This window comes from Myotis daubentonii, chromosome 20 (genome assembly GCF_963259705.1).
Source record: "Myotis daubentonii chromosome 20, mMyoDau2.1, whole genome shotgun sequence".
Classification (NCBI taxonomy): domain Eukaryota; kingdom Metazoa; phylum Chordata; class Mammalia; order Chiroptera; family Vespertilionidae; genus Myotis; species Myotis daubentonii.
This window is the reverse complement of record NC_081859.1, coordinates 5,614,337-5,752,274: the sequence shown is the minus strand read 5'-3', so window position 1 is coordinate 5,752,274 and position 137,938 is coordinate 5,614,337. Positions and strand designations below refer to the sequence as shown.

General features: G+C 56.4%; 6 protein-coding genes across 10 annotated transcripts; 2 read left to right on the top strand and 4 right to left on the bottom strand.

Moving 5' to 3' along the window:
• Positions 1-44,011: 44,011 nt before the first annotated feature.
• On the top strand, positions 44,012-52,309 carry SRP9 (signal recognition particle 9). The gene is made up of 3 exons (XM_059677779.1): positions 44,012-44,227; positions 49,424-49,492; positions 51,102-52,309. The coding sequence occupies exons 1-3, from the start codon at positions 44,156-44,158 to the stop codon at positions 51,219-51,221; spliced, it is 261 nt and encodes an 86-aa protein (XP_059533762.1). The 5' UTR covers positions 44,012-44,155; the 3' UTR covers positions 51,222-52,309.
• Positions 52,310-53,148: 839 nt separating this feature from the next.
• Positions 53,149-77,407, top strand: EPHX1 (epoxide hydrolase 1). Its single transcript, XM_059677287.1, has 9 exons — positions 53,149-53,287; positions 65,689-65,876; positions 68,683-68,863; positions 71,154-71,381; positions 71,816-71,945; positions 72,436-72,644; positions 74,825-74,933; positions 76,400-76,525; positions 76,965-77,407. Exons 2-9 carry the CDS (start codon positions 65,694-65,696, stop codon positions 77,164-77,166), a joined length of 1,368 nt encoding a protein of 455 aa, XP_059533270.1. The 5' UTR covers positions 53,149-53,287; positions 65,689-65,693; the 3' UTR covers positions 77,167-77,407.
• TMEM63A (transmembrane protein 63A) lies at positions 77,381-107,933 on the bottom strand. Of its 3 annotated transcripts, XM_059677270.1 has the most exons (24): positions 107,812-107,932; positions 104,182-104,336; positions 102,430-102,629; positions 101,575-101,654; positions 99,491-99,557; positions 97,590-97,627; positions 96,112-96,254; positions 95,163-95,214; positions 94,687-94,795; positions 93,579-93,649; positions 93,210-93,290; positions 92,564-92,687; positions 92,345-92,478; positions 91,194-91,331; positions 90,354-90,507; positions 88,885-88,991; positions 88,699-88,785; positions 87,924-87,986; positions 86,427-86,589; positions 84,978-85,083; positions 83,095-83,262; positions 81,416-81,531; positions 81,041-81,103; positions 77,381-78,855 (listed from the first exon to the last, which is right to left on the bottom strand). In XM_059677270.1, the coding sequence occupies exons 3-24, from the start codon at positions 102,613-102,615 to the stop codon at positions 78,688-78,690; spliced, it is 2,418 nt and encodes an 805-aa protein (XP_059533253.1). In that variant the 5' UTR covers positions 102,616-102,629; positions 104,182-104,336; positions 107,812-107,932; the 3' UTR covers positions 77,381-78,687. The 3 variants fall into 3 exon arrangements, with proteins under 3 accessions (XP_059533253.1, XP_059533252.1, XP_059533254.1); XM_059677269.1 differs by lacking the exon at positions 104,182-104,336 and having other exon boundaries at positions 107,812-107,933; XM_059677271.1 differs by lacking the exons at positions 104,182-104,336; positions 107,812-107,932 and having other exon boundaries at positions 101,575-101,625; positions 102,430-102,586.
• A 1,201-nt stretch (positions 107,934-109,134) lies between these two features.
• Positions 109,135-115,175, bottom strand: LEFTY1 (left-right determination factor 1). 2 transcript variants are annotated; one of them, XM_059677290.1, is made up of 5 exons: positions 115,082-115,175; positions 113,596-113,963; positions 112,490-112,736; positions 112,120-112,362; positions 109,135-111,185 (listed from the first exon to the last, which is right to left on the bottom strand). In XM_059677290.1, exons 2-5 carry the CDS (start codon positions 113,843-113,845, stop codon positions 110,822-110,824), a joined length of 1,104 nt encoding a protein of 367 aa, XP_059533273.1. In that variant the 5' UTR covers positions 113,846-113,963; positions 115,082-115,175; the 3' UTR covers positions 109,135-110,821. The 2 variants fall into 2 exon arrangements, with proteins under 2 accessions (XP_059533273.1, XP_059533274.1); XM_059677291.1 differs by lacking the exon at positions 115,082-115,175 and adding an exon at positions 114,251-114,689.
• A 10,310-nt stretch (positions 115,176-125,485) lies between these two features.
• On the bottom strand, positions 125,486-129,328 carry PYCR2 (pyrroline-5-carboxylate reductase 2). Of its 2 annotated transcripts, none has more exons than XM_059677793.1 (8): positions 129,115-129,328; positions 128,870-128,940; positions 127,815-127,994; positions 127,475-127,696; positions 127,167-127,259; positions 126,852-127,015; positions 125,880-126,046; positions 125,486-125,771 (listed from the first exon to the last, which is right to left on the bottom strand). In XM_059677793.1, exons 1-7 carry the CDS (start codon positions 129,179-129,181, stop codon positions 125,881-125,883), a joined length of 963 nt encoding a protein of 320 aa, XP_059533776.1. In that variant the 5' UTR covers positions 129,182-129,328; the 3' UTR covers positions 125,486-125,771; position 125,880. The 2 variants fall into 2 exon arrangements, with proteins under 2 accessions (XP_059533776.1, XP_059533777.1); XM_059677794.1 differs by having other exon boundaries at positions 125,486-125,729.
• Positions 129,329-129,427: 99 nt separating this feature from the next.
• Positions 129,428-133,956, bottom strand: LOC132222613 (left-right determination factor 1-like). Its single transcript, XM_059677792.1, has 4 exons — positions 133,158-133,956; positions 131,966-132,212; positions 131,564-131,806; positions 129,428-130,616 (listed from the first exon to the last, which is right to left on the bottom strand). The coding sequence occupies exons 1-4, from the start codon at positions 133,405-133,407 to the stop codon at positions 130,253-130,255; spliced, it is 1,104 nt and encodes a 367-aa protein (XP_059533775.1). The 5' UTR covers positions 133,408-133,956; the 3' UTR covers positions 129,428-130,252.
• Between the last annotated feature and the right edge of the window lie 3,982 nt (positions 133,957-137,938).

Genomic DNA, 137,938 nt, shown 5'->3' with positions numbered 1-137,938 from the left:
TGGACAGCACAGAGCCTGTAGTGACCAATACTATATTTACATTTAGAAATTTGCGAAGAGGGTAGATCTTAGTGTTTTTATCACACAGGCAAAATAATAATAATAACATAATAATAAAGAGGGCAGGAAGGAACTTTTGGAGGTGCTGAATATGTTTGTGGCATAGATTATGGTGATGGTTTCACTGGTACATACTCATCTCCAAACTCATCAAGTTGTAGACAGTCAATATGTGCAGCTTTTTGTATGTCATCATACCTCAATAAGGTGGTGGAAGGAAGGAAGGAAGGAAGGAAGGAAGGAAGGAAGGAAGGAAGGAAGGAAGGAAGAGAGAGAGAGAGAGAGAGAGGAAGGAAGGAAGAGAGAGAGAGAGAGAGAGGAAGGAAGAAAGGAAGGAAGGAAGGAAGGAAGGAAGAGAGAGAGAGAGAGAGAGAGGAAGGAAGGAAGAGAGAGAGAGAGAGGAAGGAAGGAAGGAAGGAAGGAAGGAAGGAAGGGAGGGAGGGAGGGAGGGGGAGAGGGGGAGGGGGAGAGAGAGAGAGAGAGAGAGAGAGAGAGAGGAAGGAAGAAAGGAAGGAAGGAAGGAAGGGAGGGAGGGGAGGGAGGGAGGGAGGGAGGGAGGGAGGGAGAGAGAGAGAGAGATGCTGGATGTGGAATAGGAAAGAGCAAAGACAAGCTGGACGTCGCCTGTATCTGCCTGTGACCACATTCAACCACAGGCCTCACAGAGGAGTGTCTGTGGCTTTACTCCGACTTTCCAAACCTTGCCCCAATTTCGCTACCAACTCTAACTCTAATTATACAGAGAAGGGGATGCTGGGAAACACACTTCCAGCTAAACCCAGTTGACACAATACAGCACAAGATCATCACAGGTAGGTAACGCCTCTGGCCCGTTCCTAGCATCCTGGGAAGAGCCCTGATAGGGCCCCAGGAGATCCAGAAACTGTAGTCGTGGTTCCACCGCTAACACTGTGGCCTTGCTAAGCTGCTCACCTCCCTGCACTGAAGGTCCTCGCGAAGTGACTCATCTCCCCCTACAAGGCCCGCGCAGAGGCGAGGGCGTGGAGACGCTAACAGTGCGATTTGGTGACCTCCATCCACAGGTTCCAGAAGATACCGGGTTACGCAACATTTTTTCCTCTTGGATTTTGCTGGGGTGCATTTAAAGCATGTCTATTTAGAGCTGTCTCCTGGCTAGCGCATGGCTTTGAAAATCAGAAATTCCAGCTTCTCTCTCTCTCTCTCTCTCTCTCTCTCTCTCTCTCTCTCTCTCTCTCTCATCTCGGTGTGCTATAAAATGTGGAGCAAGCCATTAAACCATTTACTCATGGACAGAAAAGAGATCATAACTATCCAACAACAGTCACTGCCCACTAGCTAAGTCCCTTAAAAAACACCCAGAGACCAAGCATTTAGCTCTGAGCCATGTTTTATACGAATTCCAGGGCTGCCTCTGCTATCTCCTTCTTGAGACAATAGATAAGATGAGGCCAGGGGTGACTTATTTAATCCACACCTGCCCCATTTCCCTTCAAGCTGAAGCTATAGGGTTTGCTTCCTTTCCTGGAACACAGAAAAACAGTTCGGTCCTGGTCCAATTGAACCACATCTGCAGAGCCATTGGGAGGCACCTGCCTTGCTCTGTCCATTGGAAGTGGCGACAGGGACTCGAAGAAAGACAAAGGGGATGAGCCCAGGCCAGGGCGGAGGGAGCAGGGTCTTCCCCAAGCAGATGCTCGCTCTCTCTCTCTCTCTCTCTCTCTCTCTGGATCAACCGTTTCCTACAGAGGAATGGTGGACAACGCACGCCTTCCTAAGTCTAAGTGCTTTATTTATTTTTTAAAAAATATATCTTTATTGATTTCAGAAAGGAAGGGAGAGGGAGAGAGAGATAGAAACATCAATGATGAGAGAGAATCATGGATTGGCTGCCTCCTGCACACCCCACACTGGGGATTGAGCCCACAACCCGGGCATGCGCCCTTGGCAGGAATCGAACCTGGGACCCTTCAGTCCGCAGGCCGACGCTCTATCCACTGAGCCAAACCAGCTAGGGTGAGGCCTAAGTACTTTAGCGTCTGCCTTTGGTACTTACTATCTAGGTAGTCGACATTTCAGCTCTTTCTACCATACGTGTCAACCAGAACCCACGAATGCATGAAAACACGTGCCACTGGGACATAAAGTAACGTTGCTCCTTGCCTTTACAGGTGACAGAGATACCAACTTAGTCTGTAGGGACGTGATCTAAGGAAATCAGATTTGGAACCTGGATGTCCGGTCAACAGTACGTTCTTTATATCGGCGCTGTTCATCCTCCGCTTCCCACCGTTACCCTGAGTGTCTTTATAAAGTTTACTTCCTATCGCACCATCCACATTCTCTCCACCACCCCACCACCCCCCTACCCCCACCCCGCCCCGTCTCTGGGACCCAGAGGCATCCCTCCAGTCAGCGAGTTGGCTGATGGACAGTAAGTGAGCTCTGAAGATGAATATAGAGTCAAGGATGGACAGATTTGGGGACTTTCAAAGGCCGGCATAAAAATAGCCGTGCAAATATTCCAGGACGAGAACAGCCGGTTCCGCCGTCCTTTATGAGTCTCCGCGCTTCCTCAGCTGGAAAAGGCTTGCCTGTGACTTACAGCGTTTGGGTCCGGGGTCAGGTCTCTGATGTTTATATCGTCACCCGGAAGCCGGGATAAATAGGGACGCAGTTACACAGCTTTTCACAGGCCCCAAGCTTGGAATAATCCCCAAAGAAAACCCAAGCCCCCGTTTTCAACGTGACTTGGACATCGGAAAGGAAGGAGCGAGCCCCAGTGGGTCCCCTATGTTTGCCGGCTTCGGGGGGTGGGGAAGGGGAGGCCAGAGGCAGAGCTGCCACGGCGGGTCTTTATTGAAAACCCCGACAGTCTGGTAACGTGCAGGGAGAGCATCGTTTTCACTTGTCAGCTGCTGCCCGAGGGCCGCCTGGGTGATAAATGAATGATGGGCTCCACGGGGCTCTTCTTACACTAAAAAATTCAGCGCATATGCTTCTGGCCAGTTCTCTGCTCCCGACCTGCCTTTTGGTCATTGTGGAAGTACATATGTTCCCCAAGCCAGAGAGAGAGAGAGAGAGAGAGAGAGAGAGAGAGAGAGAGAGAGAGAGAGAGAGAGAGAGAATTACAGCTTTTAAGAGAGAATTGAGGCCCACAACTTTGAGATTTCCGTTTTCAGGGACGTGATATAAAGAAACATATTTGAAACCGGTTTGGCTCAGTGGATGGAGCCTCGGCCTGCGGACTGAAAGGTCCCGGGTTCGATTCCGGTCAAGGGCATGTACCTGGGTTGCGGGCACATCCCCAGTAGGGGGTGTGCAGGAGGCGGCTGATCGATGTTTCTCTCTCATCGATGTTTCTAACTCTCTATCTCTCTCCCTTCCTCTCTGTAAAAAAAATCAATAAAATATATTTTAAAAAAAAGAAAGAAACATATTTGAAACCTGGATTCGGGGTCACCTAGAAAAGCACTTGGCGTCAGTGAGGTGGGGAGACGGAGGAAAAGAAGAATCGAATGGGGGGGTTGTTCCTGTTCATATGCCCCCAAGTGCCCATGGGGAACTGCGATCGTTTTTGAGAAATTGTGTGAAAGACGGAGGGTGAGCGAAGGCTGCTCCTAGGCACGTATGCATTGCAAGGAGCCGGAATTTGGGGTCAAGGGTCTACGGGTGCGTTAGGTGTCACCGAGTCGGCTCCGACTCCTGGTGACCCCCTGAATGAGTGGTGGCCACAGTGTCCCGCAGACCCAGCCTATGGCTTCTTTGATGGAGTCAATCCATCTCCTAGCTGCTCTTCCTCCTTCCCTGCTGCCTTCTGTGCTCCCAGCGTCATTGTCTTTGGAGCCCGAAGCAGGCCAGTTTCAGTGCTTCCCTCTTTGCCGCGGGCCCTGTCTCAGGCTTGATTTGCTCTCCGCCCTCTGGCTCATCTTTCTAGGGGCCCAGGGTCTCTGCAGAGCTCTCCTCCAACAACATATTGCAAATGAGCCCGTCATCTGTAAAATGGTAAGAGTAACTGTCGTTGCCTAGCCTGACCAGCGTGGCTCCGTGGTTGAGCGTCGACCTAGGAACCAGGAGGTCACGGTTCGATTCCCGGTCAGGGCACAGGCCCCGGTTGTGGGCTTGATCCCCAGTGTGGGGCGTGTGGGAGGCAGCCGATCCATGACTCTCTCTCATCATTGATGTTTTTATCTCTCCCTTCCTCTCTGAAATCAATAAAAAAAAAATTTTAAAAATCATTAATTTTTTTTAGCGGCCTCACCAGATTGCTGCGAGAAGCAAACACAATGGAGAAGTAGCTTAGCACAATGGCAGCCGCCAAGGACATGGCCATCAGCATGCCCTATCATTGCTATTTACCCACCTTGTGCCGTGCTGCCTCCCTCCCCACACTGCGCAGAACAAGTAGAAAAATCGAGGGGACAATCTTCGCAAAGGAGGAGGGACGCTGACGGCCGCGGGCCCTGACATCTCTGCTGCCGGAGAGAAAACCTTGCCCTCCCTGTGCCTACGTGAGCAGAAGGCTGGTCTCCTGGGGATTGGAGGCCAGCAGGGCCTTTGGTCCTGGAATAGCTCAAAGCGTTGCTTGAAGCTTTGGAGCGGGGCAAGGGATGTGCAGTGAAACCCGAAATAGCCAAAGGCTAGTGGCCAACAGCTGTGGCCTCGGCAGCTGCTGGGACCCACGCCATGGCCCCCCGGCCCCAGCCACGGGGACCCCGACAAATGGTCACGAGAGCCTCACATTTTTTATCCATCTGGAAGCCAGTGGGAGGTGAAAGGGAGCCAGAGTCTGTACCCCAACAATGGTACCCTGTCTACAGGGTCTTATCCCCCACTCCTGTAATCCGTCTTCCTGCCATGGGAGCTGTGGAGTTTGAGGGGGGTAGGGAGGGCTCCCCTGCTTTGGAGCTAAAGAAGGACTGTTCTTTTTCTTAAAAAATATGTTTTATTGATTTTTTACAGAGAGGAAGGGAGAGGGATAGAGAGTTAGAAACATCGATCAGCCGCCTCCTGCACACCCCCTACTGGGGATGTGCCCGCAACCAAGGTACATGCCCTTGACAGGAATCGAACCTGGGACCTTTTGGTCCACAGGCCGACGCTCTATCCACTGAGCCAAACTGGTTAGGGCAGAAGGACTATTCCTTTACCCTGCTTTCAGAAGTAGGGGTTTTTTTTCTTCACTTTGAAATTCAGGTAAATTTCCCATCAAAATAGAATTTTACACCCAGAGCCCAGATGTTACAAAAATTCAGTGATTGAAAATGAATATACATTCAAGCCTTCAGCAGCTGTCTCAGGTCATGGGGATTTCAGTTCCATTCTCTCTTTAAAAAAAAAAAAAAAAAAATATATATATATATATATATATATATATATATATATATATATATATATATATATATATCTATATCTTAATTGATTTCAGAGAGGAAGGAAGAAGGAGACAGAGAGAGAAACATCAATGATCAGAATCATGGATCGGCTGCCTCCTGCACGCCCCCTACTGGGTATCGAGCCTGCAATCTGGGCATGTGCCCTTGACATGGAATCGAACCCAGGACCCTTGGTCCACTAGCCAACGCTGTAACCACTGAGCAAACAGGCTAGGGCTCAGCTCCATTCTCTTAATTTAGAGTCTCAGCCAGACCCCATCTGGGGCTTTTACCCTTATTATAAACCACGGAGGCTTCGTTATGCATATGTTTTGCCCCCCGCCCCCCGATATGTCCCTGTAGAGTATCTCCCCTTGGGTAGATGGCCCTGCGGGGGTTCCTTTTGTGGGCCGGAGAGATGATACTCTGTGTGGCTCTATCTTTGCCCCCGAGACACCAACCAGTCGCCTTCTTCTGGCTTTGTCTGATCCAATGGAATTGTTTTCAGTAGAGGCTGCTTTGCTTGAAAGACAGCTTAGTATCTTCAAGCTTGGCCTTGTAGCCACATGGGCCCCCTGACTGCGCCTGTCTGAAATTACGCTGTCTTCTCCGCCCAGAAGACTACCTTCGAATTCACCCTGTCTGCTCACATATGTCCAAGAAGACGAATGAATTGCGTTGGTGCTGAATAGAATAACTGTAGCATGCATCTTTTTTTTTCTTTATCCTCACCTGAGGATATGTTTTCATTGATTTTTAGAGAGAGTGCAAGAGAGAGGGAAAGACAGAGAGAAATATCAATGTGAGAGAAACACATGGATTGGTTGCCTCCTGCACGAGCCCTGACCAGGGCCCGGGGCCGGGGAGGAGCCTGCAACCTAGGTACATGCCCTTGACCGGAATCCAACCTGGGACCCTTCGATCCACAGGCCGACGTTCTATCCACTGAGCCAAACAGGCTGGGGCTAGCATGCATCATTTTGGACGGCCACTTCCTGAACTTCATCCCTGAATGGTGTCGAGACCATTTTTATTGGTTCTCAACAGAGCTCAACGGTGTGTGTGTATGGGGGCGGGGGGGGGGGGGGGGAGTGGATAGGCAGCCTCGCAGGCCAGCGGTGGCCTCCTCACTCAGCCCTGTCCACTGAACAAAGGACTGGCACAGTCCAGCTCACTGCAGCCCCGTGGGCTGAGGACGGAAAAAATCCGGGAGCGATGTCATGAACCACAATGGTCTGGCGTCCTGTGTAATTTGCCGGCGAGATTCCTGAGCGGTGTGTCACCCACCTCCCCTGTGACCGCTGTCGCCCAGGATTCCGTAACCGTCCATTCTCTGCCAGCGCCCACATGCAAAGATGGGTTTGTATTTAAAAAAAAAAAAAAAAAAATCCAGGAGAACAGCACATTCTGACGTCAGCATTTTCCACCCGGTGGCTCGCTCGCTGCCTGCCTTCCCCTTTCGGGAGACAAAGGACACGCGGCAGCACGACTTGTCCTGTGACAGCTCCCGCGGAGCCGGGTGACAGGGTGTCAGGGGCGAGAGAAAAGCCTTTCCCCTGTGAAACCTCCAAAGATGGCAACGGCCGCGGGGGGGACAGCACACTTTGATCTGGACCATCCGTTTGCAGGTGGGGAGCTCTGTTCTTTGCAGCTGCCCGGGGGGGGGGGGGGGGGCGGGGGGACAGGGGGGGACGCGTACAGCGCCTTCAGCGTCCAGAGATTTGTTCTGCTCACGTAACAAGACAAGTGGGGACGGGCAGGCAGGCCAGACAGGCAAGACCCGGGTTCTCTTTTCCGTCCCGCCAACCGCAGCTGGTTGGGTTCGTTTCCTGTGCTGCTGCCTCATGGTGGCAAGGTGGCTGCAGTGTTACCAGGACTCGCGGTGAAGGTAGGAAGACGGGGCCAGGGCCATGCCAGCCAGACGGTCTCCTGTTATCTGCCAAGCAGGTTCCCCGAACCCTCAGCCCGCTTCCGCTGTCGTCTCATTGGCCAGAACTGTGTCTCATGGCCCCCTTGATGGGCTTGCAAAATGAGTTCTAGCTGGGAGGTCAGCAGGCTCGGACAAAAGGGGGGTCCTGTCCATGTAGAAGGAGGAGTGGGTGCAGGTTAGTCCTTAGGATGCTGCTCAGAGGACGGGGTTGGGTGGGGGGGGGGTGCGCCTGAGAGAAAGGCCCAGAGGTCGAACGTGGTTAAGAACACGCTGGCCTCTTCGGAGATGCGACTGCCTGCGTGTTGTGTTCTAACCGACACAGGCATCACGCGTCACCCTGGCTCGCTGAGAACGGTCCTAATCCTTTTGTTCACAGGTGAAAATTTCTGTGATGGATTGTTGACTGCCCAGCACAATTATTGTGACAACTTGAATTAATGGAAAAGCAAGAGTGCTGTTTTTAAAAGTTCCATCTGACCTGCCCGGCCAGTGTGGCTCAGTGGTTGAGCATTGACCTATGAACCAGGAGGTCACGGTTCGATTCCCGGTCAGGGCACAGGCCCAGGTTGCAGGCTCCATCCCCAGTAGGAGTCAGCCAATCAATGATTCTCTCTTATCATTGAGGTTCCTATCTCTCTCTCCCTCTCCCTTCCTCTCTAAAATCAATAACACAACATACGTTTTAAAAAGTCAGATCTATTTCACACACACACACACACACACACACACACACACACACACACACCTGCTTAAAACCTTTCAGGAGCTCTCCATAGCTCTTAAAAATAAAATGCCAAATCCTTGGTATGGCCTGAGAGACCTGCAGGACAGGGTCCCTGTTTATTTCAGCAGCCTCCTAGCTGTCTCTCAGCCACAGGGCCTTTGCACGTGCCCTTCCTTCTGCCCAAAAGCCTCTCCCCCACTCTGGTCTTAGCCCTCCCTGCTCATTCCTCAGTTCTAAGATGAAAGCTTCCCTAGAGAAGTCAGGCGAGCCTGGGGCGTCCTGATCTTCAAATCTTCCTTTTAGCATTTACCTAAAGAACGTAATTAACTTGCAGTGAATTGTTTCAAGTCTGCTTCGGCTGCTGGAATGTTAGCTTTGCGAAGTTCCCAATGTTCTTGTTTACTGCACCTGCTTTATTGCCTGCTGTGTAGTAAGCACTTAAATATTTATCCAATGAATGGAATGAAATCATAAAAGCATGAAACTGATTTTGCTGATAATAGGCATTTGCGCTACTCAAAATAGCGCCTGCGAACGGGTGCCAGTCTGCAAATTGTTCGTTGTCAACCTGCAACGTGCACAGAAATCGAACGTCAGCGTTCAGAGGCCTTGGTAGCAATTTGAAAAGTGTTCTCACTCAGTGGCTGAGAAATTTTAGGAAAGAAAAGAAAACCGGTCCTTCAATACCGATCGGCTGAGGAGCACTGCTGTCAGTTAGCCTATTACAAACTGTCATTTCGCTAAATACACGCAGGCATTTCTAAGCTGCAGGAGCTCCGAAGCCATTGGCAACCGTGGTCAAAAGCCGACCGGCGGGCATGGACCATGTGTAAAAAGGGAGGCCACACCCGGCAGGTGTGGCTCAGTGGTTGAGCGTTGACCTAGGAACCAGGAGGTCACCGTTCGATTCTCAGTCAGGGCACGTGACGGGGTTGCGGGCTCAATTCTAAGCAGGGGGCGTGCAGGAGGCAGCCGATCAGGGATTCCCTCTCGTCATTGATGTTTCTATCTCTGCCTCCCTCTTCCTTCCTCACCGAAATCAATTTAAAAAAATACATATTTTTTAAAGCATAAAAAGAGGGAGACCATAGAGCCCCATATCCATCTCTGGAGTGGTACCCTGTCGCCCTCACTTCCCAGCAAGTTATTTAACTGGGACACGTTATTGATTTCATTTGTGCCTCAGTTTTCCCATCTGTAAATGGGGACAATAATAGGACCCACTTAACAGTGTCCTTGTGAGGGGTTGAGCAGGGCAATGACAGGCAACGCATTTTGAGACACTGTATGAGGATCCGATATTATTATTATGACTGGCACTACAGCAGAGAGCCACTTTGCACAACATCAGAGAGGGTTTGGGAGAAACATGGCTTTGATTAAAAGAACACTTGGGATATAACAGCGCACCGAACGGAGATTGATATCAAAGGACGCCGAGAACAAACAGCCCGCCGGGAAGATGTGGGCTTGTGCGCGCCCGAGGCAGGCTGAGATTCGGCTCTGACCTCAGATCAAGGGAAATATTTGCACAGCAGAGCTGGCATACTCCTGCATGGTTCCTGTGCAGGGAAACTTGCAGATCCAACAGCCGGCCCCAGGTGGGTGGGTGGGTGGGCGATGAACACATACATTTTTTACTCTAATATTCTTCTCCAAGTCAGAGGAGATGTCTGAAATTCTCTCTCTCTCGTGAGGGCTGCATTTTATTTATTTATTTATTTTAGTGGAAGGCTTTAATGTAAAATTCAAGCACAACTTATAGGTTACAATGTAAGCTCTTGGCAGTCATTTACACTTTAGTGTAAATTACAAATCGGAAGAGCCCTTTGCTTCTGTCTTACTCTAACTGGTACTGGCTTCCTCACCCTACTTCTACCCCTGCAAAGCCTGCCCACTATATTCGGCCATCCGTGGGTCCATACTGTTTCATGTGCATTATCTGTTACTTTAAATATATTTGTATTGATTTCAGAGAGGAAGGGAGAGGGAGAGGGAGGGAGGGAGGGAGGGAAGGAGGGAGAGGGAGAGGGAGAGAAACATCAATGATGAGAGAGAATCATCAATTATCTGCCTCCTACACACCCCACACTGGGGATCGAGCCGGCAACCTGGGCACGTGCCCTTGACAGGAATCAAACCCGGGACCTTTCAGTCCACAGGCTGACACTTCATCCGCTGAGCCACACCAGCCAGGGCGTATGTATTATCTTATGTGCATCTCTAAATTCAGGGATCACATCTTACACTCTGTAGCCAGCTCTCCTCTCTCAGCACAGGGCTGCACACACTGGACATTCTTGATGGATGGTGGGGACACTCATCTGATGTCTTCTACCTCTCTGTGAAGTAGGAGGTGGGGTTGGGGTGACACTGAGAGCCCAAGGGGAAGAGCAGGTTCCCCTCGCGGTGAACGGTACCACAGATGAGCACCTAACAGGGTCCCATGTCCAGCCGCAGCTCGCAGCCAGGGAGCGGAGAGGAGGTGGGACACAGGACTGGGGACCGGTTCTCACTTGTCTCTCCCTGTTTTCCCCTTTCAGACCTCAGGGGAGTGTACAGGCCTCGGCGGAGGACTAACAGGAGTGCCAACTTAGTTCCCGGGAGGAGGAGGCATCGCTGGCTCCCGGCCAGGGCTACTACGTGTCGGAACAGCGGTCTCGCTGGGCTCTAGGAAAGTGTGGTGCAACGTCCGCGTCACCCTCCTCCTTCAAAGCTTCCCACTGGCTTTTGGATCAGCTTTGTAATCTGCATGGAAGTTTGCCTTTTCTTGTACCGACTCTTAGTGGCATAGCAGTTTTTAGTCCCAAAATGTTTCCTTCATTTCATCATGCACTTATTCCTTCCACGAGTATTTATTGAGAGTCAGGTAGTGGCGGCCAAGACATCCATGGCCCCTGCCCTCCTAAACCAGGGGAACACGTCTGTTTGAACCAGACGAGAATGCAAGTCCCAGAGGTCAGAGGCTGGGGCTATTTTGCTCACGGCTGTGTTCCTAGTGCCTGACACAGCGCCTGGCATGTAGTAGGTGCTCAATGAACAGACTGTAGGGGTGCACTTACTATGAAGCTGAAGGAGTTTAAGCTCCAGCCCCTCACTTTCAAGTGTAAGCCCCTCACTTGCACCAGCCCCTTCCCCAACTCTGGGAGGGGCCCTACTATGTATTCTCATGGTTATATATTTTTTTAAATAAAAATTTCAAAAATAAGACATTTTAACGAGTTACGATCTCTGTCTCTACTGCAACATCCCTTCCATCAACTCCTCCTCGTGTGACAATGGACATTTGCAGACACAGCAAAGAGGAAATTGCAATGGGAAGGCATTTCGCATGAAACCTGGGGGCATATTGATGGGGCCTGCTGCCATTTAAGTTGTGTAGTTACCACTAGCTGCCCCCCGATAGGAACGCCTTCCAAGAATACTCCCTGTGACGAGTCCGCTGGCATGTCACAGAGAAGCAGGGTGAAATGTGGTGTCGCAAACATGAGTCTGTCCCGGGCTCCTGGTGCTGGAGGCTTGGGGGGTGCCCGAGAAACAAGACCTTTCTTCAAGAGGGCCTCCGAAACTGTGCGAGCTCAGGCCCCTCGAAACGCGATTCTGCCCTTGGCCAGGTGACTCGATGAATCTACGACCTCTCAGGGTTGAGAAATAATCAGCTCCGACTTTACTTTCCTCGAGAACAAGGTCTAGTTCAAAGCTTGTTCCTCCTCCTAGGAAATGGCCCATCTTCCTAAATGATGCTCTTATGAGAACAGCTGGACCAGCCTCTCCAAAGGGCAGCTATCCTCCCATCGGATCTCCAGAACGGAAATATCCATCACATTCTAATTCCCTTGAGGTAATCTACACTAATAAAAGAGAAAGATGCAAATTGACCGTACCTTCACGACACCCACCAGCCAACCAGGAGCGAGTACGCAAATTAACCCAACAAAGATGGCGGGTTAATTTGCATACACAGGCGCCAAGTGGCCGGGGGCAGGCGTTCCTCACCGGCCCAGCCGCTCCGGGCCTCTGGGCAGCATGGGAAGGCAGAAAGGCGGCTCCAGGGCCGGAACAAAGGTGGTGCCGGCAGCGAGGGGAAGGAAGGCCCATTCTTGCACGAATCTTCGTGCATCAGGCCTCTACTATCCAAATAAGCAGGACCACTGCTACATTCTTTGCACCAAGTGCTTTACAAACACAATCATTACACTTGTAGATAATGACTGTCGCAGTAGATTTCCGGTGGCATTCATTCATTCATTCGTTCGTTCAACAAATATATTGAGCCCTTTCTATGAGTCAGGCATTGGGGGGTAAACATTAAACAAGACACCACCGTCCCCTTCTCCAAAGAGCTTTTGGTCCAGTGGGGGGAGTGAGACGTGTAAGCCGGCGACGACAATCCCTGATTTGCACGAAGGTGGGGGTGGGGATGAGCACAGGATGTTGGAGGCGCCTGGGTGGAGTACCAACCTCAGGCGAGGCAAGTCAGGGGATGCTCGTTGGAAACGCTGAGTCGGCTTCTTGGCAAGAATGCCGTCGTACCGGGTGGGAGGGTGAGCCGGATGAAAGGCTCCCAAAGTTGGCTGGTCATCAAAATCCCCGGGGAGAGCTTCGAGGCTCCCCGTCCCTCCACGCACCCTGGCCTGCTGACTCCGAATTTCTCGGGGGGAACCTCAGGGGTCTTTCTTTTTTTAAAAAAATCTCCCCCGTGGGGTTTTTGATCAACCAGATTTGGTCAGGATGACCTCTGGGATTCCGTGGAGGATCCAGAGGCCCGAGGGAGCCAGGAAGGTCCTAGGGTGGGGGCAGCGTGAGAAGGAGGGGCGGGGGGGGGGGGCAGAGGAGAACTTCCAGGGACAAAAACGAAAGAACGCCTTCTACCTGGCCTGTTTCAAGGGAGCGCAGGCCCTTTTTAGAAAAGTCGCTCAGCGTGGCTGGCAGCTCACGTGCCTGCCGGCTAACTCGGGCTGTGAAAGCCACTTAGCAGCGTGCCATGAGGGCACAGGGGAGTGTGTACCGGAGGGAGGGAGTGCAGGAGTGGGTGTGGCAGCCGGGGGAGGGGGGGTGGCCCTGACCCTCAGCAGGATGGGGAGGTGGTTCATAGAACACAGCTAAAGTGTTCAGGCCGAAGGGTTGTGCTCAGCCTGTACACCAGCCATCGGAAACATCAGGAAGGGATGATCAGTAAGCCAAGAACAGCCGCCTCCAAAAAAAGGCATGACTCCTTGCTCCGTGTCCGGACAGAGCCCATGGGTTGAAAGAGAGGCCTGGCCCCCAGTAGGAAGTCTCTGTAATACCATCAGGACGTATATGGCGGCCACTTCCCAAGTCCTTCCCTCGAGGGAACTGTGGCCATTAACGTGGGTAGCCATCGACTGAGAATTGGGAAGACTCTTTCCAGACCCCTATAGAGTAAGTGCAGAGCAGGGGGCCAGCAAGCAAGGGGAGGCTAACTGGGTCCCTAGCCCACCAGGTGGCCACTTCCCAGGTCCTGACGATATATTAGCACGGGCATATCTTGGTTTCTTGATCTCCGGAATAAAAGCTGTTTAGAGAAAAGGCCTTTGAAACTATCTCTCTTGCACCATTCCTGTCCTTAGGAGCTAAGATAGTAAATCAAAAACAATAGCATCTCTGGTGGGGGGTGGGGGGGGTGGGGCAGGGGGAGGGTGATAAGAGCAATTCATACAAAGTAATTACAAATGTAATCCAGAATCCAAAAGGGTATAGGGCTGGTGGTGCCCATGGTGACTCCATGAAGTCACCAGTCTGCACCTTGCAAAGTCAGGCAGGTCCTCGGGGTGTCACCTTAGATAACTGACGTCTGCCAGCCCCTGGCCCATCTGCTGTGCCAGAGGCGCTATCTGCGCTGGAGCAGACGGACAGACCCTCAGGCCGAGGCGGCCACTGCGCCAGCGAGTGCGTCCCGCCCCTCCCCACCACAAAGGAGATAAGAACACCTGATTCATTTGGAACCGAGACGACATATGATTTACAGTCTTGCTCCAGGGCCATGCTCACGTTCCTGGTCTTGGCATCATGTGGCCCCGAGACCCGGGCTGGCTGGAAACGGGTGACATCATGCTAACTGGAACAGCTGAGCAAGAAGCGACTAGTGCATCCAAGGCTCTCCTGACAGGTGCATTCCAGAGCCCGGGAGCAATGCCCTGTGAAGACTCAGACATCTGCCGTGTCAGCAGCCTCTTTAGGGAACCAGTCATCTGGGGCATGCTGAGGCACCCCCCAAAGTAAAGGGCACCTAGCCCAGCCCCCATGGCTCAGCGGGTTGAGCATCGACCTAAGAGCCAGGAGGTCACAATTCGATTCCCGGTCAGGGCACAGGCCCGGGTTGCAAGCTCAATCGATCCCCCCCAGTGTGGGGCGTGCAGGAGGCAGCCGATCCCCGATTCTGTCTCGTCATTGATGTTTCTCTCTCTCTCTCCCCCTCTCTCTTCCTCTCTGAAATTAAAAAAAAAAGTGAAGGACACATTATGGGCTCTTGCACCTTCCACCACAAAGAAGCAAGCTTGACACCTGCTGGGCCTCTTGGAGTTCTAAAGGCAGCACATTCCAAATGTGGGGACATCACGGCAACCCCCAGACCAGGCGTATGAAACCCTGTCACTTTAAGCAGAACGAAGGGCCCAGATGCTCTTGCAGAGAACGTCCAGGCTGCTGGGGCCCTGTGACCTGGCAGACCCTCCGTTACTAGAGGCATCGGCGGCAGGAGAAGAAACGATGTGGAATTTATGCAGGTCCCGACGGGAGAAGTGCAAATGCAGGTCCCCAGGGCTCTGGAGCAAGGCCATGCCATCTGCAGCAGAGAATTAGATCCCTTCTAGGAGGTTCCTGGCAGGCTGTCCGGCCCTAATAGAGACAGAACACCCGACCGTGGGACATCGAAGTGACCAGCCGGCCAGGACTGTCCATCAGGAGCTGGGTCCTGGGAGGCCCAGGGAAACAGAAGGGCAGGCAGCCCCACCAGCAGGTGGAAATGGTACATCCAGGATCGAGCGCAAGCAGGGTGAAGGGCATGGTGATCTGCACGTGTCGGTAGCCCAGGCACGCGGGCCACCACCAGCCTCCCTTCAGCTCAGTCCTAGTGGCTCCGTATGGATCTCTGGGTAACGAACTAGTGATGGTCGGTGAACAGCAGAGCGAACATTTCAAGTGTGGTTTGTGGGGTGGGTGGGCTTGAAATGTGGGTGCTGGCTGCACCCCAGGATCCTTCAGGGGCGGACCTCAAAAGACAATGGGAAAAGCAGAGATCCTCCCAATGGCCAGACCTTCAGGCGGTCATTCTATTTGCGTGAAAAAGGCAGTGGCTTGGGTTTAGATGAGCAGGACTCACCGGTAGTGGTGAGTGGTGACTGGCTTAGCAGCCGGGAAAGAGAAAGATCAGAAGGTGGGGACAAGGACATCTGTGGTCGCAGCCCTGGGAAGGGCCTATGGGCGCGGGCATGGAGCATAGGGATCGCTGGTTGCCACCCTCATTCCTGTGAGACAGCACCCACCGAAGAAGAAGGACTGGACAACCAGGTGGGCAAAAGAGACTCGACCACCTGAGGTCTAACCGCCTGTGTCCCTGGCCACCCCGGTGCTGGCACAGTGGGTGTTTCATAGCCAGCTTTTCTTTTTTTCGTTTTTTAAATATTTATTGATTTTTTTCACAGAGAGGAAGGGAGAAGGATAGAGAGCTAGAAACAGCCATCAGCTGCCTCCTGCACACCCCCAACTGGGGATGTGCCCGTAACCAAGGTACAAGCCCTTGACCGGAATCGAACCTGGGACCCTTGAGTCCGCAGGCCGACGCTCTATCCACTGAGCCAAACCGGTCAGGGCTCCATTGCCTCTTGCCTGGGAGAAGGTGGCAGTCTCCTGGATGTGTCTTTCCGTGAAGGTTCCAGAAATCTCTCACGGCTCCGTGCAGTCCACAGGGGACTGTTTCCACACCCGGGTAAGACACGGAGAGAGCCCGGCCCTTTCAGAACCTGGCCCTCGCCTTGCCTTTCAGCTTCATCCCTGCCTCTTCTCTTCTTGCGTTCCAGATGTTTTTTTTATTTGTTTTTCTCTCTCTCCAGCCAATGGCCTCATTCAGCTTCTGTTCCAGTGTTTCGTTCCCTCATTGTCCCCTACTTCTCAGTCTGCTGAAGTCCTTCTCATCCAATGCAAATACTAATTCTCAAAAAAAAAAAAAATTAATTCTCTGTAGCTTTCTCCCGGCAGAATTAATCATCCTCTCTCCTGTTCCCACGGCATTTGGTCTATATTCTGGGAAAGCATTCGTCACACCATTGGGTTCCCTCCTAATAGACTGAGACATGGGATATGTCTCATCCATCCTTGGCTCTCTGGGACCTAGCCCGATGCCAGGTGCTCCGTACCTATTGCTTGAATTAGATTGAGTCGACATAGATTCAGGCTGCCCCGCTCTTATCCAGTGCCCTTTATACTATCCCAAAGCAAAGGCTTGCATAGCTTGACTGGCCTGACCATACCAGAGGATGGGCTAATCCCCCCGATTCCCTACCAGCCGTTTCTGTCACCTGTTAAAATTACCGGTGGAAATTCATTCCTTAGGGTATTAATTTCATTCATTTATAAATTATTTGAACCCCGTTTTTATTTGATGCATTTAAAGTCCAGTTAAACGACAGAGGATGTACATCTAGTTAAGTTACAGCTATCCCTGGGAGGGCTTGGTTTTCACCACAGTTAACCCTACTAAAACTTTTGTGCTAGAAGGAAACTCAGAAGTTATTAGCTCCTTTCCAAAGCCACAACTAGCTTCCAGGAGCCATCTGCAGAGGGGTTGGCATTAGATGAATGTTAATGGGCGAGTTGGAAGGGCCAGAGTAGGGGGTGAGGAGTTGGTAAGGGCTGGTCCTGTGTGAGGTACCATGACGAGAGCTACAGGACAGCCAGGGGGGGCACTGATGCCAGGGGAGGGGCTGTCCACAGGGGGAAGGAATTGTGTGCTCAGAGGAGGGTAAATCACAAAGAAAAGCCCATCCCCAACGTCGTCCCTGCGTGGCGTACCGATCCCCGGTTCTGATTTCCAAACACTAGAGGCCGGAAGTTCGCAGGCAATTTCCCAATTTTAATTCCCCTTCATCGTCGATAGAAACGCATGCCTCGCGGCGTTTTTAAGAGGGTGGGTGGGTGTTTGATGGAATAACAGGAGTGACAGGAGGGTGTCACAACGGCAGCGGCGTCTCGATCGCTGGCTCAGCGTTTCCCAGCGAGGAGGCGGGTGACGAACTGCAAAGCGAACCGGCTTCCAGATCACTCTATCCCGCTCCGCTGACAGGCAAACACTTAATTCCTACAGGCGAAGGCCCCAGCCCCGGGGGAACGAGGCCTGGGGAGCTGGTCCCTGGCCCTCACCCAGCAGTGTGAAAGGGGCAGGGGAAGGAAGTGGTGGCGGTCAGTGGAGAGCCGGGGGCCCTGAGGGAGGCCAAGCCAGGGATGGGACCAGCCAAGGCGATTTGGACAGGCATCCGGGTTACAGCACAAAAGCTCTCCTGGGAACGCTAGGGCCCCTTGCAGGTGGGAGCCCTGGCCTCACATTTCCATCTAAAAGAGGCCACCACCAGCCCTAGCCAGGTTGGCTCAGTGGATAGAGCATCAGCCTGCGAACTGAAGGGTCCAGGGTTCGATTCCCGGTCAGGGCGCATGCCCGGGTTGCGGGCTCGATCCCCAGTAGGAGGCAGGAGGCAGCCGATCCATGATTCTCTCACTTCATTGATGTTTCTCTCTCTCTCTCCTCTCCCTTCCTCTCTGACATCAATAAAAATGTGTTTTAAAAATAAAATGAAAGGGAACACGGATCATCCCCACTTCAGAGTCCTCGCCAAGAAGACAAGAGCTAACATAGGCAACGTCTCAGAACAGGACCTGGCCCGTCGTGGGTGCACCGTAAGCCTGAGCTGCCTTGATCTGGACCCCGGATGTGCCCCAGTTCGGAGCCTCAACCTCCCCCGCAGCCCCACTGGAGCCACACCCCAGCGAGGACTGCTTTCAGGTGCCGGAACATGGGGCGCCCCTGGCTACTGAGCCCGCCCCCCGCCCCCTTCTCCAAGGCTCTATCGTGTGACTGCAACGTCTGTCCTGGCACAGTGCCAGGGGCCCTGCTCCAAGACGTACGATTTGGTTAGAAAAGTCGCTTTTCACCTCCTGTCTCCAGCCCAGAGGGAAAGCAGTCGTGGACTCTAGATTTACGCGTCTGCATTTCTCTGATGATGAAGAGCAACGGACAGAGCAGCGGCCGCCGCCAGGCACCCGGGGAGCAGACACCCTGGAGCGCACTCATTTAAAGGACCTGCCAGAAACCCGCCAGGAGCTCTGGCTTCTGCTACTTGGCCGCACGCTCTTCAGCCAGTGACCGCGGCCTTTTTAAAGTAAGCTACCCCTGAGATTGTTTTCAAAAAGAGACATTAAAGAGCCCGGCCGGTGTGGCTCAGCAGTTGAGCGCGGATCTAGGAACCAGGAGGCCACGGTTCGATTCCCGCTCGGGGCACATGCCCGGGTTGCGGGCTCGATCCCCAGTGGGGGGCGTGCAGGAGGCAGCCGATCCATGATTCTCTCTCATCATTGATGTTACTCTCCTTTCCTATCTGATATCAATACCAATATATTTTTTTTATTTAAAAAATGGAGATCCTAAAGAAAACGATTGCCAAGTGCCTCTCTAGATAGAAAGTACAGCGGGCGTAAGGCTTGCTGCAATGAACTGTGGTCTTGCTTCTTCCCTTTGCAAGCAAAACCAGCGAGTCGATGTTGCTTTTCCGAGTGCAGTGTCCCCGGGACGAGATGGAAATTCGTTCCCTGCGTGGGACCTGCCCTTGGATGGGAGTGGCCCTGCCCTCTGGAGTCTGGCATCTCAGGCTGGGGCTGGCTTTGCCTGGTGAGTGCCCATCCTTCCTGGGACTCCAGCCAAGACGCCAGCGTTGCAAATGTCTCTAATTTCAGAGGAGACTTTGTTTAGGGCAGTGGTTCCCAACCTTTTTTGTTGGCCACGCCTCACCTAAGCATCTCTAACATCTGAAGGCCTCCCCCCGCCCCACCCGCCCCCGTGACATATCATTCTTATTATTCAAAAAGTGAGCTCCTATTCACGTGGAGGAAGCCTCAAAGGCCATTCACTTGGTCTAAACAAGCTTCCAAAGAACATGGCATCCATGACAGAGAAAAATAAAAGAACGAAAGGACAGGTGAAGTCCGGAGGAAGAAATCACTAAGAAATTGTTTTAAAAAATAATAATAATATAAAGTGATTTAAAAAATAGCAAATAAAGTTTCAAAACATATAACAGAGCCCTAACCGGTTTGACTCGGTGGATAGAGCGTCGGCCCGCGGACTGAAGGGTCCCAGGTTCGATTCCGGTCAAGGGCATGTACCTTGGTTGCGGGCACATCCCCAGTAGGGAGTGTGCAGGAGGCAGCTCTTCGATGTTTCTCTCTCGTTGATGTTTCTAACTCTCTATCCCTCTCCCTTCCTCTCTGTAAAAAATCAATAAAATATATATTTTTTAAAAAACACACAGTGAGGGGTGTGTTGTGCGGAAGTGCTGTCACAGAGAGGAATCCCCTGATCTACCCTTAAGGAAGGTCCTCAGGGAAAGCTGGGGCCGCTGGGTGAGTGGGCGCCAGGCAGGTGCAAAGGGAGTCAAATGAGGAGCTTTCTTTTTTAAAAAAATTTATTTGTTGTTGTTGTTTTTTGTGAATCCTCACCCGAGGGTATTTTTCCATTGATTTTTTAGGGAGAGTGGAAGAGAGAAGGAAAGACAGAGAGAAACATTCAATGTGAGAGAAATACATCAATTGGAGGCTGCAACCAAGATACATGCCCTTGACAGGAATCGAACCTGGGACCCTTCGGTCCGCAGGGCGACGCCCTAGCCACTGAGACACACCGGCTAGGGCTGGGGAGCTTTCTGTCGCTGATACACAACCCCTTTTTTTAAAAAAATATTTTATTGATTTTTTACAGAGAAGAAGGGAGAGGGATAGAGAGTTAGAAACATCGATGAGAGAGAAACATCGATCAGCTGCCTCCCGCACAGCCCGTACTGGGGATGTGCCCGCAACCAAGGTACATGCCCTTGACCGGAATCGAACCTGGGACCCTTCAGTCCGCAGGCCGACACTCTATCCACTGAGCCAAACCGGTTAGGGCTACACAACCCCTTTTAATAGACTGTACTGTCTCCCCAAGCAGGCCATGACCCAGCAGCTGATTCTGGCTAAGCTGGCAATGATCTTGCAGTGATCAATACTGACAGCCACTCCAGTGCTGTACCCGCAGCTTACAAGATAGTTCATTGTTCCCTTCGTTTTCTTTTTTTTTTTTTTTTTTTAACCAAAATCTTTATTCCCTTTTAGGGCCCAGGGCGAGGAGGACAAACATGTGTGTGGATCAGGAAGTCTGATCCTATCCTGAGAGTAGATTTGGGGAAAGGTCTGGGTGCATCCCGATGCATTCGCACATTCACTGCGCTGTTAGGCCTTGGCCTTGAAGAGAGCTGGTGTCGGGCGGGAGCGTCCCCCGTGATCAATGGCCCCTAGAGACCCAGTGTGGCTGTCACTGTCTGACCCGATAACATCAAGGCCGCTCTGGGTCTGCTGCTTCTGCCCTTAACAGAAGTTCAACGTTTTTGTTTACATCGGAGATGAGACTGGACTGGTTGCCAAGTCGCAGAGACCAGCTCAAACCAGCTTTCCCACAAAGGGTAAGTCGTTGAGTGGGTGGGGGTTTTGCTTTTACCACCAGTGGCAGGAAAGACACAGTCAGGAGTGTCTTTCCATCTCTCTCTCTCTCTGGCCTGCGTCCACTTTCTTTCTTCCTTTATTTATTTTTTTAAAGCGTGCCTTTTTAAAAAAATACATTGTTTTTTATTTCAGAGAGGAAGGGAGAGGGAAAGAGATAGAAACATCCATGATGAGAGAGAATCATGGATCGGCTGCCTCCTGCACGCCCCCCACTGGGGGTGGAGCCCGCAACCCCCGCATGTGCCCTTGACCAGGAATTGAACCCGGGACCCTTCAGTCCACAGGCCCACGCTCTATCCACTGAGCCAAACTGGCTAGGGCTGGCCTATGTCCACTTTCGTTTTCTTACTCTATGAGTGGACTTTCTATGTTCTCCAGTCCACATGGCACACCAGTCAGATAAAAATAATAAAAAATAAACAAAAGGTCATGCCTTCGCTCCTGGGTTTTCCCATATTTGAGAGATCAGCCCAGACTGAGTCTTTTATTCCCAATGCCAGGTCCAACGGCAAACACACTGATTCGCCCAGCTTGGTGCAGGAGCCCATCCTGCGATGAAAACCAAGGCCAGGGAAGTGGGGCGTGGGGGGGAGGGGGGGTCCCAGCAGACAGACGGAGCCGCAGCGCCCATGCCTGCAGCCACAGGGATGCGAGCGGGCAATGTTGGGGCGGGTGGGCGGGCAGACCACCCAGCAGGTGCCCACGCCCGTCTGAGCACAGAATTCTTTCCTTTCTCACCCCACCCCTCCCCGATCCTCCCGTGGACTGACAAGTCTCAGGAAGAACCCGATTTCTCAAATGTCTGTGCCCTGGCTAGAACGTGAGCACCACCCGGGCAGGCCTTTTCGTTTGTTCTGTTCATCCTCTTAACTCCAGCTTCTAGAACAGCGGTTCTCAACCTTCCTCATGCCGCGACCCTTTAATACAGTTCCTCATGTTGCGGTGACCCCCAATTTCATTGTTACAAATTGAACATCATGAAAGCAGAGTGATGAATCACAAAAACAATATGTCATTATAGATGTGTTTTCTTAGGCGACCCCTGTGAAAGGGTCGTTCGACCCCCAAAGGGGTCGCGACCCACAGGTTGAGAACCGCTGATCTAGAATAATGCTGGGCCCGTGGTAGGCACTCAAATACTTGGTACATCAAATAATGAAATTAACATCTCCACGTGATGCCTTCCTGGGGAAGGAAGGGGGCGGGATGGCAGCTGGGGAGGGGGAAAGACAGGAGAGAGGCTGAAAATAAAACCTTAGAAACATCCCTGGGCATATCCGTACCCCATTTCTAGGCTCTGGACGTGGTTCGGGAACAGTAGACGAGCCCTGATCTTGGAGTCCAGTAGACACACTCATTTGTTCAACACGCCATTGTCCGCTGGATAGCAAACCCTACTGTGTTCCCTGCTGGGCTTGATACCTCCTCTGGTCCTGTGATTCCTGGCTACCTCTCAGCCCGAGTCTCACTGGTGTATTGGTAACCAGATCACAGGGTTACTGAAAAGATTAAATGCCATTAAATACTTCCTTGTACACAGTAGCTGTTCTATAAATATGTACCGGCTCTTGCAAAACAGGGCTGTTGGGTTTTCTGTTGTTTTGTGGGAGGGGTAGGGGAGGATAAGGTCTTGGGTTCTTGGAGGAGATGGGATTGTCTAGTGCAGAGGTAGGCAAACTGCAGCTCGGGAGCCACATGTGGCTCTTTGGCCCCTTGAGTGTGGCTCTTCCACAAAATACCGACTTCTGCGCATGGGCCACGAAGTTTTAATCGCACTGTACGTGCACGCCCACACGTGGTATTTTGTGGAAGAGCCACACTCAAGGGACCAAAGAGCCGCATGTGGCTCGCGAGCCTCAGTTTGCCGACCACTGGGTTAGTATAATGAGCATTTCTCGTTCAAGAGCAGCCCTACCTGGCCCTGGCTCCTTCGGTAACATGTGCTCTTGATGCTGCATGAAGGCAAGGCTTTGGCCCATCAGCAGAAGCCCGAACGTAGCCTGGGTTAGTGGGGGGATGAGTGAGTCTGCAGTGTGTGCATACCTTCCCACCCGCCATGCGGTCAGAGGGCAGCGTGAAGCTAACGGTGATGATAGAGTGAGCCCTTGGCCTTGTTCAGTCTGCCCTTCCCACCTGGCTTCTGGTCCCCGGTGTCTCAAGCACAGTTCAGCCTTTGAATTCACACACACACACACACACACACCCGCCACCCCAATCCCTCTGATTGCTTCCGGACCAGCGTTCCCAGCTCCTCTGGCTCCACTGTCTCTTGTACTTTGGTTTTAATGCCCTGCCCCCACTCCCCACCCACCCACACTGACCTGAAAGACAATGTTTCCTAGTCCTCTTCCACCGGAACTGGGACACCCTCCCTCCCTCCCACTCCCCCAGTTTGGCCTCCTAGGGGAGACGTCTGTGTTTGAGGGCCATCCCCATCCTCCCCATGTCCCATCACCCGCCCTGAGCAGTTAGGGACACCGTGACAATCTAAACCAAAAGGAGAAAGCAGGAGGAATGTGAAAAAGACGGGGGGGGGGGGAAAAGAACAGATCATTTCAATAGGACATTAAGCTGTATTCAGGGACACAATCTCCAATCAACAAAACGAAAGGCGAGCCCTGGCCCCACAGGGAGGACTGAAAGGCAGCCTGGTGGTGAGAGGGCTCTGGGGCTGGCTTCCCACAGGCCTGCCCGCTCCCAGCAACAGCCCTGCCCGCCACCAGCCCCACCCAGATCGCCCCGACCCCACCCCAGCTCTCAGCTTTGGGCCTGCCTGCCAGCGGGGCTTCCTCCCTGACCCGGCTCACAAAGGCTCCCTCTCAGGGCAACAGCAGGACCGTGCTTGGCTGACAGAAGAATCCTCTGGCAGAAAAATGCTGTCTGAGTCCGCGGGAGAAATAATTAACCCTCCTATGCTTCCGGGAGCACCAAAGAGGGTTGAGTGCCCAAAAGGCTCTGAGCGCGGGAGCATTTGGCTTCCTCAGGGGAGGGGAGGGGATACCTGGGCAGGGCAAGTGGGGCCTGGGCCACTGGTACCCCTAACCAGGGCAGTGGGGCCCTCCCCGGCTCGCTCACAAGGCTCTCTGGGTCCCAGGATTGTTTTGGGGGGAAGAGAGCAGGCCCTCATTTCCCTAGACCAGCCGTGGGCAAACTACGGCCCGCGGGCCGGATCCGGACTGTTTGAAATGAATAAAACTAAAAAAAAAAAAAAGACCGTACCCTTTTATGTAATGATGTTTACTTTGAATTTATATTAGTTCACACAAACACTCCATCCATGCTTTTGTTCCGGACCTCCGGTCCAGTTTAAGAACCCATTGTGGCCCTCGAGTCAAAAAGTTTGCCCACCCCTGCCCTAGACCCTCTTCCTAAAGGCCTGTTCCCATTCAGGGTCTTTTTTAAAAAAAAAAAATTATTGATTTCAAAGAGGAAGAGAGAGGGAGAGAGAGAGAGAAACATCAATGATGAGAGCTAATCATGGATCAGCTGCCTCCTGCACAACCCCTTCTGGGGATGGAGCCCGAAACCCCAGGCATATGCCCTGACCGGAAATGGAACTGTGACCTCCTGGCTCATAGGTGCATGCTCAACCACTAAGCCACACCAGCTGGGCCCCATTCAGGGCTTTTTCATCACACGTGTCAGGCAGTGAACAAGGACTCTATGCGCTGAGTGCAGTACAAGGGCTCAGAGAAGATACAAGTAAGACATGGCACCCCAACTAGGCCCCAGGGAGCTCACCACCTGCGCAGAGAGGTGAGACATGGCAAGGTACCCATTAGCCGGCCGGGGTCAGGCGGTTGTGCATCCAGTGTGAACGGAGAAAAGACGTGCCCTTGAGCCTGAGCTCACTGTCTCACACATTTGGGCCAGGAGCTCAGAGTTGATGAGACAGTCATGTTGTGATTCACAGCGGTTCTCCCTTCTGAGAAGGGTTCAGAGCTGCCTGCCAACACTCTGTGAGTCTCCATCAGATTCCCCTCCTTCACTCCCCTCCAGCCCAAGGCCAACATTTCTCATCCTCATTTCACAACCAAGGAAGTCGGGAAACGGGCCACAGGCTGGTCTGCCAGGCACCTGGCCCTTGTTAAGTGCACTCTTGGAAGAGGCCTAGTCCAAAGAGAATGGGGAACTTGGAAATGGTTACATCTACATTGGTGCCATAGGATGCCATGCACTAGCTCCAGCATCAACAAATGTTTCTGTAAACAGCCAAATAGTAGCTAGTAGATATTTCAGGCTTTGCAGGCCAAATACTATCTCTGTTGCATATTCTTCTTCTTTTCTTTTTTTAACTTTAAAAAAATTGTGTGAAAATACATATAACATAGAATTTACCATCTTCTCAACAGGGAAAACAGTCTTTCCAAAAAAAATGGTCATGAGAAAACCGGACATCCACATGCAAAAGAATGAAGGGGACCCTTACCTCACACCATATAGAAAAATGAACTCAACATGGTTGTGACATTGAATTTGCAATTGGATTTCTTCGATATAACACCCAAAGCACAAGCAATAAAAGCAAAAATATACAAATGAGACATCAACCTTAAACATGTTTGTTCATCAAGGAATGCAATCAATAGAATAAAAAGACAACTTATGAAATGGGAGATAATATCTGATAAGAGGTTAATATCCAGAATCTCTAAAGAACTCCTATAACTCAACAACAAAGAATCAATTAACCCAATGAAAACGTAGGCATGGAACTTGAATAGACATTTCTCTAAAGAGGATATACAAGCAAGCATCTGAAAAGATGTTCAACATCACTAATTACCAGAGACGTGGACATCAAAACCACAAAGAGATCCCACCTCACACCCACTAGGATGGTCCCTATAAACACACACACACACACACTTAACTCTCTGAAAATAACAAGCATTAGTGAGGATGTGGAGAAATTGGAACCCTTGGGCACAGCTGGTAGGATTATAAAATGGGTACAACTACAATAGAAAACAGTATGGTGGTTCTTCAATAATTATACATACTTTGTGTACACATCCAGGTCAATGGACGCAGGATCTCAAAGAAACATTTTCCCACCTATGTTCACAGCAGCACTATTCACAGTACCCGAGAGGTGGAAACCATCCAAATGGCCATCGCTGGATAAATAGAGAGACAAAATGTGCTATATCCACGGAAGGGAATAATAATCAGCCTCAAAAAGGAAGGGAATCTTACAACATGGAAGAAACACATGACATGAGGCATCGAAAGTAGTCAAACTCATAGAAACAGAAAGACGAACGGCAGCTGCCAGGGGCTGGGGAAGGGAGAAACGGGGGGATGTTGGTTAATGGGTACAGAGCAGTGGTTGCCAACGTGGGGTACATGCCCCACAGGGGGGCAATTTGATGTTTAAGGGGGGCAATCCGAGGAGTTATTAACAGTGAATTTTTGGCATTTCTTATGGTTCTAGGGGCCTCACATAAAGTATAGGTATAAATATTGTGACATATTTATGCGTTTCAGTTCTCTAGTATATGTTCTGAAACTTTATTTGCTATTTTTTCCTATCACTTCATATTATTATTATTATTTTATATAATTTCTTAGTGATCTCCTCCTCAGGACTTTGGCTGTCCTTTCATTCTTTTTTTCTTCTCTTTCATGGATGCTATGTTCTTTGGAAGCTTGTTTAGACCAAGTGAATGGCCTTTGAGGCTTCCTCCACGTGAATAGGAGCTCACTTTTTGAATAATAAGAATGATATGTCACGGGGGGTGGGGGGGGGCATCAGGATGTTAGAGATGCTTAGGTGGGGCGTGGCCCCCAAAAAGGTGTGGAACCACTGGTCTAGAGTTTCAGTTTTCCAAGACAAAAATATTCTAGAGAGCTGTGTCACAACAATGCGACTATGCTTAACACCACTGACTTCGACGGTCACAAATGGCTAAGATGCAGCAGGGCCCTCCACAGTCCCCTCCTCTGTCTCTTGCTTCAGCCGTGTTTGGACAGAACACACCTAGAGACGCCCCCTCTTCCAGCCTCAGACCACCTCCAACCTCTTTTCTGTCGCCACCTTCGGTACCATTCCAGACCAGCCAACATCATTCGAGACCAGCCAACACCCTTCGAGACCAGCCAACACCATTCCAGACCAGCCAACACCCTTCCAGACCAGCCAACACTATTCCAGACCAGCCAACACTATTCCAGACCAGCCAACACTATTCCAGACCAGCCAACACCCTTCCAGACCAGCCAACATCCTTCCAGACCAGCCAACACCATTTTTTGAGCTCAACTCCTTATTGCCGAGCAACCATGAGCTCCCAAATTCCTCACTTCGCCCAGCCAGGTGGAGGCCCCATCAACCACGCGTCCCCCTGCCCTCACCTACCTCTCTCTGGGCGTCTGCTTCCACCTCCTCACGGGGCTCTGGCGGGCGAGGGCCACTCCGTCCCCGAGTCCCCAGAGGAGGAGCTGCGGGCGCCCAGCGTCTCTTGAAGAGGAAAACCAGGGGACAGCCGTGCCCTCCTCCAGGCCCTGCAGGGCCTTCCCACAGCGAATGGGGCAGCACGCAGGCCGCCATGGGAGCCGCCAGGGCCCTGGGAAGAGCCTGACCCAGGCCCCGAGGGTCTGCAGGCCCCGGTTCTGCCCACACAGCCCCTCAGCGCTGTGACTTCCGGGAGAACCACTTCCTGGGCGAGGAGGTGAGACTCATCAGGAAGATGGGCCACACCTGACTCCCCTCCCGCTGCCCGCCCCCAGGAGGCTCATCCTCAAGCAGGACTAGGAGCCCGTGGAGCCCAGAGGCCTTTGAGGGGTCCCTGTGCACACACCCCCCTTTCCCCCGCCCCCGTGTCTGTGTCTGGCTTCTGCCTGAGCCTCTCCCTGAAACCACTAGGCAGCCTTCTAATCGCCCAGAAGCCCTGACCCATGCCTTGGTGCAAATGCAAACAATAAAGCCTTTTGCAACAACAACAAATGGCTAAGATGGGTCAATTCTTTGCTATGCGTTTTGACCATCACAATTTAAAACAAAAAACATCTGAAGCCCTACCCAGAAAAAATATTTTACCACCTTAACCAATTTATGGGTACAGTTCCGTAGGTGTGTGTGTGTGTGTGTTTAACAATCCTTTACACGAAGAGAAAGAAATTTAAAAAAAGAAATAGATAAATAAAAATGCAAAAATCCATTCTTGTGCGGCCTTACAACAGCAGGCGACGGATGACTAGTGTGGCCCACAGGCGCCCTGTGCCGGGCCATTCTGCACATGACCCGGATTTGGTAACATGTGAAGGGTCTCCTCCAGGACTGAGGAAAGTCATCGTATGCGTGAGACCATCGCGTGGATGTTAAGACTGGCACCACCTCGGCCCTAGACGGTTTGGCTCAGTGGCTAGAGCAGCGGTTCTCAACCTGTGGGTCGCGACCCCTGTGGCGGGCGAACGACCCTTTCACAGGGGTCGCCTAAGACCATCCTGCCTATCAGATATTTATATGACGATTCATAACAGTAGCAACATGACAGGTATGAAGTAGCAGTGAAAATAATTTTATGGTTGGGTCACAACATGAGGAACTGTATTGAAAGGGCCAGAAGGTTGAGAACCACTGGGCTAGAGTGTCAGCCTGCGGACTGAAGGGTCCCAGGTTCGATGCCAGTCAAGGGCACCTGCCCGGGTTGCAGGCTTGGTCCCCAGTGGGGGTTGTGCAGGAGGCAGGCCAGGTGGCATGATTCTCTCTCATCACTGATGCTTCTCTCTCTCTCCTTCCTCTCTGAAATCAGTAAAAACAAAAAAACAGCCTCCTGACCCACAACTCCTGCCCTTCCAGCAGCATTCCCTGGAGACCCACTGTGTGCAAAGCTCTGTGGGAATCAGCAGGCAGTTCAATGGGAAACTGAGGACAGGGCTCAGCCGTGGGTGGCCGTGGAGGGCTCGCGTTGATCCACAGCTCACCCAGCCCTGCCTCTGCAGCAGCTCCCAGGGGTCACTGGGGCCTTGAAGGGCACGGCAGGCCAGGTGGTGGGCAGGAATGCATTTGGTTTTTGCAGAAAAACAACCACAGATCCAATTTCAAGGCTTTTGGTCTCTCCACTCCCTCCTTCCATTCTTCTCTTAGCAGCTGCCTGAACTGAAACCCTTCGGAGGGGCGGTGGCCACAGGCACCCCACACTGCTCCGCGGGAATCTCTGAGCTCCCACCCATCCTGCTGTGGGGGCCAGGGAGCAGCTGGGGTTCCTTAGGTGGGGTGCAAGGAGGACAGAGGAGTCCCCAGGCTCAGTGAGGACCAAGCCTGGGTGGTTCTGACATCAAAGCTCAACACTGCACGACCCACCCTGGGAATTCAACCAAGAAGACCAAAAAAAGAAGAAACAAGATCAGTTTTCCACCCCCAGGAGCCAGAATTTTCGGTAGCCAAAGCGACCAATGGTCAGAGATACCTATTTTGTTGTTGTTGTTAATCCTCACCCGAGGACATTTTTCCGTTGATTTTTAGAGAGAATGGGAGGGAGGGGGAGAGACAGACAGAGAGAGAAACATCAATGTGAGAGAGACACACCCCTCGGCTGCCTCCTGGGGATGGAGCCTACAACCCAGGTACATGCCCTTGACTGGAATTGAACCCGGGACCCTTCCTTCTATTGGCGGATGCTCTATCCACTGAGCCAAACCGGCCATGGCTGGCCAGAGATCTCTTTAACCTGTACAAGGACTCTACCACCCACCCAGGAACCTTCTCCGATCTCCCTTCTCCTAAAAAAAGGAGTGAAGTCCTTGACCATGTGCATTGAAACCCGTCTGAGGTGTCAGCCCCAGATGGTTGATGTGTAGCAATGAACAACCACATCACCAGTTGCAACTTGCCAATAATCGCCAATAATTTCAAGTGTGGTGTTTCCTCTTCTTCATTTCCTTCTCGCTGCTCTGTTTTCAAATCCATATATGTTTATTGTACCTTCTCTAGCCAAGGGATGGACAAGGAGCCTGCCCACCAAGTATTTCTATTTGAGACACCTGTGGTCTGGCCAGGGCCGTTAGATGTACAGATCGTCTCTGACCACCGGCCAAGCCAGGGACCCTACCCATGCACGAATTTCATGCACCGGGCCTCTAGTCCAGTATAATCACCCAAGGGCCCAGGGGTGAGTGGGTGGCTCAAGGTTACTTGCCAGGGTCAACCACAGGCTAGAAATAGAAATTGGCTCCCCGGCCACCTCTTTGTCTCAGTGGCTTCCTCCCACTGTGGTTTTGGCAAAGATGAAGCGCCCGGGAGCGATGCAGCGACCGGAGTGAAGGTCAAAGCCCAGCATCTGTGTTTAGCGCGGCCCTGAGGATACTCTGTTCCTTCGTCCTCCCATGGGCGCGCTGATCTATCCAGCAGCCTCCTGTCCCCCTCTGAGCACGCAAAATAGTATTCCCTGACCTCCATTCACCCGCGGTGCCCCGTGGAAGGGCTGGTGCGCCCACAGAGAGCCCCTGACCTCAGGCCTTTCTGCACTGACGCGCCCTTCTCACCGCTTTCTCCATCACCACGCCCACGCCAGCTCCTTAGAAGGACCCGCAAGTCCCCCTGGAGGTTTCCATAACCAGGGAAGGACCTCTGCGGCCAGTTCCCTGCCCAAACACCCAGGACCCAGTTGGCAACAGCTCACGTATGTCTGCAAAAGCAGTCAAGTTCAGGAGAAGGCAGAACAGAAAACCACATGACAAAGGCAGTGAGAAAACTCATCGTGCATGTGTGTGTGTGTGTGTGTGTGTGTGTGTGTGTGTGTGTCAAACCCCCCTCTGCCCTCCCTCTCCAGTTACTCAGGGACAATGACAACAGTTAATAATTTATGGAGAAACATACTGCATCCAGCGGCTCCCACAACCACCCAGAGTTTATTCCCCGGGAAGTTGACTACCTAAGCCATTAGGACAGAATGGGCAAGGGAGGCAGGAGGTGACCAGTCAGGGACAGGGACTATGTCAGGGCCTCACCAAGGGTTGGGAGAAGGGGTATGAGCAGGTGACAGAGGACAATGGAAGGGTCTGGCCTGCCTACCTCCCTGGTGCTAGTGACCTGGGGCCGGTGGGAAGGGGCTCAGGAAAGGATCCAAGTGGTCAGAGTGAACTCCTGACCAAGCTGTCAGGCCACCTCCGTTGTCACCACGCATGCCTGGAGTGACTCCGGGATAATCCAGACGGTCCTGGTGAAAAGCATGCATCAAGAGCTCGGAGTGAAATCCAGGGATCCTAACCGCTAGACTCAGTGGATAGAGCCTCGGCCTGCGGGCTGAAGGGTCCCAAGTTCAATTCCGGTCAAGGGCACGTGCCCGGGTTGCGGGCTCAATCCCCAGTGAGGGGTGTGCAGGAGGCAGCCGATGGATGATTCTCTCTCATCATTGATTCCTCTCTCTCTCTCTCTCCCCCTTCCTCTGAAATCAATAAAAATATATTTTAAAAGAAAAAGAGCTCAGAGTGTAGTAGAGTAGCCTGGACTGAGGCCACCAGCACTGGGGGTTCAATCACTGTCACCCACACATTATCTTGGGCACCATTGGCCATTCGCTTCCTCCATGCAAACCTTCTGCTCACAATTTCTGCCTGAAGAGCTGTCTCTTCTTTGTTGCTCTTTACATGGGGGACGCCAAGGTCTCCGCTCTCTAATCGCTTACACATTACGGCAGAATCGCTAAGACATGTCCACAGTCCTGCTCCTGTGAGGGGATGTGCTGGAAATCTGTTCTGGAATCTTCTCAAAAGTACGCGTGCCTAGAACAACGGTCCAAAGTCTCCTTGTAACACCGAGAGCTAATATACGTATTAAATAGTAAATGCTGTTGATTTGCATTTTATGTATATTTTGCAATACTTCCCAGGCTACCCGTCTTCATCCAATGGCAGGTTACCATCAAATATAAAAGGCACTTCCATTTTTGTATCCCACCGAGAACGGAAAAAGCTCCACCGAGTGTCAAATGCATCCTGATGTCAGATATTCCAATGTGTGGGGAAAAAAATGTGCATCTTAGAGAATGTATACAATATTACTCTTACCGGAATCTTATTTTCAGCCGGTTTTTGCCAAAAGTCAGAGAACAGCAACCTGCCCTGCACGTCGGATGAGGCAGCCTGCTTTAGAGCTGCTCTCCCTGCAGAAAAACAAAACAAGACAGAAAGAGATGGAAGGAGAAGAGAGATTTAGTGTTTATATGGATGGAACACCGTACAGATTAGCCTGTGCATCTCACCTCTGCTTCCTGGGTTTGCCAAGTGATTGAGCTCAGTACTAATGGGGGGGGCGGATCTGGAGAGTGGAAGGGAGGTACCTTCTTTAATATATATACATATATCTATATATATCTATATATCTATATCTATATCTATATCTATATCTATATCTATATCTATCTATATCTATATCTATATCTATCTATCTATCTATCTATATATATATATATATATATATATTGATTTCAGAAAGGAAGGGAGAGAGAGATAGATATATCCATGATGAGAGAGAATTATTGATTGGCTGCCTCCTGCCCACCCCACACTGGGGATCGAGCCCACAACCGGGCATGTGCCCTGACCGGGAATCAAACTGTGACCTCCTGATTCATAGGACCACACTCAACCCCTGAGCCACGCTGGCCGGGGGGAAGGAACCTTCCTGACCTGTTTTGTACAAAGAGAGCATTGCCTGTACCTGAGGCGCAGGACTGGCTCCAGCAGGAGAACTGGGTGGAGAAGGCATTTGATCCGAGCTTGGGGGTGAAAGCCGCTCAGGACTGAAAATGCAGGAAGACGGGCGGCTGGAAGGCAGAAAAGCCGGAGTTTGAATATCAATACTAGAACTGGGCTTCTCCAACTCAGAGGAAAAGAGTCTACGGGTTTCCCCCTCCACCACTTACCGTGGTGAGTGGCCCCAGATGACTGGGGTTAATGGGAAGACTGCTTTAGATAAGACACCAGTGAGGTCACGTCTGGTTGGGGTTAAATGTCCTGCGTAGATTAGTCACTCTGGCTAGATAAAAGGTAAAGACGCTGCCCTGGGATAAACTTAAATCCTGCTGCAAACAGGCTCCCTTTGGCCCCTGGACTGGGGCGCCGCCAGGCTGTCCAAAGACCAGTGGTGGTGGGGTCCCAGGAAGCCGACCCCCCAAGAGGACCAGTCAGCCCTGGGATCTTTGCAAACTCCTTTTGTCCGGGACCCCAGACCACCGACGAGAGCCGGGCTGCTCAGACCAGGGGAAGGTGGCAAGAAGGTCCACAGAGCGGTCGTCCTGTCTTCAGGACAGGAGCCAGCCCAAAGACTCAGCCCCCCAAGGTTCCAGTCACCTCCTCTCCACCTCTGGGCCTGGAGGAATTCCTTCTGTTTATTCACTTTATTCACGGGAACAAAGGCTTTCCAGGGCCATTGTTTCAAGAACCTCCCAAGATAAGCAGATTAGAGGGAGGTTCTGATTGGTTAGGACAGGGCCTCCGACCAGGAACTGGACCATTGAAACTCTGGAGTAAAGGTTCCTAGGTCGCCCAGCCAGTGTGGCTCAGTGGTTGAGCATCAACCTAGGAACCAGGAGGTCACGGTTCGATTCCCGGTCAGGGCACATACCCAGGTTGTGGACTCAATCCCCAGTGTGGGGTGTGCAGGAGGCAGCCGATCCATGATTCTCTCTGATCATTGATGTCTCTCTCTCTCTCTCTCTCTCTCTCCCTGAAATCAATAAGGTTGTCCCATCTTGACCTTGCCGTCTAGGGTTGTCAGAGACCCGGGAGAGGCTGAGAAGAGAGGCAGGGCATGGCTTTGTGGTCCCTGGCATCCAGCCCACGTACTCCTTCATGGCACTGCACTGTCCCCCACCACCCTGCCAGGGCACCCTCTCTCGTCCCCACCCAAGGCCACTGGCTTCCGAGAACTGACCAGCTGTGGAGGACAGCTGCCCGGGGCTGGTCTCCAGGGAAGAGCTTCTGTTCTTCAAAGGGACTAATTGAGGGCCATAGAAATGGACCCATTTCCCCCAAGAGTCTCACTGCAGCCCCGTCACCCCACACCCTCCCTGACTCTCTGTCGGGTCCTTGAAATTTCATTTCACAGCTTCCTGGCTACTATCAGGGCATCGGGTTGTAATCCCGTTAGTGTTGGCCCGGCTCCCAGACAGGCCCCACAGCTGCTACCTCTGCGGCAGACTCCTCCCCGCTCCCCCTCCCCCCACTGCGGCCAGGCCAGCCCACCTGCCATCCTAGTGGCCAGCTCTGCAACCCTCGCCAAGAAGTCTCTCTGGGTGGGCGGGCGGCTTGGGACCGTGAACCAACAGCGGGGCTGACACTGACCCCCACCCCTGGAAGATGAGCTCTCCCAGGACCTGGAGGAACCTGGGTCTGCGCTGGGCAGGGGGGTGGGGGGGGTGCCCCACCTACCTGACCGCACCGTCCATGAAACTCTCCCTCTAAGAAGCTCAGCACGTGTCCCTCTGCACCGGGTGCTCCCAGGCCACCGGTCCTGAGCACAGCCTCTGGCTCACAGTAAAGCTCTGGCCGCAGCGGCACCCGCTATGATGAAAGTCGGACCAAAGTGTCTTCCTCCGCCATCTCTCGGTTATCCGTGCCCCTGGCCAGGAGGGTGGGAGAACGTAGAGAGAAAGTCACAATGCCCTTGGCTGCTGTATCTTACACTTCACAATGTATTTATTTTTTTTAAATAAAAACACAGGCTTATGTTATTTCTCTCCATCTTCTGAATCAAATGACACCTGGTACACAGTAGATTCAAATGTGGGTGCTCTTCCTTTCTCCCAATGAGGTTGGAGGGGAAGACATTGTTATCCCCAAAACAAACAAAACAAAACAAAAAACAGACCAAAGCCATCATTCAAGATTCAAGGTTAATTCTATATATAGTTGTGGACTCAAGTATAGCTTTCCTGGCTGCAACGCCCAGCTCCTAGAATCCTGGGGTTGACCCATGACCCTTCCTTCCTCTTAAATCCCCATCCAATTAGCCCCGTGGATGCCACAGCTTTTACAGTCTCTCAGATGGGCACCGTCCTCACGACTCCTGGCACAGTTCGAGGCACTTTAAATCTATTCACAAATGGAATCCTCATAGAACACGCAGGTGGGCATCATCGCTATTCTCATTCTACGCTGGGGAAACGGGTGCACGTAGCCGTGAGTCATCTGCCCGAAGTCCACCCTGCTTGTAGGCGTGCAGGCCCGGGCAGGCTGGTCCCTGAGCCTGGGCTCGCCATGTGACATCCACGCTCACTTCCTTAGGTGTAAGTGCCTGCCTGTCTCAGATTTACAAGTCTTTGAAGGCAAGAACTGCCTCTTTTTTAAAAAAATAAATAAATAAAGTACTTTTATTGATTTCAGAGAGGAAGGGAGAGGGAGAGGGAGACGGAGAGGGAGATAGAAACATCCATGATGATGAGAGAATCATTGATTGGCTGCCTCCTGCAGACCCCACACTGGGGATGGAGCCCACAACCCGGACATGTGCCCTGACCGGGAATCGAACACTGACCTCCTGGTTCATAGGTCAACGCTCAACCACTGAACAACACCGGCTGGGCCAAGAACTGCCTTTTTTATCCTTATTCCCAAGCCCTGAGCACAGTATCTGGCACACAGTCTGTGCCCAGTAACCAGCCGGGAAAGTAACATCCCAGTAACTAAGGAAGCCAGAGGGAAGTCATACTGTTTCATTCTAAACTCTCAGAGCTCAAACTGGTCATGAATTCTTCCCTCTGGTGTGACCCAAGATATTTAAACGGCCATACAAACAGGCCCCTGATTGCAAGCTAGTCCATCCTTAGACGGGCTGGGAGGAACCGGCCCTCCCAAGGCAGCGCAGACTCCGAAGGACCCAGTGCAGAGTTCCTGGGGTCCCCGCCAGTCTCCCGGGACCACACTTCTGTGTCTGTGCCTAGACTCAGTAGGACCCCCACACAAAAAAACGGGGAAGCGGCTCCCCAGCTTCCAGGCAGATGTGGGGGGTGGGAGGGCTTCCAGAACGTCCATCCGAGTGAATCAGCTGCTCAGGCTGGGACCCGTCCAGCACATGCGACAACAAAGGGTGGCACATGGCAAATTGCGATGTAATGTGAGCCATCTGGTTGGGAGAAACGGCCAACTGGAGGCATGGGGGGGCCTGGAAACGGCCCAGAGCGCACGCTTATCTGGGGGAAACGATGAGTCAGCCCGAAAATGACAAAACGGTTCATGAAGGCCTTCGCCACAGGCCCCGCAGAATCTATTCTTGGAGGAGCCGGAGTTGGGTAACTCCATCACGCAGGCCTCCAAGTTCCAAGACGCCTGGCCTCGGCGCCGACCAGGCGTAGCTTGGACCAGGCCTCGTTAGCGTGCCCCCGGCTGAGCAGGGGCCTGAGTGCGTTAAACCTTCATGGCTGTGTCGGGGGCAACACGGGCGGGAGACCATCATGTTGCAGCCAGTCCAGATGTGCAAGGCAAGATGTGACCGGAAGTGCTGGACTCGCTGGGGACAGCGTAGCCTTGGTCCTGGAGACCAATCTCCTCCTGTGTCTTCTTCTCTCCACTGCCATGAGTCCCCCTTGCCCGAAAAAAAAGCAAAAAGCAAACCGATGACCAGGTCTCCTGATCTCCCGCGGCCTCCTCCTGGCCGCAGCTGCCCAGGCTCCTGCCAAAACTCTGCTTCCCCCACACCCTGGTCCAAAAAAGCCCACGTCTGTCTGGCAAGAGAAGGCTGCGCCGGTCCCCAGCAGCTGGAATGCATCCTGACACGGAGACAGGGCGCAGGAGTTCAACGCCCGCCCGTAGCTACAAAGCACCCGTGTCCCGGGCCCCCTTGGCCTCTGCGTCTGGCTGGAGCCTAGGGCCCGGCATCGGCCACCTGGAGCTGCACCAGGAAATGACACAGCAATCGCCAGGCACTTGCCCTGACTGCCCTCCTGCCCGGGGAGTTGGGGGGCTTCAAGGTCAGGGTGGTCTCCACGGCCATTTCTGTCCGGGCTCGCTGAGCAGAGCTGGGAGATGGACCCCGGGAAGCTGTCTGGGCACTACACCCCACTGATGGGCACTTCCTTGCCCCCCCCCCCCCCCACATCGTGTCCCTACCTCGCCCGTGGGTGAGCCTGAGACCTATGGTCTCTTCCTGGCTGGAGAGGAGGCAGCTACGGCCTGAAGGGTGCCCCCAGCACCAGGCTCTGGCTCCTGCCCGAGTGAGTCAGCCTCCCCAACCCCAGTCGCCTCAGGGGTCCGGACTTGCCTGAGCAGGGAGTGGGGGAGCCATCCTTGCAGCCCCAGGGCCAGAAGGACCAGCTGCAGTTCCCGGGCAGTTCTGGGGGCCTTCGGGCCGGGGCTTTGAGAACAGGCGGGTATGGGGTGGGTACGGGTGCAGGGAGAGCAGCGATCCCCCACCCATTCACACGCAGACCCCATCCAGGCCCTTCGCAGAGGGAGGAAGAGGGGGAGGGCGGGCCTGGGAGGGTTCCGATGGGAAATGGAGAGAGTGGGCTGAGCCCATCAGGCTGGGTTGGGGACCCACACCTAGAAGAAAGGAGTTCTGGAAGCCAAGATGGACACGTTTCCCAACCCTGACCCCTGTGTCTACGACAGTTCCATAGGCCTCAGCCCATACGCCTTAGACTTCTCTGGAGATCAGACACCCCCTGGGCTGAGGCTAAAGAAGAATGTTTTCCTACAGACGGTGGGAGGCAGTGTCCCCGAATGTCTCATGCGGGCCATCAGCAAATACGGACAGAGCGGGCCTGCCCGGGGCGGTCGGTGACAGGTCAGCGGCCGCCCTCCCGGCCCTGCATCCCCTCCCGGCCCTGCATCCCCGCAGACAGACGGTAAAGAGGAGCCCAGGGAAGCAGGCCGGAGCTCTAGCGACCAGACACCCCGGCTTGCAACTGGTCAAACACAAGAGACACAGGACACCCCGTCTTTGTCCCGAAGACAAAAGCTTTGCATGTTGTACGCCGGTTCCCTTTCGCTGTGGCTGGAAGGCTGGCTATGGTGAGAAGGGAACAGTGCAAAGGAGAGAAACTGGGTGAGCGTCTGATGACGTGTGGGGAGAGTGATAATGGAGCGAGAGGCTGGGGGGGAAGGATGGGGGACAATGGCCTCTGGGTCTGAGGGGGAAGGAGGCCGGACAGGCACCCAATCAACCCCGATTCCCCCGGGGGCTGGCTTATCTCTCCATCTGCCCTCCCACAGTCACCCAGCGCTGGGAGCTTGGTCGCTTTCCCTGTCTCCCTTCCTGATGCGATGGGTGGCCTGGTTCCCGCAGCCCCAGGCGGCCAGTCCTTCGCTCGTGGCCTCTAAAAAGGAGGAGGGTGGGAAAACCTTGCTCCCCGTGTTGCCCGTGGCCACGGCTCACTCCAATGCCCTCTTTCCTAACTGGTCACTCTGGGCATCTCCGCCAGGAAGCCCACCATGTTCTGGGGACCCCGGCCTCCCAGGAGGGAAGGGGTGAGCCTGCTCGCTCAGAGCGAGTCTCTGTACCTTTGCTCACACGCGCTCTCTCTACCCAGAAAGCCAAGCCATTCCGCCCAAAGGTCGTAATCTGACCTTGATTTCCAAAATCCAGGTCCTCTGGGCAGCTTTTCCGGACGCCTGCCCTCACTTCACCTTCCCTGCTCAGCGGAGTTTTGTGACTCGATCGTGAAAATCGTTCAGTGTAGCCAGCGGTGCACACATACATCGCCCTCTCCCCTCCCTTCACAAAACCCAAGTGAGTCCCAGGCAGATGCTCAGGACGTGTTGACTGGCTTGTTGGACTGAATGACTGGGGACATGACAGTTGTGATCAATCAAGAATCCACAGTCAGTCACGGCCAGCGTGGTCAGGGGTTGAGCATCGGCCTATGAACCGGGAGGTCTCGGTTCCATTCCCGGTCGGGGCACAGGCCCGGGTTGCATGCTCAATGCCCAGTAGGGGGCGTGCAGGAGGCAACTGATCCATGATTCTCTCTCATCATTGATGTTTCTCTCTCTCTCCCCCTCTCCCTTCCTCTCTGAAATCAATAAAAAGACTTTTTTTTTAAAAAAAAAATGGTGACTGTGGTCTCTTTTCTTTAAAGAGTCCACAGTCACCGTTTCTCAGGCCACCCAGAGAGCTTCCACAGCAGAGCCTGCTGCGAGTAGAGATGTCATCTGATTTATTAATTAATGTGAACACCATTCATCCCAAAGCTCCAGGGCCTGGTTAAAAAAAAAAACACCCAGACCGCTTCAAAAACGATAAAAATAGCATTTCACAGTCTAGAAATAGCTGAACCTTATTCCTAGTACTCTGGTTCCAGCATCAATCCCCACTTCCCACTTCCCTGCCCGCATCAGCCCCCACCAATTGGTCGCCCCCTTTCTCCACCTTGCCCACCGTGCCCACCTGCTGTCTTTGCTGAGTAACAGAATTCCCGCCAGGGAGGGCTAATTGGGTTAACGGAGTGACTACCTGATTGTTCTCTCTCGGCAGCCCAACCCAGCACCCTGGCTGCTTTCCGACTACCTGCCCCGCATCTGTCCCAGGATCGCGCATTTGCTGCAACAACAACGTCCATTGTGGTCCGCCTGTGGGACTTTGGGGTTGGAAGTGAATCTCCCCCAGGCAGAGAACAGAAGATGCTGCTATTTTGGTTGGTCTGGCGGACAATGGGGCCATTCTCCGGGCTTGATGGGCATGTGGGAAATCTGAGATGCCCTGGGACCCGGCCAGGGCCAGAGCACAGGGTGCTGAGGGAGGAGGAGGCAGGGGAGCAGGTGGGGGCAGCACCCTGACCTCTTCTTCCCCGTCGACTTGGGTTTGCATTTCATTTTAATCAGTTTCAGATGAAATGGACCAGCCGGGGGCCTCTGGAATCTCAGGGCCCCCACCTTTGTCCTTTGGCCCAAGCTCCGAGGAGGCGTGGGGCTGGGCGGGGCGTGACCTGGCCTGGCCCGGCTCTCCCCGGAGGCAGCGCTGAGGGTGGTCTTTCCCCTCCCCGAGGCTCAGGGGGAGCCTGCTCTCCCGCAAACACCCTTGGAAAAGACGAGGCATCGGAGGCATCGTTGCCTGTTGTTTTTTGAGGTGTGTTCGTTCTGCTTCAATCTGTCCCACCTGGAAGGGCTCCCACCTGCCCCGAGCATGGCAATGCCAGCGCTCCTGGGGCGGGGTGTACCTGGGGCAGAGAGAGACCCTCTGAGTCGCACCTGGGGGGATGGCTATTAGGGGGCGGGTGGCATGAGGGTGCCAGCGCAGCCTGTGATCTCCGATCCCCTGCAGGGGGCTCTGGGAAGGCGCTTGGCTTCTTAGGGTGACTTCTCTCTCCGCTGTCGCCCCCTCCCTCCCTGTCCCGCCCCACCCCCAGCCTCCAGGTCGTCCTTGTCCTTGCTGTCCCCTCTGCAACTCCAGGGCAACTCCAGGGCCCATGTCACAGGATCTGGGGGAGCCGCATGGGGGTGCTCCATCAATGCCCATCTCTGCCTCTGGCTTGTTTGCAAACTTGTCTCACGGCTCCCCCCACCCCCTCAGGAGCACATGAGCACCTCTGCTTGCACTATAGCCCCCCTGGTGAGGTGACTGACATGGAGGAGGTGCTCAGTAAGTACGCCATGTCCTGACTGGTGTGGCTCAGTGGCTAGAGCGTCAGCCTGCGGACTGAAGGGTCCCAGGTTCGATTCCGGTCAAGGGCATGTACCTTGGTTGCAGGCACATCCCCAGTGGGGGGTGTGCAGGAGGCAGCTGATCGATGTTTCTCTCTCATCGATGTTTCTAACTCTCTATCCTTCTCCCTTCCTGTCTGTAAAAAATCAATAAAATATATATTTTTAACAATAAGTACGCCATGAGTTCAACTGGCTGGGAAGTTCCCGCCGATCAAACAAGAGCCCAGGCTCTGTCCCCAAAGGAAGGGATTGAGCAAAAGGCAACCAAACCCACCACCACCCACCAGCTAAGCGAGGGGTGCGGGCCCCCAGGGACGATTTCCTTCAGGGAGACCGGGCGTCTCCATGCGACTGTCGGCGCACCACTGCCCTCCGCTGGACGCTGGGCCAGACCCGCTCCCTGTCGGAATGCTTCCCTCCCCATCTGGACGCGACTGCTGGGCAAACCGGTTCCTGGGCTGGCTCCCCTTACCAGGTCTGCCCCCCCCCCCCCCCCGCCCCCTGGCTGCCAGCATTGAGTCCATGAAACCTGGGAAGGCACGGGGCACAGGGCCTCTTGGACTCCTAGCCTCGTGGGTGCAGGCAGGCGCTCCTGGCACGATGGTGACGATGAATATCAGAATCCCCATAAGAGCCCACCCTTGTTCCGAGTCTAGAACAGCTCTGGCTCTGACAGTTTGGGGAAGACAGCCGAGAACTGCACAAAGGGGCGGAAAGCTCCAGGAAGGAGAATTCAAAAACAACCCGTCATTTCTCTGTGTCTCAACAACAGAACTTTCCTCCTCTGGGAAAAGATAGAGGCGAGGAAAAAGGAACGCAGGCACTGCCAAGCCCTGTGGCTGAGACCTGCCCTCCCGCCCTCCTCTGTCTTCAATGACAGGGACTGGGGAGTCGGCCTGATTTCCTCTGCCCCGACCTCCTTAGCTTGTAAGCACTTCGCCCCGCACAATGACTGGCCCGCGAAAGGCCTGCAACACAGAGTTCCTGAACTCCTGGCAGGCGGATCCAGGTGATGAGTGGCTAAGACGTTGCCAATGGCGATAGTGAAACAAGTGAAAGTGGAGGCAGCACGCGGATTGCGTATACGTTGCTTCAGTTTGCTGAGGAATTGTTCCAGCTCCCCAAAATTGAACCCCGGGGTGAGCCCGGGCCCAGGCAGGCATGTGGATACATGAATCGGAAGCCCTGGGAGGAATTCTGCACTAGGCAGAAACCCAGGAGTCACACGGCCTGGAGGTGGACGTGGGAACCCAGCAAGACTGTAGAGCAAGCGTGTCAAACTCGCGGCCCGCGGGCCACATGCCACGTTTTTTTTGGCTGGCGTTAGCCTTTGAGTTTGACATTAGGGAACATCTGGGAGGTGAAGAAATAGTCCGTGTTTGGATTGCGGTAGTGGGCATACGGGGTATATACTCAGTGGGTACATTTGTCAAAAATGCATCCAACTGGGCATTTAAAACCAAAACGTCCCATTGCATGTAAACTGTGCCTCAATAAACGTCATTAGAGAATGACACCCTTCTAGGCTACCCCATTGCCTAGAGGACAAAGCTCTAATTTCTTATCCTGGCCTAAGCATTGATTTGGCTTCTTTCCTGGCTCTTCTTTCCCCCTTTTATCCCCTTCCCCCCCACCTCACCCCCCTTCCCTAAACACCTGTCACATGACATGCACAGCAGATCTAACAGGGGCCTGGATCCCCCTGACCCACAGGTGATCATTCTTCTCTCGTGGTCCACTGACCCTGACATAAGGGATATCAAGTTTTCGGAGGCATGTGGTGAACACATGACGCAATGCACGGATGATGGATGATGGAGTGGTAGACTTAAAACCTGTATACTTGTATTATTAACCAACTAGGGGCCCGATGCACGAAATTCGTGCACTGGGTGTGTGTGTGGGGGGGGGGGGAGTGTCCCTCAGCCCAGCCTGCCCCCTCTCACATACTGGGAGCCCTCAGGCGTTGACCCCCATCACCCTCCAATCGCAGGATTGGCCACTTGCCCAGGCCTGACGCCTCTGACAGAGGCATCAGGCCTGGGCAGGGGACCCTCATTTCCCCCCATCACTGGTTCTGCCCCCAGCCCAGGCCTGATGCCTCGGCCAGAGGCGTAGACCCCCATCACCCTCCGATCGCCTGATCGGCCCCTTGCCCAGGCCTGACGCCTCCGCCAGAGGTGTCAGGCTTGGACAGGGGACCCCCATCTCCCCCTGATCACTGGCTCTGGCCCCCGCCCAGGCCTGAGGCCTCTGGCCCAGGAATCCTGCCTGGGCAGGGGACCCCCATCTCCCTCTGATCGCTGGCTCCACCCCCCGCCCAAGCCTGACACCTCTGACCCAGGCTTCAGGCCTGGGCAAGGGGACCATCATATCCCCCCAATCCCCGGCTCCGCCCCCCACCCAGGCCTGATGCCTCGGCCAGAGGAGTTCACCCTCATCACCCTCCGATCACCAATCACCGGATCGGCCCCTTGACCAGGCCTGAGGCCTCTGGCAGAGGTGTCAGGCCTGGGCAGGGGACCCCCAGCTCCCTGCGGTTGCAGGCTCCACCCCTGCCCAGGCCTAACGCCTCTGGCTGAGGCGTCTGGCTCGGGCAGCAGGGACCCGCAGCTGCAGCGGCCCCGCGATCGTGGGCTTCGCTTTAGGCCCAGGCAAGGGACCCCTAGCTCCCGGGACTGCCAGCTTCGACTGTGCTCAGCTCCCATCGCTGGCTCCACCCCTACTTCCTGCTATCACTGGCCAGGGCAGCAAAGGCACCTGATTCTCCCATCATGGCTGGGGGGCAGGGCAAAGGCGGCCCCAGGGCCGCCTTTGCCCTGCCCCCCAGCTCTTAGCTCCCCCCTGGGTTTCCGATCACTGTCAGTGGCAGGGGGCTTCTTCCTGCTTTCCCTTTCGCCTCCCTGCATTGTGCCTACATATGCAAATTAACCGCCATCTTGTTGGCAGTTAACTGCCAATCTTAGTTGGCAGTTAATTTGCATATAGCCCTGATTAGCCAATGAAAAGGGTATCGTTGTACGCCAATTACCATTTTTCTCTTTTATTAGATAGGATGTCGCCCCAATAAATCCAATTAAAAAATAAAGAGCTTGCCCTAGCTGGTTTGGCTCAGTGGATAGAGTGTCCACCTGCGGACTGAAGGGTCCCAGGTTCCATTCCTGTCAAGGGCACATGTCTGGGTTGCAGGCTCGATCCCCAGTGGGGAACGTGCAGGAGACAGCCAATCAGTGATTCTCTCTCATCATTGATGTTTCTCTCTCTCCCTCTCCTTTCCTCTCTGAAATCAATCAATAAAAATATTTTTTTAAAAAATAATAATAATAATAAAGAGCTTTCGGTTGCACTCTTGCGTTTATGTCTCCCCTCTCCTTACTGGACTGTGGTGGTGTTGATGGAACCTGGGCCTTTTACCATTGCGCACAGGGCGGCGGGACGGACGTTCCTCCAATCCTGCAGGGGGCGCTGTGGGAGCGGCCAGCTGCCTCCCTGCTCTCGACTGCTCTGGGCTCCTCCCCCATCACATGCTCGGGCCCCGCCCCTAGCAACAACCCTGCTTCTCATTGGTCAGGGGCTGTCCAATGAAACGAGGCGTTGGTGCGAGGTCGCAACCATCTTAGTCGGCTGGGCCCGGGTGTCGGGTGGTGGCGGCGGCGGGAGGTAGGAAGGTAGGTGGGCCGGGTCGCGCCGCTCCGGTCCCGGCCTTGCCTCCCCGTCCGGTTCCGCCGCGGGCCCACGATGCCGCAGTTCCAGACCTGGGAGGAGTTCAGTCGCGCGGCCGAGAAGCTCTACCTCGCCGACCCCATGAGGGTAAGTGGCCCGCGGGCCGGTGCCTCTGGCCGCAGCCCCAACCCCAGGTCGGGGGTCTCCCCGGCCGCCCGCCCGGCCCCGGAGGCTGCTCCGCACCGGGGAGGGGGACCGGGGTGGAGAGAGACGGATCCCTCCACGTCCCACCGTTCCTCCTGCCTCCTCTCCGGTGAACGGCCCGGTCAGGCCTCGAAATGGGCAAGAATCGGGGTCCTTCCGGGGCCCTAAGCCGCTCCGCCGCCGGCCTTTCTCCGCCCCGAACCCCCGAGGACCTTTGTGGGTTTACGTGTCTCTAAGGGCCGGGCCCCTCCCCCGCAGCTTCACTTCCTGTCCCTGGATCGGCTGCCCATTTCCCCCTGCGCCAGGGCGTTGGGGTGCCTCGGGTCCAATAAAACGGTTATTTCATTTTATTTTTTTCTGACACCGCCGAAACGTGCTTGAAAACCCCCCCAGTTTGGAGGCATCGACGCCCCTGAGACTAGTGCTGTTTCATCAGATGGAGGGTGTGGGGGTGCTGGCACCTGTTCCTCAGCACGATGCACTTGAACGGCAAGGTTTGCAGACAGTTTTAGGGGGGCCTGTGGCTTCATTCAGCTCCGCCCCTCCTCCCCCTACAGAAGTTAGGTCATTCTTTTAAAAGCTGAGGATCGCCCCGGCCGGTTTGGCTCTGGGTAGAGCGTCGGCCTGCGGACTGAAGGGTCCCGGGTTCGATCCGTGGTCAGGGCACCTGCCCGGGTTAAGGGCTCGATCCCCAGTAGGGGGCGAGCAGGAGGCAGACGATCCATGATTCTCATCATGGATGTTTCTATTTCTCCCTTCCTGTCTGAAATCAATAAAAGTATTTTTTAATGCATAAGTAAATAAAAAGCTAAGTAAGGTTTGTCTTGCGGTCACGTCTAAAACTCACTCGAAAGCCCTGCTTGTTAACGAAAAGCCCTGCTAGCTCTCCAGACCTTGGGAGGGAACCAGGAGCTGTAGAATGTTTTGCTCCGTTCTTTACCACAAGGTGACAATGAGCGATTGGGTGAGATGTCTTTCTGACTTATTTGCTCATTTAAATGAGTACTTTGTGGGTGACACGGTTCCTAGCTTCTCTGTTTGGATGACTTCTCGGGTCTGTTCCTTCCTTCAAGCCATGTACCGCGAAAACGAGAAGGGACGTTTGTCCAGGGGTCCCGGGCGCTGTCTAAACTAAGAATATTTTAGCAGAGTGAAGAGCAGACAAGCTCCCATCCCATCTAAATGCGATGTCATCCCATCTAAATGCGACGTCATCCCATCTCAATGCGATGTCATCCCATCTCAATGCGATGTCATCCCATCTCAATGCGATGGAGCCCTGCTGTGATGGAAGTGTGTCTAGAATAAGCAGGGGGGAGGACGTGGCAGCTCAGAAAATGCCAGTGGCCTGAAAAAGTCTGCGTTTTCATGATAGCCTTCGACTGGTTTTTTATTAATTTTTTTTACAGGGAGGTGAGGGGATGGGGGGGGTGAGTTTCAGTTTTATTGAGTGCCTTTTGTATGGTAAGCTTTTTGCATATGTTTACATGTATAATTTATGTGAGCAGGTCACCCCTTTGGAAGATGAAGAAACCCCCTTAGATCATTTAAATGGCATTCGTAGTCCAAGAGGACGCGACAGTTTGAACCCAGAACTCTAAACCCCAACTCCGTACCTCTACCCGCCAGGACTAAAGACGTGAATAAGTTCTGTCAGGCCCTCACTGGTGTTGCTCAGTGGATAGAGCGTCGGCCTGTGGACTGAAGGGTCCCGGGTTCGATTCCAGTCAAGGGCACATGCCCGGGTTGTGGGCTCGATTCCCCATGGGGGCGTGCAGGAGGCAGCCGATCCATGATTCTCTCTCATCGATGTTTCTATCGCTCTCCCTCTCCCCTCCTCTCTGAAATCAATAAAAAAAATTTTTTTAAAAAGTTTTGTCTGAACTCTCTGAGTATGCTCTCTCTCCCCGACCGCAGTGAACCTGTAGCTGGTGCAGGTCCCTTCCCCTCCTCTCTGACGTCGCTCTGACTGGAGGTGGACCTGTGGTCGGCTGCCTTGTGAGCCTCCTTCACGCTTAACCCCACAACTGTCTACACAACACAGACACCCAGCCCTCCCATTTTCTGCTGAAAAACCAGCTCTTCTTGGTGGCTGGATCAGGTCCAGCCTTCCAGCTGTGGCCTGACCCCTCTGCAGGCTCCCTGGCTTTGTCGCCCCCTTTCCACCGCCCTCAGCTCTGGCTCAGGAGCACAGCGGTCACTGGCTCACTCAGCCTGTGTCCTTAGCCTTTAGCCACCTTCTTCCCTAAAAGAAAAACATATTTCCAAAGCGCATCCCCTCCCCCAGTCTAGTCGCTCAACTTTCTCAGCATTTTACCTGCAGGCCTTCCTCTGGGACTTACTCATGCTTTTTTGTGCTTTGTTGGTTCTGGTTGGTAGAACCAAAGTTGTGGGAGAGTAAGCATCCTGATTTCTCTCTCCTCTGGCATCTGAGTTGGCAACTGAAGATGCCCCCACATTACAACATGAACCCGCTTACAGGAACACTCTGACCCTTTAACTCTCATTTCTCCTAATGAGGCAGCGAGCGTTCTTTAAACCAAGACTTGAAACTTCACATAGTTGTCATCGCATTTTAAAGTTTCATTGTGTTTCTGGAGAATTGACATTTGTTAAACATGTAAGACTGAATCTAACAGTTCAATAAATAGCGTCAGGTAATCTAAGACAATTAACCTAATTATTATTTATATCTGCCTAAGTGCTTGCTGACTCCCTTTCCTCCCTCGCCAAGACAGACCTCCAGGGATGGGGTGACTGTTCCAGTCCCAGGAGAGCAGAGAGCATAATGGGAAGGTCTGCAGGTTACAGCTCGAGGAGCCTTAGGATGCAGTTGGCAGAATTGTCTTGAGGCTTCTGGTACTGCACTGTTTTAGCTTATAGATACTTAGCAGTTTTTCAAACAACGAGCTACGAATTATTCATACTGGTTAGCAAAAAACTAATACGTTATTATGAATTCATCATTTAAAGAAATAAAATAATGTTCATGGAAATTGTAAACTCTTGGGAAATGTCTTTTATGGAAATATGCTAATTTCTAAACTATGTTCATGGCTACTAATTATATAATACTAGGGGCCCGGTGCACGAAATTCGTGCACTGGCTGGGGGGGGGGGCGGGTAGCGTCCCTCAGCCCAGCCTGCCCCCTCTCACATACTGGGAGCCCTCAGGCATTGACCCCCATCACCCTCTGATCACCTGATCGGCCCCTTGCCCAGGCCTGACGCCTCCGCCAGAAGTGTTAGGCTTGGACAGGGGACCCCCATCTCCCCCCCGATCACTGGCTCTGGCCCCCGCCCAGGCCTGAGGCCTCTGGCCCAGGAATCATGCCTGGGCAGGGGACCCCCATCTGCCTCTGATCGCTTGCTCCGCCCCCCGCCCAAGCCTGACGCCTCTGACCCAGGCTTCAGGCCTGGGCAAGGGGACCATCATATCCCCCCAATCCCCGGCTCCGCCCCCCACCCAGGCCTGATGCCTCGGCCAGAGGAGTTGACCCTCATCACCCTCCGATCACCAATCACCGGATCAGCCCCTTGACCAGGCCTGAGGCCTCCGGCAGAGGTGTCAGGCCTGGGCAGGGGACCCCCAGCTCCCTGTGGTTGCAGGCTCCGCGCCTGCCCAGGCCTAACGCCTCTGGCCTAGGCGTCCGGCCCGGGCAGCGGGGACCCGCAGCTGCAGCGGCCCCGCGATCGTGGGCTCCGCTTTAGGCCCAGGCAAGGGACCCCTAGCTCCCGGGACTGCCAGCTTCGACCGTGCCCAGCTCCCATCGCTGGCTCCACCCCTACTTCCTGCTATCACTGGCCAGGGCGGCAAAGGCACCTGATTCTCCGATCATGGCTGGGGGGCAGGGCAAAGGCGGCCCCAGGGCTGCCTTTGCCCTGCCCCCCAGCTCTTAGCTCCCCCCTGGGTTTCCGATCACTGTCAGTGGCAGGGGGCTTCTTCCTGCTTTCCCTTTCGCCTCCCTGCATTGTGCCTACATATGCAAATTAGCCGCCATCTTGTTGGCAGTTAACCGCCATCTTGTTGGCAGTTAACTGCCAATCATAGTTAGCAGTTAATTTGCATATAGCCCTGATTAGCCAATGAAAAGGGTATCGTCGTATGCCAATTACCATTTTTCTCTTTTATTAGTGTAGATTGAACAACAAAAAACACAGTCTAAAACTTGTGTTAGATTTTTGTGTAGCATGGCTCTTGATATAAGAGTTATTCTAGATTTGGGAAAACTGTTGATGGAGACTTCTTCTCAAGGCAGAATTCTGCTTTTTGGTAACGATGCGTCATGCGGCATTGCTATAAACACATGATTTTGCTGAATACGTTAGCCTCAGTGCACCTCCTGAGCCATGGGGGAGGGAGAGTGCGAACTGGCTTCCAGAGGAAGATTTGGACTGAACTAGCCATTTCTGCTGTGTGTGTCCCCACCCCCACCCCCTTTTTTTCCCATCATTCCTCTGTGGCTGACGGTTGGTTTAGTGTTCCCCTTAGGTTTAATGTTGGGGCCCCGCAGACTAACCTGACAAAAGACAGATTATCAAAGGGAAACACTACCCATGAACTGGAGTTCATGAAGAAACAGGAGGAGGCAGAAATAGGAGCCTATAGACCAGCTTAACAGAGGCTGATGGAGTGCAGAACGGAGGCTAGAAAAAGAAAAGGGGGTTTGGGGTTCCTGGGAGGGGGTGTAACTTAATGGGAAGGTGATGGGAAAATGTGTGGTAAATAATGGCTGATTAGTTTGTTGTGCAGATAAGAATCCTGTGTAAGGAGAGGGGACAGTTGTGTCCCCTTTACTGGGCTGATTTATGTCCTGCTATTAGCGAAAAAGGCAGAGCCTATTGCCTGCGGCTCATACAGTCCTTATGCCACCGTGGCTGTTGGGAGGTGGCATGCTTGGATGCCCTTCAGTAAATGTTTTTATTGCTGGAAATGCCAAACCACCTTAAATCTCTTTACAAAATAAATTGTAGCAATAGAAATGAACTAGAATGCTGTGTGTCTACCTCATTTCAATAAGTTTACAGTAAAGGTGTCTATTCTAAAGGATCGTTTTAGCCAACCTGAAGACTAAACTATTTATGAGAAAGATCTTCTGACTTCACTGTTTCTAAATACATACTTTTTTTTTGTTTCAGGCACGTGTGGTTCTCAAATATAGGCATTCTGATGGGAGTTTGTGTATTAAAGTAACAGATGATTTAGTTGTAAGTATACATTTTTTTTATTTGTTGCACACTTTCAGATTTGTTGGAGTTAATAATTTGTTTAAAATTACATAGGATTTATGCAGATTGCCCATTAGGACTCTTACTTTGCATTTCATTCCGAAGTCAAGAACCACATTCTAGATTAGAAGCTACTTTCATAGGCTCTTGAGGAATTAATTCAACTTCATTAAGATAGCATGCGGGTGGAGTTTAATAATTGCTCTATTTGGACCTTAATCAAGAGGAATATAGAGGCCAGAGCTGGATATAAGGGGACAAAGGTTCTCTATGGGCACATGAGAAGTAAGTGATGGTATTTGAACACAAGATACAGGTTTTACAGTTACATCTTTCTCCTTCCCTGTCTGCTCGCTCTTGCCACTTCCTCCATCCCCTTCACTCCGTGCCTCTGCCACATGCTTTCTGCACGCGGTGCTCCCTCCCCTGCAGCTGCTCCCTCCCCTGCAGCTGCTCCCGCCACTGCAGCTGCTCTTGGTGCAGCCCACAGCACCTTCCGTAGTTCTCAAGCCCAGAAGTCTCCTCGCTTCCTACTTTACTTGACCTCCTGGCTGCTTTTGATACAGAAAGCCACTCTCGTGGAAATCATTATTTTGGTGTCTGTGGCTCCATTTTATCTTTTTCTTGTAAAAAAAATTTTTTTGTTCTCTGCTTGTTTCATTCTTTACTCATGGCTTCGCTGATGTGCCCCCAGCAAGGCTGATTTCTCCAGGACTCTGTCCTTGGTTGTCTTTTGAAACCACTGGTGGAGTAATCTGTTCAGTGATTAAGTGCAGTACTGCCTGCAGCTGTCTCTTCAATTTTGTACATTTAACTCGCATGGTTTTCTGACTCCTGACTAGTTCTGAGCTGAGCGTCCTCACCTCAGCTCTCCTCACAGCCAGCCTGTCCGGAACGGAACACTTCGCCACTTCTCCCACGGGCTCCTGTGGCCTGGTTTCAGTTCCACTTCATGCTTGTGGATCATGTGGTTCCTTCCTAAAACCTTGAACCTCTGGTACATTCTGTACACTTGTCTAGGCATTTGGGGGTTGGGGGTTCGAGGTCCCTCATTTATTTCCTGTCGTGAACTCTCCATCTTCACTGTTACTCTCCAAGGTTAGGATCTTGTCATCATCACTTGCCTGGACTCTTAGAATAGTCTCCTGACTCCCTGCTTCCAGTTCCCCCTTCAGTCGTCCTAGACTGCTGCTGGAGTGGTTTCAAAAATGCGAGTTTGATTGTTATAACCGCCTTAAAACCTTTAGTGGCTCCTCATCACTCCACCCTCACCCCCCTAAGCTCTTGTCTTTCCTGTGTTAATTTAAAGCTCAAGAGTTCTCATAAGACCACAGCAGTATTTATTTAACATGTTGCTTGAGTTTCTGAGAGAGTTCATGCAGTGTTTTATCCACAGCAGTGACAGACTTAAGGAATGTAATTACTGGAGGCTTGGAAACGTGGATGTGATTTTCTTAGTATGACCTCCAGAGAGAAGAGAGCAGCACAGCGTTAGCAAGGACTCACACTTTTACCCAGTCACACATCTGGTACACGGTTGATCATCTGCTTTTGCATAGTTAACGTGTACTTTTAAAATTTCTGACAGTGTCTGGTGTACAGAACAGACCAAGCTCAAGATGTAAAGAAGATTGAGAAATTCCACAGTCAACTGATGCGACTTATGGTAGCCAAGGAATCCCGCAGTGTTGCCATGGAAACGGACTGACTGGTTTGAGATGAGGACTGCTTGCCATGCTCTTAGGAAGTAAATCTCTTTTGAATTTGAGGCAGTGTTGCGACAGAAAATTCTTACTGTAACTATTCAGAAGCCAAGAGACCATTTTTTTTGTACTTTGCTTCTTATGTTTACTCTAGAGAGCGAAGAATGCAAATGCTTTCAGTTAGAAAGCCTTTATTTATTTTTGGAAATGGAACAAGAAATGTGTCTATCTTGGAAACTTTCTGCAGATTATTTGATGCTGGGGAAAAATATGTAATTATTTCTTTCGGTAAGTTTGTAGCAATAATTTGAAAATGAGATATCAGGAAAAGCCTATTCTTCCTTAAGTTTAGTTTATTTGTCTTTAAAAAAAATAAATGTAACCATTTTGCTGGGTTGATCATTTCTTTTGGGGCATAACATTTGTGCAGTTGGTGACCAACAAATATAAAATATGGTAACTAGAATTAACTGCACATACTGATTATGTACAGTAGAGTGAGTCTCAATTGTATCTAAAAGTAATTATGAAAACAAGTATGCTTTATCTTGAACTTTGCAAATTTAAACTATTTTTTCATATAAGGGATTATTAGTATTATAAGCTTGTTGAGCAAACTTTGAATCTAGTTCTCAGTGCTTAAAACACATGAACAGAATGCTCACTGATAGATGGAAGCCACCACATTACAGGGCATTTGTCACAGATTTCCCATGTGGACTTGCTCAGAAGGGCTAAGGATTATGCGAACTGTTATGTTATTTAACATAACTGTTGTCATGTTAAATCTCTGCGTACCTCATACCTCTTCGATACCCCTGCCCATTCCTCTCATTACCGAACCAAGGGGTTAAACACGACCATCACAACTGTTAGGTTTCCATTAAGCCAGAAGAATATTATTTGATATTTATCTTATATCTGTAACCTGAATTTTACCAAGTAATGTAATGTTCATATGTTGATTCCTACATTAAAATATTTTTTGTTAGGAATTCGTTGTATTGAGCAGCATTTTAACATGGAAAGTTCTATTAGCCATATGAATTTTGACATGTTTCAAAGAGGTCAGTAAATAAAATATGCGAATATATGTTGTTTCTCTCGAAGTTTTTAACTTCACAAGAATTACTCCTTTCTTGACTGGCATATACTGTATTCATTTAGTCCACATTGAGCATAATGATTCTGTGAGTAAACGCTGTTTGTTTTGTTTCTTGGTACTTTCCATTTCTCTGAGCGGTCCTGTTTCCATGGCACGGCTCTTTTTCTGGATCAAGGACAGTGATCTAAGAGTTTTTTGGGCCTTTTTCTTTCTCATTTACGTCTTCCACTTGTTAGCACTACAAAGGCACCAGGAAGGGAGGGGCTAGCAGGTTATTTATCCTTCCGCCCCATGTACCTGGAAACTGGCCAGAAGCTTGGAGAGAGGAACAGCCTTTGTTCTGATTTTTAAAAATAATTTATCCCGGAGAGCACAGCACACGCACTCCTCTCCGCACCGACGGCTTCTGACCGAAAGCGGGAGAGCTGTGCCCACATCTTGCCCTGCTGAGTTGGACTCTGCGTCTTATTCTGTGGGCTGTAGATTGCGTATGTGTAGATGGTACCTCGAAATCTCTCCGTATCTTGGGTTTCATACCCTAAGGGGTGAGGCTACAGTGTCTCCGCAGTTATTTTACATAACAGCAGCTTCATTGAGAGATAACTCATTATAAATTCCCCCTATAGAGTGCACAGTTCGATCGGTTTTTCCGCAAATGCAGAGTGGGGTGATGCGACCTTGCCCAGCACTGAAGTTCGGAATGGAAGTCCCTGCACCAAACTGCGGGGAGAGTCCCGGAGCCCTGCCGGGAGGGGGCGGCGAAGCTGGGCGGTCCCCCAGGTCGCCGAGGGGGCGGGACCGGACCAGGACGTCCCAGCCGGGAACGCCCCTGAGGGGGGATAAGGGGGGGCCTGGGCGGGGTCAGTGCCTGTGCTCCGGAGATCAGCCGCGCGGGAGTCGGGGGAACCGGGAGCTGGAGGGACCGTGTGCGGGTCCCCGCCGGAGCCTGGGAGCCGACGACCGACCGTAAGCGCCCGGGGCGGGGCGCGTGGTGCGCAGCTCGGGGGCCCAGGGCGCTCCGGCGGCGCGATCGCGCGGGGGTGGGGGTGTGAGGGGGTGGGAAGGCGTGCACGGGGAGGGGCCGCGGGCCGGGGACGCTGTGGGGCCGCACTGTCTGGCCGGGGCCCCGGTACAACTTGCAGACAGACCTCGGCTCCCACGGGCGTCGTGCGCCGCCTCCCCTCCCACCCCGCCGCCCGGGGGCGCAGGCGGGAGGAGGCCACAGTCCGGGCAGCGACGGCGCGGCCCCCGCGCGCTGGGCACTGCCCGGTTGTGCGGGAGATGGTGACTCCACGGTGCCTCTGGGCCCCGCAGGGACATGCACGCGCGTGTCCCCGGAGGCCTGCCGCCGGCCTCCCGTCCTGCAGTCACGATGCGCTTTCCTGCCGTCTCTGCCCGCCCCCTTGTTCTCCAGCCCGCTCAGCCCGCCCCTGCCCTGCGCGCAGCCAGGAACTTGGCCTTGGGGTTGTGAGAGTTCATGGAGCCAAAGCCCAGGAATGTGATGGGGGGGGGGGGGGGGGCGGGCGGCCACGACTCCACGTCCCGCCCTGGCAGCGCGCACTGACCCAGAGGCTGTGCAACTGGGCTCCTGGCCTCTCACGCGGGGCCCCTTCTGCAGCCTTGGGGGTGGGAGGTGGGGGGCTAGCAAGGCTGTCATCCTAATTTTGACTCCCTTTTTTTTTTTTACTGATTTCAGAGAGGGAGAGATAGATAGAAACAACCATGAGAATCATTGATTGGCTGCCTCCTGCAGGCCCCCTACTGGGGATCGAGCCCACAGCCTGGGCATGTGCCCTTAACTAGAACCGAACCCGGGACCCTCAGTCCGCAGGCCAGTGCTCTATCCACTGAGCAACACCAGCCTGGAGGCAGAGAGACTTTTAGAGAAAGAGCCTCCGGCCACTGGAGGAAGTGCAGCGCCTCCCCCACCTCCCCTGGCGTCCTGGTTCGTGTGGGGTGTCTACGCCCAGCACCAGCACCCACCGATGCCCAGCCCCTCACCCCCGCATCCGAGCCCAGCATGCCCGGGCTGAGTGGTTGTTCACGGGACACCTTGACTCTTCCCCACCCAGCGCCCGGGCCAGGCCCAGGCATGTGAAGGCAGGAGCTCCCAGACTCCATGTCCTCAAAGACATGGAACATAGCTGAGCGTCCAAAACATGGGAGGGCAGAATGCGGGCTGCTCGCCCCTGATGAAGGAACAGCCCCAGCCTACCCACTCGGGGCTGGCGTGGCACAGAGCAGCCCCGTGGCGACCTGCGGAGCCTCAGCTCACGCTCCAAACCCACCCCCGATAGGGCCTGGGTTCCGCCCTCAGTGATGCATCCCTTTGAGCGCTCACGCGATGATGTGGGAAGAGAACTGGCATAGAAGGCAGCCCCGGCTCATGCCCTAGCGCTGCCATTCATGCCACCCTCCCATCCGTACAACGGCGAGGCTGGGCTCCACTCCGCAGGGCCCTGCAGCCCTCCTGGGGGATGGCTCCTCGGTTAAGAAGTCCGGCGGGATCTGCGGGACAGGAGTCATGTGGGTGGGCAGTGGGCAGTTTCGATGGGGCCTGGGTGGGCCCTGCCATGTATGCCAGGTCCACTGAGGGCGGCTTCAATAGAGTCAAAGTCTGGCCCCAGGGGCGGGGGGCAAACCTCAGGGGCCCAGGCTGAGGCCGAAGAGTCCCTGGCCAGCCCCGCTGGCCTGCTGGGGCCGCCTGTGGGTGGGCCACCTATGGGTGCTCTTGGTCTAGGCCGGCACTTGAGGAGCAGAGGCTGTGGGGTAAGGTGGGGAGGCTGCAGCAGGGAGCAGGCACCCCAGCAGCCCCCCCCCCCCCAGAGGGAGCCATAGCTTTGCCAGGGACACCCACCCCTGAGGAGGGAGGAGTGGTGGGCGCTGGGAACAGCTCCCTCTCACCAGGAGAGAAGGGTGCCAGCCGACCCGGGGTTGTACCGTGACCCTTGGACCGCACGGGCTTGACCTGGACGGGTCCACTTAACACATGGATTGTTCTCGATAAATATTATCGGAAGATTTTAATTTTTATTTTTTTTGGAGCTGTGCAACAATTTTAAAAGATTCTCAGACGGATCTTTTATTTTGGAAGATGTTTTGGAGATTCGCAACAATTTGAAAAAACTCGCAGGTGAAACTCTTTATATTCTTTTTTTTTTTTTTTTATTGCTTAAAGTATTACAAAGGGTATTACATATGTATTCATTTTATCCCCCCGCCCTAGACAGTCCCCTAGCCTCCCCCATCCCCCAGTGTCTTATGTCCATTGGTTATGCTTATATGCATGCATACAAGTCCTTTAGTTGATCTCTTACCCCCCTACCTCCTGCCCCCCAACCCTCCCCGGCCTTCCCGCTGCAGTTTGACAATCTGTTTGAGGCAGCTCTGCCTCTGTATCTATTATTGTTCAAAAGTTTATAATGGTCTCTATTGTCCATGAATGAGTGAGATCATGTGGTATTTTTCCTTTATTGACTGGCTTATTTCACTTAGCATAATGCTCTCCAGTTCCATCCATGACGTTGCAAATGGTAAGAGTTCCTTCCTTTTTACAGCAGCATAGTATTCCATCGTGTAGATGTACCACAGTTTTCTAATCCATTCATCTACTGATGGGCACTTAGGCTGTTTCCAGATCTGAGCTATGGTGAATTGTGCTGCTATGAACATAGGGGTGCATATATCCTTTCTGATTGGTGTTTCTGGTTTCTTGGGATATATTCCTAGAAGTGGGATCACAGGGTCAAATGGGAGTTCCATTTTCAGTTTTTTAAGGAAACTCCATACTGTCTTCCATAGTGGCTGCACCAGTCTGCATTCCCACCAGCAGTGCACAAGTGTTCCTTTTTCTCCACATCCCCTCCAGCACTTGTCGTTTGTTGATTTGCTGATGATAGCCAGTCTGACAGGTGTGAGATGGTACCTCATTGCTGTTTTGATTTGCATCTCTCGGATGATTAGTGACTTTGAGCATGTTTTCATATGTCTCTTGGCTTTCTGGATGTCCTCTTTTGAAAGGTGTCTATTTAGGTCCTTTGCCCATTTTTTGATTGGATTGTTTATCTTTCTTTTGTTAAGTTGTATGAGTTCCCTATAAATTTTGGAGATTAGGCCCTTATCAGATATGTCATTGGCAAATATGTTTTCCTGAAACTCTTTATATTCTTAATCACCTGTTCTTCCCCTTAGTTCACGTTAGTGTGGCGATACAGTATGTAAGGCATAGAACACAGAATATGTGTTAGTCGACTGTTGAACGTTAAAAACGGTTCTCAACCTGTGGGTCGCGAACAATGAGAATACATCCTGCATTTCAGATATTTACATGACGATTCATAACAGTAGCAAAATGACAGTGATGAAGTAGCCACGAAAATAATTTTATGGTTGGAGGTCACCACAACATGAGGAACTGCATGAAAGGGTCGCGGCATGAGGAAGGTTGAGAACCACTGGTTTATGTGATCAGCAAGGCTTCCGGTCAACACTAGGTCGTCAGCAATGAAGGTTTGGGGGAGTCCAAAGTTATATGTGGATTTTCTAATGCGTGGGGTGTCAGTGCCCCTACCCCCCCACACTGTCCGAGGGTGAACGGTGGAACTCAACACACAGTTGTGCAAACCAAGTTCAAAGGGAAGCAGCCTTTTCTCCCATCCAGGTCTATTGACTTTCCCGCGGGGGTCAGAGTTCATCCTTTCTCTCCCTGATAGGGCTGTTTTCACTCTCCAAAGCAGGGGCCATTGAAGGCCCGAGAAACCCTTTGGTCTGGCCCTGCCAGGGCACCCGGGGTGAGTTCGTTAAATGTTTCACCACGTGCAGGAGGCTCATGTTCAAGCTGATCCTTTTGTATGGCCCTGGAATGATGTCGTAAACACCCAATGGCCCTGGGCAGAGAGAAGGTTCCCTGCCAAGGCCGGCCTCCAGCCCCCTCCGGACGGACGGCTGGGGCCTGGGGTGCAGCCTTCGCGCCCACTGATCCCGACTCTCCATCTTCGGCTTTGGTTGCCTGGCGGGTGGGCACCAGGCGCAGCAAAGTCTCCTGGTAGGCTGCCCCGGGCCTGAGGGGACGTGCTTGCACGAGAGGGGAAATGTTCTTCTCTTTGGGGAGTTCAGAAACTTTCCAGAAGCTTCTCTGGCGAACCCACAGAGGGCCCCAGGCCTAGTCCCCGGTCAGGAACAGAAGTGCGCGCTGCCTTTAGCTCTTGGGAAGATGAATACGCAGACTGACTGCATTCTGATGTCTTCTTGGCGCCTACTTGGGGGGGTTGACTCAAGCGAACGACGTAGCTTCTCTGTGCTAAATTTTTTAAATCTCTTTAAACCAGAAAAAAATTACCCCTTGCTTCTCAGGGTCACTGTAGTCCAGGAGATGATGTGTTTACTGTCCCCAACCCTGTGTCACAGCCCAGGACTTCCTCACGGAGCTGTGGGGCCCAGACACACACGCGTGTCCCCGCCACGGGCCCACGTGGCTGGCTGTGGCCCAGCTGGGAGCCAGGGAGAGCGGCGGGGAGCCAGGGCCCAGGGGCAGGAGGGCTGCGTGTCCCCGTGCGGAGTCTGAGAGCCACACAGGCTCCTCCGGAGACCAGGGCGTACGTAGGCTCTCCACCCTCCCCCAGGGCCGCCACCTCCGGTGGCCCCAGCAGCTCAGCCTGGGACTTGTCTCTCCCCGTCCGGTGGCCTGTGTGACCTTTGCCACCTTGAGTGGTGACTCTCTGGTGTGTTCCTCTTCGGATGAGAACTGGAGGCACTTGGACCTTCGGGAAACGGAGAGAAATAGTTTGGCTCCAGCACCAAGGCCCTGCTGACAAGGGCAGCTCAGGAAACCTGACTCTCTTGCCAGCTCTGGGGACGTGGAGCTACGTGCCCGCTTTCCGGTGGTGCTGCCTGTGGCCACAGTGTCCTTGTGAGAAGGCAGGAGAGGCGGGCCCAGCCACCAGGTGGGGGAGGCGGCCGCCCTGGCCTGGTTCGGGGCCTCCTTCGCACAGAGGCAGGGCTGTCCCCCAGGCCGCGGTGCTGCTCCGCCCGGATGGCACATCTGCATTTCAGAGCTGCCCCAGGACCTTTGAACGCCAGGAGTACGCCGAGTCTTCTGTCACTTACTCCTTTGTGAACCTAGACACGGCGGCAAGCTCACTAACCCCCCACGATACTGACAGCCTGGAACATTCCCAGGAACCCTGGCCCTGGTCTTTTAAAAAAATTATTTAATATATTTTTATTGATTTCAGAGAGGAAGGGAGAGAGAGAGAAAAAAAATCAATGATGAGAGAGAATCATGGATCAGCTGCCTCCTGCACGCTCCCTACTGGGGATGGAGCCCACAAACCCGGGCCTGTGACCTCCTGGTTCCTAGGTCTCAACCACTCAACCACTGAGCCACGCCGGCCAGGCTGCCTGGTGTCTAGGGCTGTTCCGCTTGCAGCACCGGCCCTTTCACTATGTCCCAGGCCAGAAGGTGGCTCTGAGCCAGGGCCCATCCTGTCGCACACCATTAAGGAGCCCTGTTGAGGACCAGCCGGCCTGGGGAGCGGAGGGAGGGCAGAGCGCGGTGGATGGTGGGAAAGGAGTCTGATAGGCATCTTTTATGGCCGCTCCTATTATGCCTGACACAGGAGTCCTCTGCTCAGAGAATTGCCAGGTACTGAACTGCCACAGGAGGGGCCTGTGTTTTCCTCGTAGGCGGTGAACTGTGATCCACTTGGGCTGTGTTCCCTGGTAATTCAGGACCAGTGGAAACCTTGACAGCTCTTATTTTAATTGGCAGAACATGAGCTGGACCAGGATTCGCATGACACTCCCCGGGATGATCACGCGAACCCCGCTGGGCGGGGACAGTCTGGTCCCTCTTGCGTTACACAACTTAAAGCTGGAAGGTGTGTGAATGAGTTTATGGGGGGCCCCAGCTCAGGGGCATTTAACATCTGTGGGGGGCCCGGCCGGCATGGCTCAGTGGTTGAGCGTCGACCTATGAACCAGGAGGTCACGGTTCGATTCCCGGTCAGGGCACATGCCGGGGTTGCGGGCTCGATCCCCAGTGTGGGGCGTGCAGGAGGCAGCCGATCAATTCTCTTTCATCATTGATGTTTCTATCCCTCTCTCCCTCTCCCTTCTTCTCTGGCATCAATAATAAAAATAAAATATATTGTTAAAAGTATAGTATATACATAAACTAGTAACGGGGTCATTTATCATTATCACGTATTGGGCACCGTCCATAATTCCATGTGCTGTATTTTTATAGTGCGGTCAGAGCAGCAGGGTTGTTTATACTGGCATCATCACTAACAGGTGAGTCATGACTGCGCTGTGAGGACACTAGGTGATAGGGATTTTTCAGCTCCATTGTAATCTTTTTTTAAAAAATATATTTTATTGATTTTAGAGAGGAAAGGAGCAGGGGAGAGAGAAACATCAATGATGAGAGAGAATCATTGATTGGCTGCCTCCTGCACGCCCCCCCACTGGGGATCGAGCCCGCAACCCAGGCATGTGCCCTTGGCCGGAATTGAACCCGGGACCCCTCAGTCCGCAGGCCGACGCTCTATCCATTGAGCCAAACCGGCCAGGGCTCCATTGTAATCTTACGGGATCACAGTCTTTCATGTGGTCCGTCGGCGACCAAAACGTCGTTATGCGGCACCTGACTGACTGTACATATGGTGTATTGATCACTAGAAAGTATTATTAGTTCATCTGTTTGTCTCAGTGGAGTGTGAATGGCTGCAGGTACAGGGCTGTCTCTCATTCCCTGGGTCATAGTCATGCGCAGTATTTGCTGAACCACCCTCTGGCCCAAGACCAGATTTATACTTGCTTTGCTAAGGCACGGGTCCAACTCTCTTATTGACTTTAAAAAACAATGACTCCCTGATACTCCACAGACCAAGTTCGAATAACAGGAAAAGAGTGCACTTGAGCTTTTACTTCTGTCCATCTTAACATGAGTCGTATGTTTTCAACCTTGCATCTTTGCTCCAAGCATAACAGAAATACTATGTTCCAATTATGAAAACTTACATGCCTCTGAACAGTGCCAGAGAACAAAGCACCTACTCTACTTGGCCTCCTATCTTTAAAAATTTTCCCAGAAACTGTGAGACCCAGAAAGACAAAAGTAAACTAATGAATCGCTTCGCTTGTATCGCTTGTCCCTTTCAAACGGTTTACATTGCGTCGGTCCCGTGAGGGTCATGGTCATCACATTCCTCAACTAGCTTTTTCCACTTGAACGCATTCCTAATGTTTTCCCCCACGTTTCATAACCGCATGCCCAGAACTTAACCTCCCTGCAGAACTGGGAGGATTGAACTGTATTTGATCGCATTTCTTATCGGAGTAGCCAGTTATTGCTCATCACGCTTCCCCCTGAAGTTTAGCCTCTTATAACTAAACTAGAGGCTCAGTGCACAAAAATTTGTGCACTGGGGGGGGGGGGTTGTCCCTCAGCCCAGCCTGCACCCTCTTGCAATCCGGGACCCCTTGGGGAATGTCCGCCTGCTGGCTTAGGCCCGCTCCCCATGGGCCTAAGCCAGCAGTCAGACATTCCTCTCGCAGTCCAGGAGCCCTGACTCCTTACCACCCGTCTGCTCACATGCTCGCTGCTCCTTAGCGCTGCCTCAGAGGCGGGAGAGGCTCCTGCCACCGCAGCTGCACTCGCCCACCGGCTTCTGGTTGAGCGCCTGCCCCCTGGTGGTCACAACGTGTCATAGCGACCGGTCGTTCCGTCGTTTGGTCAATTTGCATATTGCCCTTTTATTATATAAGATGACCACTGTCCTCCAGTTTGTGTGTTTAAAAGAAATTGGGCCGCTTTACAACAAAAACGACACTTTCCTTACTAGGTAAGCTCATCATTTTTCAGAAAGAGGATTGTGATTCCAAGAAGAAGAAAAAATGCTTTCGTTCAGAAAGGCTTCCCTTCCCCCGCCTCCCACCCCGTCAGCAAAGTATGATTCTGGAAAAGTGCACGAAAGACAACAACCACCACCTCACCGGATGACATGTGTTTGTGGGAGCTCAGCGCTAACGTCCCGGGCCGGCGTCACCGAGCAGGCACTCCCGTTTTGCATCGTGTCACTGCGGAATCTTTCACCGTGCCTCCTAAATGCTGATACTGCCTCTCGAAGTGATTAGAACATTTTCTACCCCAGCAGAGGCTGACCACACGGAAGAGACAAGAATAGCTCTCCTTGGGGACGTGGAGGCGTAGCAGACAGGATTCTGCCCCCTGACGCTGCGAATATCATTTCCCCGGGGACGTGTCTGGGAAAAGGCTGGTAGGCAACGATGTACACACTCCCAGGTCTGGACCCAACCGAAGTGTCTCCATATGTTTACGCAGAGTCACAAGGCAGGATGTCCACTGCCCACGTCAGTCCTTGGTGAGGAAGGAGAGCGGACCCCAGGCGTCCACGCCATGCACTGCCCTACGTCCAGCTTACAAACGCACACAGACGGTGACGGGGCACGGGGCGTGGGCTGCATAATCTAATAGGGACAGAGTCCCTCTGGGGTGTCCTCCAGCACAGAGTGATCACAGCTCTGGGGTGTCCTCCAGCACAGAGCGATCCCGCACAGCAACAAGGGAGTAGGCGGAGCACCTGCTCTGAACCAGGCCGTCTTCACAAACAGCCCGTGAGGTTGCATTGTTATCCTCCTTTTACAGACAAGATCACAGAGGCTCACACCAAGACACCTCATGATTAAAAGGACGGAGGATAAAGACAAAGAATTTAAAAGCAGCAGGAGAAAGACAGTGATCTCCAGGGGAGTTCCCACGAGACGGTCAGCTGATTTCTCAAGAGAAACATTTCGGGCCAGAAAGGATTAGCAGGAAGTATTCCAAGCGATGAAAAGCAAGGACCTTCCACCAAGATTACGCTCCCCAGTAAGACTATCCTTTAAAATTAAAGGAGAAATAAAGAGCTTCCCAAACAAGAAAAAGCTAAAGGAGTTTGTTACCGCTGAACCAGCATTATAAGAAATGTTAAAGGGCCTGGAGTCAAAGAAGAAGAAAGAAGGAGAAAGAGTGAGGAGGAGGAGACGATGGAGGAGAAGCAGCAGCAGCAGCAAAAGGAAACAGTTAAAAGAATAAAGTGGCAATGCGTATGTACCTATCAGTCATCACTTCAAATGTAAATGGATTGCCGAAACCGGTTTGGCTCAGTGGATAGAGCATCGGCCTGCGGACTGAAAGGTCCCAGGTTCGATTCCAGTCAAGGGCATGTACCTGGGTTGCGGGCACATCCCCAGTAGGAGATGTGCAGGAGGCAGCTGATCGATGTTTCTCTCTCATCGATGTTTCTAGCTCTCTATCTCTCTCCCTTCCTCTCTGTAAAAAATCAATAAAATATATTTTAAAAAAAAATGTAAATGGATTAAATGCTCCAATCAAATAACATAGGGGAACTGAACGGGTAAGAACACAGGACCCATATGTGTGCTGTCTACAAGAGACCCACCTCAGAAGGACAGACACACGCAGACTAAAAGCGAAGGGATAGAAAAGGCTACTTCATACAGGTGGAACGTTTTTAAAAAGCTGGGTAGTAATACTTGTATCAGACAAAATAGATTTTAAAACAAAGGCTATCAGCAGAGAAAACGGACATTGGATTTCCACTGGGGTGCAGGAAGGGGGAGGGAAGTTCCATTTCTGTACCTCTGCGGAGGAGTATTTCAAGAAACAACCCCCCCCCACCACCACCACCGTGGCCCAATACTCAGTTTAGGGGGGCCTTGGCAAGCCCCACCCCCCCAGGGCCCTGTGGGGAGTAGAGAGCACCCTGGGGTGGGTTTCCTAGCAAGCTCCTCCCTGCCTTGGGGTTGGGTGGGAGAGGTGGGGAGAACTAGGTAATTCGCACACTGTGGTAATGCCTGCTTTGTGATCTGTGATCAGTGGCTCTACAGCACCACCCCTGAGCTAAATATCAATATTCTTATTAAATTAATTAGGGTGCAAGAGAAGGGGCTTTACATTTTCTTCTGGGGAGGTGGGGTGGGGGTGTAGAAGAGAGTATAGGGGGATAGATGGTGATGGAAGGAGCGTTGACTTGGGTGGTGAACATACAATATACAGATGGTGTATTATACATCGTACACCTAAGACCTACATAATCTTATTAACCAATGCCACCCCAATCAATTCAATTTTTTAAAAAAAAGAAACACTAACATGAAAACAATCTCCTTGAATCTGTTACGTTGCCTGGACGGTGCTGGAGTGGGCCATCCTTACGCCCCTCGTCCCGGATTTCCTGTGTTTGTTTGTTTAAATATATTTTGACAGAGTTCAGAGAGGAAGGGAGAGGGAGATAGAAACATCAACGATGAGAGAGAATCATCGACCAGCTGCCTCCTGCACAACCTGGGCCTGTGCCCCGACCGGGAGTGGAACCGTGACCTCCTGGTTCATAGGTGGAAGCTCAACCACTGAGCCACACCGGCGGGGCTGATTTCCTGTGTCCTTCTCACATTCTCCGTGGGCATGGGGTTGCATTTGTGGCCGGAAGACTAGGGGAGAGAACCACACTGCACACCCTTCACATCGGCTGGGGTGGCAGGACCGTGCAATGGTACAAAGACCTCGGCAAGTGAGGCCAGCCCTACCTCCCGGCGGCAGCGTCGGGCTCCACCGCTGAGCGTCCCTTCTTCTTCCCAAGGCCGCGATCAGAGGTCCAGGCGGCGGCTCCCACGTGGACAGGGGCAAGCGCTGGGCTCATCCTGCCCAAAAAGAGAACGTTGGTCACTAATCCCAGAGGAACATGGCAGCGGAGCTCCCATCTCTCTGTGCTGACGCCAGGCCAGGAGGGTGGCTTGCCAAGCTCACCTCGGACGCTAAAGAAGTGGACCCTTCTAGATGGTTCCTTCTGATTTCAGCCCCCTTGACAACACTGTGCAGAATGTGTCTGATTCGCTTCCACAGTGCGGGCTGCACCAATCTTGGCGGAGTGCCTGGCCGTGCCAGGGATGGTGCTGGGCCCTGGGGTCAGGGCAGCGACCAGGGCAGACAAGCTCCAGACGGCTGTGGTGCCACCCGCCTGCCCGGGGAACCGAGTCCACCTACTGCTGTTGCCGGGGGCAGCTCTGCTCTCTGCCTTCCATCCCCTCCCGCACGCTCCCCGCAGGGCCAGAGCCCCACCCAGCCTTCAGCTCTCAGGAGGGCTAGCGCTGGCCCTGCTCCATCGTCTCAAAGGGAGGATTGCCCAGCCCTGGCCGGTGTGGCTCAGTGGATAGAGCGTCAGCCTGTGGACCCATAGGTCCCGGGTTTGATTCCGGTCAAGGGCACATGCCCGGGTTGCGGGCTTGATCCCCAATAGGGGGCGTGCAGGAGGCAGCCGATCCATGATTACCTCTCATCATGGGTGTTTCTATCTCCCTCCCTCTCTCCCTTCCTCTCTGAAGTCAATAAAAATAAAAGGTAGGATTTCCTGGCAGGGACAGAGGGTCTCTCGAGAAATGAATGGAAGGAGCTGTTCCAAGTTGTCTTTTCTGAACTCCTTGAAACAGCAGGGACTCTCCCCAGCTGCCCCTCGCCTTGTTTAATCCCAGCTGACACACAGGCCAGGCACTGTTGGGTGGGGTTGAAGGATGAAGGCCGTGGCCCGTCTGCAGGGGGATGGGGGGTGTGGGGAGGGAGGGGGGAGGGGTGTGGGGAGGGCCCACGCTGACAAACCACCAGCCACATCCCATCTCCGGCTGGGATGGCGGAGGCCTGCTCTCTAGGGCAGCTGAGACTCATGGCGTGAAGGGAAAGAGGCCTTGAGCCCCTGCAGAGCTTCTCAGCCGAAAGGGGGAGATGGCGGTGGGCGCGCTGGGTACGGGTCCCAGCACAAATGCTCGGCCGAGCGGATTCTCAGATGTACGCCCACGGCCCGAGAGATGGGGCAGCCTGAGAGACGGGGTGGCGATCAACATGTGGGTGCCACGGGCTGTGGTTCAGAGGCTGGCGCTGGGCAGGGAGGGGCTGGGTCGGAGTGGCCTGGGGACTTAGTGACGGGCAGTTGAGAGGGGAGAATCGGAGGGTTCCGGGGACTGAGTATGGGAACTAGGAGGTCAGCAGGGTCACGGTCGGAAAACAGGGCCCAGGATTGGGTGCAGGAAGCGGGGGGGAGCCAACCCCAGAGGTCCCCTGCCAGGAAGTCCCATTTCTGTACCTCTGTTCCCGGAACAGCCCCAGTGGCCCCATGCTCAGACTAGAGGGACAGCTCTTGGCAGGAGCAAAGGTTGGGGCCTCAGCAACCCCCACCCCCACCCCCAGGGTCCTGTGGGGAGTGAGGGCACCTAGGCTGGGTCTCCTAGCAGGTCCCCCCGCGTGGGCTTGGGTGGGAGGTCAGGCGGCTGACGGCTTTCCCCCTCTGCAGGCGCCATGTGGCTGGAAATCCTCCTCGCCTCGGCTCTGGGCCTCGTCATCTACTGGTTCTTCTCCGGGGACAAGGAGGAGACGCTGCCACTTGGAGATGGGTGGTGGGGGCCCGGGGCCAGGCCCACAGCCCCGGAGGATGAGAGCATCCGCCCTTTCAAGGTGGAAACGTCGGACGAGGAGCTCAACGTAAGGCCCCTCTTCCCGGGCAGGGGTGAGCAGAGGGAGGCAGGAAGCCCCCCCACATTTGCCCGAGACTGGGGAGGGGATAGGGCCGCTCCTCGGGGTGCCCAGGTGGGAGAGGGGGTGCCCGCCGGACCCAGTTTCGTGTCTCACCTCCTTTGCGGCCCATCTGGAACCTGGGGAGGGGCTTATGGGAGAAAGCCAGCGGGGTGTCTGTCGTCAGGCCCTGGGCGGAGAGCAGGCCACGGGGCCAGCGCTGGTGAAGCACCTACTGTGTGCCAGCCACTCACGGTCCCGTCCAGTCCCTGCAGTCCTCCTGCCGGGTGAGGTCTTTGTTCTCAGCTGCAGCAACCGAAGCTCAGAGAGGGAAAGCAGCTCATCCCAGGTGAGGGAGATGGCGGGCAGGATTCGGCCCGAGGTCTGCCCGGCTGTAAGGCCTCGTCCGCCTCCGCACGGGGCTGGAGGCAGGAAGGACGTGGCCGGCGGGGTGGGCTGACCCGGAGGCTGGCTCCAGCAGCCCCACGAGGGTGGGTGGGGCCTGGGATGTCCCATGTTTGCTTTTCTTCCGTGGTATGGGAGCACCTACTGTGTGCAGGCGCTATGCTGGGTGCTCGGAAGGCAGGCAGATTCTCCCCTCACCTAGCTCCGCGTTCAGTCGTTGAGGAAAGAAATGCGCAGAGAGAAAAGTTAACCAAAAGGTTAAAAGGGGTAAATGGCGTCAGACATGGCGTCAGACGTGCCGAGGAAAACGTCGCGAGAGTTCTGAGAAAGGAGGGGCTGTTGAAAAGCGGAAACTGGCCGCCCCCAGGAGAAGGCAGGTGTGGCTCCTTGCAGCACCTGATGAGGCCTCGCTGTGTAGGACAGAGGCCGAGCCCTGGGGAGAGCTCCCTTAGAGGGTTCTTAGGCTCAGAGCCTAACTTTCCAAAACCTGTTTGGGGGTGACCCCAATACTTGGGGGGTGGGGGCACGCCAGGAAGACTCGATCAGCTAAACTAACTTCCCCAGCCAGGGCTGCTGTCTTGGTCCGATGTACGCCCATCGGACTTGAGCCCTCTTTTATCCCAGCTCAGTTATAATATATTAATTATTCGGTGCTGTACATCCCAGTGGGTGAACCACAGCTCATGGGACACCCCTCCTGCCACCTGATTTTATACAGCCCCCATGCTAAGAATAGTTAACTTTTTTTAAAGATACTTTTTCTCACTTTATTTTATTTTATTTTTTTAAATGTGTTTTTATTGATTTCAAAGAGGATGGGAGAGGGAGAGAGAAACATCAATGATGGGAGAGAATCATGGATCGGCTGCCTCCTGCACGCCCCCTACTGGGGATCGAGCCCACAACCCGGGCATGTGCCCTGACCGGGAATCGAACCCTGACCTCCTGGTTCATAGGTGGACGCTCAACCACTGAGCCACACCGGCCAGGCAGTGTTTATATCTTTAAACGGTTGAAAAAAATCAAAAGAGGAAGAATGTTTCATGACGTGAAAATTATATGACATTCAGGTTCAGGTCCACACATACAGTTTTGCTGGGGCACAGCCACACTCACTCCTCCACGGACCACCGTCCATGGTGCTTGGAGGACAGAGCGGACGAGTGGCCGGTCAAAAGCTTAAAATACCGGCTACCTGGCCCTCTACCCAAAAGGTTGGCCAGCTCCTGCACGCAGAAGCCTAGATCGACGAAAGATGTGTATTGTTCATACATTTAAACCAGTGGTTCTCAACCTTCTGGCCCTTTAAATACAGTTCCTCATGCTGTGACCCAACCATAACATTATTTTCGTTGCTACTTCATCACTGTCATGTTGCTCCTGTGATGAATCGTCATGTAAATATCTGATATGCAGGATGGTCTTAGGCGACCCCTGTGAAAGGGCCGTTCGACCGCCAAAGGGGTCGCGACCCACGGGTTGAGAACCGCTGATTTAAACACTGAAAGACGAGAAATAAACCTGAAGTCCAAAGCAAGGAACATGGGCCCTCGCCGGTGTGGCTCCGTGGTTGAGTGTCAACCCACGAACCAAGAGGTCACCGGTTCAGTTCCTGGTCAGGACACAGCTCTCTATCCCTCTCCCTTCCTCTCGCTCTAAAAAAATCAATGAAAACATATATATGTTAGCCGTAGCTGGTTTGGCTCAGTGGATAGAGCGTTGGCCTGTGGACTCGAAGGTCCTGGGTTCGATTCCTGGTCAAAGGCACATGCCTGAGTTGCGGGCACATCCCCAGTGAGGGGTGTGCAGGAGGCAGCCGACCCATGATTCTCTCTCATCATTGATGTTTCTATCTCTCTCCCTCTCTGAAATCAATAAAAATATATTTAAAAGACAAAAAAATAGCCGAAACCAGTTTGGCTCAATGGATAGAGCGTCGGCCTGCAGACTGAAAGGTCCCAGGTTCGATTCCAGTCAAGGGCATGTACCTTGGTTGTGGGCACATCCCCAGTAGGAGATGTGCAGGAGGCAGCTGATCGATGTTTCTAACTATCTCTCTCCCTTCCTCTCTGTAAAAAATAAAAAAATATATAAAAAAATTTTAAAAAGACAAAAATATATATATATTTTAAAAAGTAAAGAGCATGAGCTTTAGGAACAGCCCCTGTGATGGGAAACGCAGAGGTTTCTTCTGGGTTAAGCCCGCTGCCCGGAGCGAAAGGCCAGGCGGGGGGGGGGGGGGGAGGGGGGGGGGCGCCCTCTGGCTTTGCCGCCACGGGAGCACAGGGTTAGCTCTGTCCTCCGGAAACGTACCTCCTCTGAGCTCTGCCCCCTGACCCCTCTCTCCTCGGGGCCCTGCGCGCTGCTCCAGGATTTGTACCGAAGGATCGAGAAGGTCCGCTTAACCCCGCCGCTGGAGAACAGCCGCTTCCACTACGGCTTCAACTCCAGCTACCTGAGGAAGGTCCTCTCCTACTGGCGGGACGGATTTGACTGGAGGAAGCAGGTGGCCGTTCTCAACAGATACCCTCACTTCAAGACGAAGATCGAAGGTATGTTCCCAACATGCCTGGGGCGGGCGGGGGGGGGGGCGATGTCACGGGCACGGCCTTCCCAGACGCTGGACGTGACTCAGACAGAGCTGGGGAGACCCAGGACCCAGGGGTTGGTCATTGAGATGTTATTTAAAAGTTATCCCAAGATGCAGACAGAACGCAGAATCCCAGCAGAGGCAGCAGTGGGAGCCCAGGTTCCCACGCCGTCCGCCCAGCCTGGGGCTGGTCCAAGGCCGCCCTCCTCCCCCTCTGTCTACTGCTGTCCTCCTCCAGGTCCTCCCAGCCCTGCACTGACCCCTGTGCTCCAGGCTGCTCAAGGCTCAAGCCCCACCCCAGTGTTCTGTCCTCGTCCCCGGCCACCTCACCATTTCACCCTCCCTGGTCTGTGGTGAGCCTCTGGCTCGCGCCCCGGCCTGGCCTCCCACCACCGACCAGCCTCTACGAAGGCCTCCAGGGCTGCTCAGCCCACCGCCCCAGAGTGATGGACCGAGTCACAGGGAGGCGGAGGTCCGAGGCCGGACGCAGCTGCTCAGCCGGTCCCAGCTCAGGCCCAAAGCCATGACCTCACCCCACACCCTCCCCTCACCACCCACCAGGCCCAGCACTGCGTCTGAGCCCAGCTTGGCTCCTCACCCAGCAGCCTGGGCCTGGAGCAGCCTGCGGGCACCACCGGCCGATAGAGAAACCAGGAGAACGTGTCCTCCTCACAGGAGGAAATTTTGAAAATTCAAATAGTTAAAATTCAAAAAAAAGTACAGAAGGATACGCAGTGAAAAGCAATCTCCCCAGTCCCCCCGTCTCCCCCAGTCCCCCCAGATACCTGCTCCCAGGGAGAGCCGGTGGACACCCAAGCATGTATGTCTATATGGGTTTTGTGCTTTTTTTTCTAATGTTATACCCAAAGGACAATGCGATCAAACTTGAATTAAAAATAATCTCGCATCCTGCACTGTGCCTCAGAGGAGGCAAGATTCCCAACTAAGCCCTAACCGGTTTGGCTCAGTGGATAGAGCGTCGGCCTACTGACTCAAGGGTGTAACGAATTCACTACAGAACATGAGCCAGGCTGGCCGTCAGCTGCAGCCCTGGTGGTGGAGTTCCAGGGGTGACAGCGGCCTGGCCTTGTTTGCCGTGACCCCCCCCCCCCGCCCCGCCCCCCCGAGTGCTGCCCGGGCCCCTCACTGGGGGAGGGGCTGCCCCCAAAGAACCTCTGGGAGCCGGGAATCCATCCACCTGCCCCAGTCAGACAGCGTCCTCGGTGCCCAGCACTCGACCTTAAAAAATCTCCGCTTACAAAATAAAATCATGCATTTCACATACATAGGAAATATGCTGCTAAGATGCATTCAGTATGCACTTAACGGTGCAGAAAACTTAGACAGCACATGTGACCCCAAAAAGAACATGAAAACACCTGCCGTTCTCCTGCTCAGAGAGAGCTGGGGTTTTTTGGGTTTTTTTTACATTTTGGTACCTTATCCTCCCAGACGTTAAAACTCATACGCACGCAGTAGACATAGGTGCAGACATAGGACTGTTTACGAAAACTGGGCCAGACGTCCCCCACAAAGCAGCATATCATGAGCCGTGTCCTGTCGGATAAATGCACGTCGACACTGTCCTTTTAAACAGCTGTATTGGCCCTGACCGGTTTGGCTCAGTGGATAGAGCGTCGTCCTGCGGACTGAAGGGTCCCAGGTTCGATTCCGGTCAAGGGCATGTACCTTGGTTGCGGGCACATCCCCAGTGCGGGGTGTGCAGGAGGCAGCTGATCGATGTTTCTAACTCTCTATCCTTCTCCCTTCCTCTCTGTACAAAATCAATAAAAATATATTTTAAAAAAATAAACAGCTGTATTGCACTCCAGGGCACTGTTGAACTTCAATCTGTCCCATGCTCTGTGGCTAAGATACATGGGGCATTTCCCCCTGATATTTAAACTATTAAGTGTTTCGTGAGCTTGCCATGAGCCAGGACCTGGTCTGGGAAGCAACAGTGCACGACCACCCAGCCCCAGCCCCTGCCCTTGCCCCGGCCCCAGCCCCTGCCCCTGCCCTGGCCTCACGGAGTCCCCCGTCCTCACAGGGAGGCTGTGGAGCTGAGCGAGGGCCCGTGCAGCAGGTGTGAGTGTAAGCGCTCGGCCAGCGCTGGTGGCTCTTGCTGTTCCTACTGTGACCTGTGTCCCGGGGTGGGGAGCCGAGGTGGCAGAACCCGCTGGCGAGCTCCCCAGCTGCAGGGCCCTGGCCCCCGCCCCCCACCTGTGACTGTGCTCTGCCCCCCCCTCCAGGGCTGGACATCCACTTTATCCACGTGAAGCCCCCACACCTGCCCGCCGGCCGCACCGCCAAGCCCCTGCTGATGGTGCACGGCTGGCCCGGCTGCTTCTACGAGTTTTACAACATCATCCCGCTCCTGACGGACCCCAAGAGCCACGGCCTGAGCGACGAGCACGTGTTCGAGGTCATCTGCCCTTCCATTCCCGGCTACGGCTACTCCGAGGCGTCCTCCAAGAAGGGTAGGGGCCGCTGGAGGCCAGGGCGGGGGGGCCCCCACCCTCCTCCCCTGGGGCCAGGCTTCCCCACAGGCTCTCCTGGGAGGAGGAGGCAGGGAGCCAGCTGGGAAGCTTCCTCCTGAGCCAGGGGAGGCGGGCAGGGAGGGAGGAGGGCCAAGGAGGGCATTGTCATGGGGCAGAAGGCCCAGGCCTCTTCTTGGGGTCCAAGAGCGTGGCTCAGTGGTTGAGCGTCCACCTATGAACCAGGAGGTCAGTTTCATTCCTGGTCGGGGCACATGCCCGGGCTGCGGGCTTGATCCCCAGTGCGGTTTGGGCCCCAGGATTCCTGCTGTCCTCCTGAGCTGCTCTTGGCTAGCCTGGGGCCAGGGGTGAGGAATTTCACAGGACATGGGGGTGCTGTCTCTCCCCACCCACCCCACCCCTTTTCCCACAACCAGGCCTGAATTCCGTGGCCACCGCCAGGATCTTCTATAAGCTAATGCTGCGGCTGGGTTTTCAGGAGTTCTACGCTCAAGGCGGGGACTGGGGGTCCCTGATCTGCACCAACATCGCCCAGCTGGTGCCCAGGTGAGAGTCCTTTGGGGGTGTGTGCATGCGTGTGTGGGCACAGCACCGCCCAGCTGGCCGCCCGTGCAGCTGGCAGGGGGGCTCACGCTGCCCCCCTCCCACCCCCGGGACCCCGTGTGGAGCCTTGGAGGGCTGGATGCTGAGCCCAGCGGAGGGGGGAGGGCTCCCTGGCGTCCAGCTGCACCCGGGCCCTGGGGACACCGTCCGACCAGGGTTGGTGACACTGGGCCAGATGCCCAGGCAGAGAGGCCCACTTGGATGAGGGGAAGGTCAGGGAAGAGACCTTCCTAATGGACCAAATACCTAAGCAGAACTTTCTAGAGACACTGTATTTTCTCGCCAACCTGCCCCTTTGCCTCCGATGGCCACCGGAGAGGGGCGGGTGCCGAAGGGGGCTGGCCCTGGCGTCCTCTCCCTCCTCTGCCTCTCCCCTCCCTGCTCCCCCCAACACCCGCCGGCCGAGCCTCACCCGGCCCCTCTCCGCCCCCAGCCACGTGAAAGGCCTGCACGTGAACATGGCCTTCGTGGTGAGAAACTTCCACACCCTGACCCTGTTCCTGGGGCCGCGTTTCCGGAAGCTGTTCGGCTACACGGAGAGGGACATGGAGCTCATGTCCCCACTGAAGGAGAAGATGTTCTACAGCCTCATCCGGGAGAGCGGGTACATGCACATCCAGTGCACCAAGCCGGACACCGTGGGTGCGTGCCGCGAGGGGGCGCGCGCGGGGCAAGGGGAGGCGGTTTACATCCGATCCATCCAGGAGGGCTCCCAACCAGGGGACCCCCGGCACCCACCCTGGGGCCCCGCTCACAGGTGACAACCTCTTTGAGGGTCTCGGAGCTCTTTTGACCCTTAAACTGCAGTGTTCCATAGAAGTGAGTTGATGGGTCGCCATCCAACTCCCCAACATTCCCCTTTGGCAGCTGTCATATTCCTGGTGGCTTTGACCCCTGACCCCTCCACCCCTGAGGGATGGAGAGCGGTGGGGAGTTGGGGGAAGGAGAGGATGCCTGGGGGGGCAGAGGAGGGGGTGCCCCAGGGCCCAGAGGGGGGTCCCCCTGATAGCAGGGTAGGACCCAGCAGGTTTCTGCCACCAGGATCCTGTTAAAGCAGCGGTTCTCAGCCTGTGGGTCGCGACCCCTTTGGGGGTCGAACGACCCTTTCACAGGGGTCGCCTAAGACCCTCGGAAAACACGTATATAACGACATATTGTTTTTGTGATTCATCACTATGCTTTCATGATGTTCAATTTGTGACAATGAAATCGGGGGTCACCACAACATGAGGAACTGTATTAAAGGGTCGCGGCATGAGGAGGGTTGAGAACCACTGTGTTAAAGGATCGTTAGAAAAAAGACTAAAAAATTCAAAAGATCAGGCCCTACAAATGGACAATGAACACAGGTTACAGGTTTTCCTTAACTGGCTGGTTAATAAAGGAGCCGGTACCATGTAAAACGGCGTGATGCGCAGGCAGCTAGGGACCCTCACGTTAAGGGGCTAGGGGGTGCAGAGCGTCAGAATCCACAGTCATAACCATTTACACCCCCATTTGCTTCCCTATGAACAAGAATCGCGTGTGTGACCACCCGTCTTCCAGTGTCCAGCCCCTAAACCAGCTCTAAGGCCAGGGAGGAGGGGACCCAGAGAGTCCCATCCCCTGGGAGCATCCGCGAGGTGACTCCCCAACTCCCACTCAGAAAGCTCCCGGGACAGTCTGCCCATTTCACAGTCCTCGATCGTTCTCAGGACGGTCCCGAGCTCACCACACGCTAAGCCGCTCATGGAGATAACGGCGCTTTCTTCGTAAAACCTATTCTACCCCCGGGATCACAAGCGTGACCCACACTCGTGTTCAAAACATCGAAGAACGCGAAAAGCACAAAAACAGAAACGACCGTCCCCTGGCACCTCTCACCACCACCCCGGGCTCCCCTTCCCAGCCTTCAGGCAAACTCGCTAACATGGTGGTTGATGGGTTCTCACACATGGAACCCACCCATCCATGTAACCAGACAGAACGCGGCCGGCCGGCCAGACACCCCTCTTCCAGGCAGTCTTCTCCCCTTGCCCCCAGGGCAACACCTCCCGACCTGGGGCTGGGACAGATCCATTTTGCCTGTCTTGGTACTTAAAAAAAAATATATATATATATATACACACACACACACACACACACACATATATATATTATTGATTTTTTACAGAGAGGAAGGGAGAGGGATAGAGAGCTAGAAACATCGATGAGAGAGAAACATCGATCAGCTGCCTCCTGCACACCCCCTACTGGGGATGTGCCCGCAACCAAGGTACATGCCCTTGACCGGAATCGAACCTGGGACCCTTCAGTCCCCAGGCTGATGCTCTATCCACTGAGCCAAACCGGCCAGGGCTGTCTTGGTGCTTTTTTCATGAAGTGGGATTCTGGGGTCGGTGCCTCTTCTAAGTCTGGCTTCTTCGGCTAAATGTTATGTTTGGGGGACTCGCCCATGCGGTCGTCCCAGCCACATGTCACACCTGCCCAGCGTTTCAGCTCGTGGGCAGATCAATATTTAAAACTGACCCCCAATTTTGGACTTCTAGGTTGTCGCTCATATGTGTACTAATCATAGCATATTTTTTAAAAAAAACACATCACCTTTTAAAAAACAGCATTTGTGTATTGGTGCTCACAAAACCCAGAGTCCTAGACCTTCTGTCTGAAGGAAGCTGCCTGGACGGGTCAGGGTCTCCACGAGGCAGCGGGAGGTGCTGCCCCTTTGATCAGACATGCGCACCCCGAGGCGAGGGTTAAGGAAGTGAGGTGCAGGCGCACCCCGAGGGCCAGGGCACAGCTGGGCCCCAGGCCTGAGTCCCTCGCGCCCCTTCCCCTGCCAGGCTGCGCCCTCAATGACTCCCCCGTGGGACTGGCTGCCTACATTCTAGAGAAGTTCTCCACCTGGACCAACTCAGACTTCCGAGACCTGGAGGACGGCGGCCTGGAGAGGTGAGAGAACGCGCCCCCCCCCATCCCCACTCCCGGTCCCAGCACCCCTTCCTCACCCATCACCCTCCTCTCCATCCTCACTGCGTGGCGCCCCGAGTCAGGGTCCAGCAGAGACAGGCCTGGGGGAGCAGCTGCTCCAGGAACCCGGGTTTCCTCAAAGGCAGGAGGGCAGAGGCTGTGGGTGGCACTGAGTGGGGGGTGGGACCCTCCGAGGTGGAGCTGGAATTCGAGAGCACGGATTCATGAGTGGACTCGGGGTGCAGGTGGCAGAAGGCCACAGGGAGGACATGGAAGGGGTGAGTGTCATGGAGGCTGGAGGGTCCGGGGTACAGTGGGTGGTTACTCCTGGGGTGAAGGGTGGAAGCCGGTGGGGTGAGTGAGGGGTGGGGAGAGTAGTGGGGAAAAGTGGGGGCCCAGAAGGCACAGCTAGTGGGCGCCAGTGGACAGGGGAGGCCATGGAGGGCCCAGGGTGGGGGGGGGGAGCCTGGACGCAGGGTGGGGTGAGGGAGCCCAGCACCAGGAGAGGGAGGGGCTTTCCAGGGTCCACAGACCACGTGCTCTGACACTGGAGTGGGGGGCCGGCCTGCTCTGCAGCCCCAGCCTGGAGAACAAAAGGGGTGTCTCGTGCTGAGTGGGGACCTCTGAGGGCCCATGGCTCCCTCCTGGGGTGACCCAAGTTTGGCAGGAGGCACGTGAGCAAGCTGGGGGCTGGTGAATAAAAATGCCCTAGGAGCCCGGCTGATGTGGCTCAGTGGTTGAGCATCAACCTATGAATCAGGAGGTCACGGTTCGATTCCCGCTCAGGGCACATGCCTGGGTTGCAGGCTCCATCCCCAGTGGGGGGCGTGCAGGAGGCAGCCAATCCATGATTCTCTCTCATCACTGATGTTTCTCTCTCTCTCCCTCCCCGTCTCCCTTCCTCTTTAAAATCAATTAAAATATATTTAACAACAACAAAAAAATGCCCAGATCTGCTGGTTCTGCCCTCCTGCTCCTGGGGCCAGACTGTGCAGGCCCCGGGCTCTGAGGGATGCCAGGAGGCGGGGTCTGCCCAGGGCCTGGCAGGGGCACTGCCATCTGAGGATGGAGCGGGGCGGCCTGTACTGAGGACACAGGAGTGGGCACCGCCTCTGAGCAGGGGTGCAGCATCCTGCCACAGACCCCTGGACCCCCAGTGGTGACCAGCTCAGGGCCCTGGGCTCAGGGGCCTCCTGGGTGGAAACTCAGGGGGTGAGGAGGCGGGGAGGGACTGGCTGAGACCACCCAGGTAGATGGTGAGAACCAGCTAGCCGGCCTCCCAGGTGGTGGGCACTCTGCTTTCATTCCCTGCCATCGTGGTAGCCGGTGACGCTGGCCGGCCTGTGGCACGGGGACCCCACCCTCACCGTGCAGGGAGGTCTGAGGACACGGGGCCTAGCTGGTGCTCGCAGCCGAGAGGGGCAGCTCTTGTTTGTGGTCCTTCCCAGGAAGTTCTCCCTGGACAACCTGCTGACCATCATCATGATCTACTGGACCACGGGCACCATCACCACCTCCCAGCGCTTCTACAAGGAGAACATGGGCCACAGCTTCCTGAGCGACCGGCACCAGCGGTGAGGCCGCCTCTGGGGAGCGGGGGGTCCCCCAGGCAGGGAGCAGGGGCAGGGCCTGCTCTTGAACTCAGAAAAGGACCAGACAGCCTGGCCTGCGGGGCACTGGGCGTGGAGGGTGAGGGCGGGGTGTCCCGAGAAATCCCTCTGCCTTTAGGATCAGCGCCCAGAGGGAGCCGGGCCCCCCGGGGCCAGGGTGCTGGGAAGGCCCGTCACCCTTTCCTGATCTCATCGGACCCTGGGGACAGCAGAGGGAGGGAGGGGGTCAAGGTGGGGAGTGAGGCTGTCCCACCCGCTCTCCAGCCTGGACAGCCCTTCCAGAAAAGAGGGTTCTTCGTGGATTGGAACGGAGGGGGGTGGCCGATGACACCCCCGCGAGCCCCCCGCTGTGGGGACAGGCTGCCGCCGAGCCTACCCCTCAGTGGGACCCTTGTCCCAACAGGATGAAGGTCCACGTGCCCACCGGCTTCGCTGCCTTCCCTTGTGAGTTAATGCACGTCCCTGAGAAGTGGGTGAAGGTCAAGTACCCGAAGCTCGTCTCCTACTCCTACATGGCCCGCGGCGGCCACTTCGCCGCCTTCGAGGAGCCGGAGCTGCTGGCCCAGGACATCTGCAAGTTCGTGGGGCGGGTGGAGCGGCAGTGACCTCGGGGCAGCCCCTGCCCTGGGGCGCTCCCGCGTGGACACCTGTCCGTTTCCTGCAAACACCCCCCCCCCTCGCCCAGCGCCTGCTCCCTTCCGGGAGGCGGCCCCCAACCCCTCTTTTCCGAGGAATGGGTTTGCTCGGTCCCCTGCCCACCAGACCCCCACGCGCACCGCCCCCTCGCACACGCACCCCGCACGCGTGAAGCAGCACGGCTTTGAGAATAAATGATTTTACTTCTAAGAGTGGCTGGAACCAAGTGACCGGCACGTGCCCCGACCCCACGCGGGGTTCCCCTTCCAGCAGAGCTGGCAGGGCTGCAGCCTGAGCTGAGGAGGGGATCCCATCCACCCTGGCGGGGAGGGCAGGACCCCTGCAGAGGCACAGGACTCCGCTCCACCCCCTTCCGGGTGCCCGGGCAGCTCGGAGGGGAGGGGAGGCCGAGGGGCTGAGTGACGGTTGGGGACAGGTCCGCACAGTGCCCCAGATCCCACCTGGCGACCTGGCCGGGCCCACCCCCTGGGATGCAGGCGGCCTCCCTGGCTCTGCCCACCACCTACGCCCACCTGTGACTTGGGCGCCCCCTGGAGGCAGGAGGAAGGCGGTGTCTCCAGCAAATGCCCCAAATTGTCTCAGCCCCCAGATCCCTCGGGGAGAAAAAAAGGCAGGGACTACCCATCCTTGCTGCCTGGGCCACAGCCCTGCACCCAGCTCACCCCCCTCCCCTGCCACAGCCCTCCCCTGGCTCCCAGGAGGCCCTGAGCACGCCTCCCCCAACCCCCACTAGGAGGGAGCAGACAGGAGGAGGCGAGGACTGGAGACCCAGCCCACGCACCGGCCCTGAGAGGCACAGGGCTGACCTCACCACCTGGCTGAACGGGCAGTTTATTAGGGTTCGCACTGTCCCTGGCTGCTGGGGTGACCCTGGCCCAGCCACAGCGTCGCTGGCAACATGATACAGGAACAGAACCCGAGTGGGGTGCAGACGTGAGTGCGCAGCTCACGCGGGGGGCAGGGCCGGGTGCCTGGCTGGCTACAGAGACGGGGGGCCGGCATGACCCCGGGCCACCTTCGCGACCCCATCTCAGGCTCTTTGGTTATCCGTGGGGCGTACGTGTGCCCAGACGGGGGCAGTGGTGTGTGCTCAGAGGGGGGTCTTCCCCGTCCCCTCTCCCTGTTACCTGAGAGTCACCACAACCAGTGGCCTCAGGGACACCGTTCCAACACGTGATCTCGCTACAAGGCACGGGGACCTCACCCAGCGACAGAGCTGGACGCTGCAGAAGGCGGCGGGCAATGAGCAGGACCCCGGACCCCCCAGCAAGGGTCGGGGTTGCACCCGGTCCCGCCCCAAACCCCTCAGCCAAGGGCTGGAGCCCCTTCCCAGCTGGTCTTCGGAGGAGGGGGGGCTTTGAAACGTGGACGGGACTTGGTCGGGGTCCGTGTCAAGCTACGTCTCCACCTGCGTCTCCTCACCTCCCGGCTCCGAGCCGGGCCGGCCCAGCCCCGCAGCTCCCCCGCCCTCAGGCCTCCTGGTAGGCGGCCGCCACGCTGTCCGCGGGGCTCTGGGCCGGGCCCGGGCCGGGGACGGTCCCGCTGATGTTGCGGACGGCGCCGTAGGTCTGCTGCAGCTGCGGGGACAGGGCCGTTCTCTCCGAGGCCAGGCCGTTCAGGATCCGGGGCACGTAGGGCTGCCGACAAAGGAGGGCGTTAGTGCTCGGCTGGGGCGGGCGTGGGATGCTGTACCCCGTTCCTCCCCCACTGTCCCCTCTCCTCCCAGCAGGAGGGGACGCAATGCTCCTGAGGGACACATAAAGGAGTAACATCAAGCCCTCGCTGGTGTGGCTCAGTGGCTAGAGCGTTGGCCTGCGGACTGAGGGGTCCCGGGTTCGATTCCGGTCAAGGGCACAGGCCCGGGTTGCGGGCTCGATCCCAGTGGGGGGGCGTGCAGGAGGCAGCCGATCCATGATTCTCTCTCATCGTCAATGTTTCTCTTTCCCTCTCCCTGCCTCTATGACAGCAGTTCTCAACCTTCTGGCCCTTTCAATACAGTTCCTCATGTGGTGACCCAACCATCAAATTATTTTCGTTGCTACTTCATCACTGTCATGTTGCTACGGTGATGAATCGTCCTGTAAATATCTGATAGGCAGGACGGTCTTAGGCAACCCCTGTGGAAGGGTCGTTCGACCGCCAAAGGGGTCGCCGCGACCCACAGGTGGAGAACCGCTGCTCTATGAAATCAATTAAAAAAAAAAAAAGAAAGAACATTATTAATTTAGGACATCAGGACCCAAACTATGCCAACTGCAGAGTTTCCAAGCAGCCAGAGCCGAACAGAAAATGCAGTCAATTGCTCGGTTCTCACGATCACCCAGAAAGCAGCACACACGCCTGCTATTCCTCGGAGGAACCGGCGCTGCCCAGCGCGGGGTCCCCGGGGGAGTCCCCACTTCATATGGAAAGTAAAGCTGCACAGGACAGGCCTAGGAGCTGCCGGGGGGGGGGGGCGGGGGGGGACCCTGGAAAGCGAATCCGTAGCGGCTAGTTCTCTTCCCAGTCCCAGGCTCCCGCTGCCGACCCAGAGGCACAGCCTGCTCTGCTCCCCCCGGACCCAGGCTGAGAACGAGGGATTTCCTGTCTCGGTTGGTGTGCTCGGTGGTTAGAGCGTCGGCCCTCACACTGGAGGGTCTCAGGTTCGATTCCCGATCGAGGGGCAGGTACCTGGGTTTCAGGCTCCTTCCCTGTCCCCCACCCCGAGTCCGTTCGGTTGGGGTTCTTGCGGGAGGCAACCAATCGATGTGTCTGTCTCCCATCGATGTTTCTCCTCCCCCCCTCCCCTTTTCCCTTTCCCTCTCTCTAAAAATCAATGGGAAAAATATCCTTGGGTGAGAATCAAAAGCAAAAAGCAAAGAGAAATAAAAAAGACATGAGGGCCGTCCATCATCCATCTGCCCCGCCTCCTCCTGGGTCTGGTGGGCACAGCCACAGGGGTGCCTCCGGGACACGCGTCTCCCCAGAACCTTCGCTGGGGCCAGTCCAAAGACAGACCCTGATAAGAGGGCCTGACACCTGGGAGGCGGCGCTGAAAAAGCAGAGATGCAAGGCCCACCCCGGCCCTGTCAGTCAGACAGCAGTGGTCACAGCTCTGGGGTCCCGTGTCCCAGCCCCACCCCAGGAGCAGGCCAACCCAGGAAGGAAAGGAGACCCTCTAGCCCAGCGGTTCTCAACCTGTGGGTCACGACCCCTGTGGCGGTCGAACGACCCTTTCACAGGGGTCGCCTAAGACCATCCTGCAGATCAGATATTTACATGACGATTCATCACAGTAGCAACATGACAGTGATGAAGTAGCCACGAAAATAATGTTATGGTTGGGTCACCACATGAGGAGCTGTATTTAAAGGGCCAGAAGGTTGAGAACCACAGCTCTAGCCGGTGCCCGCGTGCAGCAGGCGCCACATTCACGCGCTGAACTCCATGGGGAGCCGGTCTGGGCAGCGGAGGACCCACCAGGGCAGGTGCTGCTGGAACGCTGGTGATCAGCTTCACCAACCACAGAGCCTGGCGACGTAGCCTCACTCACGAAAGGCCCAGCTCTCCAGGCATTAAATATGCAGAGAAGGAAAGTGAGCAGGAAACTGATACCCCTGGGGATGGGCGTCCGTCCTGGCCGAACGGATTCTGGGCTCCGTGGGGGACGCGGCTGCACAGACCCAGGTTAGAGCTCCTGAGGCACCTGGGACTCCTTCTCAAGTGACACTAATTCAGCAACCTGCCCGACACACGGGATCGAGGGGCTTCTCTCTTCACGAGATGATCGAAGCCTGCCTGCCAGGCCCCCGGGGCTGGGTCCCGGGGGAGAGCGTGGCTTACCGTGTACGGAGCGGGCACATGGGCCAGGGCCTCGCTTCCTTTGTCAGCTGCCGGCTCTTCCGTCTGCAGGAAACAGCAGAAACTTCCAATGAGAAGCAACAACGATCTTCCTGAACAAACCCCCTCCAGACAGGCGGACTATTAACACCCAGAATAACAGTGCCAGCTAGCACCAGGCTCCCGGCGACAGCCCCAGGGGGCATGGGGAGGGGGCCATGGGGCAGGGGGCAGGGAAGGGGTGGGGAGGGAAGCCTCACATTGCACCCAGCTAGTAAGACCTGGAGAAGTTGCTGATGTGTGAGTGGGTGGAGGAGGGGTGGAGAGCGGACCCACAGGTCCTGGCTGGCTGGGGGCGACGGGGGAGGCGCCCTTTACCTTGTAGTTCAGAGGGCTGAGGTGCTTGAAGCATCCAAAGCAGGTGTAGCCCAGGCAGACCAGGATGGTGAGCAGCAGGACCACGAAGTTGAACAGGGTGGCAGGGGCCGTCAGACCTGGGGACAAAGGGATGCCATTCACCCTCACCCTGCTGGGGAGGGGCCCACACCTGGGCAGGTGACTTCTCTCTGGGGCAGAAAATAAAGAGAAGGCACCGCCCCCCTCCCCGCCCTCAAGCAGCTGGGACACCATGGCACCTGCCAGCTTCCTGCTGGGTCAGTTCCTTGCAGCCTCGTGTCCGGATTAGGTAGTGGAGGACCCCCACCCCCCCACCCCACCCCCCCAGACTGGGGCAGTCACACATCTCCCCTGCCTTTTCCTTTTTCCCAGGAGCGTTGGTTTTCCCTCCGGCACGTCCCCACGGTGAGGTGTGAGGGGACCCGCCTGGGCCCGCCTCCCCTCTCCCCTGGCTCAGCCTCCCACTGCAGATGGAGGGGCCATCCTCTCTCGGCGGCCTGGGGCAGCCCACCTGGCCTTCACCTGTTACGCTCCAGCTTGGGCTAGTTTAGGTGGTCAAGTGGCACCCAACCAGCCCTCCCTGGGGGCCACATTCTGATTGGACACCCGCCCAGCCTTCACCCTGGGGGCCACATTCTGATTGGACACCCGCCCAGCCTTCACCCTGGATGCCACATTCTGATTGGACACCCGCCCAGCCTTCACCCTGGATGCCACATTCTGATTGGACACCCGCCCAGCCTTCACCCTGGATGCCACATTCTGATTGGACACCCGCCCAGCCTTCACCCTGGATGCCACATTCTGATTGGATAACCAGCCACCTCTCCCTGGGGGCCACATTCTGATTGGATAACCAGCCACCTCTCCCTGGGGGCCACATTCTGATTGGATAACCAGCCACCTCTCCCTGGGGGCCACATTCTGATTGGACACCCGCCCAGCCTTCACCCTGGATGCCACATTCTGATTGGACACCCGCCCAGCCTTCACCCTGGGGGCCACATTCTGATTGGACACCCGCCCAGCCTTCACCCTGGATGCCACATTCTGATTGGACACCCGCCCAGCCTTCACCCTGGATGCCACATTCTGATTGGATAACCAGCCACCTCTCCCTGGGGGCCACATTCTGATTGGATAACCAGCCAGCCCTCCCTGGGGGCCACATTCTGATTGGACACCCGCCCAGCCTTCACCCTGGATGCCACATTCTGATTGGATAACCAGCCACCTCTCCCTGGGGGCCACATTCTGATTGGATAACCAGCCACCTCTCCCTGGGGGCCACATTCTGATTGGATAACCAGCCAACCTTCACCCTGGGGGCCACATTCTGATTGGATAACCAGCCAACCTTCACCATGAATGCCACATTCTGATTGGACACCCAGCCAACCTTCACCCTGGGGGCCACATTCTGACTGGACACCCAGCCAACCTTCACCATGAATGCCACATTCTGACTGGACACCCAGCCAACCTTCACCCTGGGGGCCACATTCTGACTGGACACCCAGCCAACCTTCACCATGAATGCCACATTCTGATTGGACACCGAGTTGACGCTGTTAAAGCGGGGAGGGATTTGACTGGGGGCACGGACATGGGGATGTGAGGCCAGGGCTGCCTCCCCGCCGTGGGTCAGGAGGGGCGCTCACCCAGGCGCAGGAAGGAGAAGAAGAAGAGCCAGAAGAGGCACAGGATGGGGGCGGCCAGGGCCTGGTGCACGGCCGCGAAGTGGATCCTCTTCTCCAGCTTGGCCGGGAGGTAGGCGAAGTAGAGGTTGTGCCGGTCCACCATGTGCTTGAGCAGGATGTAGATGAGGCCTGCGGGGGGCGGGGGGGGGGGGCTGTGAGCCGGAGGGGGGGGCTGTACATGGAACTGGGGCAGCTGTTGGACCACGTGAACCAGAAGGGAGCAAAACGCATGTCCTGGCCACCAGGGTTCCTAGACCCTCCCCTCCCCTCCTCCCTCTCCCCTCCAGCATCGCTTCGGGAAAAGAGGTTACTTTACACGCACAGGCCCCCTCTCACGCTGAGCACCCCCAGACCCCTCAACGCCCCACCCTCCTTTCCTTCTCCCACCCAGGTGACCTCCTGCCCCCGGCCAATGGGTGCTCAAGGCTCCTAACCCAGGGGGCACCACACGGCCTTTTATGGCAGGTTCTTCAACATGTTTTGGTTTTGCTGTTTTTTAAAAATATATTTTTATTGATTTTAGAGAGGAAGGGAGAGGGAGAGAGAAGAGAGAAACATCCATGATGAGAGAGAATCATGGGTCGGCTGCCTCCTGCACACCCCGCACTGGGGATTAAGCCCACAACCCGGGCATGTGCCCCAACTGGGAATCGAACCGTGACCTCCTGGTTCATAGGTCGACGCTCAATCACTGAGCCACGCCGGCTGGGCTGGTTTTGCTTTGTTTTGAAAGAGTAATCCTATACTTTAAAAACAGTACAAGAGAGCAAAACAGGGAAAACTACAACTACAACTTCCTCCTACCCCCGCCCCGCCCCCCCCAACCACAGCTCTCGCTGCCAACAGGATCCTGGGTGCTGTGTTTCCTTCTAGAGTCTTCCACCTGTCAGCCAGTTCCTGATGTTTTATTTTAGTTGCAAGACCTTGGTCTTTGAGGTCAAACTGTTCCACGTTCGAATCCTCACTTTACCCTCACCGACAGGTATCGAGTGCTTCATCTGTGACGCCTGGCTTGTTGGATGGTGTGATCACCCGTGGAGAGTGCGAAGGTGACTGCCGGGGGGACCGCACACATGAGAACCTGGATCGTTACTGCTTTAGTGTGTTCAAGAATCGACCAAGAATAGAGTGGTCAGCCTGGCCCGTGTGGCTCAGTGGTTGAGCATCAGCCTATGAACCAGGAGGTCACCGGTTCGATTCCCATTCAGGGCACATGCCCAGGTTGCGGACTTGATCCCCAGGAGGGGGCTTGCAAGGGGCAGCCGATCCATGATTCCGTCATCATTGATGCTTCTATCTCTCTCTCCCTCTCCCTTCTTCTCTCCAAAATCAATAAAAACATATTTAAAAAAAAAAAAAAGCCCTAACCGGTTTGGCTCAGTGGATAGAACGTCAGCCTGCGGACTGAAAGGTCCCAGGTTCGATTCCGGTCAAGGGCATGTACCTTGCTTGCAGGCACATCCCCAGTAGGAGGTGTGCAGGAGGCAGCTGATCCATGTTTCTCACTCATGGATGTTTCTAACTCTCTATCCCTCTCCCTTCCTCTCTGTAAAAAATCAATAAAAAATATATATATTTTTAAAAAGAGTGAAGTGGTCAGCTGGCGGAGAAGCTCAGACCAGGAGAAGCACTGAGTGAGGCCACAGTTGGGAAGGCCAGTGGGAGGAACTCATGAGAAGTGAATTAAATCTGGTGTCACCCGTGGCTCCTTGACAGCGGGTGGCTCTTGTGCCTTCAAGGGGTCCTCTGTTTGTGGGGCTCCAGAATGCCCCGTGACGGCCGTCTTGGGGTGCTTGGTGGAGTCAGCCACCGCCCGACCCTGGACGGGCCTCAGGGCCACTCACCGAATGGCGCGATGATGGGGCAGGTGATGCTGTAGGCCATGATGACGGTGAAGACGCACAGCATCCACGCGTACATGGCTCCGAACTCGAACTCGAAGGCCTGGTTCTGGGAGGAGGAGGAGGAGGAAGAGGAGGAGGGAGGAAAAGGTTGTGAGCGCTACCAGGCCTGCTTGGCCCCAAGCCCCTCGATGGCTCCAGGTGGAGAGGGCAAACCGGGTGAGAAGGACTTTGGAAATGGGAGACGCACAGGCTCCCCCACCTCTTAAGGTCCTTTTTCTTTTTAAAAAAAAATGTTTTTAATTGATTTCAGAGAAAAAGGGAGAGGAGAGATAGCAACATCAATGATGAGAATAACGGATCAGCTGCCTCCTGCACGCCCCCTTCTGGGGATCGAGCCCGCAACCTGGGCATGTGATGGGGAATCGAACCGTGACCTCCTGGTTCAGAGGTCAATGCTCAACCACTGAGCCACACCGGCCGGGCGTGAGGTCCTTTTCCTCCCTCCACCGGCCTTCTCCAGCTGCACTCCCCGCACCCCCAGACCTCCACGGTGCAGTGACTCATGCTTCCCTCGTGTCACCTTTGTCCTCACCGTGTCTCCCCGGCAGGCCCCCGCGCCCCCGGGGGGCAGTGATCCCTACGGACTCTGGCATCAGATGCCACGTCAGCTCTGCCCGTCCTGGGGTGTGTCCTGGGCTCCCAACCTGCCTGCGGCTTAGGCTGTGCGTCTGCCAGGTAAGGTACCAGCAGGCCCGTCTCAGAGGGCTCTGCCTTCCCTCTCAGGGTGCCCACACGGCAAAGGAGAATGAAAGAGAACCCGTGTTACCCACTTGGGGGACCATGCCACACGCCCCAAACGCACTGACAACTGTGATCATCTTAAGGGCTTAGGCACATGGGTGCCCTTCAATGAGCAACGTACTGACGTTTTGTGTGTGTGTGTGTGTGTGTGTGTGTGTGTGTGTGTGTGTGTGTGTGATGAGACTGGTTAAAATGGGAAAATCCAGCCCTCGCTGGTGTGGCTCAGTGGATAGAGCATCAGCCTGCGGACTGAAGGGTCCAGGGTTCAATTCCAGTCAAGGGCACATGCCCGGGTTGCGGGCTCGATCCCCAGTCGGCGCATGCAGAAAGCAGCCGATCCATGATTCTCTCATCATTGACGTTTCTCTCTCTCTCTCCCTCTCCCTTCCTCTCTGAAATCAATTTTAAAAAAGTTTTTTTTTAATGTAAAAATCCACACTCTCTCCTCCTGCCGGCGAGTCAGAGCGGACGGAGGTTTATGAAGACCTGCCGCTGGCAAGCAGGGCCTGGCCCCTCCACCCCCACAGGCGGCCTGAGCCCCTGGTGAAAGGCACTTGGCAGAGAGCGCGGCACCCAGCAGGGCGGCTGGGGAAGTGCCCGCGTGGGGACGCTCCGGGGGGCCCCTGCGCCTGCCCCGCCAGCCCGCACCTGCTTGACGTTCCTGCGGTCGGCGGCGGTCTTGGCCATGACCATGCGGAAGGTGTAGAGGATGAGGCCCGGCAGCCGCAGCAGCTCCATGCCGGTGCCAATGAAGGCCGAGGCGATGACGTAGTTCACAAAGAAGGCGCCCTGGTCGGGCAGGAAGACGCACCTGGGGACCCGGGGGGGGGGTGGGGGTCAGGCCAGCCGGGACCCGAGGCCCCTGGTGGGTGCGTGTGCAGCACCCACGTGTGCCAGGCGCTGTGCCAGGCGCTGGGAGGGAAACGAAGGCCCTGCCGCTGCCCTCCAGAAGCTCGAGGAGGCAGCCAATCGATGTGCTTCGCTCACATCGGTGTTTCCCTCTGTCTTTCCCTCCCTCTTCCTAAAAAAAAAAAAAAAATCAATGGGAAAATATCCTCGGGTGAGGATTACAAAAATAATAATAATAACTCACCCCTTCCGTGGTGATGGAAAACAAATAAAAGATAAAAAAGGAGCCGAAACCAGTTTGACTCAGTGGATAGAGCATCGGCCTGCGGACTGAAGGGTCCCAGGTTCGATTCCGGTCAAGGGCACGTGCCTGGGTTGCGGGCACATCCCCAGTGGGAGATGTGCAGGAGGCAGCTGATCGATGTTTCTCTCCCATCGATGTTTCTAACTCTCTATCTCTCTCCCTTCCTCTCTGCAAAAAATCAATAAAATATATTTTAAAAAAAGATAAAAAAAGAAATCGCAGCCAGCCTTCCCTATAAATATCTTTGGGAAAATCCACCGTGGGCCTATGAGCCTATTTCAGGACCTACAGTCCAGTGCCGTCGGGGCTGAGGTCAGGTCCCAGCTCCATCTCCTGACTCGCTGGGTGGCCTTGGGCATCCCTGGGCCTCAGTCCCCTCATCTGTAAAGTGGGGATAACGACACGCCCTACTGCTGGTGGCTGTGAAGGCGAAAGGAGACCAAGAACCCAGCACTGAGCGCAGCGCCTTCTTAAGTAACAAGTGTTACTGTTCAGTGGGTGTGGGGCGAGCTGAAAATGCTAACACGGACCCACGTCAGACATGAGTTGGACTCCGTTCTCCTGGCAAAGATAACCCACAGTCCAGACAACTCGTTCTGGCTGCGACGTTAATTATTACTCCACTCCTGCCCCCTGGCACCAGGGAGGCCCAGCAGCTCCTCCTCCCCAGCGGCTCAGGTCTCGGTGAATACGTTTCAGAGACCGAACGAGGCTGTGACTAATTGAGTCCTGGCCTAAAAACAAGGAACCACATGCTTTGCACACGTGGCACAGAATGGGCCGGCTCCCCTGATGTGGCCGAAGGCTCTGCCCAGCCGCCTCCCCAGCCGGAACCCGGTTGGGCAGTGGGCAAGGCCCAGCCCTGGGGGTCTCCGGGAGGAAGTGGTCTGTTCCGAAACGGGGACCACCCTCCCCGCAGCGCAGCCCGAGCCCCGGGGGACACTGACGCGGACCGTGGCTCCATCACCTCCGCGCGCCCGGCTGATACTCACTCCAACCGGATAGAGGTGTCCGGGGAAGACTTGTCAAAGAGCCAGCGGAAGAAAACGTCGAGGCTGGAAGACAAGCGGATCCCGTCAGAACCGACCCCCCACGCGCCACGTGACCACAACACAGACGTCCTTTCCCTCTTCTTCTAAAAACAGGCCGCACCTCCAGATCCACGTTTATCCCTTCAAATGCCACTGGCTGCCGTGCGACACACCGGGGCCTACTGTAAGAGACCTGTCCTTCCCGGAGAGAAACCACGCCAGGACCCGCCCCGCCCCCTAAGTGGACAGCCGTCGTGATAAATTTGTTTTCAAACGTAGAGAGGTCCGATCTCCAGGAGACTCAATGGGCAGCACAACTGCCCTCCAGGTGGGTGTGACAGGCTTAAATGTTGTCAGGGGTAGGTATGCATCCACTCCAAAACCATTTCCGGCCCGGCTGATGTGGCTCAGTGGTTGAGCATCAGCCCATGAACCAGAAGATCATGGTTCGAGTCCCAGTCAGGGCACATGCCCGGGTTGCGGGCTCCATCCCCAGTAGGGGGCGTGCAGGAGGCAGCCCATCAATGCTTCTCTCTCATCACTGATGTTTCTCTCTCTCTCTCCCTCTCCTTTCCTCTCTGAAATCAATAAAAAACACATTAACTATATAAAGTGAGAAACAAGCATAATTATATATATATATATATATTTTTTAAAAGGTTCCATTCTCCTGGGGACAGTACTCTCCAGCTACGACCCTGATTCTGAATTGAGAGCAGGAGGCGGCCACGCGTACCTGGTGAGGCCGAGGGAGGGCAGGATCAGCACCATGAAGATCAGGAATATGTAGACCTTGGTCATCATGATCCGGTTTTCCCCAGACCTGCAGGAAGTCAGAGGTGAGCATCCCAGCCCCGGGGTCCCCAGGGAGCCGTGTGCCTGCTGCCCTAGGGCACGGGGTCAGCACCCGCCCGGCACTCACTTGGTCCAGTGAGACTCCAGCAGCGTGGAGTAGTAGACGATGGTGGGCAGCAGGGCGGAGAAGGACCACAGGAGGAGGGTGGGGAAGAACTGGCTGATGATTGGATCCTGGAAAACAAGGCCCCCGGGGGTGGGGGGGTTGAGACCACAACCTACTGGGGCTGGGGTTTAGTCCTCCTCGCCCCCCAGAACCAACGCTGCCCCTGGTACAGGGGAGCTAGTCCACTCTGTCGGCTGAATAGACAACAACCCCTTCTGTTTGTATTTAGAGTGAAGCCAGCAATTTCACATATAATTCAAGGACAAGATGATTAAAACCTGAAATGCACAAGAAACCACCCACGGTGCTGCCACCCGACCCAAGCAGCTCTTCTCCGCCTTGCCCGCCCCCCCCTCCCCCTGACACCCGCGTACACCCGCATCCCGGGCGCGTCGCTGTAGCCACTGCTCGCACACAGTTTACATCCTGCTCTCGTCACAAGCCCCCAGTGCCTGCCACCAAGTCTATGCAATTATTTTTTTAAATTTGGGACTTTATCCACTGAGAAGTGGTTGTGTGTTTTTTAATATACTTTATTGATTTTTTACAGAGAGGAAGAGAGAGGGATAGAGAGTTAGAAACATCGATGAGAGAGAAACATCGATCAGCTGCCTCCTGCACACCTCCTACTGGGGATGTGCCCGCAACCCAGGTACATGCCCTTGACCGGAATCGAACCTGGGACCTTTCAGTTCGCAGGCCGACGCTCTATCCACTGAGCCAAACCGGTCAGGGCTATGCAACTTCTAATGGGCACTGAACATGCTCTCAGACCAAATATACTTCATTCAACTCGAGTAACACCTACTGGTGAATATATAGACTGATTCCATATATGTAATTATATATGCACATACATTCATTATGAATACGTATGGAATACAGTTCTATATTATATTATATATATATATATAATGAATATATGTACATAAAATGTCTAAATTACTGGAAAACATTGTACTCAATGTGGCCGTGTCTACTTAGGGCTAAAAACGTAGGCATGATCATAGACGTCAATTATTCCTCGATACAAAAAATTATTTATTTTAGACCTAACCGGTTTGGCTCAGTGGCTAGAGCGTCGGCCTGCGGACTCAAGGGTCCCAGGTTCGATTCCAGTCAAGGGCATGTACCTTGGTTGCAGGCACATCCCCAGTAGGGGGTGTGCAGGAGGCAGCTGATCGATGTTTCTCTCTCATCGATGTTTCTAACTCTCTATCCCTCTCCCTTCTTGTCTGTAAAAAAATCAATAAAATATATTTTTAATAAAAAAAAATATTTATTTTAAAAATAGCACAGACATGAGCTGAGTGAATGACATCCTGGTTCGCCGTCCTCCACATCCCCTGCCCGCCCCCCCGCCCCCCCTCCCCACCATGCCCTGTTGGCACCGAGCCCTCCAGGGATGGGCCTTGCAGATGGCCACTCACATTCAGCGCGTGGATGGGTTTGGTGACATTGAACTTGTCCATGGTGGAGAGGATGATGGAGGGTGTGGTCAGAAAAAACAGCACCACGAAGAGAACGAAGTTGATGCCCAGCCACTGCAGCCACCAGCGGGGCCCCTGGACAGAGAGGTTCTTCCTGCGGGAGGAGAGGACACGGGCCCTGGCGGCTCACCTCCCAGGGCCTGGCCACCAACCCCACCAATATGCCCCTGGCTCAGGGGGGGTCAGAAAGCCCCAGTGAGTCAAGCCAAGAGACTAGCCCAGTGGTCGGCACACTCATTCGTCAACAGAGCCAAATACCAACAGTACGACGATTGAAATCTCTTTTGAGAGCCAAATTTTTTCAACTTAAACTATATAGGTAGGTACATTGTTATTAACTTAATTAGGGTGCTCCTAAGGCTTAGGAAGAGCCACACTCAAGGGGCCAAAGAGCCACATGTGGCTCGCGAGCCGCAGTTTGCCGACCACGGGACTAGCCTGAGGGCTCTGGCGTAGGGCTCATGCCGGCCTGGGAGTACAGACGGGTTCTCTGCACTGACCTTCAGCCCCTGGAAGGTCAAATTTTGGGGCCTTATGAGCTCTGAGGAGCTAGAAGTTATCCTCCGCTAACTGTTGAATTGATAATATTTTAGCATCTAGAGAGAGATACTATTACGAAAATTAATTTCAACCTTTTTTTTGTTGTTTTTTACTTTTAATGCGTCCCCAGGCTAACGAAGCAGGTGACCCTTGACCTCAGGCTGCACTGTCCGACACCGTGGCCACAAGACACGTGCGGCTCCTGAGCACCGGGATGCGGCCCGCGGGCCTGGGGCTCACCAGCAGATGTCCTCAGGGTAGGCGGCAAAGGTGACCGTCCACTGGGAGATGCCGAGCTCTCTGCTGCAGGAGGAGGGCTGGGGCTCCCCTTTGCACCGCAGGCCCTGGCACTTGCAGGCGTTGAAGTCCTTCAGGATGCTGTGGGGGAGGCAGGCGTGCCAGGGCCCACCCAGCACACGGGGCCAAGTCAGAACGGGAGCCCGGAGGAGCAGGACCCTGGCTTTGTTGCTGTGGGTCTATGATTATAACTAACGCTAGGAGAGCGACAGCGTGCGTGGCCCGCTGTGGGGAGAGTTTCGTTTAATCCTCAGCACAACCCTGCGAGCCGAGGACCGTTATTCCCATTTTACAGACAAGAAAACTGAGGCTCTCCGATCAGGTTCTGCGCCCCATCTGTCTGGCTCCGGTTCCCATGCTGCTGGCACTGCCCCCCCCCCCGCCCCACCCCACCCCCAGGCAAACCCACCCCCCGCCGGGATCCTCCTGCCAGTGGCTTCACCCTTCAAGACTCTCGCTTACTTCCCAGGCCCCACAGTCGCTATCAGAACACATACATGAGACGGGCTCCCGTTCTGATCCAAGATTTCCCTCCCTCGGACCCCACCTCCACCCTCACCAGCTCCTCTTTCCCCCTTTGTCTCCCATAAAGTGCCGATCTCTTGACCCCACCCCACCCCCCTGCGGCTCCCAAGTCCGCTGGCGGGCGGAAGTCCTTCGTGCGAACCCCCTCCCCAGGGCCAGGCTGCCTGCAGCAGTGAGCGCCCCGAGTGCCCATTTGTAGGAAGACGGGGAGCCCCTGCACAGAAGCAGGATCTGGGGTGCAGAGCGGCTCTCTGAAGGAGGGTGGCGTCCATCAGGATGCCGGGACACAGAGCCGATGGGCCCCTGGGGCAGCTGGTGCGAGCCCCGCCGCCGGGCAAGGCCCCAGCCCCCGGAGAGGGTCTCAGCTAGAGTCACCCGAGCCCCGCTGTCCCCCACACACGGGCTGGGCTCCCCGAGGGGTAAGCGTGGTGGCGCCTCCCCAGCCAGACCCGGGAGGCAGAGGGACAGGCAGCCCCCAGAGATGTGACTCGGCGGTATCGTCCTCCCCAGGAGGGCAGCGGGGCATCGGGACAGGGCGCAGAGCCCGCCCGGGAGGCCGGGACGCTCACTAGATGGCCATGGACTTCTCCTGGAAGGTGACGAAGGCCATGCCCAGAGGCTGGAACTGGACCCTGGACTCCTCCTCCGTGATCCTCTCCATCAGCCGGTCCTTCATGCCCGTGTAGTAGGCGATGGCGTCCTCCTGCCAGAGGGCACGTCCGTGATGCCGTGGCCCCGGGCGGGTGGCGGGGACCCCGGCGCCCGGCCCGGGGGGAGGGGGGCCTCACCCGCTCACAGCCCTGCACTTCGAAGCAGCAGAACTGGCCGCAGGGCTTGGGGTTGATGAGGGCCCGCTGGCCCGTCTTCACCTGCAGGTTGGTGTAGTAGGTCAGGCTCTTCTCCGTCTTCTTCCTGCAGGCGGAGGGGGGGGACGTCAGACCCTCAATCCGCGCCACGGCCCGCACCCTCCATTCAACGCTCCGTCACCCAGACGGGGCCCAGCGCTCTGGACAAGCGGGAGGCCACCAAGGAAGGAGGGGGCTTCTCGGGGGGAGGGTCAGAAGGCGCAGGCCCGCTCACCCGCGCACGGCTGCTTCCCCGTGCACGCACCCCCGCTCACTCACACACACGTGCCTGCTCACCCGCTTACATATGCACGCCCACTTTCCGTGCACGCCCGCTCACCCCCACACACACGCCCACTTCCCCACGCATGCATGCACGCTTCCCCCCACACACATGTGCACGCACACCCTCCCACACATGCACGCCCACTTCCCCGTGCATGCATGCACACTTCCCCCACACACACGTGCACGCACACCCTCCCACACATGCACGCCCACTTCCCCGTGCATGCATGCACCCTTCTCCCCACACACATGCACGCTTCCCACACGCGCACACACACACACACACGTGCGCGCGCCGTACCTCTCCTTGCACAGGTAGATCAGCTTGGCCACGTTGTAGCACAGCTGGACCTCCACCACCTCGCACGTGGGATACGCGTCCCTGCGCCCAGGGCGGGCCGGAGGAAAGGATGGCCTTGGAAGAGGAGCCCCCAGGCCGGCGGGCCCCCCCATCTCCAAGGGCCCAGAGCCATCTCGCTGCCCACTCCCGGGCCAGAGAGGCCTTTGTCTTCCTCCTTTAGCACCAGCACGGCCAGCGCAAGGCGGCCCTCGACGCCCGTGCGGCAGGTCTCCGCTCTCCCCCAGGCCCCGAGGAAGACATGAGGCGCCCGCCCCCGGCGCCCGCCCCCGGGACTGAGGGGTCCCACCGGGAAGGGCCCGGCCTGCTCACCGGAAGTGGCTCTCCACCGCGTCCTTCGTGGCGTGTCTGGGGAGTCCTGTGACGAACAGGGTCCGCCTCACCTGCCGGAGAAACGCGCGGAGAGAAGTCACCAGGACGAGCCGGGCAGGGGCCCTGGGCGCTCCTCCTGGCCTGGCAGAGCCCGGACAGGGCGCCTTCCTCCCGCTACACACAGCATTTCCCGGGCAACGCCACGCGCTCCTTGGCGTGACCGGGGACCGAGAAAGACCCGGAGGGGGGGCGGGACTCAACAGGGCCTCACTGCAGATCCCAGGAGGGCCGGGCCCGCAACTCCGTCACCGAAACGGAACCGTGTTCAGAATCGTAACTACTAGTTCGCAGCCCACAAACCTAAGGGCTAGTTGGCCCTTAAACCCTACACCCTAAAACAATCTACTCAGAAAACAAGTTGTTAAAGGGAATACCAGGCCCTGGCCAGTGGGGCTCAGTTGGTTGGAGCATCCATCATCCCGGGCACCCAAAGGTAGTGGGTTCGATTCCAAGTCAGGGCACATGCCTCGGCTGTGGGTTTGATCCCAGGTTGAAGGTTAGTTTGTATGAGAGGCAACCAATCGGTGTTTCTCACATTGTTTCTGTTTCTCTCTCTCTCTCTCTCTCTCTCTCTCTTCCTCTCTCTAAAAAAATAATCAATAAACGCCCTAGCCGAATTGGCTCAGTGGTAGAGCATCTGCCCAGGGAATGAAGGGTCCCAGATTCGGTTCCGGTCAAGGGCGCATGCCCAGGTTGCAGGCTCGATCCCCAGCCCTGGACGGGACACGTGCAGGAGGCAACCAACCGATGCGTCTCTCTCACACTGATGTCTCTCTCTCTCTCTCCCGCCCCCCTTCCACTCTCTCTAAAAATCCATGGAACATCAGGTGAAGATTAACAACAACAATAATAAATCAATAAGCATATCCTCAGGTGATGACTAAAAATAAAAGACAATGCCAACTTTGAGTTCAAACCTGCAAGCCGTGCTCCAGAGGACCCTCCGGACGCTCCCTGCTGTCATGCCAGGGGATCGAGTGGAGGGGGGCATTCCTCTCCGCCCCCCCTCCCCAGCCGCTGCCCCACCCCCACCCCCAGCCTCACTCACCAGGCTCTCATCTTTGTACTTGATGGACTGGGTGTGGTGCCGCATGAAGCCGAGGGTGAGGAACAGGTAGATGACGGCGAAGACGGTGTGCAGCCAGAGCAGGTCGTTGCTGCGGGGACACCGCCTGCGATCAGCTGGGGGACCCCAGCCCAGGCGGGGGCGCAAGGGCTGGGCTGGGCTACCTTATGGCCCTGAGCTGAGGGACAGCGACTTCATCACAAGAGGCTGGGCGGCCAGCCCCCTTAGAGAGAGCCGCTCCCTGGCAAATGAGCTCTCCTGGTTTCCTACAGCCCCTCAAAACAGCAGCTGCTAACGGGGCACCCGTGCCCAGAGCCCAGCCACACACTGGCCGCAAGGGGGCTTCGGGGCCTCAGTCCGCCCACGTGGGGCCACCTCTCGCTGATGCTGGGCTCCAGAATCCGCCCTCTCCTTGGCCTCGCCCATCGGCACCCTCAGACCCGTCCCCCCACACTCACTCGGTCTGGAGGTTTGCTATCGTCGTCCGCCCGAAACTGTACGGGTCCTTCTCTGCGGAGAAGCACAGGGACTTAGCGCCAGGGCCGCCCCGGGGGCCGGGAGAGGCACCGCCAGCCACGGGGAGTGCGACTCGGAGGAAGGGGCCGGGGAACAGACACCATCCACTCTTCCCAGAGTCACCCCGATAAGGCCCTGCTTTAGCCCCAGATGACCCCCACCCCCACCCCGGCAACTTCTCACCCTGTCACGGGGGTCAAGTCACAACCTGCCTTCGTCTGGCTTTGAGATTTTGGTGGCATTTCTCGGGAAATCGGGACCGACCCTTAGCTGTTCCCAGAAGCAGGGCTGGGAATCCCGGGGTGTAAGGAGTGGGGTTGTGGTGGCATTTGGGGAGCGAGCTTCCGGCGGACACTTGGAAATAGAATTCCGGGCTCGGATTCTGACTCTGAGTGGGGCTGGGAGATGCCAAACACCCTTGGGAGCCCCCCGATTCTGTAAATCTTGGGGTGATTTTCCCCCCTCTTCCTACTTAGAACCAGAAGTGGATATTAGGCTTGGAGTGGATTCTTCCCTGGATTTTTAATCAGGTGGAAAAGTCCAGAAAGCCACCCTGGGACACTCTCACATCTGAGCGAGAGCATGACCCCACCCCCCCACAGTGAGCCCCTTTCCTGAGGCCTACAGCTCCCCCTGGGCCCCACAGATGAAGACAACAGCCCCGCTGGCGTGGCTCAGGGGTCAAGCGTCGACCTAGGAACCAGGAGGTCACGGTTGGTTCAATCCCCGATCAGGGCACATGCCCGGGTTGCAGGCTCGATCCCCAGTGCAGGGAGTGCAGGAGGCAGCCGATCCATGATTCTCTCTCATTGATGTCTCTCTCACTCTCCCTCTCCCTTCCTCTCTGACATCAATAAAAATATATTATAAAAAGAGAGAGTGAATAGTTACCCAGCAAGTTGCCCGAGAGGTTGACGGGCAGGATGACGCACAGGGACGAGAAGCTGACCACTGCCAGCAGGAAGATGATGTGTCTCTGGAAGGACAGGTAGTGGATGGCGTCCTCCCCGCACCATTCCAGGATCTGGTCGTCGCTGGTCGAGACACAGGCATGGGATCCCGGTGAGCAGCAGCCCCAGACCGGCCCTCGGGGGCCCTGCACGGAGGGTCTCCTGTAACCCCTCCTGGCCACCCCTCGAGGGAGCTTCTAATTCCATCTCCATTTCTTAGCACAGCAGGAAACAGAGGCATGGAAAAGCAGCATAGCCCTAGCCCAGTGATGGCAAACCTATGACAGGCGCATCAGAGGTGACCCGCGAACTCATTTTTTTGGTTGATTTTTCTTTGTTCAATGGCATTTAAATAGATGAAATAAAAATATCAAAAATATAAATCTTTTTTATACTACGGTTGCAAATATCAAAAAATTTCTATATGTGACACGGCACCAGAGTGAAGTTAGGGTTTTTCAAAATGCTGACACGCCGAGCTCAAAAGGTTCGCCATCACTGGCCTAGCCGGTTTGACTCAGAGGATAGAGCGTCGCCTGCGGACGGAAGGGTCCCAGGTTCGGTTCCGGTCAGGGGCCCAAGCCTGGGTGGCGGGCTCCATCCTCAGTAGGGGGCGTGCAGGAGGCAACCGATCAATGATCCTCTCTCATCATTGATGTTTCTATCCCTCAAACTCCCCCAGTTATACACCACATATTAATTCATTTGAATTACCCAGAGCAGGTGTCGGCCTCGGCACCTTATAGTTGGGGAAACTGAGGCCCAGAGAAAGGGGCTTACCCACTGTCCTGAAACTACCATATTCCATCAATTCTACGCTGTCCTTCTCCTATTTCAGTGAGCATAGCTGACCACGGCTTACTGGGCAGCGTTTCCTCATTCTTCGTGCTGTCTCAGGTAATGTGCATCTTACAACAACCTGATGGCCACCGTGGCACCCAGACTCACAGCCCGGCTCCGTCCACCGTGCTGGAGGTGACTGGCCAGCCCAGAGCACCCGGCGCCTCTTTTAGGATTTCTCGCCACAGGCTCCAAGTTTTGGGAAAAAATGAACACTTTTAACCCAATGAGCTGACTGTATCGAGCGATCACTAGTCCTCCACTTTTCACCAGTTTAAAGACACGTAGCACTGTCTAGAGGAGCTTCCACTCAACTAGATCCACGGTAAATACTGAGGAGATAGGATTCCCGCCTGAAGCACAGTGGGAGCTTTGGCTGGTGCAGGAACTGCCTGGGACTCCTTTGTCCTCAGCCCCCACGTACGGCTTTGAACCTGAACTGAAGGAAGTACCTAAGAGGCCCTATCTCAAGGGCAGGCCTCTGGGCCCTTTCCTCCTGATTGGCCAAACACTCAAACACACACACACACACGCACACACATGCACACACACACACGCACAAGCACACGCCGTACTCACTTCAGACGGAAGATTGCAGTAAGCCAGGGGCAGCATCCCTGGAAACAGAGAGATCGGGAATTAGCTTCGAGCGTGTCTGTCTTTGGGAGCAGCTACAACCATCGTCGTTGACATTAATGACGAGCTAACCTTCTTCTGTATAAAAACAGCACTTTTGGCCCAAACTCAGCAAGCTACCCCTTGCCCCGAACACGACAGAGTCCGCATGCTCCCAACCGTTCCCAATATGCACTACAGGCTTGGAATTCATTCTGTCTTCCTTTCTTTCTTTTTTACAAATGATTTCAGAGAGGAAGGGGGAGGGAGAAAGAGAGATAGAAACATCAGTGATGCCGAAACCGGTTTGGCTCAGTGGATAGAGCGTCAGCCTGCGGACTGAAAGGTCCCAGGTTCGATTCCGGTCAAGGGCATGTACCTGGGTTGCGGGCACAACCCCGGTGGGAGATGTGCAGGAGGCGGCTGATCGATGTTTCTCTCTCATCGATGTTTCTGACTCTCTATCTCTCTCCCTTCCTCTCTGTAAAAAATCAATAAAATATATTAAAAAAAAAAAACTTAAAAAAAAAAAAGAAACATCAGTGATGAGAGAGAATCATTGATCGGCTGCCTCCTGCACGCCCCACACTGGGGATCGAGCCCGCAACCCGGGCACGTACCCCCTGACTGGAATCGAACCCAGAACCTTTCAGTTCACAGGCCGATGCTCTATTCGCTGAGCCAAGCCAGCTAGGGTGCAAGCTTGGAATTCTTGCAAAACCCTCTCAAATTTGCCAATCTGTGGGATTACACATGTTCCGGGGTCAAATCATGAAACTTGAGTGAACAGCTGGTGAAACCTCAGGCCCGCTCTGGAGAAACTGCTGTGGGTTTCTGTTTGTTTCCCAACGGCCGAGTGAGAGGTGGGACAAGAGCTTGGAGTGGGATCTAGAGAAGGAACAGGTGTCTGCAGCTTGGATCGTCCACGGACACTCCCTGAAGCAGACGGCTGCCCAGTGTGACCTGTCTTTGTTTGAAGACAAATATTTGTTCCTCATTCACTTGACAATTACTAAACAGCTCCTACTGGGTGTCAGGTGACGGGGCACAGCAATGGGTAAGACACGGCTCCTGCTCGCATTTGGCCCAGAGACTAGCAGGCAAGTCAACAATTAACTGGCCCTGGCCGACGTGGCTCAGTTGGATGAGTGTCATCCCGTGCACTGGTAGGTTGCGGGTTCGATTCCCATCAGGGCACCTGCCTGGGTTGCGGGCTCAATCCCCGATCGGGTGCATATGAGAGGCAGCTGATCTCACATCAATGTTTCTCTTTCTCTCTCTCTCTCTAAAAATTAATAAAAACACATTTCTTAAAAAAGAAATAATAGCCCTAACTGGTTTGGCTCAGTGGATAGAGCGTCGGCCTGCGGACTGAAGGGTCCCAGGTTCGATTCCTGTCAAGGGCATGTACCTTGGTTGCGGGCACATTCCCAGTAGGGGGTGTGCAGGAGGCAGCTGATCGATGTTTCTAACTCTCTATCCCTCTCCCTTCCTCTCTGTAAAAAAATCAATAAAATAAATTTTAAAAAATAAATTTTTTTAAAAAACAGAAAGAATAATGATAATTGACTGTCACACAAAGCCGCAAGTATGATACAGAGTCACGTGCTAGGACCCCACGGGGATTCCGTAGCCCTCTGCCTGAGAGGCAACCAAATCTCACGATCCCGGGTCACCCGGCTGCACCTCCCCCGTGGTCTGTTCCAAGTCCAGGCGACTGTCAGTGCAGAGAAGAGCTCTGACCCACACCCGCCACCGGGACAGGAGCACGGCCGCCCTCTCCCCGCTGGCTCATCGCCGCCGGCCTCCCCTGCCCACCAGGCGCCCCCGCCGGCCACAGCCACCGCTGCCCCCGAGATACCAACCAGATCACTTTCAAAATCCTGAGGCCCTTGGGAGGAAGACGATGACGACCGCTGGAACCTGGACTCGCTGGAAGCACAAACGGAAAAAAAATTCAAATACTTCTGTTTAAAAACCTAAAAACGCATCCCCGGTATCTTGCTGCCTCATGGAGCTCAGGACCAAAGCTACTAGCCCTCAACGGCTGGGGCGAAGCGTAACTCGCCCTGTGAGAAGCACAGACACGGCGAGAGCCGCTCCGAGCTGTGTCGGACAGAAAACTGCGGGCGAGGCTGTAACGCGGGGTCAGGACACCCCCGGTCTCAGCACGAGGACTGGTTTACCTAAAGTGACTTCAAAACGGGGCCTGTTTACAAGGTGCTTCCCACAGGGCAGACAACACTTGGCATAAACACTGAATTTTATCATCAACTCTAAGACACCACTGGTGTCAGGGGCATCATTATGAACCAAAAAGAATGAAAAAAATGCTACCAATTAAACTGTAACTAGCAATGATAACAAGCTGCCTTCCGACTTCAGAGACAAGAAAAGGCCAAAATGTGCATTTTTAAAGTGGCTAAAGTCTGGCATTTTAATATATTTTTATTGATTTCCGAGAGGAAAGGAGAAAGAGAGAGAGAGAGATGGAAACATCAATGATGAGAGAGAATCATGGGTCGGCTGCCTCCTGCACATCCCCTACTGGGGACTGAGCCTGCAACCAGGGCATGTGCCCTTGACCAGAATCGAACCCGGGACCCTTCAGTCCACAGGCCGGCGCTCTATCCACTGAGCCAAACCGGCGAGGGCTGAACTCCGGCATGTTATAAGGTGGCATCTTAATCAGATCCCTTCTTCTGAGTAACCCGCAAGAACACCCGTGCGCTATTTGGATTTTTGCTTCTGTTTCCCTACTCCTCGCTCCGCCCTCCCACTCCTAATGGCCTAAGACACAGTGGAACTTCACTTTGAACTCTCTCATTGGGCCTTCACGGTAAGCCTGCGGGGAACAGAGCGCAGGAGAAAACCCCCCAAAAAAGTTTAGGGACTTGACCAAGATCACACAGCCAGGGGGGCTGGCCAGGCCCCCTGATTTCCAAGTGCTCCATTGTACTGTGGCGTTCAGCCCCTCCTCAGGGTGAATGTCCCCCAAAGCATCAGATATCCCAAAAGGCTCCCCCAAGAGTCTCAGGCTCCAACACAGCTGAAACCAGGCCCCCCCACACACACTCACCCCAACACTAACACCCTGACTGAGGCTTTTGCAAATGCCAGAGACTGTGGAGAAGGAAATGCATTTACACACACACCCCGCGCCCCTCCCACATTTCCACACGGGGCAGCCTGGGGAGCGAGCGTGGAGGGTCTGCCTGGTGATGGCAGGGCAGGCGCTGGGGGGGCAGCCTGGGCCAGCGTGTGCTCCCCATTCACTTCCCACTGACACGAGGCCTGGGGTGGTGGCAGCCAGCTGGCCCAGGAAGCGCCATTGGTGCAGATCGAGATTCCAGGTCCCCCAGAGGGGCGGAGCAGGCTCACCCGGGGTGGCTGAGTTAGGGCCATCGGCCAGCGCGAAGCCAGGGGAGGTCAGGGACGTTCGTTCAGCCACGGCCCCACCGCCCTGCGCAGCCAGCCCCAGCCCTAAGCGAACTCGTTGCGGAAGATGCGCTTGAAAATAGCCAAGGCGAGACAGAACGCCGGCGTCCTCCTCCTGCTGATTTTGAAGCCCTAACTATCTGAAGGAACTCCGTTTCCTCCGCAGCCCGAAGCCAGCGAGGCCGGTGACCACAGCCGGGCCGGAGCCTGGAGGAGACCCGGGCGTGTGGGCCTCGGCTTTCTCACGAGGCTGATCTCACGGGTCTGTGCCGCGGACCGGACAGACGGCGTCTGGGACCGGCCTGGCGGACGGACACGGTGAACGTGATGTGATTCCAGCATCGTGGGTGGGTCCTGCCTGCTGGGCTTCCCATGCCCCCAGCCCATCCCAATGGCTGTCTGTCTGTCTGTCTGTCTGTCTGTCTCTCTCTCTCTCTCTCTCTCTGTCACACACACACACACACACACACACACACACACACTGACATTCTAAGTAACATGACTCTTTTACCTGCCCACTTCTGACACCAGGGCAATGCGTCCGTAATCCCAGAATCTTCTCCTTATGATGGAAAACACCAATATTAAAAACTAAAAGTAGAAAAAGAAAAAGAAAGCAAGTGAAAGCACATTGGATGGCTTGTCATGAGAAGAGACAGCTGCCTTAGGGGCCAAGCCCGCCTGCCTCGCGTCAGCGGGGCGCGAAGGTGACTCAAGCCCAGAGAGGGCACCGAGCTGCCCAGGGACGCACAGCTCAAGGCTGTGATGCTGTGCTCGCGCTCACACACACACACACACACACACACACACACTCACACACACACACCCCAGGTCTTGCCACTTGTTCCCAAGTCACGAAGGCGGTCCGCGCTGCCGCTGAGCTTGCCCGAGCGCCCTCCTAGCCCAGCACGCGGGCCTGTCCTTGGCTATGAAGGCAGCATGGGCAGCCGCGACCTCCCGAGGACTGAGCTGGCTTGGCGGCTCCTGAGCAGGGAGGTCTGGCCCCACAGCGGCCCTGGGGAGCCGCTTAACTTTTCTTCTTCACTTTGCATAGAATTTCTTTCTCTTTTTTAAAAAAATCTATTTTTATTGATTTCACAGCCGATCAATGATTCTCTCAATCCTCATTGATGTTTCTATCCCTCTTTCCCTCTCCCTCTGAAATCAATAAAAAAAATATTTTAAAAAAAAAGAATTAGTCCCATTTTACAGACAAGCGACGTAATGTACCCGAGGCCACAGAACCCGTCAGTGGCAGCGCTGCTGGGATAGAAAGCCAGGTCTGGCTCCTCCCCTGAGGTCCCCGGAAGGCCCTGGGGTTTAAGTAAACAAGTGACAGGGGAAGCAGGATTCACAAAGGTCTTACCAGGAAGCAGCTGACATCGATGAGCAGGACGACTGGGATGCCGCCGAAGGGGACGCCCTGGAGCACGGTGCTGTTTTTGGCCGAGTTGTAGCAGTAGGAGTCGTTGGGGTGTTCCCTGATGCCCAGCCGGTCCCGGGTGGATGCCGCCTTGGACTGCCACAGGTCCAGGAACGGGGAGTCGGTCATGGCGCCCGTCACCCCTGAAGAACGGGACCAGGCGGGCGGTCAGAGCTCAGACTCTCCCATCGTTTCCCCGGCCAGCGCTGGCAGAGCCAACAACGGGTGTCTCCTGGCTGGGGTGGGGGGTGGGGGGCACGGCGAGCCAGCAGCAAGGGGCCGGGGCGAGGAGACACCAGACCCCGCGTGCCAGGCAGAGTCTACGGAAAATAGCTCCATTGTGCGAACAGTCCCAAGGGTCTGATGGAGGGGGATGGCTCCTGCAAGACACAGCTGGTACCCTCCCGAGTGGGGGGCACAGGACGAAAGGGAAGGACAGGCGCTGCGTGTCTGCCTGCTTAGGGGGGCCCCCGGGCCTCCAGCCTCCAGGACTCCTGCTGGCAAGGTCATCCCTTCCCAGGGAAGCCCCTGGGAGCACCAGTGCAGGCCGGGGAGAGGGTGGAGGGGGGCAAATAAGGAAGAGGGGGCCCCTAAGTATGCAACAGCTGCTGACCGTGGGAACCACGGGGGAGGGAGCCCCTGCTCCCACTGTTCATGGACGTCAGAGGCGGGCCCATTCCCTGCACTCGGTAACTGAGGCTCAGGGGCTTAACCACCTGCCCCAAGATCAAGGAGCCGGTCCTGGCAGACGCGGGTCTCAGACCCAGACTCCTGACTCACACGCTCCCACTCCCACCCCAGCAGGCAGACACCCAGCAGGCGGACAAGCTCGTTAGCTCAGTGAGAGATGAAAGGCCTGGGAAGGGACGGACAGAGGCAGGTGTGGGACCGGAGAAGAGAGGGGAGGGGGTGGTCCAGGGAGAGGATATGGGGAGAGTCTCAGGACTTCCCCAGGGACCCCGGAGGCACCCACTGAGCCCTCCCAGCTCCGCCCTCTGACCCCTGCCCCCCTGAGGACCTTGGGTCTCAGGGAAAGGCCTGACATGTCCAAAGCAAACATGGACAGCTCCGGCGGGCGGCTGGCCCCTCCCTCCCTGGCTGCTGGTAACCTCAGCGAAGCTCATGAAAAGCTCCAGTGTTTGTCCCTGAGCCCGGAGGCCCAGAGCTAGAGCCCGCCGCCTCCTTTCCAGGGACTGTGGCCGAGGAGCAGGGGACATGCTCAGCACCACTTCCTCCAGCTCCCCCTCCCCTGCCCTCCCCAAAGCTGGTTAAACCAGATTCCCCAGGGCCTCTGCTAGGGCTAGTCTCTCCACCTGCTGCAGGGACCCCAAACACCCCCAAACACCCAGCGCTGGTGGCTTGTGTGCTGGGTGGGGGTGATTCCCAGTTCTGACCCCTGGGACTGCTGGGCTGGGGACAATCCCACACAGAAGTGCAGGCAGGGTGTGTGTGTGGGGGGGGGGGCAGGAGTCAGGGGTAGCCTCCCCCGATACGGAGGCACTTTCTCCCCTATAAGAGCCGGAGGGAGGGTGTGGTGCCAGAACCATGGATGGGGCAGACGCATGAGAGCTGCTCTGGGAGACAGATGGTCTTGGCTCCCCTCCTTCACACCCCGCCCAGTGGCACCAGCCCAACCACACACCCAGCCAGATGCTGGGAGGCCAGCGCCTGCCCTGCTCCTGGCCCCACACTCACCGGACACCAGGGGAGGCACGGCCTGTGGATGAGCCCCTCGGAGAGGCCCTCAGGGGGAGCTGGCTCTGGCAAACCCCAGTGGCTTCAAGCCGCCACTCATTTCCTGCAGGGTCTCCTGCCCACAGGGCCACGGGCACCAGCCTGTGTGGGCTTTCCTGGAGGGACACAGGCACCCGGCATGAGAAGCGGCCTCTCCCGGCCCCGCTCTGGCCTGGGCCCCGTGGACACCCGCCTCCCAGCGCCTGCCCCAGGGTCTCTGATCTCAAACGCTCGCATGGACCCTGTGTCCTCCTGATGGGCGCCCTCCTGCCCTGGCCTCTCCCAGAACTGGTTCTAGGCCTGCGTTCCTCTGGGCCACCCCGCTCCCCACCCCCTCACCCCAGCCTCCCCCTCTACTCCTGTGGCTGGAGGCCCTGCTGGGGCCAGTGGTCTGCCCTGGGCTGTGGGGCTCATCTGGGCCTCACGGTGGCTGCTGCCAGGGAGAGGGCAGAACAGACAAGGAAGGCTTGAGAGTGAAATGGTAAGACAAGAGCAGCCTCATAATATGCTCACAGAGGGAACACTGTCCCTGAGGAGCGGGGGGGCGGGGGGGGCCGCTGGCTGGGCTGGGCGGTACCAGGGGACAGCCCTCCCCAAGGCTGCTGCATGCTGAGCTTAGGGGAGCAGAGGCCCCAAGGGAGGAAGGCGCTGTGGTCCCCCTTCTTCCTTGAGCCCCAGTCATGCCTCTCCGTCCATTTCCTTTTGCCAAACAGGGTCCCTTGATAAGAAGGGCTCCGGGAGGTCAGCCTGGGGCCTGGGACGGCCGGTCCCGCCAGCCCCTCCCTCCAGATGACGTGCCACTGAGCGCACAGCTGTGCAGGCCCTCAGTCTCCCCGCCTTTCAGCTCAGCTGTAGCCTGTCTTGCCTGTCACACACACAAAGCCCAGCATCTGCTGAAACATCATGGCCCCTCCAGGCAGGGGTGACAAGGGGGTGGCGGAGGGAAGAGGGGACTCAGTGGACCAAGATCAAAAGGGAGCTGGCTCAGGAGCTGAAATGCTGACCGTTCTGGGCAGGGGCCAAGCCAGCAAGCAGGCCCCGTGGTCACAGGAGCCGTGCCTGGCCGCGACCTTCGCAATATCCAGTGATCTGGTATTTGTTTGACAAGTGTATGCAAATGCCTAGCACTTATCCATGCCTCCTTGACTCATTCCTAGCCAAGAGCCTGGAGGAGGAGATCCAAGAATTCCCGCTGAGCCAGGTGGGCAGCAGGGGACTCGCGCCCCCAACGCCAAGTTCAGCCCATGCGCCCCCCGCCCGCGCCCCGAATCTGGTTGTGGCCCGTGGGACAGAGGGCTGAGTCCAACAGCTGTTCTCAAACTTGCCAAAGAAAGCCAACCACCAAGGCTAGCCCGCTGCCCACCTGAGCTGGCCCCGGGCACACTTCACTTAAAGATCTCGATTTCTTCCAGATATACCAGCAGAATGAGGCAGGAGGCGTGTGCGCGGCACTGGCTCTCACAAGAAGAGCGTTTTTTTGCCCCAGCCAGTGTAGCTCAGTGGATAGAGCATCCGCTTGTGGACTGAAGGGTCCCAGGTTCGATTCTGGTCAGGGGCACATGCCCAGGTTGCAGGTTCAATCCCCTGCAGGGGGCGTGCAGGAAGCAGCCAACCAATGATTCTCTCTCATCATTGATGTTTCTGTCAATCTCTCTCCCTCTTTCTTCCTCTCTGAAATCAATAAAAATATTTAAAAAAAAAAAACAACACAGAGCATTCTTGATCCATGATTCTCTCTCATCATTGATGTTTCTCTTCCTCTCCCTTCCTCTCTGAAATAAATTTTTAAAAATACATTAAAGCCCTAACCGGTTTGGCTCAGTGGATAGAGCGTCGGCCTGCGGACTGAAAGGTCCCAGGTTCGATTCCGGTCAAGGGCATGTACCTGGGTTGCGGGCACATCCCCAGTGGGGAGTGTGCAGGAGGCGGCTGATCGATGTTTCTCTCCCATCGATGTTTCTAACTCTCTCTCTCTCTCCCTTCCTCTCTGTAAAAAATCAATAAAATATATTTTTTTTAAAAAAGAGCATTCTTAATATCACCCAATCGCCACATTTTCAGGTTTTGTTACAATGATCGCAGGACTACAAGCTGCCGGAGCCCTTCTGCCACCGGGAGCTAAGGGAGCTGGAGCAGAAGGAGGTTACAAAGTAAACACAAACTTCTCACAGTGCCACCCAACAGGACCCAGGTGCGGGGTGACTGTTTACCTCCACACACACGTCAACCCTGGAGCGACCAGTAACTGGCCCAGCGATGAGAGGCAGTGCGCCTGGCATTTGGCAGGCACACACCCGAGACAATGCCCATAAAGCCCTTAGCCCAGGGCCCAGCCCTGGGAACACTTCAAAGCTGTTTGCTTCATATATATTTCAGAGAGGAAGTGACAGAGAGAGAGAGAGAGAGAGAGAGAGAGAGATATCAATGATGAGAGAGAAGCATTGACCAGCAGCCTCCTGCATGCCCCCCACTGGGGATGGAGCCTGCAACCGGGACACGCGCCCTGACCTCCTGGTTCCTAGGTGGATGCTCAACCACTGAGCCACACCGGCCCTGTTTGCTTTGACGTCCCCTCCAGCGAATGGCAAACCCACAGGACCCCATGTAGAGCCCAGTGAACAGCGAGAGAGACCTTTGTCCCAACTCTAAACAAACAGGGGGACATGTGAGCGGAAAGGCGGCCTGGGCTGCTTCTCATTCACGGCAGGGCCGACCTCGGGGCTCCGCCAGGTGTCGGAGGAGGGGAAGGGAGAGAAAGGCCGTGGGGCTTGTGGAGGGAGAAGGGAAAACTCTAAGGGACGCCCCCGCCCCGGGGTCTCTCCGGAGCCCCAGTGGGTGCCCACCACCCTGCAGGGGCCGGGAGGGGCCCCTGGCGCCCACTGCGCCCACTGCGCCCCGGGGCTGGTGCGCAGGACCCCCGGCTTCGCTCCAGGGGCTGGGACACAGCCGCACAACTTCAGGGAAGAAGCTGCGGGGTGACCGGGCAACCACAAGGTGGACTCCCACCCGTGAGGGCACTGCCCGCGCTGACCTATGGAGGCCACCCAGGGGCCGGGGAGCCCGTCTTCCTAGCGGAGTCCTCCTCTCTCCGCGTCCCTCCCCAACCTCCCGCCGCCTCCACGGGACGGACGCCACCGGGACGGCAGGGAGTGGCCACCGAGGGGCAGGCCGAGCCGGGGCAGCGCGGGGGACGCACACACCGGCCCTTCCCAGGCCCGCCGCGCGCGGTGCCAGGAGGAACAGTTCCAGGCTGCGCCCTGGTTGGGCTGGGGGGTCGGCTTCCCTCTGACAAATCCCCCCAAGTCCGGGAGGGCTGGGGGAGGGGGAGGCGTCAGCGAAGAGCCGGACGTCGGCGAGGGAGGGCGGGGAACGCCGTCGGGCGGCGGGAGGAGCGCGGGGCTGCGGGGCCGGGCTGCCCCTCTGCGCCCACCCCCTCCCCACCCCCAGCTCGGGCCTGGGGCTGCGGGGTGCGAGGGCCGCGCCCCGAAACCTGACACTTGCGTGGCACCCGGCGCAGAGCCAGGTCCCGCAGGTCCGGGAGGGCACGGGCGACACCCCCCCCCCCGGCGCGGCGGCCCCCTCCCCCGTTACCTGCGGCGGGGGCGCAGCGCGCGCGCGGAGGAAGCCGTCCGTCCGTCCGTCCGCCCCCCGGGCCGGCGCGGCGCGTCCCGAGCGCCTGAAAGTTACAAAGTGAAACTCCGGCGGCGCCGCACATGCGCAGAGCGCCGGCCACCGCTTGCCCAATTTGCCGCCGCCGCGGGGCGGGCGTCCCGGTGCCGCCACCTGCGCGCGGGCCACGCTCCCCCTGCCGTCCTCGCCTTGCGCCCCGCCAGCTCCCGTCCTGGGCCGAGGGGGCCGCCGCCAGGGCTGATTCCGCTGCTCAGCGCCACCCCCCCTGCACGGCACCCTCCCCGCACCTCGGGGAGACCCGGGCGCGCACAGGTGGTCGCGCCGCGCGGAGGAGGCGCCGGGGGAGCCTTCGCCCCCGTTCGTGGTCGCCCCGGTTTTGCATCGGTTTCCTAAATGGCTCCTAGGCCTCCCCAGAGCGGGGGGCTCTCGGCTGCGCTCGGCACCTCCGCTCCCCGCAGTCCGCGGCCACCGGTGCCGCTGCGGAAGGCCGCGCTCCCCCGCCGCCGGGAGCGCCCCGAGGGAGGGTCCTCGGTGCAGCCGCGCGATACTGCCCGGGCCCGGGGTCACCGATCGGGCCCAGCTCGCCGAGCGTGGCCTGTCTCCCGGGCTGGGTACCTGGGTGCTTCCTGCCAACTGGACAGTGAGCTGGCCGGGGGCGCGGGGGGTGCACCCGGCAGGACGCAGGGCCCGGCTCCGTGAGGACGCGCCCACTGCGCTCCTTCTCGGGCCTCGATTTGCGCACCTGCAAGACCCGGGGGCTGGACCGCAGCTCCCGCCCAGAGCCTTCCCAGCGCTGATGGGTGAACCCGCACGCACACGTGCGCAGCTCTGCGGGTTCCCTCTGCTCATCTCTAGGCTCCCATCCTTCATTGGATGACAAACCTCTCCTTACCTCCCTGCCCAGGACCCTAGCACCAGCCTGGTGGAGGGTGGGGGGGGGGGGTCTCCTCCTGCTTTTCTTTCCTGTCCCATCGGCCTTACTCCTTCTCCCCCTCTCCCCCCCCCTCCCCAAACCTGTTACTAACCTTTTCCCAGTTTGCGCTTGGGCTCAGCCTCTGTCCCTCGGTACCTGTGCCTGCCATCTCCCCGCTCCTGCTGCTGTCAAGGCCCCCCACCTGACCTCCAGCGGGTTCCTGGGTGGCCCCTGGACTCCCCTGGCTCCTCAGACGGACCTGTCCACTCTCTTCACATTCCCATACCCCCTACCCGCCCGTCCTCGTTCCTTCCCCGCCTCAATGGCGCCACCCTGGAAAAGCAAGGTTCTAACCCAGTGACTGGAAGCCACTGACAAGAAGGAAAAGTTAGGGTCTTTGCTTTCAGAGAGGGAAGGGGCTTCGAAGTCTGATGTCCAGTGGGTTACGTTTATTTCAAAATCAACAGAAGTCCCAAGTGGGTCGGAGTGTGCGTTCGGGTAACCTTAGCCCCTGTCACGTATCGCGCAGGGTGTGGCGTGCTTGTAAAAAGCATTATTTCCTAAAAGCTCCAGTAAAGATATGGCAGGAAGGGGTTTTCTCACTGGATAGAGGAGATGGAGGTTTAGAGGGTGTGGAATGTACGGCTTATAAGAGCTGTGCAGACTAGCCAGGAATCCAGGGCGTCCGTACCCCAAGTACCCCAGGCTCAGAAGCCCCTGCAATCTTGGCATTCTAAAGCAGCGGTTCTCAACCTGTGGGTCGCGACCCCTTTGGCGGTCGAACCACCCTTTCACAGGGGTCGTCACCTAAGACCATCCTGCATATCAGATATTTACATGACGATTCATCACAGTAGCAACATGACAGCGATGAAATAGCAACGAAAATAATGTTATGGTTGGGTCACAACATGAGGAGCTGTACTTAATGGGCCAGAAGGTTGAGAACCACTGTTCTAAAGTGCGATATCTAACAATTTCAGCACTTGCTCCCCTTACCTGCCCCAACAGTTACAGGAGTGACCCACATTACTGTATTCCTGAGGATCAGATTTTCTTATATGATCGCAAGTCGAATTGAAAAGAGTAAAAACGTCCACAACAATGACAAGATTTCTGCTTCCATTCTAAGCGGACGGGCACCGGGAATCTGAATACATGTCAGTCTTAGCTTCCTGTCCTTCTGAACGGAGACCTTGACCATGTCTTTCTAATCACGTGAACCTTGTTCCTCTAGAATAGCGGTTCTCAACCTGTGCGTCGCGACCCCTTTGGGGGGGTCGAACGACCCTTTCACAGGGGGCGCCTAAGACCATCGGAAAACACATCTATAATTACACATTGTTTTTGTGATGAATCACTATGCTTTAATGATGTTCAATTTGTAACAATGAAAATACATCCTGCATATCAGATATTGACATGACGATTCATAACAGTAGCAACATTACAGTTATGAAGTAGCAACGGAAATAATGTTATGGTTGGGGGTCACCACAACATGAGGAGCTGTATGAAAGGGTCTCGGCAGTAGGAAGGTTGAGAACCACTGCTCTAGAACATTCTGTCTCAACAATTGGCAGGCTTCTTGGTAAAATATAAAAACACAGAATAAAATGCGTTTTCTTTCTTTCTTGCAAAATGCCCTCCGTATCTGAGACGAGAACGCACAACCCATACTTGAGCCTCGGTTTGAACCTCTGAGTGGCAGCTGGGTCTCTAGCCCATACCAGAGCTCAGCCCGGCTCCTGGGATAGGGCAGCAATGGCCAATGGGTGTTTCCACTCGTAGATTACAGAACCTACACAGGTAAGTGCTTAGATACAGTGCAGCGGACAATACGAAGGAGAGAGAAACCTGGACAGGCTGCCCGGTAACCAGGGAGTCTCGTTCCTGGGGAGCGAATACTAGGAAGTGAGCTGACTGGTCAGAGGAAGCGAATTCAGAGCTCAGCAGAGAGCACAGAGCTTCCGCCCATCAGCAGCCCCCGTCTCTCCTGGCACCTAGGACACTTCTGAAGCGCACACGTCAAGCCCCGCGGTGGCCCTGCCCAGCGCCCTACGGCTCCAGCCGCCTTGGCACGGGCGCCCCGTCCGAGGCGCAGCTGCACTTCTGCACCCGCATGTTGGGCAGGCTGACCACCTGGGCGCGGGGCCTGCCGCCCTCCTTGATGCCGACGATCATGGGCAGCGAGGTGGTCTCCGAGGCGATGCACTGCCTCGGCCCCAGGAACGGCCACTTGAAGGTCAGGGCCTGCGGGGGCTGCTGGCAGGTGCCCACGCACTCATAGGCCAGGAAGCCCGGGGGCTCCAGCACCCAGTGCTCGGCCCACTTCATCCCCTGCAGGTCAATGTACATCTCCTGGCGGCAGCAGCGGGTGCCCTCGGTCACTGGGGCCTCGGGGTCACAGTTGCCCTGAGCTCTGTGGGGGGCAAGGAGAGGCGGGGTCAGAGGTCCGTTGGGGGACTGAGGTCAGGGGACCCAGGGCGGGGCCCGGTGGGGCATCTGGGAGGGAGACGTGCAATGCATCTCTCGAAAAGCTGCATGTGTGTGATAAATGGTGAATGAATAAACATCCAAAACATAAATGAGTTCCTGTTTATTAAAGGTCTCCTAGTATGCCAGGCACTGAACTAGGGACTTCACATGTCATCTCAGCTGGCACCTATATGTATCCTGACATACACCTCAATGCAGGTCCAGCATTATCCCTATGACCCTGAGGACGCGGGGACCCAAAGGTGTGAAGTGACATGCCAGAGGCCCTGTAGCCATGGCAGGCAGCGCTCCATGGAATGCAGGCTGTGTGATTCCTCAGGCCTGGGACTCCATGAAGAATCCAGGATGTCAGGGGAAAGCTGTTCAGCTTAGCAGCAGCTCATGCTAATAGTTTTCAAAGACTTAATCATGGGTGTCTAGCTGGCTGTGGGTTAGTAGTTGAGTATCCACCCAGGAACCAAAAGGTCACTGGTTCGATTCCCGGTCAGGGCACATACCCGGGTTGTGGGCTTGATCCCCAGTAGGGGGCGTGCAGGAGGCAGCTAATGGATGATGTTTCTTTCTCATCATTGATATTTCTCTCTCTCCCTCTCCTTTCCTCTCTCTCTAAAAATCAATAAAAACACATTTAACAAAAAAGAATTAATCATGGAAAAGGGTAAAATGAAATTAGATGATTGGAATAATGTGTGTCAATGACAACATTAAAAACCCACTGAACATATCTGAAGATATTTTTCAGTAAAATGTTTGAATAAAAAGTTCTGCTGTTAGAAACGGACATGCAGTGGGGATGGCTGGCCTCCTGGGCTGTCTGCTCACCCACCCGGCGACCCCACTCCTCCCCCCGGACCTACCCGAAGTCCCCGAGGTCCAGGGTGTGCAGCTCCAGCTGGGGCTCGCCCTGCGCGCCGTCCCAAGGCCCCTGGGAGGCAAAGCGGACCAGCCTGTGGGCGCTGGAGGCCAGCGGGCCCAGGTGCTCCCGCTGCACCGACACCTGCAGCAGCAGCGGCTCCTGGGGCCGGCTCAGCTGCTGCCAGAAGTTCACGGCCTCGGTCACATCGAAGGCCTTCCAGCCGCTCTCGTGGATGGACACCAGCCTGCGACACCAGGCGGGACCGGGCGCTGAGTGGTGGGGGCCGGGGAAGCCCCTCCCACCGCCTCCCATCCCTCTCCCCGAGATAGACCCCCCTCGCCCCCCCCAGCACCCCCGGGCAACCTCCCCACCTGGAGTCAATGAGGGCGGTGCGGTTGGAGCCATCGGCGCGGACATGCAGCCACTCGATGGTGACCCGGGCCAGGTCGCTGCGAGGGGACAGCCGCTCGTGCCTGCGGAGCGCGGCCTCGGGGACCGGCTCCTGGAAGAGGCGCAGCACGGCCTGCACCAGCTCGCTGTTGGGGGGCAGCCGCCGCTCCATGCTGAGCACCAGCAGGCGCGTGGAGGCGTCGGACACCAGGAACCTGCCAGCCACCTCTGGGGACAACAGCAGCGTCAGGGCACCTCTGAGGTGGCCGGGCTGAGCCTGGGTTTCCCCAGTAACGCACAGGGAGAACCTGGGGCCTGGGAAACGGGGGGCCGGGGGCGAAAGAGGGCACCTCCTCCCTCAAAAACTCCCGGCCCTGCTGGTGTGGCTCGGTGGTTGCGCACTGACCCATGAACCAGGAGGTCAGGGTTCGACTCCTGGTCAGCGCACACGCCTGGGTTGCAGGCTCGGTCCCCAGTGTGGGGCGTGCAGGAGGCAGCCGATGGATGAAGTTTCTCTCTCGTTGATGTTTCTATCTCTCTATCCCTCTAACAATAAAAAACATTTTTAAATATTTTTTATTGATTTTGGACAATCATTTGCACTGGGGCTATTTACTCGCCGCGCCGCCCTCAGGGGGCGGGGGCAGCTTTAGGCCCGGAGCGGGTGTAGATGGACAGGCAGCCTTTCCAGGCAGAGGTGGGGACACAGGGTGGGTGAGGAGGGGTGGGGAGTGGGAGGCAGAGGGCCCGGGCAGTGGGATCTGGTACCAGCCCCAAGTTTAACCTCATTTTCCTCTTCCGTGAAATGTCCCCAAAAGCAGAAGAGGACCAGGGGCCTGTGAACAACTTTCTCAGACGCCTGAGCCCAGTCATAAATGGGGTCACGTACAGCGGAGGGACCAGGCACCCCAACACCCGAGACCCCAGGTTGGCAACATGAGCTAAGGTCTTCGTGCTGGGCCTCCTCCTCTCCCCAGGCACCACCTGGCCGGGGAGCAGGTCCCTGGACCCCCAGATGGGCACATCCAGTCTCCCTCCCACCTCCGTCCCCTTCCCACAACCGGCCAGGGTGCAGGGAGGGCCTCACCTCGGAAGTTCTGGCTGAACCTCTTCCCTCGCGATCGGGCGCCGTGGCTGCGCTGCAGCAGGGCCACGTACTGGGCCCGCACGTGGGCAGGGGTGACCAGCCGCTCCGCGTCGCTCGGGTCCAGCGCGGGCACCTCCTGGAGCTGCAGCTGCTGCAGCAGGCTGCCCAGGATCTGCTCCTCGGTCACGGCCGCCCCGGGGCGGGCCAGGGCCAGCGCCCACAGTGCCCAGCACAGCCACAGGGCCCTCATGGTGCCACTTGGGGGGAGCAGCAGAGCGGATGTGGCCCCTGAGGAGGCTCCAGGAGGGTCCCAGCTGGGCGTGCTCAGGGCCAAGCTGGGCCAGCTTTATAGCAGCCCTGGGCTGGGCCTGGGTGGTGACAGGGGGGGAGAGAGGGAGGGAGGGAGGGAGGGAGGCAGGTCACACCCCTCGCCCTCCTGGGAGCTCAGCAGCCAGACAGGTCCCTGAGCCTGAGGAGGGGCTGTCTAGAAAGGGCACAAAGGCCGTCTGTACCCCGGAGAAGAGGTAGGCATCTCATTCTCCGCTCCACCCTGTCTCCCAGGGGCGGCGCAGGGGTCCCTGGTGTCTGGACTTTGAGCCCGTTCCTTGCTGCAATGGAACTGCCCACCCAATGCCAGGGCTCCCTGAGCACCCACCTGCCTGCTGGGATGAGGGGGCGCCTGGGGCAGCTGGGATGCTGGGCTGTCCATGGATAGGAAGTCCAGTGTTCCCCTTGTTGGGGGATGGGTAGGGGCACCAGTGGGGTTTTGTCCACTAAGGAGCCACGTCCTCTCCCTCTTCCTGGCTCCTTGTGGGTCTGGATGTCAGAGTTGAAAGGATCTTGCCTCGGATCGGACACTACATGGGCCCTCACGTGGGCAGGGGGCGGTGCACCCCCTTTTCCAATGTCTGAGCCCGGGAAACCGAGGCTCAGCTGGGACTCAACATCCCAGGGCCACACAGTTCACGACGGATGCCTGCACCAAGTCAGGTCTGAGCTTCCCAGCCCACAGCGCTCTCCACTCCCCCAAGCGATCTCCAGCCAGGTCCCAGGTCCCGCCGGCCCCTGAAGCCCAGCCAAGTACCCCAGTGGAGTGGGGGGTCCGGGCGGGGGCAGGGGGCCGTGTCCCCGCCCCCACTCTCCCCACCCCCTGTTTCCTGAGGCTTCCTCGGCCTGAATGTGGATTGAGGCCAGTGGAAGAGTTTTCCTGGGGAAATAAAACAACTGGGCAGTCAGCCAGGACGGGTGACTGAATGAAACGGGAATGTTCCTAGGAATTGTATGTTTTTATTTGCTAAATCTGGCCACCCTCGCTGGAGGCAGAAAGCAGAAAGGACTGTGGATTGGGAGGCCTTTCACAATGGGCTCGTTAGTGGCCGGCAGGAGGGAGCCCCAGGCTTTGTCATGCAGAAGAAGGGGCGGCTCCCCCACCCACCCACCCACCCACTCCCTCCACCCCCACCCCCCACCACGCCTCCACCCCCACCTGTGTCTGGCCCAACTCGCCCAGGTCTGGTGGCTGGAGGTGGTCCATTGGCCCTGGAATCAGATCCTCCATCCTGAGGGAGGAAAGGGGGGCACAGTCATGGGGGGCCCTAGTTGAGGACCAATTTGGACCTGGCCCTGAGCCCAGAGCTGAGGGGTCTGTGGAGGGCGGTGGGCCGGTCAGCCTGGGGGACACTCTGCCTACAGGTGAGGAGAGCGCCATGGCCACCATTGCCCTCCTGCTCCTAACAGGCTGGGATGTGACCCCAACCAGAGTCCAGGCTCCCAGGGGAGGGCCATGAGGGAACATGGGGGTCAGAGGTCACCCAGCAGACTCCATGGGGGTGGGGGACAAACAGGACCAGAGCCCGGGTTCAGATCAAAGGAAGCTGTGAGGTTGAGGCCCAGCAGCAGGTCTGCTTCTGGGTTAGAGCCCAGCATCTGGGTGTCCCCAGGGTGGCACATGTCCCCTTCGCAGCCAGGGGCAGCCACCCCTGTGGGTGCTCCAGAGATGCCCCGAGACCCAGCCTTCACCCATCAGCCTCCCTGACCCCAGGCCTGAGGTCCCTGGTTGCACCTTGGAGTCTCCCGACATAACCCTGGGAGGGCCTCCCTGACCTCCCAGAGCAGCCTGGCCTCACAACCACAGGGCCAGCCCTCGCCTGGGACCCCGGAGCCCGAGAGGATGGGGGACAGGGACCCTTGTTTCAGTTCCTCTAGCCCCTTCCGGGCAAGAGTGAGTCCTGGGCTCAGCCCCGGCTGTGCCACTGACTAATTGTGTGGCCTGGGATGAGTTTGCCACCATCTCAAATGGGGATAAGGTGCTTTCTGTACCAGGAACTTGTCCGTAGTCATGGCGACAGTGGGCACAGCCCTCTGACACACAGGAGGTGCTCTAGAAAGAGGAGTCTCGCACATGGATAGTAACTTTGACAATGTTTCACCTTTTAAATTCTGGGTGAACGGTGCTTCTTAATTTTTCTTACAATTAGGACACAAGTCAAAAGGCACGAAAGGGTGTCCTTGAGGAATGTCACCGCCCGTTCCCCCTCGAGTGTCCCCGCTTTTCAGAGACACACGGAAGTATTCTTCCCACCCCGCGAGTCTTCCTAATCTAGCAACACGCTCTGTACCCTGTGTTCAAAATTACAATTTTAATGTTTCATTATAACTTCATTTGTAAATGACACAGTGAAAGGTCTCTCCCTGCCCTGGCTGGGTGGCTCAGTTGGTTGGGGCACCGAAAGGCGTGGGTATAATTCCCCGTTAGGGCACATACCTAAGTTGCAGGTTCAATCCCCAGGTAAACAGGAGGCAACCAGTCAATGTTTCCCCCTCTCTCTCAAATCAATTTTAAAAAACATATCCTCACCCTAACCGGTTTGGCTCAGTGGATAGAGTGTCGGCCTGTGGGCTCAAGGGTCCCGGGTTCAATTCCGGCCAAGGGCATGTACCTTGGTTGCGGGCACATCCCCAGTGCGGGGTGTGCAGGAGGCAACTGATCGATGTTTCTCTCTCATCGATGTTTCTAATTCTCTATCCCTCTCCCTTCCGCTCTGTAAAAAAATCAATAAAATATATTAAAGAAAAAAATTATTAAAAAAAAAACATATCCTCGGGTGAGGATTTTTTTAAAAAAAGAATTTTAAGTGAAAAGAAAGAAAGAAAAATACCCACATACTCTCCCTGGAAGAGGGACTTTCTAAAAACCATTCATCTCCATAAGCTCCACTTCCTGCCTCCTTTTCTCTTCAATTAATGAAGCAAATATTTACTTATGATTCTACCTCTTCGATGTGTCCTGGGTTCACACCTGGAGACAAAGAGGAAGGAAGCGCAAGAGCAGGGTGGACCCCAGGGAAAGGCGGGGAGCCCCAGGGTACCCTCAATGGCCAATGACATTGGACAAGTTCACCACCTGCCTGGCCTGGGCTTCCTGATGGAGGGAGATGGGGTGCTAATAACATGCCCTGCGCTCAGTGTGAGGGTTCAGAGAGGGCCAGCGTCCACACCCAATCAACCTCGCTCCTCTCTGGATGCCAGGGCCCCCTCCCAGGCCCTTCTCAGAATCTGGGGCGGCCCAGCCCCACCGACGAGCAAGGGGAGGGCCAATGACTGTCCTGTGAATGACACAGCACAGACTGAGCCCAGGACCCGCTCTGGCCAGGAAGGCGCTGGATGGACTGACACAGGGGTCTCTATTCCTCCTGCCCCCACCCTCCGGAGCCCAGGGAAGGGCTGCCCGCTGATGCTGGAGGCCCAGCTGCTCGGGGAGATCAGGGAGGCCCTCCCAGGGGCGGGTCTGCAGATTCCAAGGAGCCACGTGGGCCCCAGGCTTGGGGTCCGAGGGCTGATGGGTGCAGGTCTGGGGCGGCCCCCGGCTCCTGGGGCTGGGCCCCGGGGCATCTCTAGAGCACCCCCAGCAGTGTCTGCCCCTGGCTGTGAAGGCAACATGTGCCGCCCTGGGTCCCTAGAGGCTGGGCTCTCTAACCCAGCGGTCCCCCACCTCAGAGTCCCCTTTGACTCTGAGCCCGGGCCCAGTTTCAGCTCCTCCCCACCCACGGAGCCCGGGAGATGACCTCTGGCCTCACCCTTCCTTGTGGCCCTCCCCTGGCAGCCTGGACTCTGGCTGGGGTCAAACCCTTGCCTTTAGGGGCTGGATCTCCACCTGCCTGTTGCAGCCCCTAGAACCCATCTCCCCACCATGTCCTCAACTCCGGGTCCGAGGTTAGGCCCCCTGTCAGGCAGTGACCTTCACCTCTCCCCACTCCGCTGTTCCTCTCCAGCATAACACATGGAGCTTGGGGATGAGCCCCCTACCTCTGACCTCCAGGCCCAATCCAACCTGCAGAGGCCAGACTCCCCCAGATGCTCAGCCCAGGAACCAGGCCTCCTTCCTCTGCATGACAAAGGTGAGGGCTGCCCTCCGCCCGCCGGCTAGCCGGTCCACAGTAAAAGTCCCAATCCACATTCGCCCTCTCTGGCTGATTGCCCGCTTATTTTATTTCCCCGGCAAACGCTTGCACCCTGGGGAATCCACATTCGGGAACGGGGCCGTGTTTGCAGAGGGATCAGCGGTCTGGGGGATTTGCCCTGTGTCTGCCCCTATGGATGCCCGCCCTACACCCATCTCTTGTAGGAAGGGGTCTCGCCAGCTCTCAGACCCCCGGCCAGCAGCCTGTGCAAACAGCCAGGGGTCTTGTTCCTCCTAAGAGACCCTGCCCAGTCTCAGGGCTTCGCGGGCCCTTCATGCCTGATGACTCCAGCCTGAGCCTCCACTGGGCACCGGAACTGCGCCCAACTGCCCTCCACCCCCACCCGCTCCAGCTCAGTAAGTGGCTCCACCCCACTCCCAGCCAGGCCTCCAGACCTACAGGTCACCCTGTGTTGCGTTTTGTTTTTTTAAATATATTTTTATTGATTTCAGAGAGGAAGGGAAAGGGAGAGACAGAAACATCACTGATGACAGAGAATCATGGATCGGCTGCCTCCTACACGACTCACACTGGGGATCGAGCCCGAAACCCCGGGCATGTGGCCTGACCAGGAATCAAACTGTGACCTCCTGCTTCATAGGTTGATACTTAACCACTGAGCTACGCCAGCTGGGCTAGGGGTCACTCTTTTGTTTTTTAATATATTTTTATTGATTTCAGTGAGGAAGTGAGAGGGAGAGAGAAACATCAATGATGAGGAGAATCATTGATCGGCTGCCTCCTGCAAGCTCCCTACTGGGGATGAAGCCCGCAGCCCAGGCATGTGCCCTGACCGGAATCAAACCCGGGACCTTCCAGTCCGCAGTCCGACGCTCTATCCATTGAGCAACCCAGCGAGAACTAGGGGTCACTTGGTTCCTAGGGGCCTGGCCTCCCTCATGGGGCGTGGGGACAGGGCAGGCAGGCAGAGGCAGCCCGAAGGGAACCCTGGAGGCCTGGATCGGACCTGGCTCTGTCGCCAGCTCATACGAGGACACTTCTGTGCCCTGGGCCCGAGGGGCAGAGGCCCTACGGTTCCAAAAATGAGGCTCCGTCCCCAGCCTTAAAAACAAACACAGTTATGACTCACAGATTCCGTGAGTCAGGAGGCAGCACAGCTTCGCTGCGTCCTCTGTGGGGCCTCACAGGCCACCGTCCAGGTGTCAGCCAGGGCTGGGGCAGGAGCCACGCCTGTGCTCCCGCGGGCTGTTGGCAGAACCCGCGTCCTTGTGGTTGGTTGCAGGACCGCAAGGTCGAAGCGCCCTGGCTTCTGGCTGCCCTCAACCCTCGAGGCCGCCTGCAGGTCCTGGACACGGGGTGTCCCCTTCGTGGATGATGCTCCAGTGTCCTTTCCCTTTTAGGGCAAGAAAGCTGAAGGATGGGCAGAGAAAGGATCTTACTATTGGGGGGCCCCTTGCTCTTCCTGGACCCCACAGCTCAGACCAGGCAGGTGCTGGCGCCATTGAGGCCGGGAAGGAATGAGGACTCAGGGAGGGGGTGTGGGAGTGTGAAGAGCGTGGACAGGACAGTCTGAGGAGCCAGGGGAGTCCAGGGGCCATCCCAGAAACCTGCTGGAGGTCACGCGGGGGGGGGGGGGGGCCTTGTCAGCAGGAGGCAGCAGCAGGAGAGGAGAGATGGCAGGCCCAGGTGCGGAGGGACAGGGGCTGAGCCCGGGGCCAAGGGCAAACTGGAAATGGTTAGTAGCTGAGGTTTGGGGGGTGGGGGGAGGAGGAAGCCCGATGGGACAGAAAAGAACTGTCGGAGAAGCAGGAGGAGACCCCCGCCCCCCAATCCCCCACCCCCCACCCCGGCCTCCCGTGAGCCACAGGCTGGTGCTAGGGTCCTGGGCAGGCAGGTAAGAAGAGGTTTGTCATCGCAATAAAGGATGAGAGCCTAGAGATGGGTCAGAGGGCAGAGCCGCACACGTGTGCATGCGGATTCACCGATTTAGTGCTGGGAAGGCTCTGGGAGGGAGCTTGGGTCCAGCCCATTTCACAGATGGGAAAACCAAGGCTGCGGAGGTAGCCCTACGTATTGACGGCAGAGCCGGGCTGGAGTGGAATGTCTAGGTGACCGGGTCCCCCCATTTCCAGCTCCAGGCCCGCTGAGCCCCCTCGCCACCCCGCCTGTTCTGTGCCGTGGGCCCCTGAGGCTTTCCTTTGAGAGAACAAAAATCAAATTAAGAAGCTGACTCTCTCGGGCTCAGCCTGGGAGGCCCTGCCGCCTTGAATCGGTAATTAAACATGGAAGAGCCTGTCAGGGGAGGGAGGGAGCTGCTCCCAGGGCTGCTGGGGGACCAGCCTCTCCTCTCCCAGCCCAGGGGCCCCTGAAAGCTGCTGGGGGGCAGGTTGGAGGCCCCACCTCGGATCCAGTAACAGGACCCGGCCTTTTCCCATCCCACAGGCCAGGGGCCCTGGGTCCCTGGCAGCAGCAGCTCTAGTAGATTCTAGAGGGGGCAGCACGAGCAAAGAAAGAGAACAGAACTGGCCCCTTCGGAGACGGGCGGGCACAGAGCGTTCACAGAGCGTTCACAGAGGGGCCCACATGTGGTCAGTGGGGTCAGTGGTAGCCAAGACCTACTATGCGCCAGGTCTGGGTGGGGCGTGAAGCAGACCGTATGCGCTGATGGGAGGACACACCTGGAGACTCTGCTTCCCCGTGGCCTGGACTCCCAGCTGGTCATGGTCCTGCAGTAGGAGTCCCCCCGCCCCCCACCAAAGCCCCGATGAGGGAGGCCAGGCCCCTGGTGGGATAGGAATCCAGAGTGACCCCTAGCCCTAGCTGGTTTGGCTCAGTGGATAGAGCGCTGGACTGCGGACTGGAAGGTCCCAGGTTCGATTCCGGTCAAGGGCACATGCCCGGGTTGCCGGCTCCATCCCCAGTGGGGGGTGTGCAGGAGGCAGCCGATCAATGATACTTTCTCATCACTGATGTTTCTCTCTCTCTCCCTCTCTGTTCCTCTCTGAAAGCAATAAAGATACATTAAAAAAACACACAGAGTGACCTGTAGGTCTAGAGGCTTGGCTGGGAGTGGGGTGGAGCCACTTACTGAGCTGGAGCGGGTGGGGGTGGAAGGGCAGTTGGGCACAGTTCCGGTGCCCAGTGGAGGCTCAGGCTGGAGCCATCAGGAATGAAGGGCCCACGAAGCCCCGAGACCGGGCAGGGTCTCTTAGGAGAGAGGCCCACGGAGAAAGCAACCTGGGGACACCTTGACCTCAGACCTCCAGCCTCTGTGAGAAATCAGTGCCTGTTGCTTAAGCAGCCCGAGCTGCTCTTCCCACACAGGTGCCCCCGAAGCTCTCACATGCGGGGCCAGGTTGCAAACCCACACCTGGGCCTGCAGCCTCTGTCCCCACCTGCTCCCTTCCCCGTATCGCCTGTCTGTTTGCTTCATTAGCTCGACAATCCCCCAAGCCCTGACTCACCGATAGCCACTGTGGTCTGCAGAGGAGCTTGGCTTATCGGCTGCTTATCCGCGTAAACAAATTGGTTTTTACACAATCAATTACGATATACAGGGATGTGTAGGGGGGAGGGGGGGTGCTTACGCCTCGTGGATTACCCTCCTCCACTGGCCTGTCTCCTCTGACACCCAGCTGGCTGCAAGACTGTACAGAAGGCTTCCAGAGTGTTCTTTCTTCGGCAAAACCAGGCCTGATCCCTCCCAGCTTAACCCCCTGCCGGGGCTGCACCTGCCTTCCATCCAACAGGCCCAGTCCCTGCCGCATGGTCAGCCTCACCCGGCCTTCCTGCCTCCTGTCTCCCCACCCCACTCTCCCCACTCCCGACCCCACTCTCCACCCAGCCACCTCCCTGCCCGCCAACACTCTCCCTTGGGCATCAGCCCCGCCCTCAACACCCAGGGGTCCCTCCTGAGCCCACCCTGGCCCGTTACCACCTCTTTCTTATCTGGAAAACTCAACGTAACTCTCAAGAGCTGTCTTCCCCGAGTCCTCTGAACCCCTCCTCTCTGCTCCCCCAAGCAGTGCCTCCATCCGAGCCCTTATCAGCTTGCAGCGTCTGTCATCGCAGTCTCCCCCAAGCCCACCCCCGGGGCAGGGGAGGCCGTGTCTAGCACACAGGGCGGCTCCATGTTTGCGGGCGGAGTGAATGCACGTGAGCAGGGCTGGCAGGTGCTTCTCCCACCCCATCCCGTGCAATCCTCACGCGGCTGAGCCAGTGCCAGCTTGCAGGAAGGCCGGCTTTTCTCTCTCCACCCTCCCTGCCTCCCTGCCTCCCTGCCCCCCCGCGACCCCTGGGCCTTCTCTTGACCCGGGCCTCCATTTCCCACGGAGGGTCCTGCCACATGAGCAAATGGCATTTTATGTGCCCGTAGTAAGATCTAAATAAATACACATCCATTGACAATCATCTCGGCTTTTCACCTGTCTCCCTGGACACAGGGGAATGTTGGCTTCGGGCCACAACCAGCTCCATTCAATTTAACAAGCAACGTTGTTCTCCCGTGCCCCCCCCTCCCCCCGCTCCCCCGCCCCGTCCTGCCAGGTGGTGGCTCTCGGGCTGGCTGAGGGGCAGCCGCTCTGGGCGGGATTTAGGTGGGAGGCGAGGATCTGCCACACTTAGAGAGGCCAGAAAGGGAAGGCGGATAAATGGATAAAGAAAATATTCCACACACAGTGGAATATTACTCAGCCATCAAAAAAAAAATCTTGCCATGTGTAATAATATGGATGGGCCTTGAGGGCATTTTGCTAAGTAAAATAAGGCAGACAAGAAAGACAAATATTGTATCTCACTTATGTGTGGAATCTAAAACACAAAACAAAAACCAAATTCAAACAAAGAACAGAGGCAGGGTTGGTGATGGGGAGCGGGGACAAAAAAAAAAAGAAAAAAAAAAAAAGAAAGGGAAGGCGGCATTTCCAGGGGAGGGAATGGGGTGAGCAGAAACAGTGGGGAGCATATGGTTAGGGTATGTCTGGGGTCCAGACAGGGAGCGTTTTGGAGAGCTGAGGATAAGAAGATTGGAAAGAGAGCTCAATACATGCATTTCCTCTCCATTTCCCTTCCTTTAAAGATTTTGAGCCCGGCCGGTGTGGCTCAGTGGTTGAGTGCGACCCATGAACCAACAGGTCCCTGGTTCCATTCCCGATCAGGGCACATGCCTAGGTTGCGAGCTCCATCCCCAGTAGGGGGCATGCAGGAGGCAGCCCATCAATGTTTCTCTCTCATTGATGTTTCTATCCCTCTATCCCTCTCCCTTCCTCTCTAAAATCAATAAAAAAGTAAATTTTTTGAGAACCGGGTCTGGAGCCAGGGATGCCTGGGACAGGGCTCACATGACCCAGACCAGAGCTCTGGCTCCACCCGGCCCTCCCAGCCCCCTTCTCTGAGCCCCCAGCTCCTTAGCGATGCCCATAAAATCCACGGCAGCCTCGGTCTCCACACCCCTCCTCACTCCATCCTCCCCTCCTGCCAGACAGCAGCCCAGCCCCTAAGCTCTCCTGATCCCGGCTCAGCCCCTCCAGGTGGGGTGGGGACGGCCATTGTCCTCATTTGCAGGTAAGTTCCTGGAGGGTAAGTAGGTAGGTAGCCCAAGGTCAAGTGACCAGTGACACATCTGACTCTCAAGGCCTCTTGAGCAAGACTGGCCTTACCCATCAGATGACCTAGGAGACCATGAGGCTCCTCTTCCTCAGCCCTGGACGCCCGGGAGGGCCCAGGTGTGGGGGCAGCCAGGAGGGTGGCCGCCCACCTTGCCCTCCTGGGATGGCCGAGAGGAGGCGAGGGGCAGAGGGGAAGTGCTGTCCCCCCAAAAAAAGATCCCCATCGCTAACCAACGCTAAGCTGCTCTGCTTTGTGAACACACGAATCACCTGCCACAGCTGGCATGCGGGGCACCCAGCTGGCACGCGGGGCACAGAGCTGGGTAGGGTTTCTCCCCAGGACCCCGCACCCTGGCTGCTGTAGCCCCGCTGGTGGGCCTGGGGCCCTCACTGGTTAGCGCCTGGCGCCCTCTAGTGGTGCAGGCGAGCCTTCCCTCTGCAGCTGACCAGTGGGGCCGGGACAGAGCAGGGCCTCCAGGACCAACTTCCCTTGGGGCCTGCTGCGCAGGGAGCCGCCTGCTGCCTTCAGAGCTCGTCTCCCAGACGCCTGGGAGGGAACCGGAAGGAGGACTTGGACTCCGGAGGCTGGGGTCCTGCCCCAGCTCCCCTAGTTGCTTAGCTGCTCACACACCCGCCCCCCTGCCTGCAGTGTGTGGGCTGCAGAAAGGGGGGGTGCTGTGGCAGGGCCCCCCGGCTGTGGACAGCAGGGGAGTGCAGTCAGGCTCTCCAGCGCCCCTCAGAGCGTTGCTTAGCAACAGTTACCTAGGGACACGGATGAAGCCTGGTGTTTCTGCTCCCGCGTGGCCAATGGGGAGCAGTGGAGACATTTTTTTAACCTTCTACCTATGGAGATGGTATCTACGTGTGGCAACTGGCAATCTAAAGTAAAATAAAGAAAAAAATCAAGTGGGAAGCCAGCCGCAATCCCACTGCCCCAAAGTAACTACTGTGCACAGTGGGGACAGAGCTTTGGGGTGCTGAGAGGAGCGAGTTATGAAATGGGGACTGAGGCCTGCTCCAGGGGGAGGAGGCTGGGGAGGGGCAGGGGGTCAGCCCCTCCCTCTCTTACCCCTCTCCTCGCGCTGCCTTTTCCTCTGCCTTCCCGTCTTTTCCTCATCTCTCCGCGTCCACATCTGTCCTTGGCCCCTGTGCAACTCAGGGCAAGGCCAGGGTGTTGCTGACTGGGGTGCACGGAGGCCTCACAGGACACGTGGCACGGAGGGAGGGAGGGAGCGTTCAGTGAGTGTTTATTCGAAACGCTGCGCTACCCTCCAACAGCAGCCTTTCTCCTAAAATGCTTGCAGGGGGCGCTCAGCTGCTTTCCCGAGGCTCAGGCGTCTGGGGAGACACTGCACAGCTCTGGATCCTCTGCCCGGAGCCGGGCACACTGGGGCCGTGGACCTCCTCCGGGATGCCAGCCTCTGGCTCTGACTGCCAGCCCAGGGCCAGCCAGCCTACTGAGGAGGGCGCTGGGAGGGCAGGCCCGAGGTCCAAGGAAGAGATACCAGAACTGTTTTCCAAGAGGGGACCCTTTCCCCGTCGCCCTGGAGGACTGGGGCCACAGCCACCTTCAGTCAAATCTGGCCCCGGCCAGACCTGGGCGAAGCTTCGAGGGGAAGGGCGCATCTGAGCCCCGTGTGCGCACCAAGGCATCAGCCAGGGCCTGGCAGTTGGGAGGTTCTCAGTAAAGGTATGTGGGTGGGTTTAGGCCTGGAAGCGGGTGGCCTCCGGTGACCTTGGGCAGCTTGCCAGCAGGCTTAGTGCATTCATGCCTCAGACCGTGCTCCCCACAGACACAGGGCCTCGAGTCCCCTAGAACGATGACTTACAACTAAGCAGAGCAAAAGCAGAAAAGCGGGGGTCATAAAAAATAAAACTTTATTAAAGCGGCTAAACTTGGCGGGACCGAATCATACTTCCTCAGTACAGCACAGCCACCCTGTGCGTTCCTGCTGCGGACAATTCCAAGCTGCTCGCGCTCATGCGAAGAGGATGCCCTTGTCGTGTGCTGCGCCCCTCACCTCCACGTGGCACCACACTGACGCTGCTCTGGGCTCCCGTGGGGGGACCAAGTGGGGATGTGCGGGGTTCACCTGGCTTCTAGCATCTACCGCCCCTGCCCAGCATCTTCCGACGAGGGCTGCTTGGTCTGAACAGATTTAAGGAGCTTTTACACCAGGATCTGAAGACGGCTGGGCCTGCCCTCGCCCTGCCCGGCTCCTCGGGCGGGGCCCCCGTCACCGAGGGGCGGGGCTACCTTAGTCCTTCTTGCCTCCCGGGGCCGGGCTCCTGGTGAGGACCTTCCCGGAGCTGAAGGGGGTCAGCGTGGACACTGCCGGGGACTCCAGCTTCACTCTGTCCAGCAGGGTCTTCTTGAGGGCGGCTGGGGAGACCTTTTCCTGGTCGGCCATGGACTGCAGCTCTCTGGAGACGGCCCCGAGAGGGGGGGGGAGGAGGGAGGCATTAAACCCTGGAGCCAGACCGGCTCAAGGCTTCCCCACCCACATAATTCCCACCCTTGCTGACTGGATACCACCCCAAATAGAAGCCCAACACACCAAACACTCCCCCCGCCTTCTTAGACCTCTCCTCGCACTGCCTTTTCCTCTCCTTTTTTCTTTTTTTGTTAATCCTCCCCCTAGGATATTGTTCCATTGATTTTTCAGAGAGTGGAAGGGAAGGGGAGACAGAAACATCAATGTGACGGAGACACATCGAGTGGGTGTCTCCTGCAAGAGCACCAACCAGGGTCGGGGATCGAGCCTGCAACCAAAGTACATGCCCTTGACCGGAATCGAACCCGGAACCCTTCAGTCTGCAGGCTGACGCTCTATCCTCTGAGCCAAACTGGCGAGGGCTAGACGTGCTCTTTAACTAACGATGGGTTACTACCTAGATGAAGGGCACCAAGTGTATCTGTGATCATAAGGGGAGAGAGACAGTGTGGAGAGGCACAGGGCTTGAAGTCATGAACCTGAAACTGAACCCTGTCTCCATCACTTACTAGCCCTTCAGCATGTGGAGAACAGTCTGAGTCTCCACCTCCTCACCCACCAATCAAAGCTGATCCCGACAGTGGGATGACGTAAGGCCTGCAAACCTTCAGCTACTAAGCGGTGGCTATGAACAGCACAGGTTCCAACACGGCGAATGGGACCAAAGGCGACTGGTTCTGCCCAGCCCAGGGGCCGGCTGGGAATGGGGGCCTGGGCGGAGGAGAGACACCCACCGTGTGCGGATGCAGGAGGCCTCGACGGCGTTGATGAGCAGGGAGCGGAAGCCCCCGCTCTCCAGGAAGTGCAGGGCATGGATGGTGGCGCCGCCGGGGGAGCAGACATTGTCCTTGAGCTGGCCTGGGTGCTGCTCCGAGTCCAACAGCATCTTGGCAGCGCCCTGGGGCACACGCGGGAAGTGAGAGGAACACACCTTCCCAGGCCTTGAGCCAGCTTCCCCACCACGCCCTGCCCCAACTCACTGACCCACAAGGCACCCCCTGCCCCCAGGCTACGCCCTGGCTCAGAACACGCAGAGGGAAGCTACTAACCAGCAAGGCCTGGGCCCCCAGCCGGATCGCCAGGCGCCGGGGGAGGCCCATCTTCACCCCACCGTCAGCGAGCGCGTCCAGGGCCATGAACGCCTGTGGAGACACTCGGTGAGTCTTGGGGCGGCAGGCACTCAAGGGCACCCCCGAGGGTCTGCTTTCCCCGATGACTGGAGCTAGAGCCCAGGACCAGTGTCCCCCACCAGCTCCCCAGAGGTGGGGGCACCCCCGCCCCGCCCCCGCCTGCCAGCCCAGCCTGCTCCGCGTCCCCAGGAGGCTGAGGCAGTCGATGTGAGGGAGTGGGGGCTCACATAGGCGGGCCCGCTGCCGCTGAGCCCCGTGACGGCGTCGATCAGGTCCTCCTCCACCTCTGTGCAGAAGCCCACGCTGCTCATGAGCTGCTCCAGGAGCTGCCCATCCTCCACCAGGGCGTGGGTGCCCGTGGCGTACACCGTGGCGCCCTCCCGCACCACCACGGGCGTGTTGGTCATGCAGCGGATCACCTTGGGGGCCGGCTGGAAGGCCATCAGCTTCTGCAGCGAGGGAGGGGGCGAGGGAGGGGGCAAGGAAGAGGGCGAGGGAGTTGCAGGGCACGGCTCCCGCGAGCAGCCCCGCTCCCCTCCCACCCGGCACGGGAGCTGAGCTCGGCACCTTCTCCACGGAGCTGATGGTGACGCCGGCGGCACAGGAGACCACGATGTGCCTGGCCTGGACGTCGGCCCCGATCTCGTCCAGGATGAAGGGGATGATGTGCGGCTTCACGGCCAGGAACAGGACGTCGCTGTGCCTCACCGTCTCCTTGTTGCTCCGGGTCAGGTTCACCCCCAACTTCTGCAGGAGGAAACTGCCCGGCTCACAGTGCGGGTGCGGGCGAGGCCGCCGCCCGGCACAGGCCCTCCCAGGGAGCAGGTGAACCCCTGCGGAGACCCCTCTGCCAGCCGCGGCTGGGAATGCCCTGCCTTGTCCCTCAGGGTCTGCCCCTAACACCACTGGCACATGCTGCTACTGGGCAAGCGAGCACAGGTGCAGAGCCTGGACCCGCGTCTCCATGGCAACCAGGAACCGGCTGTCCCACATCCCCACCGGCGTCGGGCCTGGCACCCCTGTGCCAGGTAAGAAATCTCCAGGGCTGGGAAGTGACACAGGCCCTAACCCATCTGGCGTCCGTGTGGTCCAGGGCGGGCTGCAGGCACCCCTCCCTGCGGGACTCCGGTGCTGGGAGCATCAGCCATCCTCTGCACAGACCCTGCCTGTCATCTGCCTCCTTGGTCCTCCCCTCCCACACCGCCCAGGTGCGGGATGAAGACTGGGAATGCTCTTTGCAGAGAGAGGAACAGCTACCATGCCTGGCTCCTTCCTGCCTCACTAACTCAGCAAAGTGGCTACTGCGCTCTCCATTTTTATAAATGGGGAAACTGAGGCTCAGCGTGCCTCAAGGGCACGCAGACAGTCCACGAAGACAAACGCATATTTGCTGGGCACCTCCTACGAGCCAGATGCTTTCCATGCGCAAATATCTCAATTAATCTAACCGCCCCAGTGCCTGCATTTGAATCCCCGTCTGTTCGCCTGGGGGGAGGCAGAGGATCCTGATGCTACAGATGGGGGGGTGGGGGGGAGGGGGTAGTCAGCCGGCTGATGACCAGCTCGGGGGCTCCAGCGACTCAGGCCTCCCCCCTCGGCCCGCACCCCTCGGCCGCACCTACCCTGAGCGCGGACACCGTGGGCAGGTCCATGTCCGGGGAGCTGGCGATGATCTTGTGAGCCGACAGGATGCCTGCAGCAGACGGGGCTCTTCAGCTGGGGGGCCGTGGCCCACCCCGGCCCCGTGCTCCCCGCGGGGAGGCAGAACCCAAACCCACGAGGCTCCAGCAGCGCCGATCGCCCCGCTCGGCCCCCACGCCGGGAGCGCACCGGCCGCCGCGCACCGCCCCCGCCGCCACGCGCTCACCCGCGGCCGTGAAGCCCCGCGCCAGGGCCCAGGCCAGCTGGCCCGCGCCGATGAAGCCCACGCTCATGGTCCCGGGCTCGGTGCCCGCGGCGGCCGCAGGAATCGCCCCACGCGGGCGCGAGACGCCGTCAGGGGAGGCGGCGGGCGGGGAACCCAACGGGCGGCGCCTCGGGAGCCGGATCCAGCCGCTTCCGCCCCGATCCCGCCACCCTCCGCGCGCACTCACGTGGCCACGCCCCGCTCCGCCCCGGCAGCCAATCCTCGGCCGGGAGCTCGGGGCGGGCCAATCCGCGGTCGGATCGCGGCTGTGCGCCCGCCTCTCTGTAAAGGAGTAAATACTGGCAATGAACTGCGTGGACGCAGAGTGAAGCCACTTTTATTCCTGCGTATTATCTACAGTCAATGTTTTTTTCCCCTAAATAATAATAATAAAACAACGTAAATGCATGTGGTGCTAACTGGTGAGAAGTTCTCCAAAACGGGGGGAATAACTAAGTATGCGCGGGCAGGCGGAGGAGTGGGGGGCGGAGGAGAGGGGGAGGTTAGGGCTGCGGGCGATGGCGTCAGAGCTTGGGGCCGGGGTCTATCCAGAAACCAGGTGTCCTGCTCCCCCGTGCAGCGCCCCTGGCCGAAGTCCCTCCTCCTCCCTCCAAGCGCCCTGGCAGGGGAACCCGGGTATGTTTGCAAAAGTCCAAAATGATTCCACATTTGGGACATGGGGTTCATTTTCAGATATCCTCCCTACCTACGGTGAACAGAGGGATCTTAGGGTTTGGTTTTCATTCATCATGTAATAGAGTAAATGGGTTCTTTCCCCAGTTCTTATCTTAGGGTGTGTTGTCCCAAAGTCGGTTGAGAACTTGCCAGGGAACAGAAGCTCCCAGGCCATGGTCTGCCCAGGCTCAGCCACACCGGCTAGCCAGGAGCCAGGATTTCCTAGTCGGCAACAAGTGGCATTAATTACTCATGTAAGTGCTTAGGGTGCCGGGGACAAGGAATGGGAGAACACGCCGAAAGGTAAACTAGGGGCCCTGTTTGGGGCAGGGGATGACTTGCTAAGTAGAAAACTAAAACCTACATTAGCACCTGCTTTGGTGCACGTGTGTAGTCAGGGGCCTCGGTGGCCATGCCCAGCGCCCTACGGCTCCAGCCGCCTTGGCACGGGCGCCCCGTCCGAGGCGCAGCTGCACTTCTGCACCCGCATGTTGGGCAGGCTGACCACCTGGGCGCGGGGCCTGCCGCCCTCCTTGATGCCGACGATCATGGGCAGCGAGGTGGTCTCCGAGGCGATGCACTGCCTCGGCCCCAGGAACGGCCACTTGAAGGTCAGGGCCTGCGGGGGCTGCTGGCAGGTGCCCACGCACTCATAGGCCAGGAAGCCCGGGGGCTCCAGCACCCAATGCTCAGCCCACTTCATCCCCTGCAGGTCAATGTACATCTCCTGGCGGCAGCAGCGGCTGCCCTCGGTCACTGGGGCCTCGGGGTCACAGTTGCCCTGAGCTCTGTGGGGGGCAAGGAGAGGCAGGGTCAGAGGTCCGTTGGGGGGCTGAGGTCAGGGGACCCAGGGCGGGGCCCGGTGGGGCATCTGGGAGGGAGACGTGCGATGCATCCCTCGTGATGTTAAAAAAGCTGCATGTGTGTGATAAATGGTGAATGAATAAACATCCAAAACATAAATGAGTTCCGGTTTGTTAAAGGTCTCCTAGTATGCCAGGCACTGAACGAGGGACTTCACATGTCATCTCAGCTGGCACCTGCATGTATCCTGACATACACCTCAATGCAGGTCCAGCATTATCCCTATGACCCTGAGGACGCGGGGACCCAAAGGTGTGAAGCGACATGCCAGAGGCCCTGTAGCCATGGCAGGCAGCGCTCCATGGAATGCAGGCTGTGTGATTCCTCAGGCCTGGGACTCCATGAAGAATCCAGGATGTCAGGGGAAAGCTGTTCAGCTTAGCAGCAGCTCATGCTAATAGTTTTCAAAGACTTAATCATGGGTGTCTAGCTGGCTGTGGGTTAGTAGTTGAGTGTCCACCCAGGAACCAAAAGGTCACTGGTTCGATTCCCGGTCAGGGCACATACCCGGGTTGTGGGCTTGATCCCCAGTAGGGGGCGTGCAGGAGGCAGCTAATGGATGATGTTTCTTTCTCATCATTGATGTTTCTCTCTCTCTCTCCCTCTCCTTTCCTCTCTCTCTAAAAATCAATAAAAACACATTTAACAAAAAAGAATTAATCATGGAAAAGGGTAAAATGAAATTAGGTGATTGGAATAATGTGTGTCAATGACAACATTAAAAACCCACTGAAAATATCGGAAGATGTTTTTCAGTAAAATGTTTGAATAAAAAGTTTCTCCATTAGAAATGGACATGCAGTGGGGATGGCTAGCCTCCTGGGCTGTCTGCTCACCCACCCGGCGACCCCACTCCTCCCCCCGGACCTACCCGAAGTCCCCGAGGTCCAGGGTGTGCAGCTCCAGCTGGGGCTCGCCCTGCGCGCCGTCCCAAGGCCCCTGGGAGGCAAAGCGGACCAGCCTGTGGGCGCTGGAGGCCAGCGGGCCCAGGTGCTCCCGCTGCACCGACACCTGCAGCAGCAGCGGCTCCTGGGGCCGGCTCAGCTGCTGCCAGAAGTTCACGGCCTCGGTCACGTCGAAGGCCTTCCAGCCGCTCTCGTGGATGGACACCAGCCTGCGACACAGGCGGGACCGGGCGCTGAGTGGTGGGGGCCGGGGAAGCCCCTCCCACTGCCTCCCATCCCTCTCCACGAGATAGACCCCCCTAACGCCCCCCCCGTCCTCCCCTTTTCCTCTACCCTCCCCCCCAGCACCCCCGGGGCAACCTCCCCACCTGGAGTCAATGAGGGCGGTGCCGTTGGAGCCATCGGCGCGGACATGCAGCCACTCGATGGTGACCCGGGCCAGGTCGCTGTGAGGGGACAGCCGCTCGTGCCTGCGGAGCGCGGCCTCGGGGACCGGCTCCTGGAAGAGGCGCAGCACGGCCTGCACCAGCTCGCTGTTGGGGGGCAGCCGCCGCTCCATGCTGAGCACCAGCAGGCGCGTGGAGGCGTCGGACACCAGGAACCTGCCGGCCACCTCTGGGGACAACAGCAGCGTCAGCAGGGCCTCTCCAGCCAAGGGGGCGGCCCTATTCCGTCTCCCTGGTTACCCACAAATCCCCCTGGGGCCTGGGGTGCTTATAACAACCTCCACGGCAGGAAGGGGCAGTCCTGGGGCCCTGAGCTTTGGGGTCAGCTAGACATGGAGGGTCAGAATCCTCACCTGGGGGCACTGGGCGCGGAGGGGGTGAGCGCTCGCCCACAGAGGCGGGGGCTGAGTAGGATTCAGGCCCCTGCATCCCCCACGGCGGAGTAACTGCACTTTACAGTATCTGCCAGGTCCCCCACCTCGTTCCCACCCACAGTGACGCACTGGCAGGGAGGGCAGACTCGCTCATGGGTGCAGAGACGCAAACGGGTTCAGAGGTGATTTCAAGCCACTTGCTCAAGGTCAGGCCATCAGTGGCCGTGCGAAAACAGACCCCAAGGAACCTTGACCTGCCCCAGGCCTCTGAGCTGAGCCTGGGTTCCCCCACCCCCACCCCCACCCCACCCCCACCTCTGCTTCCATCGGCTCAGCCTCATCCTTCCACCCTCCTCTTCTCTGACGCCTTGGCTTTGGCAGGGTCCAGCCTGGCCCGCTGGGTGGGGACCTCAGTGCAGAGACCTGCCCTCCTTACAGTCCATGGTCCCCCTCACTCACTGCCCTGTGACCCTGGGCCTGCTTTGTAACCATCTCCATTAATAGGAAGGGACAGCCCTGGCGCCCTGAGCTAACTAACAGGCCAGCTGAGATGCTGAGGGTCAGGATTCCCACCTTGGGGTATTGGGGTCTGTCTGTGGGCACCAAGGGGGAGAGCCCCAGGCCCAGAGAGGGGCCCCAGACAGCCTTCCCAGATGGGCACATCCAGTCTTAGCACACGCACACGCACACACACATGCACACGCACACGCACACGGTCCAGGGTGCAGGGAGGGCCTCACCTCGGAAGTTCTGGCTGAACCTCTTCCCACGGGAGGGGGCGCCGTGGCTGCGCTGCAGCAGGGCCACGTACTGGGCCCGCACGTGGGCAGGGGTGACCAGCCGCTCCACGTCGCTCAGGTCCAGCGCGGGCACCTCCCGGAGCTGCAGCTGCTGCAGCAGGCTGCCCAGGATCTGCTCCTCAGTCACGGCCGCCCCAGGGCGGGCCAGGGCCAGCGCCCACAGTGCCCAGCACAGCCACAGGGCCCTCATGGTGCCACTTGGGGGGAGCAGCTGAGCGGATGTGGCCCCTGAGGAGGCTCCAGGAGGGTCCCAGCTGGGCGTGCTCAGGGTCAGGCTGGGCCAGCTTTATAGCAGCCCTGGGCTGGGCCTGGGTGGTGACAGGGGGGGAGAGAGGGAGGGAGGGCGGGAGGCAGGTCACACCCCTCGCCCTCCTGGGAGCTCAGCAGCCAGACAGGTCCCTGGGCCTGAGGAGGGGCTGTCTAGAAAGGGCACAAAGGCCGTCTGTACCCCGGCTTGGGCCTCTGGCCGCTGCTGTCTGGCGGCTCAGTGATAACTTCAGCGCCTGCTGAATTCCGCTGGCCCTGGCCCAGTCCTCGTCCATGGAAAAGCCGGTCTACACTGTGAAAAGGTGAGGCCCTCGAGCCAGCCCAGCCGCTTAAGTCTCTTTCCTGGAGGCCAGCCTGGGTGTCGGGGTGCTCGCTGGGAGGGACGCAGGGAACACACCTGCATCCCTGCCCACTCCGGCCAGGCCCATGCAGGACATCTCACAGAAGCCCCCGTCTCTCCCTCCATCTCCAGTCCCCGCAAACCCCTCCTCACCTCTCCACCCGCCTCAGGGGTCCTTGTCCCCCCTGGGACAGGAGGAGGCGCAATGCTGTCGGGACAGGGATCTGGCAGCTCGGCTCCTCGGAAGTGCCAGGGACCGAGATTTCGGCAGTGTCTTGGCAGGCACGGCATCTTCCAGGCAGAGCGCTGTGCCCATGTCACGCCCAGACAGCGGTCAAGGGACAGGAACCTGGAAAGCAGAGGCCAGAGCTGCCCAGAGTCCTGTCCTGTCCAGAGTCGCGGGTACTGGGCACACGGGGTGGGCGGGAGCCCCCTGTGCCTCCTCAAACACACAGTTTTTTAACCAATGTTTGCTTTTATATTTTTTTTAATTGATTTCAGAGAGAAAGGAAGAGGGAGAGATAGACACATCAATGATGCGAGAGAATCATGGATCGGCTGCCCCCTGCATGCCCTACACTGGGGATCGAGCCTGCAACCGGGGCATGTGCCCTGACTGGGAATCATACCGTGACCTCCTGGTTCATGCGTCAACGCTCAACCACTGGGCCACGCCGGCCGGGCTCAAACACACATCTTAGACTGACTGGCTGGGTTCAGATAGGCTGCTTGCTGGCTGTCGGACCTGCCAGCAAGTTCCTTAACTGCTCAGGGCTTCGGTGTGCTCGTTTAAAGTAGGGCGATGGTCATGGGGCTGCTGCAGAGGGCTAGTGGGAAGAGTAAATGGATGAGCACGTGTAGGACGCCGAGCCCAGTGCCTGGGGCATACTAAGCCCATATAAGCGCTCGCCGTCGTCATTACCTGCCCGGCCATCGCATTCTCTGGGCGACACCCAGGGCAGCCCGCTGTGTGCCAGGCACCGTTCTAGGCTCTGGACATGGATTCACAGCAGCCTGGGAGGCAGGTGTCAGCACCCGCCCTGAACTTGATCTTCCTCCGGATGCAAAGTCAGAAGGGCACCCTGCGAACCTGCCACAACTCACTGAGCAGGTGGAGGGCTCGGCAGGTCACCTGTCCCCCGGGGTCCCCCCTGGCCCAGGGGATGTGCGGACGTGCACGAGGAAGTCCTTTCCCCGACGTGTGTTCCGTCACGTGGGAGGCGAGCGATGATGGTGAAGGAGGACAGGGTGCGGGCGAGGGCCTAGGGGCCCGGGAGGCGGGGAGCACCCCTGCTTCCCCTTCCCATTAGGTGTCCTGTGTCACCCCCCTGCTGTGCTCCCCCACATCCCAGGCACAGGCAGAGAGAACCTTTGGGTGCGCAAGGGCAGGGTCTCCCCCGCATGCGCGCAGGGACGTCAGACACAAACTGCCCCCATGTGCACATGTGCATGTACAGTGAGGGGTTTTAGTAGTGAGGTGTGTGGGGAGGGCGGGGCTTAGAAACTGCAGACGGGGAGGAATAATATTAACACCGATAAGAGTCATCGTGGCCAACAGTGCTTACAGTTCTGAGCGTTTTACATCCTTTAACTCTTTATCCTCACCGTTTGCCATTATTGTACCCATTTCCTAGACGAAGAAACTGAGGCATAGAACCTTACCTGACTCGCCCAGGGTCACACAGCTGGGAGGCGCCAGAGCTAGGGCTGTTCGGAGCGGAGGAAACGGGTCCTGTCGAATACCAGGGACAAGGTAAGAGGGATGCTGACAGCTGAGCCCAAAAGGGGAACCTCAGGGGGAGACAGAACTGTGACCTCCCCTGCCCCCCTGCCCTCTCCTCTCCCTCCTCTGCTGCCTGGGAATCTGTGTGACTCACAAGGAGGAATTCAGAGCCCATCGTGGGGCTGGGCACGTATCTCAGAGTCTGCCCGTTCCGGAACTCCGGGTGCGCCCACACAGGCCCTCCTGCTCGCCCTGTGACAAGTGGAGTCTTCTTCAAAAGGCGGCTGTTGCTTTTCTTTGCAAGTGATGATTAGCAGGGAGAGGACTTACTGCATGCAAACATTTGGGCCTCAAGTCGGGCCAAAAGGTGCAGAAGTGTCCCACTGACCGGCGACCCGGGCCCCGGGAGCTGGCCCCCGGCTGGTGTTCCATAAATATGCAAAGCCCGCCACCCCTGGCGCTGCGGGAGGGGAAGCCCTGTGGCTTATCACTGGCCAGGGTGGTGCCGAGGATATAACACCCAGGCTGCCCTCTGTGAGCCACGGCCCCTCGACAGGCCCCAGCGGCTGGACCCCTGCGAGCTCCTGGGGCTGGGAGCCTGGGAGGCTCCGCACTGGCTCCGGCAGGGACCTGCCGTCACCAGGCTGAGGGAGGCCGGGCCCTGGGGCTGCTGCCCCCCGACCAGCATGTGCCCCCATGAGGTTCCCTCCCACCGAGATGCCCGGGGCTGAGGACCCACGGGAGTCCCCAGTGGCCAGGAGCCCCCTGCACTGGGGGTAACTGACCGGCTACATAGAAACCTCATTCTCCAGAGCACAAGGTCAAGGGGAAGGTCCCTCGTCCACTGGAGTCTCTGGCCCCCCTACCCCTTGCCCCCCATCACCCCCCGTCACCCCTCCATTTCTCTCGGAAGCTCCAGGGCTGGCCTCGCAGCACGGAGCCCCCTCCAGAGCTGTGTCCTCAGTGGGGACTGGAACTGCCCAGCCAACTCCCAGCGCCTGAGAACAGTCCCGCCTGCCGCTGGCCTCTGGTCCCCGTGCTCAGGAGGTCCCAGGGGCCCTGAAGGCCTGGGCAAGTAGCCCAGCGTTGGGAAAATGAGAGCCCTTCCCAGTCTTGGGGACCTCCCTTAATGGGGGGGGAGCCTGGGAGCACTCAGCACCCCGGAGGGTTTGCCCAGCAGGTGTCAGACCCTCCCCCTTCTCCCTGTGAATTTAGGGCCATGGTCAGCAAACTGCGGCTCGCGAGCCACATGCTGCTCTTTGGCCCCTTGAGTGTGGCTCTTCCTAAGCCTTAGGAGCACCCTAATTAAGTTAATAACAACGTACCTACCTGTATAGTTTAAGTTTAAAAAATTTGGCTCTCAAAAGAAATTTCAATCGTTGTACTGTTGGTATTTGGCTCTGTTGACTAATGAGTTTGCTGACCACTGATTTAGGGGAACCAGAGGGAAATGGTGCTACAGCAGGTCTTCCAATAACGTGGTTCAGTTGGCTGCCATCTCATTGTAACGCTGATGGGAGAAAAGAAATCACTTCCTGCTCTGGCCGGTTAGCTCAGTGGATAGAGCGTTGCCTGCAGACTGAAGGGTCCCAGGTTGCAGGCCCGATCCCCAGTGGGGGGCGTGCAGGAGGCAGTCGATCCATGGTTCTCTCTCATCATGGATGTTTCTCTCTCTCTCTCCCTCTCCCTTCCTCTCTAAAATCAATAAAATAAAATACAACAATTTTTAAAGAAGTGTTTGGGGTCTTTATTTAGAAGGTTGGGGATGTTTTGGTGACCGGAGCGCCGTAGGAATTTAACTTGTCTCTACGGATGAGCCTGTGGGGACATTCGTTTCCTTCTACACCGTTCCCCTTCTCAGAAGCGATCCACCACTTCAGGTGAGGACTTACTGTACAGATGATCCGATTCTTTGTAGAATCAGAGCTGAAATGGACTATCAGGCCATTGTCCTGCCCCCAGCGCTTAGAGCTAAGACGGAGGCTGAGATGTGAGATGTCCCCGAGCTCACACAGTGGAAGGGTCTGCAGAAAGCCGAGTCTCCCCATTCCCAGCCCCAAATTCCTTCCACACCCCGAGCTATTCCCAGCGCACAGTCACCCCGACCCCCGAAGCTGGCGGGAGGCAGCCCAAAGCGCCAGGTGAGCTGGGGACCAGCCAGGCCGGGCAGGGCCGGGCCGGGCAGGGCAGGGGAGGCGCGAGAAGCAGACAGACACGACAAATCTCCAGACCCCTGTGGCTTCCCGGACCCAGGCTCCCGCCCCGAATGTGGATTCCAGGCGGCTTGACGTTTTGCTGGGGGAAATAAAATAATTGGGCAATTAGCTAGTGGCCAAAGGAAGGCCAGGAGTGTGGATTGGGGCACTTTTTCCGAGGGGCTCAGTCCTCGGG

Bases quoted from the DNA above. Each gene is read 5' to 3' on its own strand.
- SRP9 (XM_059677779.1), top strand. From the start codon at position 44,156: ATGCCGCAGTTCCAGACCTGGGAGGAGTTCAGTCGCGCGGCCGAGAAG. The intron at 44,228-49,423 runs GTAAGTGGCCCG...TTTTTGTTTCAG, and splicing joins ACCTCGCCGACCCCATGAGG to GCACGTGTGGTTCTCAAATA. The intron at 49,493-51,101 runs GTAAGTATACAT...AATTTCTGACAG, and splicing joins AAGTAACAGATGATTTAGTT to TGTCTGGTGTACAGAACAGA.
- EPHX1 (XM_059677287.1), top strand. From the start codon at position 65,694: ATGTGGCTGGAAATCCTCCTCGCCTCGGCTCTGGGCCTCGTCATCTAC. The intron at 74,934-76,399 runs GTGAGAGAACGC...GGTCCTTCCCAG, and splicing joins GAGGACGGCGGCCTGGAGAG to GAAGTTCTCCCTGGACAACC. The intron at 76,526-76,964 runs GTGAGGCCGCCT...TTGTCCCAACAG, and splicing joins CTGAGCGACCGGCACCAGCG to GATGAAGGTCCACGTGCCCA.
- TMEM63A (XM_059677269.1), bottom strand. From the start codon at position 102,615: ATGACCGACTCCCCGTTCCTGGACCTGTGGCAGTCCAAGGCGGCATCC. The intron at 97,628-99,490 runs GTTGGTATCTCG...CTCTGTTTCCAG, and splicing joins AGGATTTTGAAAGTGATCTG to GGATGCTGCCCCTGGCTTAC. The intron at 91,332-92,344 runs GTGAGCGTCCCG...CCTCCCCCACAG, and splicing joins GAGAAGTCCATGGCCATCTA to CATCCTGAAGGACTTCAACG.
- LEFTY1 (XM_059677290.1), bottom strand. From the start codon at position 113,845: ATGAGGGCCCTGTGGCTGTGCTGGGCACTGTGGGCGCTGGCCCTGGCC. The intron at 112,363-112,489 runs GTGGGGAGGTTG...CTGGTGTCGCAG, and splicing joins ACCGCCCTCATTGACTCCAG to GCTGGTGTCCATCCACGAGA. The intron at 111,186-112,119 runs GTAGGTCCGGGG...TGCCCCCCACAG, and splicing joins CTGGACCTCGGGGACTTCGG to AGCTCAGGGCAACTGTGACC.
- PYCR2 (XM_059677793.1), bottom strand. From the start codon at position 129,181: ATGAGCGTGGGCTTCATCGGCGCGGGCCAGCTGGCCTGGGCCCTGGCG. The intron at 127,260-127,474 runs GTGAGCCCCCAC...GTGTCTCCACAG, and splicing joins GCGGCAGCGGGCCCGCCTAT to GCGTTCATGGCCCTGGACGC. The intron at 127,016-127,166 runs GTTAGTAGCTTC...CGTGTGCCCCAG, and splicing joins TGGGGGCCCAGGCCTTGCTG to GGCGCTGCCAAGATGCTGTT.
- LOC132222613 (XM_059677792.1), bottom strand. From the start codon at position 133,407: ATGAGGGCCCTGTGGCTGTGCTGGGCACTGTGGGCGCTGGCCCTGGCC. The intron at 132,213-133,157 runs GTGAGGCCCTCC...TGTTGTCCCCAG, and splicing joins GTTCAGCCAGAACTTCCGAG to AGGTGGCCGGCAGGTTCCTG. The intron at 130,617-131,563 runs GTAGGTCCGGGG...TGCCCCCCACAG, and splicing joins CTGGACCTCGGGGACTTCGG to AGCTCAGGGCAACTGTGACC.